Source organism: Arvicola amphibius, chromosome 9, assembly GCF_903992535.2.
Source record: "Arvicola amphibius chromosome 9, mArvAmp1.2, whole genome shotgun sequence".
NCBI lineage: Eukaryota > Metazoa > Chordata > Mammalia > Rodentia > Cricetidae > Arvicola > Arvicola amphibius.
In genome coordinates, this window is record NC_052055.2 from 58,416,106 (window position 1) to 58,560,284 (window position 144,179).

At 46.0% G+C, this 144,179-nt stretch overlaps 2 protein-coding genes across 2 annotated transcripts; one reads left to right on the forward strand and one right to left on the reverse strand.

Moving 5' to 3' along the window:
* Nucleotides 1-5,298: 5,298 nt before the first annotated feature.
* On the reverse strand, nucleotides 5,299-110,417 carry Lima1 (LIM domain and actin binding 1). The gene is made up of 11 exons (XM_038342958.1): nucleotides 110,290-110,417; nucleotides 74,988-75,129; nucleotides 60,230-60,275; nucleotides 47,200-47,664; nucleotides 33,589-33,670; nucleotides 32,331-32,473; nucleotides 29,283-29,387; nucleotides 22,381-22,438; nucleotides 19,186-19,295; nucleotides 11,042-11,175; nucleotides 5,299-8,115 (listed from the first exon to the last, which is right to left on the reverse strand). Exons 2-11 carry the CDS (start codon nucleotides 75,104-75,106, stop codon nucleotides 7,119-7,121), a joined length of 2,259 nt encoding a protein of 752 aa, XP_038198886.1. The 5' UTR covers nucleotides 75,107-75,129; nucleotides 110,290-110,417; the 3' UTR covers nucleotides 5,299-7,118.
* On the forward strand, nucleotides 24,610-25,410 carry LOC119823146 (60S ribosomal protein L7a-like). The gene has a single exon (XM_038342959.2). It carries the CDS (start codon nucleotides 24,610-24,612, stop codon nucleotides 25,408-25,410), a length of 801 nt encoding a protein of 266 aa, XP_038198887.1.
* Nucleotides 110,418-144,179: the final 33,762 nt, after the last annotated feature.

The window sequence follows — 144,179 nt, forward strand, 5'->3', positions numbered from 1 at the left end:
TTTCTTTTTTTTAAATTTATTTATTATGTATATAGTGTTCTGGGCAGCATATCTCATAGATGGGTGTGAGCCATCGTGTGGTTGCTGGGAATTGAACTCAGGACCTCCAGAACAGCAGTCAGTTCTCTTAACCTCTGGGCCATCTCTCCAGCACCTTGTTCACCTTCTAAGACAATTTTTTTTCTCTTTCTGAGACACAGTTTCTCTGTGTAGTCCTGGCTGTCTTGGAACTCACTCTATAGACCAGGCTGACCTCAAACTCAGAGGTCTTCTGCTTCTCTCTTGAGTGCTGGGGTTTAAGTTGTGTGCCATTAGCCCAGTTCACCTAGTAAGACTTTTATGTAAAACCACCTCGTAAAACCTTTATGAAAATGTTTTAATACCCTTTCCTCAACCTGTAAAACATCTGTTTACATAAAAACCCTGCAGCGTTCTTGGAGCTTAAGTAATTTAATGGGAGGACAACCCTTTTCCACTTTCCCTCATTTCCTATAGGCTGATTTAAAAAAAAAAAATAAAAAGAACTAGTAAATCTTGAAAGCCTGTGAGGCCAGACAAGCCCCCAGTCAATGGGGAAAAGATACAGTTACCACATACATTAGAATAAAAGCCAAGTGAAATGCCCTGTCTCATTGTGCTCACTAGCTCCTTTGGGATCTTCGTTGCTTTGTTTCTGAGGCAGGGTTTCTCTGTGTAGCCCTGCCTGGACTGGAGCTCACTCTGTAGATCAGCTGGCCTCAAACTCATAGAGACCCACCTGCCTCTGCCTCTCTAGTGCTTTAAACACATGCGTGCCACCATAGTCCGCCCTGTTTGGGTTCTTGTGTATCCTTTTTACCAAAAGGAATTACCTTGCCAAGTTACTTTCTCTTTGTTCCTATGTTCTCTGTGTGACACCAAGATTAGTCTAACAATGTTAAAAGAAAGTGAACAGACGTCATTCTGGTTCCATGGGATCTCAAATCAGAGCACCAGGAAACAGAAAATGTGTCAGTTGAGAATGGAGAAACTGGTCCATGATGGTCTTGCTCTAGCATGGAATGCCAATTCTCAATGAGTTTATTAGAAAGCATTTTCCTATTGAATATAGGGTGGAGTGAGACAAATAAGCAGAATCTAACTTTCCCTGAGAGTATTTGGCTAGGAATTAAACATTGTTAAATAGCCTTTAATAATAGGCCTTACTTTAAGAACCCTTTAATATTTACTTCAAATAAACTGAACACTTGAGGACCAGCCAGTTTTACCCTTTGATCGACAGCTGGCAGGCCCTCCACTTGTGCCTAGCTGCCTTGGTTTAACCAAGAGCTGTTAATCAATCCACTCTTCTATCGATGGTCAGCTGAACTGTCACCATGACAACCCAGCTCCTTTGAATCGTGCATAGATACATTCCACTCCCAGTACCATTGTAACCATGGTGAAAATGGTCATGACACCGCTTCTAGAGACCTTACTCCAGTCATGACTGTTTCAAGCAGCTTGTATGGGCTCTGGGGAACTCCCTGCTCACCAAGACAACCCTCTAAATTCTACGTAGCTCTACTGCCCTTGCAGCAATTCTCTTTCAGCACAGGAGAGGGAGAGGAGAAAAAGTATCTCTTCAGTGACTCAATAAATTGGTGTAATTTAAGGCCTGCGATTGGTAGCATATACAAGGCTATAATTGGAATTATAATCGGATCAAAGTGTGCCACACCCTTCTTCAAGCTATACAGCTGCTTAATATTGGTTTTTTTTTTTTTTTTTTTTTATTAGTGTGGGAGCCACTCTGCTTACTCAACCTCTGGTTTACAACATGAGGCCAAAATAAAGACTTTTTTGTTGTTGTTTTTTTGCTTTTCGAGACAGGGTTTCTCTGTGTAGCTTTGGAGCCTGTCCTGGAACTCGCTCTGTAGACCAGGCTGGCCTCAAACTCCGCCTGCGTCTGTCTCCTGAGTGCTGGGATTAAATGTGTGCACCACCACTGCCCGGCCCCAATAAAGACTTCTTACAAATGGCCATTGTCCTGACTAGCACACAAACACAAAAATCAGACAGAACCCAAGGTTTCCGGCAGTGGCAGCAGAAAGGCTAGTGAAGAGGTCAGGGAAGGGCTTGGCAAGATGCTTCAGTGGGTAAGAGGGTTTATGCTAAGAAGAGGACCCAAATTCAAACCCCATCACCTACACACACAGCATTCATACAAAAGTTCCAGAGACTGCCGGGTGTGGTGGTACACTCTTAATCTCAGTACTCAGATCAACAGGACTTGGAGGCTAGCCTGGTCTTCACACTGAGTTCCAGGACAGGAAACTTATATAAGTTTGTTGGGCGGTGGTGGCACACATCTTTAATCACTTGGGGGGCAGCACTTGGGGGGCAGAGGCAGGCGGATCTCTGTGAGTTTGAGGCCAGCCTAATCTACAAGAGCTAGTTCCAGAACAGGCTCCAAAGCTACAGAGAAACCCTATCTTGAAAAACTAAAAAAATTAAATAAATAAATAAATATTTGTGCTGGAGCAATGGCTCAGGGCAGCACTGGCTGTTCTTCCAGAGAACCCAGGTTCAATTCCCAGCACCCACATAACAGATCACAACCATCTGTAATTCCAGTTGCAAGGGATCAGTTTTCTCTTCTGGCCTCCATGGCACCAGTCACATACATGATGCACAGATACACATACAGGCAAAGAACTCCTACACATAAAAATAATTCAGTTGGGCATGGTGGTGCATGCCTTTAGTCCCAACACTAGGGAGGCAGAGACAGGTGGATCTCTGTGGGTTCGAGGTCAATCTGGTCTACAAAGTGAGTTCCAGGACAGGCAGGTTGAATCCTGCCTCAACTCTCCCACACCAAATTATATATATGATTTATTATCATTAAACATTTTGTTTGTATACCTACTTTATACATCTATATACCTTAGTCACACAAAGCTTATTGGGAGGAGAGGGCTCACGAGTAGAATGTAGGAGTCCTGATCTGGGGTAGACTGTGAGAAGCCCTGAGCAGAGGCAGAAGTATCTAGAAAATGAAAGATGATGGAGAAGCTGAGACTACAGTGGAAGCTGTGAGGAGCCAAAGGCAGCAGGTGAGACTTAGACAATGTAAACCCTGGCTGATGGGAGAGCCTCAGAGTTGCCAGTCTAAATCCTGGGCGTTGGCCTCTGACACCCCAGAGAGTCTCAGAAACCCAGTTTATGAACCTCTGGAACTGGGAACTGCCAACCCTGAGGGAGACGCCCTTTCACCTTGCTGACTTCTACCCTGAACAGGTCTCCCAGCTAGCCGCCATTTCTGACAGAGATCTCAATGCAGTTTTCACATGGCCTGGTGTTGTCCAAACAGCCAGCTGCCGGTTGATCTACAGCAGACAGGAACGGTCCCCTGAACCCTATGGAGTCCAAAGATGGCCCCTTTTCCTGCTTTCCCTACAGGAAATAAAAGAGGGTACCCCTCTTTTGTTTGACTCTAGGACTGTACTGTCTTTTAAAGATGCTTGTGTTACTGAGCCATTCTCATGACAAGAGACATTAGTATATCAAACCCAGTGACTTTGTTTCGTTCTTTATACCTTCATAGTAGTGATGTCTGTCTCATTCCCTGAAAGCCACAGAGCCAGTAACCTCAATCCAGAAGCCCTGCCACATGGTGACATCCAGTGGCTGTCCATGGGCACTCAAGTTGCTTTGTACAAAATCAGCGTGTTTAATCTGTGCAATGTGGACAGATCAAAGGGGAAGGTACACAGTAGGGGCAGTGAAGCACAGGCCAGGACTGGGTATTTCCTGTGTCAGTGAGGTTGGTGCGTCAAATCTTCACTGAGAATGGTAGGTTTCAGCGAGGGATGGAGGCAAGAGCAGGGGAAATTTGCCATATATTCATAAAACTAGAGGAGAGTGATGCACGCCTTTAATCACAGCATTTGGGAGGCAGAGACAGGCAGATCTCTGTGAGTTCGAGGCCAGCCTGGTCTACAAGAGCTAGTTCCAGGACAGGCTCCAAAGCTACAGAGAAACCCTGTCTCGAAAAACCAAAAAAGACTAGAGAAGATATTGGGTGGTGACAGTGCCTTTAATCCCAGCACTCGGGAGGCAGAGAGATCTGAGTTCAAGGCCAATCTGGTCTACAGGACAAGTTCCAGGATAGCCGGGACTACACAGAGAAACTCTGTGTCAAAAACTAAACACAACAAAAACGATTAGAGAAGATGCTGGATGATATAACAAATTGTCCCCAAAGTATACCTACATCAAAAAAAATCCATAGAAAACTAAATAAAATTTCTAAAATTAGTATTTTTGGACAGGCTCTTCCTTGTAGTCCATTGACCTTGAACTTCTGGCCACTCACCTGGCATCTTGCTGGGATGATAGAACAAGTCACCACTCCAGCTTGTTTATAGGCTTCATCTAAGTGTATATTTTGGTTGGATAGATATATATCTGTGGATGTCAGTGGAGGGTGTCGGACCCTCTAGAACTGGAATTAGGATGGTTGTGAGCCACCATGCAGGTGCTGGGAACCAAAATTGGGTCCTCTGCAAGAACAGCAAGCACTCTAAAATGCTGTGTCATCTCTCCAGTCTCTTTTTGCTTTGTTTTGTTGAGACAGGGTTTTACTTTGTGGCTTAGGCTGGCCTCCAACTCACAGTAATCCTCCTGCCTCAGCCTCCTGGCTTCCCAGGGTAGTATTTTTTTTTTTTTTTTGGTTTTTTGAGACAGGGTTTCCCTGTAGTTTCTAGAGCCTGTCCTGGAACTAGCTCTTGTAGACCAGGCTGGCCTCGAACTCAGAGATCCTCCTGCCTCTGCCTCCCAAGTGCTGGGATTAAAGGCGTGCGCCACCACCGCCTGGCCCAGGGTAGTATTAAAACAACAAATTAACAACAGAAGCAAATGCTGGAATAGTCGACTCTGCAGAAGAAACAGACAACTAAACATGCTTACACCCAGAGTGAAAAACAGGCATTTTCAGCAGAGATGGCTGGAAATTATATTTTGCATGTTAGGCATAATTGTAAGGTAGATTACTAAATGTTGAATACAATAAACAGTAAAAACCACCACTGGAATTGGAATTGGCAAAACAAACAGCTCATTTTGAAAGTACATACTAATTCTCTTGCCAAATTACTTGCAATTTTCCAGAAAATTTTTGTCTTCCTTCAGGGTGGATGAAAATTCACAATGCAGCTCAACGTCACCATCTAGTGGTGAAATGAATTTCCAGCACACTCCCCCTCAAACTGCTGACCTTAGAGAAGGTCAGGAGACCCGAGACCCTAGCAATGGAAACAAACCAACAGTGGAAAGTTGAAATGTAAATTAAAAGCTTTATTGAATAAAAAAGTTTTAGGCTAAAGAAGACTATAAGGAAGCATTATTTAACATCTCCACAAATGCCTAAAGGCCTCTACCTTAAAAACACCCCCCATACATGATTCGTGATATCAGCCACACATACCAAATGTACCCTGTACTCACTTAGAATGTTCTAAAGCCTTAATGCCAGAGAAAACTACCTGGGGTGGGTTTTTGCCAACTTGAGAAATAGAAAGAATGGTCTGGGAATCTTACTGAGGAGGTCCCTCTAGCAGATCAGTCTGTGGGTTCTGTTGTTGTGAGCAGAGTCACCCCCGGGCAGGCGGCCCTGGTTGTACACAAAAGCAAGCTGAGTAAGAAAAGGAAACTGACCCAGTGAGCAGCGTTCCTGCCTCCAGGTTCCTGCCCGGCTTCCTCTGAGGACCACAGACCTGTAGAGGAAAGGAACTTCCTCCTGTTGGTGGCTTTCAGCCCTGCCTTCTAGCACACCAAACTCAAGCTAGGCCACCATCCAAGAAGAAAGACCTAAAACTGATTTAATTTAACCCTGGAAATATTATCTGCCATAAAAATCAGTATCTCAGAGCTGACAGGCATTAGGAGGTCTGAGCTCAGGCTATCCCTCTTGTTATCTCTCCTGGAGTCGTCTTCATCTTATTCTACAGGGAGCACGGTAGACACTAATCCAAAGGTATTATAAAAACATTTCAGCTTTCAGTAAAGTGTATGAAGCCACCAAAAAGAGGAGGCAATCGCCTAGAGATCAGATAAGCACACTGGCAGATGCTACAGTCTGGGGACAGTCGGGTCTCTGCAAGCACTAAAGCACAGAGGCGGGTCTTTGTCTCAAAGTTATTTCGGGGCTTATCTTTTTTAATTGTGTATTATTTTGGATGGGCGTGCGTGCCACAGGGCACGTTTGTCAGATGATAACTTTGTGCTGTCTGCTCGCGCTCACCTTTGCGTGGGTGCTGCGGATCGAACTCGGGTGGCCAGGTTTGTGTAGCGAGCACTTTTAGTCAGTGAGCCATCTCACTGGGCCACAGGTGGCTGTATAAAATACCTTAGCAATCAAAAATGCAGAGAGTAGGATGCCAAGCAATAATTTCCCATATCTACCAGAGGGAGAAAATGCATAAAATTTTTTTTGAAAGACTAAATACTTGATTTAACATTGAGTACTAAAAAAGGAAATTGGTAAAAATATCTACACTTGCCCTTTATACTAAAGTGCTTCTGGTCATGATATGTAGGCACCTAAATCTGTTCTGTTTGTTTCCAATTCCACAATGGTTTTATTTGTAGTGTGAAAATGTGTCCCTGTCTAGACATTTTAATATTGACTTTTGGGAATGCAGTGGGCGCTGGGCTGCATCACCCAGAGAATCCCTGCTTAGCCCTTATGCATTCTTCACTGCTAAAAATGGAGTTTCTTTCTCTTCTTTCTCTTTCACGTTCTTTCTTTTCTTCCTTTTTGAGTTTTTGAGATGGGATTTCTCTGTGCAGCTCTGGTTGTCCTAGAACTTCTTTGTAGATCAGGCTGGCTTCGAACTCAGAGATCTGTTGCCTTGCCTTCTGAGTGCTGGGATTAAAGGTGTCTACCACCATGCCAGGCTTAAAATGGAGTTTCAATAATGCACTTAGAATTGATTCTCTTTGCTTGTTTTCTGTTTTGGTAGCAGGAATTTCTTTCCAAAGTGGCTCCCACATAGATGACAGTTGGCACCAAGCTGCCTGTCTCTGTGCACCACTTGATAAAGGGAAGTGAGAATAGCATTGTGGGAGTTTAAGGCCAGCACCACGGCATTGTGTTATTCTTCATCCTCATCCTCGTCGTAGTACCGATTTCTCTTTATCTGTTCCTCCACAGACAGCTCTCTGACCACTTCCCCCTCCCAGAACCCAACATCTTGAGATTTTTGATTCTGGGTAGTGAATTCTTTAGTAGGAGTGGTGTCCACAAAGCGGGACCAACTCGGAGACTCGGGTTCTAGTGGTGATTGCTGCGTGAGGTCATTGCTATCATCTTCATCTATGTTTGCTCCATTTTCCATGAAATTCTCACTCTCCAGCTCAACACCATGAATGTCCTTACTCCTCACCGCTTCCTCCCTGGCGGAATCCCTGCTCTGGCGGCGTGCCTTGTCCACATTTCCATTCTGCCCAGGGCCTTCGGCACTTTCCATACGTTTCCTTTCCGTTACTAACCCTCCTCCAAACTCCTCATTCTGCTCTGACAGGCTCCAGCTTTTCCCGGGCGACGTCTTGGGGCTCTTGACGGAAGAGGTTCGGAATGAAGCTGCAACAGTGAATGGCCGGCTCCGCTCCTTCAGCGAGGAAGAGCGCCTCAGCTTCTTCAGGTCCAGATCTATGTCCTCGGGAGCCTCTGCCTTGCCAGCTTCCTCCTCAGGAGGCCACTTGGGTTTAGAGACTTTGAACCCTTCCTCCATGGTACTTCCTGAACTGCCAAGCTCAGCTGGGGGTGGCCAGGCGATCTTCAGTTTCTTGGTCTCGGCTGGCTTATCTTCTTTCTCCCTCTGGAAGGAAGCCTTGGCTTCCATACTTGCAGCCAGGACACCCACCTTAGCGATGGGGGCATCTTCTACCCCGGGGCTATGGGGGGTCTCCCCTGCATTTGGGGGCTGGGCTGGTCGCTCTATGGTTTCCCCATTTTCACTTTTGCTTGCCCAAAGAGCCTTATGCGGTCTGTGCCCAAAGCCTTCGTCATAATTGCCTTTAGACTTGAAGAGCTGATTGAAGTGGGGCTTGCAGTAGATTCTCCCATGTAAAGAGGCGTACGTCCCTAGACTGTCGTCAAAAGAGAAGACATAAAGTCAGCGAGTGAGTCTTCTTTACACTCTCATTTATATCAGCAGGCTTCAACCTAAGATGGTGAGAAAGTCTCCTGTCCCACTGTGGGGGTAGGCGCTGGGAATGTACAGGGTCTTGTACAAAACAGGCAAGCACTGCATTAACTGAGCTCTGTCTCCAGTCCCAGGAAAATGTCTTTAAAAGCACATATATGACCTATCATAATACCTTAATAACCTATCGTAATACCTTACTCTCTCTCCCCTCCAGGTTAGCCTTGAACTCAAGAGATCCGCCTGCTTCTGCCCCCAACCCATGGGATTAAAGGCGTGCGCCACTACCGCCCAGGATACCTTACCCTCTTTTAAGAGCTTTTCTTTTTTTTTTTTTTTTTTTTTTATTCTGGGGAGGGCCTGAACTCACAGCATGACCCAGGCTGGCCTTGAACTTGAAATCCTTCTGGTCCAGGTGTGTGGCACTGTCTGTTTTTATCTTTACACAAGACACGGTGTGTTCACTCCCTCCGCCAAACCTTCACCAGTTTCGCTCCTTACTGCTACGCAATTCCTCATTTCCAAATGATTTCATTCTCTAAATGTTTAACAATTACTTCTCCTGTGAGTCTTCCCTAGGTAATCCCGCTTGGCTCTGATCAGCCATACATTTCAGTATTTATAGCCTGTAACTCCTATCTTTTTCTTCCTAGTTTCTCATTTTGCTAACTTTAAAAGCACAACTCTGTAAAGATGGATACAATGTCCCGAAATATTTAGCACTTAGTGTCTAATCTTGACTGGATAAAAGCAAGTCATGGCCTATAGGAGAAGGAGCCAGGAGATAGATATGCCTTACCCATTTTAATTTTATTTATTTACTTATTTATTTATTTTTGGTTTTTCAAGACAGGGTTTCTCTATGTAGCTTTGAAGTCTGTCCTGGAACTCTGTAGACCAGGCTGGCCTTGACTTGAACTCACAGAGATCCGCCTCTCTCTGCCTCCTAAGCGCTGGGATTAAAGGCGTGCGCTACCACTGCCCAGCCTTAACTTCTTTTTTTAAAGATAGACTCTCACACCCGGGTGGTAGTGAAGCATGCCTTTAATCCCATGGCTTGGGAGGCAGAGACAGGCAGATTTCTGTGAGTTGGAGACCAGCCTGGTCTACAGAGCAAGTTCCAGAACAGGCTTCAAAACTACAGAGAAACCTTGAAAACCGAAACGAAAACCAAAACAGCTAGAATCTCACTATGTAGGCCAGGCTAGTCTCGAAGTCACAGAGCTCCACCCGCCTCTGTTCTTGAGTGCGCCCATGCTCAGCCCACTGTAACGGCTTAAAGGATCATAACAGGGGTTGGAGAGATGGCTGAAGAGGTTAGCACTGGCTGCTCTTCCAGAGGACCCAGCACCCACATGGCAGGTTGCAACCATCTGTAACTCCAGTTCCAGGGGCTCTGATGCCCTCTCTAGCCTCTGCAGACACTAGGCATTCATGTGGTGCAGTAAAACACTCATATGCATATAAAAAATTAAAGGGTGATAGCAATGACAGCATTCCCCCAAAAGAGATACATGTTTTGTTGAAAAAAATTAATTCAAAGCTGGTCGGTGGTAGAGTACACCTTCAAGCCCAGCACTCAGGAGGCAGAAGCACATGGATCTATGAGTTCGAGGCAAACCTGGTCTACAGAGTGAGCTTCAGGACAGCCAAGGCTATACAGAGAAAACCTGTCTTGAAAAACCAATAAACAAATAAATTTTAAAAATTAATTCAATGGGCAGAGAAAGAACTAGAGTGGAGATCCCAGAGGCAGATTTTGATGCAGTGTACGGAGCATTATCTAGATAGAGCTATCACTGGCTCTAGCTGTGGTGAGGTACAAAACCCCATAGGTGCGGCTGGAGAGATGGCTCAGAGGTTAAGAGCACTGACTCCTCTTCCAGAGGACTTGAATTCTATTCCCAGCAACCATATGGTGGCTCGCAATCATCTATAAAGAGACCTAATGCCTCTTCTGGTCTGAAGGTGTACATGCAGGCAGAACACTATATACATAATAAACAAATCTTAAAACAAACCTAAGAACCCCGTAGATGCCAGAACATCTGTCAAGAGTGTTCTAGGATACTTATTTGGGAAGGAAAGATGGAGAAAGCGACATTTTGGATATTTCCTTTCTGAAACTATGCAATTTAAAATTAATATGCTGGGCGGTGGTGGCGCTCGCCTTTAATCCCAGCACTCGGGAGGGAGAGGCAGGCGGATCGCATGAGCTACAGAGAAACTGTGTTTTGAAAAACCAAAAAAATGTAAAAAGCGATATGAAATATTTCCCCATATTGACAGTTTTGCTTTAGGAAGCTTCCCCTGGCTATCCCCTCGGCCTTCTTTTTCTCCACTGTGAGGACTGAACCCAGGAGCTTCCCCTGGCTATCCCCTCGGCCTTCTTTTTCTCCACTGTGAGGACTGAACCCAGGAGCTTCCCCTGGCTATCCCCTCGGCCTTCTTTTTCTCTCTGTTTTGAGACATGGTTTCACTAAGTTGTCCAGGCAGGCCATGAGCTTGAGGCCTTCCTGCCTCAACGTCCCACCGTAGCTGGGATTCCAAGCCCATGCCATGCCTTAGGATTTAAGGTTACGGTTCAAAGGCACCCCAGGAAAACACCCTATTAAATCCGGTCATGGCTGGGGAGCTTTATTATTATTATTAATTTTTATTACTATTTATTTTATTATTATTTATTTATTATTTATTATTAGCAGTTCACAGTATTTTAGGCTTCAGTTCTCACACACCAATGCATCAAGGAGTCCCCTACATCATCATCATTCTGTATGACGGAGCTGTCACTCTCCTGGGAGCCTCAGCACCAACAGTATCCCCGCGAGCTCTCACTATGCAGAGAGGCCTGTTGAGCACTGACTTACCTAAGTTTGTTGTGGCAATAGGAGCAGCGGAAACAGCTGATGTGAAACACCTGCTGGTTGGCCAGGAGACGCTCCATGGGGTACACGGTCTTCTGACACTCCACACAGGTCTCTCTTGCAGGTGCCTGAAACTTCTAGAGAAGGAAAGGGACAATGTCAGCGTCCACAGTGATGACCGGGCAGAGGCTGAGATGGGCTGAGGGCTGAGGGGTTTAGTTTATCTCAGGGTAATTCTCATAGGCACTACACCTGCTCAGCTTCTACAGCTGGCTTGTTAGAACTGGGAGGCTCTCTTCAATTTCTGTACCAAATTGTGTGGCTGCTCCAAGTATAGAAGCCTTCGAGGTCAGGTGGGTTTGGACTGTGATGCAGAGCAAGGGGCAGACAAGTTAACACACACACACACACACACACACACACACACACACACACAGAGAGAGAACATTAAGGATGGAGAGCTATAGTCAGAAGGGCAGGGAGTAGGAGAAAGTAAAATCACAACATAGAAGAATGAAGTTCAATCCACGTGGCAAGTAAAAGGAACAGATTACAGATTACAGCGGCCCCGGGGTGTGGGGCGCTAACATTCAAGCAGAACAAAAGCATCAAGCTTTGGGAATTGGGTAAAGGCATTCCAATATCTTCAGAACATCTTTTATTACTCTCTACAGGTTTTATTCCAGTCTTTTTAGACAGATTTATATGTTACCCATGTGGTTCTCAAACTCATCATATTTCCAGGTATGACTTTTATCTTCCTACCTCTGCTTCCCAAGTGCCAAGATTATACGTATAAGGTATTACATCTAAATGTGGCATTTTTTAAAAAAAAACTCTTTTACACTTACTATTACTTTATTTTTATCAGTGTATATGTGCACACATTGCTGTGCATATGCGGAGGTCCGGGTACAACTGGGGAGTTTGGTCTCTCTTGCCATATCGGTTCTGGGGATTGAACTCAGGTCCTTAGGGTCAGCATTAAGTGCCTTTACCTGTTAAATCATCTTGCCAGCCTCAAGTTAGGCATATTTTGAAACAAGCATAAAGTGACATACAAATGCAGTAATTTGTAAGAGAAACAAACCACAGCACTTGGATTCAGTTTAGCCTACTAAACTGCCTATAACACGCCTGAAAACTAGCAGAGACTAAAGCAATGCCCTGGGCAATGCTATAGTTAGTGAAGACAAGTCTGTGAGCTGCTTACAAACTGTGGGGTAAGAGCTGCCACGCAGCTCAACACAATAATTCAGCTCCTAAAAACAGGAGAGTTAGGGCTGGCAGATCTGGGCTCATAGCTCAACACAGAATCAAACTGGGCATGGCTGTACACGCCTGTAATCCTAGCACTAGAGAGATGGGAGCAGATGGATCATAAATTCAAGGCCATCCTTGGCTTTGCGTCAAGTTTGAGCAAGCCTACACTTCACAAGACCCTAAACCCCTCCCCCAGTTTGCTATTGTAGCCTTGATAAAAGCCAGAATCTAAAACAGATTATGAGCATTTACATGATAAACAGTCTAACCTGGCTACTGAAGGTGGCAGAGCCAGAAGTCGCTCCTCAGAGCTTGAAGTCCCTGACCTGACAAACATCTCAGCCAATAGAGAAAGAATGCAATTTAGGTGGCCAGGCAACTCTCAAGTGTCCCCTGTGGGGCTTAGATGAACTTGGCTTCTCAGCAGAAAACATAAGATGGTAAATAGTGCAAATTAATCCCTAGGCCCAGAACCAGAATTTAGTTAAGCCCCAAAGGGCCAGGTTATAGGCAGAAAAGACTTTAATAACTCTGAAGATAGACCCACGAAAACAAACAAACAAAAAAGATCATGCCAAAAAAAAAAAAAAAAAAAAAAAAAAAAAAAAAAAGATCATGCCAATTGCATATTTGCTACAGGAACAAAATAAAAAAGTGGGGATTGTTTTCCAAGTAGGCTTGGTAGGAAATGGAAGCAGAAAACAAACATAAAATGAAAGTGAAGATCTATAAAACTAAGTTTAATAAAATGACTGGCAAATCCAAAGGATTTAAGAATAAAAGAGCTAGCCAGGCGGTGGTGGCACACTCCATTAATCCCAGCACTCAGGAGGCAGAGGCAGACAGATCTCTGAGTTCAAAGCCAGCCTGGTCTACAGAGCAAGTTCCAAAACAGGCTCCAAAGCTACACAGAGAAACTCTGTATTGAAACTGTCTCCACCCCCCACCCCCAAATGCAAAATGGAGTGGAAGTGACTAGTTAACAGTGATCCCTTTAACTGGAGGGGCAGAGCCCTAAAGAGAAAAAATGCTAACCAACCGAAGACCACAGGTTAACTTAGTCTACCAGTCATAGAAAGTTCCTAAAGGTGACCCAAGTTACCGCAGTGAGGGCTGTTGGCAGCCACTAAGGCGTTATTTGAAGAACAGGTTTATTTTCTTCTTTCCTTCCTTCCTTCCTTCCTTCCTTCCTTCCTTCCTTCCTTCCTTCCTTCCTTCCTTCCTTCCTTCCTTCCTTCCTGACAGGATTCCTTTGTAAAACAGCTCTAGCTGACCTGGAACTAGCTGTTGTAAGCCAGGCTGCTCTTGAACTCAGAGATCCACCTGCCTATGCCTCCTGAGTGCTGGAATTAAAGGTTTGTGCCACCACTGCCTGGGCAGATTTTTTTTTTCTTTTATAGACATTTTGTTTGTTTGGTTGGTTGGTTTTTTGGTTTTTCGAGACAGGGTTTCTCTGTAGCTTTGGAGCCTGTCCTGGAACTAGCACTTGTAGACCAGGCTGACCCCAAACTCACAGAGATCCGCCTGTCTCTGCCTCCCGAGTGCTGGGATTAAAGGCGTGCCATCTCAGCTGGGCTCTTTTATAGACATTCTAATAGGATTAGATTTAAAGGGAGATATTGTTGCCTCATTTTAATAAGGTGTTCTTTATAAGGACTGGGTATTGATCAGTTAGCAGGACCTAGATTAAAATGCAGATAAAATTTGAGAATAATGCTACCATTGAAGCTACTAAAGAGAGTCTGTCCAAATTGTGTAAGTAAGAGGATAAATGTGCTTATCAGAGTGAGACTCTTTCTCAGTTACAAAGAGTGGATCCTGTATTTTCAATAGTTGAAACAGATTTGGGAGAACAACGGTAAAGGATATAGAGCATGCTTAGACACACATACACACACACACACAGAGAGAAGGAACACACCAAGGAAGGATGTAGCCCAGGGGACAGAAAGGAGAACCTGAGAGACAGTGAAGGTTTTGCTCACATTAGGAGGAAAGTGAAGGCAGGAGCAGAAATTAGGTGCCAGGAGCAGGACGCAGAAGCTGGAAGAGACGAATAGGAACCTTTAATGAATACACAGCATTTGGTGTGCCCTGGAGCACTCGAGTGCAGCTGAGCTGAAACTCAGACTCGGATCCAAGGATAAGACCACATTCTCTTCCAAGTAACACTGTTCCGGGAGGTAGAACCCAGCCCTCCCAGATCTACCTGGAACACATTCAGCCTCGAGAGAAAGAGAGCTTTTATGAACCTTCACCCACACAAAGGAGTTGTCTGGTTAATAATTCTTCAGCCTTCTATCGCCTCCCACCTACCCACACCTGCTGTCTTCACTGAGCCTCCCACACACACTGAAAAGTCACCTCCTCCTTGACATCAGCTTGACAGCCTGCTGCCTTAATCAACAGCCTGACCGCGATTCTAGCTGGCCAGCCCACCTGGTTCCCGCGACTTCTATGCATGTCTCAGTCTTCTCTTGCTATGGGCGTGTGCAGCAGCAGCTGCCCAAGGGACCTTCTACTGTCATAAAACAACAGAAGAGGCTCCCAGTCACAGTGGCTGTGCTGGGCCTTCCCTTTAATTCTCCATCCTGGGCTCTCAGCCACTTTTCTGTAATTTCCCCATGTCTATTCAGGCAACAGGAAGCACAGTCAGTGCTAAAACTCCCCATTATCGGAGGCCTGGCATGCATCCTGCCCACGTCTCCGTGGTAGGTTCAGACTCGGCACAGCGTGCTCAGAACTCTGCCAACATGGGAACGTTAGACGTGTTTTATCTTTACAATATATTTTCTCTTTGCATAAGTAAAGACTTTTTTCTTCACTTCTGTTCCTCCACTCCCTTTCTCACACATAGACACTGAAGCGGGAGGGGCACCAGATGCCTGACCAAGGTTACACACACAGTCAGGAACTCCCAACTCAGACCAACAGTGTTTTCTACACTGTGCAGGGCGGTTGTTCAGTTCCCATAACTAAAGGCAACTCTTTGGAAAGAGAGAGCAGATGTTAGTCCTCACACATGCAACAAGTTTTAGTCCTCACTTGATTTCAAATTAAAACATGTAGATACTATCTTCACAACATTCTGAAATGAATGGGGTAACAGAAATAATTTATATTAATCAACACAGGAATATTACAGACCTTCTTTTGATGGGCATCTATCTACTTAAGGCTATTTTCCAATCAATCTACATGGCTTCATCTATATTCTTTCAACATTTTGTCTTACACATATTTTTCAGTCTAATGAAGGAGCCATTGGTGGAGTATCTGTGAATGAGGGGAAAGGGAAGCAGCTGGCCATGGGCAATGAAACCACGCCTTTAGACATGATGAAATAGGAGAAAAATTCTGCACCGATGCCCGACCTCCATTCATCAGATGGATACCACAAATGCCGTTCATTCCTTCCTTCCAGTTTGTGCAAAATAACTAGGTAATAAAACTGAAATTCTTTACCACGCAGTAAATGGTTGAGCCAGCTCAGTGTAGCCTGCAGCTTCTCTGAGCGGAATTCTCTGTGAACTCGTTCCCAGGACCATTCAGATCCCAGACAGACTGCCTCTAATAAATAGACTATCTGCAGGAGAGGAGAGGAGAGGACGCTGGGAAAGCAGTGACAACATTCTCGTGACCGTCAATCATAACTGTAATAGCTTTGTAAAAGGGCATAAAGCCAGGCTGGGGGAGGGCAGCTCAGTGGAAAGAGCTTGCTTATCATGCTTGTGGCTTGACATCTCCAGCAGCGCACGACAAAACCACAGAGCCTCGTATCTCTACCTACAGGGAACAGCTAGGCAGGTACTGGAAGGGACACCACAAAGCGTGTCCTGCCAAGCCACATGTGGTGCTCTCCTTCCATCTCTGCCAGCAGGGCCCTTTGAGGGAACCTGGGACTCGGCTGTCTTGGCACAATGAGGACAAGTTGATGATCCTCAGGATGGTTACATCCTCTTGCCTTTTCCTCCCTTCTGGGGTCTTGATCTCTCTCCCCAACCCTGTCTGTCATTAGGAACTGAAAACCCCAGAAGCCAGGCATGATGGTAAATGCCTATAATCTTTATACTAGGGAGGCAGACACAGGAGAATTACAAGACTTGAACTATACAGTGAATTGAGGCCACCTGGGATGAATAGTGAAACCCTGCTTCAAATGATCTTTGAAAAGTTGTTAAAAATCCCCAGGGTTGGGGCTGGAGAGGTGGCTCAGTGGGTAAGAACGCTGGTTGCTCTGGCAGAGGACTCGGGTTCAATTCCCAGCATCCAAACTGTGGCTCACAGCCACCTGACCTGCTTTTCCAGGGGATCTGATACCTTCTTCTGACCTTCACAGGGACCAGGCACATACACGGCAAACATACATACAGACAAAACATTCATACAATAAAAATAAATACAGACATAAGAATTTAAAAAGTCCCTGAGTTTCTTGAAGTAGGCTAGGCCTGACCTTTGTCCCAGCCCACAGGTTCTGATGTCAGTACACTATCTTCTTTGAGAACAAGCTTGCAGCTTGAACTTCCTCAGTATCACATACGCCTCGCGAAATGAGCGCTGTGGCCAGTGTTCAAAATCTACAACATTTTTGCTTTCCTCACTCTGGCGTCTGACTCTATACCTTGCCTGAGAATTTTATTTTTATTTTATATGTATTAGTGTTTTGTCTACATGTATATTATGTGCACTGCAAGTGGAACTGGAGTTACTGATGCCTGCGAGCCACCATGTGGTTGCTGGGAACTGAACTCTGTTGCTTTGCAAGAACAGTCAGCGCTCTTAACTACTGAGCCATCTCTCCCGCCACCTACAGCTTTTACTTTAAGAAACTAAACTTTGAAATTATTTGAGTTCCCTGCCTTGGATGCCCTATTTTTCAGTAACAGGCACTAAGAACGGATCTTCCCCCCCCCCCCCACTCAGGATGCGTGGGATTCAGAAATCTATTTTGAGTGAACGAATATAATTTCATAAAGTAGAGAAATAACTTCTGCTGCAAAGTCTAGGGCCACGAGACCAGTTATGCCAGCAGGCCTTTCTGTACAGTTACTAAAGCTTTTATCTTGCCCATAAACTGTAAGGGGGACTTTGAGCAAGAGAGAACAAACAGCTCGTAAATAAAGTGGAGATGAACTTAGGTCCCAGACCCGGCTCTGCACACCATCACCTTCTGAGCTTTGGACTACGACAAACACAGGGATCTGGATGACACACTCTAGTCTTCACCCAAACTTCAAATTCTGAGGTGTGTGTAAAGGCAGGCCGTGAAAGCTACTATGGAGTGACCAGGGACAAAGGTGCCAATGGCCAAGCATGAAGAGATCTGCCCCATGTATTTTCTCTCGCCAGCTCAGGAGACCTGGTGGTGTGCTCTTTTACAGAGCACTCATGGTCCAGGGCCTGGACGATCTCAATCTCGCGTTGGGTCAGCACAAGCAAGTCCTAAGTCATCTGGCCCATTAGCAGAACCGTGTTGAGAATTAACTGTTTTCAGTACCAGATGCTTGTTCATGGACTAGCCAGGGCTCCGATTCTTCAGTTACACAGAATCCATAACCAAGTCAGATAGACTATGTCACTGTGAAGTCATTTAAGGGTCAGTCTCAATGCATAGTCCAGGCTAGCCTGAAATTTGCTATCCTCCTGCCTCAGCTTAAGCATGCACCACTATGCCTGGCTTTGGTACTCTTTTCTTTTTCATTTATTTTTAAGTGTGTGTGTGTGTGTGTGTGTATGCATGCGTGCGTGCACACACACATTGTAACACACTAGGAAAATCCAGAGGACAGCCTGCAGGAGTTGGTTCTTTCTTTTCATGTGGGCTCAAGCAGCTTGTCATGTGGCTTATCTGCTGAGCCACTTCACTGATGGTGCTGGCAAAGTGTAAGCCAATTTGACACTGGCCAGAGAGAGTCATTCGAGAGGTGGGAGCCTCAGCTGAGACTGGGCTGTAGGCAAAGCCTGGAGAAGAACATTTTCCTTCCTTCCTTCCTTCCTTCCTTCCTTCCTTCCTTCCTTCCTTCCTTCCTTCCTTTCTTCCTCCCTCCGTCCCTCCCTCCCTCCCTCCCTCCCTTCCTTCCGGTTTTTTGAGACAGGGTTTCTCTGTGGCTTTGGAGCCTGTCCTGGAACTAGCTCTTGTAGACCAGGCTGGCCCCAAACTCAGAGATCCACCTGCCTCTGCCTCCCGAGTGCTGGGATTAGTCACTTTCCATCTTATTTTTTGGGACAAGGTCTCTAACTGAACCTTAAGCTTATCTATTTGGCTGGACTGGCTGGCCAGCAAATCTCAGATGTTCTCTCTCCATCCCCCATTTTGTTGTTGCCTTGTTTGCCTTAAACTTATGGCAAATCTTGTCTCACCTTTGAACTCACAGCAATCCTGCTCCAGACTCCTGAATGCTGGGATTACAGCTGGAAGCCACCATGATAAACTAATAAACTTGGATGGCCTGGAACTCAAGAGACATGCTCATCTGCTTTTTGAGAGATTAAAGGTGTGTGCTACCATAACTGGCCGAAAGTGATATCCTCTCTCTCTCTCTCTCTCTCTCTCTCTCTCTCTCTCTCTCTCTCTCTCTCTCTCTCTCTCTCTCTCTCTCTCTCTCTCTCTCTCGTGTGTCCGTCCATCCCAGGAGGCGGACCACTTGGAACTGGAGTGGGTACTAGGAATTGAACAATTGAACCTGGGTCCTCTGTTAGAACAGTGGCTGTTTTAACCAGTGAGCTCTCTCTCCAGCCCCTGAAAATGACTCTTAAGCACACCTTTACTGGCATTATATCGAGGACAGCCTAAACAGGTAGTGCTGAACAGAGTGATAAAAATTGCAGCATGTGGAACCGGAAACAAGAGTCTAGGACTCAACAAGCAAGTGCTACCATACCTTCACCGTTTTGGAAGGAGAACTTTCTGAAAGACCGGAGGTTCTGGCATCAGGACTCAGTGGCTCGGGGTGCACAGGCTGCGGGGCCTCGCTCTTCACCTGGGAGGCACCTGACAGAGTCACAGAGGGCAGGCATTTTAGAGTAGTAGCTCGGGGCAAGGTTCTTTCAGGAAGAAAAGCATGGTTCCCACAGGAACCAGTCATCTTAGCCTCAGAAAAAAACCCTGCTTTCCTGTGGAAGAGGTTCTGAACTGAAATCGCCCCGGGCTCCCCGAGGAGTCAGGCTGCCAGCACACAGCTGGGACCCAAACCACTTGTATGACATTCTGCTCCAAGGAGCTTGCCATTCCTTAAAGCTGTGTATAGATTTTGATGTTTTTGGTAGTTGGCATACTCCCGATGATTTCTTCTGGGGTGCTTCAGCTGAAGCTGGAGAAAATGAAGGAGTTGAGTCTCTGTGAGTCATCTTTTTTTAAAAAAAATTTTAGACACAGGGTCTTGCTCTGGGTGGGGTGGAATTTGTTATGTAGACCAGGCTGGAGATTTACTATGCTTCTTCCGTCCAAGCGCCGGGACTGAAGGAGTGCACCACTATAAACAGTTTGCTTTGGATTAGTTTTAAGCAGATGTTAATAATGAAAATACCACATAAAGATTTTCTTTCTAATTATTTAAGCAACGACAAAGAAATTAAGTTCTTGCCAGTGTATGTATGTCACAATGAAACTCAGAAGATATGGAAAAGGTATTCACACAGCTGGTAAAAAACCATTTAAACAAAATTCCTGAGTCTAAAATTGGAGCAGCAAGATGGCTCTGCAGGTAAAAGCCCTTTGCCACTATGCCTGAGGCCCTGAATTAAATCCCTGACACCCATTAGTGAATAAGAGCACAGACTCCCACAAGCTGGCCTGAGTCCTCATGAAAATAAATGAATAAAATATAATTTTGTGAGAGCTGTAGAGATGGCTAAGATGTTAAAAGTCTGACTGTTCTTCTGGAGGTCGTGGGTCCAATCCCCAGCAACCACATGGTGAATTCAGAATCATCTGTAATGAGATCTGATACCCTTTTCTGGCATGCAGGTATACATGCAGACAGAACACTCTACACATAATAAATAAATAAATCTTTAAAAAATGTCTTTAAAGCCTAGTGTCAACAAAGCAGCATAGCATTGAAAGGTTATGGTTTGTTTCTAGAGAAAAGAAAAAGAAGGAAGAAATGTATTGCAAACCTAATTGAAAAAAAAAAACCCTTTAGTTCAAGCAAATGAACATGGAAGGCGCACTTCTGATTTCAGGCTGAGCGTTTCTGGGCAATCGCAAGGGAGATTTATAGCAATCTGCTTGACTTGTGCTCTGACCTCCATTTTGAGGGTTTCTGTGTCCAGATTTGTTGTGGGGGAAGCTAGAAATCTATACTTATTAAAGAACAATTCACTGAGCTGGGTAAAGAGACACAGCCTTTAATCCCCACTTGGAGGCAAAGGCAGGTGGATCTCTGTGAGTTCAAGGCCAGCCTGGTCTACATAGTGAGTTCCAGGGCAGCCAGGGCTACACAGAGAACCTCCACTTAAAATTTAAAAAAAAAAAAAGGAATCAAAAAGAACAAACAACAGCACACTGAAAATCAGCAGTGGCCACAGTATCACAAGCATTGTGGCGCAATCTCAGTGTCTAACTGCAGCACCCAGGAGGCACAGGCAGGGGAGCTCAGCTCTTCCACACGGGAAGTTCTAGCCCAGTGGGTGTATAGTGAAACCAAGCCAGAAAAGTAAATAAATAAAGCAGAGATAGCAAATTGGCTAATGAATAAAGAAGTTGCTTTGGCCTGTGATAGGGCAGAGTAGAGTTAGGCAGGGAAAACTAAACTGAATGCTGGGAGAAAGAAGGCAGAGTCAGAGGGAAGGCATGGAGTCACTGAAGGAGACAGAAGCGGTAAGCCACAGCCACGTGGCGATACATAAATTAATAGAAATGGGTTAATTTAAGATAAAAGAGCTAGTTAGAAAGACGCTTAAGCTATTGGCCAAACAGTACTGTAATTGTTATAGTTTCTGTGTGATTATTTCAGGGCTGGGCAGCCGGCAACGAACAAGCAGACTCTGCCTATAGTAAAGTAAAACCCAAATCTTTTATCTTTGAAGAACCAGGCTTACAATTACTTCAAAACCAGATAAAATTATGTCAAAACTTAGCATTTTGAGGAAAAAAATCCCTAAGCCTTTAAATGTTCCCCCATAATTAATACAGCTCTTCTTGAACACCTTCTATTGAAGGGCTTCAAGGGCAGGAGAGATGGCTCAGAGGTTAAGAGCACTGGCTGCTCTTCCAAAGGTCCTGAGTTCAATTCCCAGCAACCACATGATGGCTCACAACCATCTGTAATGAGATCTAGTGTCCTCTTCTGGCCTGCAAGTATACATGCAGGCAGAACACTGTATACATAATAAATAAATAAATCTTTAAAAAAAAGAAATAAGACTTCAAGATCAGTTTATATAGCTTCGGACTTAGAAGAGTTCAGTGCAAAAGGTAGGATAAGTTCAATGAGAGAAATGTAGTTAAAAGTTATTCTTTTAGTAAGGGCTGGGCAGATGGCTCAGAAGTTAAGAGCACTGGTTGCTCTTTCATAGGACCCAGGTTCAATTCCCAGCAACCACATGGTAACTCTTGTCTGTAACTAGTTCCAGGGGATCTGGTGCCATTGTCTTAATAGGCACTACAGGCACATGGTACACAGACAACATTCATGCATAAATATATCATGAATATACCTATACATAAAATAAAAATAAATAAAAATCTCAAAAATTTAAAGAAAAAAAAGTTAGCCGAATGGTGGTGACACACACCTTTAATCCCAGCACTTGGGAGGCAGAGGCAGGTGGATCTCTATGAGTTCGAGGTCAGCCTGGTCTACAAGAGCTAGTTCCAGGACATGCTCCAAAGCTACAGAGAAGCCCTGCCTTGAAAAAACAAGTAAAACAATAACAAGAAATCTTTGTTCCATATTACCCACATGTAATTCAACTTCTCCCTGAGCTATGAAAAGAACGAAGGGTGTTCAAACAGCAGCCCCGAAAACCCAGTGGAAACTCGGATGAGCTCAGCTGCTGGTGTGCTGTGGGGCATCCCGCATCACCGTGTGCTGTCCCTCACCCACCATGGAGGGCTAAGAGCAAATACTTACAGGCATCATCTTCAGCAGGGCTACAATGGGCCACCAGGCTATTCTCAGTCACAGAAACCTACAAGAAAAAAAACAAAAAAGATTAAGGGGGATTAGGAAGCACATTAAAAATAAAAGAGCAAACCCGCTGCCAAGGCCATAAAAACCTGCTGACTCCAGTTAGTCACTGGCTGCCTGGGGGAAAATAATGGCCCCAGAACAGCTGAGCATTTAAACAAGAGGCAGCAAACGTCTTTTACGAGGATATTAACGTGCCTCTCAATTACAGAGGAACACTAGAACAGACTGCATTCAGCTGCCAAGTGTGCCTGTCTCCCTCATAAAGAACTTTCAAGCCATATCTCAGGAAGCAAAAACCAAACAAAAATCCCATGGCAAGGAGAGCGGACCCCTCACGTGCCGAGAATGCTCCACAGCAAGGGATAGGAACATATTTAAGCACAGGAGTTATGCTCACTCTTATTTTTCTGGTTTTGTTTGTGTGTTTTGGGTGGAGAGGTTGAGACTTTGGAGGTGAAGGGAGGAGGATCAGGAGTTAAAGACAATCCCCTGCTATACTGTGAGTTTGATGTTAGCCTGGGCTACAGTATATCGTGTCTCAAAAAAAAATAAAAATAAGGATAAAAATAAAAAATTAAAAAAAAAAGAAAGAAGGAAAGAAAGAAAAAGGGAGCAATGGCTGAAGAAGCTGGCTCTTCTGTTGAGAGCACTGGTTGCTCTTTTCAAGGACCCAGGTTCAATTCCCAGCAACCACGATCACCTGACTCTAGTCCCAGGAATCCAACACCCTCTTCTGACCATTTCAGATGTTACGTCCAGATTGCGGGGTCACCCCAAAACACTGCAGAGTCACCCCAAAAACACCATGGAGTCTGCACTCATATGTAAAAGCAAAGAGCCTTGATTCAAGCTTGAGCTTGGACTTGTCTGAAGCAGTGTTTGAAAGTACCAAACACAGCTGGGCTAGAGGGGATTTCCAGGGTTCAGGACCCTGGTTGGCTGACATTTGTCTAGGGGTGTTGGCAAATGGGGAAATAGGTGAGTCCAGGGCTTAGGGACGTCTTATCTAATGGTTGGAATGTCAGGTACTTCCCTTTAGACGCTAGCCCTCCCTGGATGGTGTCAGCTGAAGTCTTTTCCTGGACCCAGTGCTGCCTCCTGCCCTGGCAGCTGTGTGGCCTGGGCCCCACGTGTGGCCAGGCTGCCCTGGCCAGCAGACACCAGGCAAAACATGCTGCACAGACATACACACAGGCAAAATACTTATACACTAAGATAATATTAATAATAGAAATATATATCTAAGAAAAAAATTAAAAATAAAAAAACCACACTGCCACACCTGGGGGGAAAACCCAAAAACCAACAGAAAAATTCCAGTCTCAAAATGGCAGTTTTTTTTTTAAAATCAGGAAGCAGATTTTTTTTTTAAGATTTGCTTATTTATTTATTATGTATACAGTGTTGGTATCAGACCTCATTACAGATGGTTGTGAGCCACCATGTGGTTGCTGGGACCTGAACTCAGGACCTCTGGAAGAACAGTCAGTGTTCTTAACCACTGAGCCATTTCTCCAGCCCAAGAAGCAGATCTTATGCATAGGTACTATATCCTTTCCTCAGAAGCCATCCTGGTGTGCATCTTCCATCTTTAAGATCATGATGCTGGTTTCAATGGGTGATACCAAGTGTCCAGATGTCCAAAGAACTGAATACATTTACAGTGGAGACTAAGTTGTTGGCGGACCATACCTGAACGCTATACCAGCATTTCCCCCTACTCTCTTTTCACTACAGGAACTCAACTTTGGCAAAGGATAAACCAGAATAATTGCAGCTGACATTTACTGAGTGTTTAATACATGACAGGCATTGGACTGACTGCCTCAACATGCAGTATTTCACCTAAGGATGTGAAATACATGTTTTGGCTGGGCGGTGGCAGCATACACCTTTAACTGTAGCACTCAGGAGGCAGAGGCAGGTGGATCTCTGTGAGTTCAAAGCCAGTCTGATCTACAGAGCTAGTTCCAGGACAGCTAGAGCTATTACACAGAGAAACTCTGTCTTGAGAAAACCAAACCAAACCAACCAAACAAACAAACAAAAAAAATTTTTTTTTGAAATTGCTTGGTCATAAGAATACCTTCACTGCTGGCTGGTTGGCACATGCCTACAATCTCACCACTCAAGAAACAGGTAGGAGGCTCTCTCCTCCAGCCCAGCAAGATGCCCAAGCGAAAGAAGGCCAAGGGGAAGAAGGTGGCCCCAGCCCCCGCCGTCATGAAGAAGCAGGAGGCGAAGAAGGTGGTGAATCCTTTGTATGAGAAGAGGCCTAAGAACTTTGGCATTGGGCAGGACATCCAGCCCAAGAGAGATCTCACACGCTTCGTCAAATGGCCCCGCTACATCAGGCTGCAGCAGCAGAGGGCCATCCTCTATAAGCGACTCAAAGTTCCTCCTGCCATTAACCAGTTCACCCAGGCCCTGGACCGGCAAACAGCTACCCAGTTGCTTAAACTTGCCCACAAGTACAGGCCAGAGACCAAGCAGGAGAAGAAGCAGAGGCTGCTGGCCCGTGCTGAGAAGAAAGCTGCCAGCAAAGGCAACGTCCCAACTAAGAGACCACCTGTCCTTCGAGCGGGCGTCAATACAGTCACCACTTTGGTAGAGAACAAGAAGGCTCAGCTGGTGGTGATTGCCCACAACGTAGACCCCATTGAGCTGGTGGTCTTCCTGCCTGCCCTGTGTCGGAAGATGGGGGTCCCCTACTGCATCATCAAGGGAAAGGCCAGGCTGGGGCGGCTGGTCCATAGGAAGACGTGCACCACGCTTGCCTTCACACAGGTTAACTTGGAAGACAAGGGTGCTCTGGCCAAGCTGGTGGAAGCTATTAGGACCAACTACAACGACAGATATGATAAGATCCACCGCCTCTGGGGAGGCAACGTCCTGGGTCCTAAATCTGTGGCTCGAATTGCCAAGCTGGAAAAGGCAAAGGCCAAAGAACTCGCCACTAAACTGGGTTAAATGTACTGCTGAGTTTTCCGTACATAAATATAATTACAAAACTTCAAAAAAAAAAAAAAAGAAACAGGTAGGAGGGGCCAGTAATTCAGGGTTATCCTTGTCTATACAGTAAACTAGATGTTAGCCTATACTATATGAGACTCTTTGTCGCCAAAACCCAAAACCAAACAAAAGACCTTCAACTCTAGTGAATTTGTAGGTGCATCCATCCTGGGATGTTCTTCCCTAACCTTTAACCCTGTCCCCTTGAACACTTAATGCTGATGTCCTGTAACTGCACATGGAGGGACAGATGTCATTACTACAGGCACTTCCAGGCAGCAGCCCCGGAGACCATGCTCAGACTTCTCATTATAGAAAAGGCAACGGCTTGACCAAGCATGGCATTTCCAGAAAGTTCACGGAGAGACTTCACAGCAGTTAAGAGCACTGGCTGTCCCTGCAGAGGACCTGTGGCCAATTCCAACTCCCATACGGTGGCTCACTTTAGTTCCAGGCTGTCCAGTGCCCTCTTACATTCTCAAAGGTAAACAAAAATATGTGTGTGTTTGGCTTTTTGTTTTGTTTTGGTTTTTTGACACAGGGTTTCTCTGTAGCTTTAGAGCCTGTCCTGGAACTAGCTCTTGTAGACCAGGCTGGCCTCAAACTCAGATCAGTCTGCCTCTGCCTCCCGAGTGCTGGGATTAAAGGAGTGCGCCACCACCGCCCGGCTTGCTTAGGTTTTTGTTTTGTTTTGTTTTTTTTTGAAAGAACATTTCCTATAGCATTAACATCTTTTTGTAGCAGACCAAAGTTCAAACAGAACATTAGTACTGGTTAACTAAAGGCAGTCGGGCAGCCTGGAGGAGAGCCAGGCTCTGAAAAGCCTACACGGGGCAGGAAGAGCTTGCACGTATTTACTGTCTTTACCTCCTCCTTCCCACCCACTCCCTGATTTATGATTCTCTTGCAACTCTGCTCTTTTGCACTGTAATTAAAATGTTCTGATCTTGCAGTTTGTCCCAGAGTTCTATTTTCAAATCAAATCAGCATGAAGACAATCAAGAATGAAGCACAAAACAGAATTAAGGACACCATGAGCATCATTTCCAGATGAGTGTTTCTTCAGTTATGATTTTGAGGTAAAGATGAGGAGATTTCAGTGATGAGATTTTTTTTATAGTTTATTTATAAACTATAAAGGAAAATCCCAAACATATTTGGGAAACAACCTTCACTAGCCAGGCACGGTGACGCACACTTTTAATTCCAGTACTTAAGAGGAAGAAACGGGGAGATCTCTGTGAGTTTCAGGCCAGCCTGGTCTAAAGGGTAAGACCCTGTCTCAAAAAAAGGAAGAAAGAGTGTTGCTGTAAGGATGTATACAGTTTATTACTTTTTTAAAGATTAAAATAAAATCTACGTATGAGTTCTTTGCCTGCTGGTATGCATGTGCACCATGTGTATGCCTAGTGTGCACGGATGCTCAGAAAAGGGTGTAAGAGTCCCTGGAATTTTAGTTATAGACAATTGTGAGCTATGTGAGTGATGGGAATTGAATCTGGATCTGCTCATAACTGCTAAGCCCGGTATGAAATTTACTTGATGAGTCTATGACAGGCAAGAATGCTGTCTACATAAATTTTTGCTTGCTGCCACTAAGCCATCCATCTTATCACAGATGTGATTTTCTGGCACTCTTTCCGTGGCTCCCCACTCATGCCTGATTATATCTAAGCCCTTGAGGACGGCCTAGACGGCGTTTCCAGATCCCGCCACCTGTCTCTCACTACTCTCATTATTTATTACCTTGCCAAATCAATCAAATGGCACCTCCTACCAAGCCGATCTCAGGTCTCTGCACTCTGCTGTGCCTGCATGTCTATTCTTTTCCTTCTGCAACCGTTCTCCACTCATGTGACCATCCCTGCCATTCCCCAATCTTTCTCCACTCATGTGACCCATCCCTGCCATTCCCAACCGTTCTCCACTCACATGGCCATCCCTACCATTTCCCAACGGTTCTCCGCTCTCGTGGCCCATCCCTGAACATTCCTCAACTGGGCTCAGCATCTTCCTGAAGAAATCAGGTTCTGAATTTCCTTGTGGTCCCACTCTCTCATGGTACCTACCATAATAATTTTTGATAGCTAGCATGTCAGAAGGCAATAATCTGTTAGGTTTCTTGTACACGAAGGACACATGGGAGAGAGACAGACAGAGGAGGAAGGAGGAAGGCTGTGAATGAGAAGGAATGTGTGTGCTGTCTTTCTTTGTTTTCAAACAGGGTCTCGCTGGCCTCAAACTGTCTATGTACACCATACTGGCCTTAACCTCATGATCCTCGTACTTGCTACTATGCCTGGCTCCGCCTTTAGTTTACTCCCCCCATTATATAGATTATTAGTTAATTATTAATGTGTGGAGGCGAAAACATGCCACAGCACATATGTGGAAATCAGAAGACAGTTTGCAAGAGTTGGTTCTCTCTGCCACGTTGAGTCCTACAGACTGAGCTCAGAGCCTCAGCGTTGCCTGCCAGCACCTTTTCCTGGTGAGCTACCCTGCTGGCCCAGTCTTCAGGTTTTTTTTTTTTTTAAGATTTATTTATTTACTATGTGTACAGTGTTCTGCTTGCTTGTATGCCTGCAGGCCAGAAGAAGGCACCAGATCTCATTACAGATGGTTGTGAGCCACCATGTGGTTGTTGGGAACTGAACTCAGGACCTTTGGAAGAGCAGCCAGTGCTCTTAACCGCTGAGCCATCTCTCCAGCCCTCAGCCTTCAGTTTTTAAGCCAAACACTTCCTATACTTAACATACTACATAGGATGCTTCATGTGCGTGAGGGCTCTGTGGTGGAACACGTATGTGCAAGGCATTGGGTTAGCCACTAGCATAGCAAAATCCAAAACAAACAACCTTAAGTAAAAGACTAGCATCTTTTAAAATCAAAACCAAAGCCATCTGAAGCACAAGGGATGTCATTCATGAGCCCCCAGTCTCAGTTACTCAAGAGGCTGAGGTAGGAGGATTGCTTGAATGTACAGGTTCAAGATGGGACTGAGACACAAAGTAAGACCTTCATCTCAAAACAAAATTAAGGTAAAACATGCAAACAAAAGAAAATCTTGAAATAGCATATCAAGTATATATTTAAGAAGAATATTGTAGCCGGGCGGTGGTGGTGCACGCCTTTAATCCCAGCACTCGGGAGGCAGAGGCAGGCGGATCTCTGTGAGTTCGAGACCAGCCTGGTCTACAAGAGCTAGTTCCAGGACAGGCTCCAAAGCCACAGAGAAACCCTGTCTCGAAAAACCAAAAAAACAAAACAAAACAAAACAAACAAACAAAAAGAATATTGTAAATGATTTAAAGACAGGATCTCGGGGCTGGAGACGTGGCTCAGTGGTTCAGAGCTTTTGCAGTTCTTGCAGAGGATCTGGGTTCAATCCCCAGCGCCCACATGGTGGTTCACACTCTCTGTGACCTGAGCTCCTACACCCTCTTTTGACTGAGGGCACAGTTATGTGCACACTGCACATATACGCATTTGGGCAAAATATTTATACACACACGACAAAACCTTAAAAAGTTTTTAAAAATAAAAATTTTATCTCAGACCAAGCAGATTTATGTAAATGGCTCTAGCTTTATGCCTTCTGAGCATTTGCTGAACAAAAGAATTTCCCAATGAAGGCTCATTATTTGGTCAGCTGTAAATTACAAAGCTTCCTTACTGAAATTATGTGACCTGCAAAAATGACAATCTGTCCTGGCAGCTGCCACCAAATTCCCAGACACTGCAGCCTGGAGCCAGAGTCCTTTCCAATTTTAAGCCCCTAATTTAGAACACATGCTTCCTTGGCAACTGGACATCGACTTTCAACCTACCTTTTTTCCTTCCTGATGGGAGATGCAGACCTCAGGACCTGGGGGCACATTCTCCTTTTGTTCCAACTTAGTTTTGATCTCACCGCTGCTGGCTTTCAACTCATTCTACAAAACAGAAATAACCTGTGAACTCAAATGCTTTCCATTCCATTCTCTTCACCGCACATCTCTCAAGGAACCCTGGAACACTTACAAAAATTCCTCTCATAGAACTCAGGTCAAATCAAGCGCCTGTCACAAGCCAAACCCATCGACTCGTGAAATGACAAAAGTAGCTGTGTGGACTCATCCCTCCTGTCTCACAGGGACCAGAGTTAGAATACAGCTGCGTCGACACGGGCACACACAGCCCGGCCCCCAGCCCCCGGCATTCTGTGAGCCACACTTCCAACAGCCCAGCTCGTGAAATGCAAAGCTTGTGAATTTACAGACCATTTGGGAGCAGGGAAAGGTGGTGCCAAGTGCCAACAATTAAGGAAATATACTGACCATACATATAAATGCCCGGCCTGGAAAGAAAGACAGGGATGATGGACACGTATAAAAACCGAAATTATACTGAATGATACCATAAACAATCTTTTTTTATGAAACTTTCAAAAAAACAGTTTTTACATAAAATTCACACAGATATACCTTAATCTGTATTTCATAACTGAGCCTCAACATTAAAAGACACGTATTATATTAGTATTGCCATAAGGCCTAAGGAGAATAGCCCTATCTTTATTCCTTGTAAAGGACACTAGGAGTAGAAAGTTAAAATATCTAAAGCCAACAAAGAGGGGTGAAGATGGCCGTTTCCTATCTTTCCTGGGCTTGCTTTCCTATGACCCCCCCTTCCTTCTCTCTCTCTCTGACAGGCTCCCATGTAGTCCATGCTGGCCTCAAACTGACTCTATAGCCAAGGATGACCTTGAGCTTTTGATCCTCCTGCTCCACCTCTCAAGTGCTGGAGCTGCAGGTGTCTGTCACCATACTGCATCTAATGTGGCGCTGTGGTGAAATGTCACCGTACTCCACCTAACGTGGTGCTGTGGTGTACTCCATTTAACATGGCGCTGTGGTGAAATGTCACCATACTCCATCTAACGTGGCACTGTGGTGAAATGTCACCGCACTCCATCATCTAACGTGGCGCTGTGGTGAAATGTCACCGCACTCCATCATCTAACGTGGCGCTGTGGTGAAATGTCACCGTACTCCATCTAACGTGGCACTGTGGTGAAATGTCACCGTACTCCACCTAACGTGGCGCTGTGATAAAACTCAAGACTGCTCACTAGGAAGCACCACCAGTTCAGCCATATTCCCAGTCCCTCTCTGTGATTCTTCAGGGCTTGGGAGAAACAAAGCCATCTCAGGCCACAGGGCTAATGGAAGTGGGTGTGAAGAACAGGGTAAGGTCGGCGACTTCAAAGTGGCCAGTCTCAGCTCTGCAAATGCACCTATAGCAGGAGATGGCCGCCAGCACTGCAGAACACACCATGACACCCACTAATTTATTGTCTGTCTGTCTCCAAGCTCCCCGTTACAATCGTGTTCTGTGAGGAATTTCAGACATTCTTTGAGGATGAGGTAAAACATACTCTCCGCAAGAATTTCTAAAGACTTCTCAACTCTTGAAATCCCCAGAGCAGAACTTTAAGGAAGAAATTCTACTAGGAAAATTCATTTAGAGGCAGGATCTCTGTAGCCTGGCAGTCCTGGACCCGGCTTCAAACCTCAGCCACCCTGTATTGCTGCTATACCCCGAGGCTTTGTTTTTAAGGGGGAACAAAGGATGTAGTTCAATTGGTACAGCCCTGGGTTCTACCCCAGCACCAAATAAAACCATGTGTGGTGGCACTGTAATTCACCTCTTAGGAGTTGGAGGCAGGAGGACAGAATTCAAGATCAGCCTTGGCTACATGAGCAGTCTGAGGTCAGACTGGGACACACCAGATTATTTCAAAATGAAGAACAAAAAACCAGCAAGCAGGAGGACGCTCTGTCACAGCTGTGCCTGCTCTTTCCAGTGTGCTAAAAACAAAAAAAACGAGGTCACTGAACAGGTTCTCCCACCCGAGGAGTCATCTGGGTGGAATGTTTGCACAGAGAGACAGACAGACAGACACCTCCAGGAACAGGCAAGATGTAAGCTTTGCCCCTCACCTGTCTATGTGTCTCCCGAACTATGCTCAAAGGAGAGTGTCATTCTGCCCATTTTTCAGTCAGGGAACTCTGGGCGTTTCACTCTATTGAAATCTATACACATTGTCTCTTATTAATCTACTGTGAAAAACTGGAGTAAGGGATGAGGGTGTAGCTCAGTGGTCCAGCATGGTGTGGCACTGTGTAAGGCTGTGATTTCAGTCCCCAGACCAGAAAAAAGAAGACAGGGAGGGAGGGGAGGGAGGGAGGGAGGAACGGTGTCTCAGAGAATGGGTCCATTAGTACTGGGGAATGCACAATTATGGGGGGAAGGGCCTAACTTCTGGAATACACATTATGATCTTGAATCTGCACAGTTTCGATCTGTCCAGGAACAAATAAAGCAACATTATTCTCCCAACATTGCTAAGAACTTTGGCCATGAATAGTCACAGGAGGAACAAACTTATGCATCCCCTAAAAGTGAGAAGCTGGGCTAGGATGCCCCTTGGTGGTACTGGACATCTCCAGCATGCTCGCGGTCCTGTGTTGTTTCCCGCACTATGGTAACAGACAAGCGAGCAGATCTGAAGATGACATAAAGCAGGTATGACGACGTCCTGTGCTCCTGTCACCTCAGTACTGGGAGGGAGGCTAAGGCAAGAAGAACCCCATGACTTTAAGGTTCAGTTACAGAGCAAAATCCTGTCTCAAGCTGGGCGTGGTGCACATGCCTTTGATCCCAGCACTCAGGAGGCAGAGGCAGGCGGATCTCTGTGAGCTCGAAGCCAGCCTGGTCTGCACAGAGCTAGTTCCAAGACAGACAAGGCTATAGGGCGAAAGCCTGTCTCAAAAAACCAGAAAAACAAACCCCAAAACCACCCAAACAAAAAGCAAACAGCGCAGGACACATACCCCAGCTGGGCGGCTCTGCTTGGACACGGCGGCCTGGTACTTAGCCAGGCGGTCTTTGATGGAGGTCTCCGAGAGGCGCGGGAGCTCCAGACTCCGCTTGCTCTCGTTCTTCTCCGAGTTGAATGTGGAGGATGACAAATGACCTGGAAACGGGGAAATAATACACTTTGTCAGAAGACAGAAGGGGAGTCTAAATCTTAGGTGACTGTAATCTAATGTAATCTCATTTCTCTTAGAAGTACAAAAAGGCCAGGTGTAATTCTTGTCTATAGTCCCAGCACTGGGGAGGCTGAGGCAGGAATGCCACACATTCAAGCTCAACCTGGACTACAGAGTGAGACCCTGTTAAAACCAAATATAAAACAAAAAACCCAAAACCAACAACCAAAGGCACACACACACACACACAAAGAAAATCAGAAATATAATTGTCTTTCATAAGACAATTTTAATTCACTTTCCTAGCAAAGTACCTTTACCATAAATGCACATTTTATATACACACACTCACACACCCTAACACACACAATTTTATTATTTTTATTCACTTATTTTTTTTGTGCTGTGGACAAAGTACTTTGTTGGGTTTATGCTAAGCACTTGGACTACCACGGAGCCACACCAGCTCCGGGACAACCAATCTTGGTTAGGGACTCAGTCCGTCTACTGAAGTTCTCTGGTTCCAGAAAACTGTGTAGTCCCAGGGTCTAGAGCACTTCACCCCTCAGAGGTACCCAAGGATGGGTTTAAAACGCAACAAAAGCACACTGGGCGTGCTGTGCTCATGCATGCAATCCCAGCACTGAGGAATCTGAGACCAGAGGGTCAGAAGTTCAAGGTTAACTTTGGCTATGTAGGAGGTTCTAGGCCAGTCTGGGCTAGAGACCTTGTCTCAAAACAAGTGACAAAAACAAAAATCAGGATGGCTAATAGAGAGCAGCTGGGAGCAGCTAGCAGCTAACACAGACTTCTCTGTAGCGCATGCCGTTCTTCCTTTAGAAGCCCAGGTTTTTTTTTTTTTTTTTTTTTTTTTTTTTTTTTTTTTTTTTTTTTGGTTTTTCGAGACAGGGTTTCTCTGCAGCTTTTTTAGAGCCTGTCCTGGAACTAGCTCTTGTAGACCAGGCTGGCCTCGAACTCACAGAGATCCGCCTGCCTCTGCCTCCCGAGTGCTGGGATTAAAGGCGTGCGCCACCACCGCCCGGCTAGAAGCCCAGGTTTTGAGTGCAAAGGATTCGCTATGACGGAGCCACTTACTTACCCAGACCGATTTCCAAGTCATCAAGGGAATAGCTATTCTCAGAGATCCTTCCGCCTGCATTTCGGCTTTGGGTCCAAAGACTCTGTTCAGAAGATGGGAGATACTGATGTAACACTCAACACTTCTTCATTAACAAAATCCAAAAGATCAGAACATTTTAAATATCAAGCAGTATATAGTCACATGGGCTCCCAGACAAACAAAGGGCTATAAAAACAAAGTTTGTGAGATATAGCTTCTTCCTGCACTGAACTGTGCTCTACATCTTGCTTTCTTAGCCCCTCTGTTCTAAAGGTAACCTTGAAAATGATAACCCGAAGCCGGGTGGGTGGTGGCGCAGGCCTTTAATCCCAGCACTCGGGAGGGGTAGGCAGGTGGGTCTCTGTGAGTTCAAGGCCAGCCTGGTCTACAAGAGCTAGTTCCAGGACAGGCTCCAAAGCTACAGAGAAACCCTGTCTCAAAAAACAAACAAACAAACAAACAAACAAAAATAAACAAAGCTCATTGCTACTGACTGCCACTAGCCAGCTTCCGCAGCGGCACTGAAATGTTAAGGACAGCTGGAGGAGAGACCTGCGATCCCAGGTGACAAGGACAGGCCCCATAAAACCGCTGAGGTGCAGGCAGCACCCCTCTATCTTGCTGCACCCCGCTGTCGCTGCCTTGGCAGGCTTCGTCACTGCTCTCCTTAACAACCCATTATCTACACTGGTTCTTTCTCCACGTTCTAGTCCAGTCTTCGCAAGGCTGCCAATACCCTAACTAATAGGAAGTAATGATTCTAAAATCTGCGTCTCTCTGAACTCCCCTGCTCAAAATTCTCTCAGAATTCCCAATTACCCTTGAACATCACTGCAAGAGTTCAGTACATCCCAGACGATGTACTGAGGATGTCAGTGCCCACCCAGACTCCTCTCCATGTGTTGATACATCCTTTATCCTTCAGGGAACTCCAACTGCTGAGGACCACAGCACAATAAATGAGGCTCCTCCGCCCAAATCACGTTTGTCCTTCTGTCTAGCAAATGCTATCCCTTCAAGACTCACTGACACTTGCTTCTATATACAGAAAGCTTCTCCTTCCCGTAGTGTGTGTGAAGGAGCCCGGTCATATTTTTGTTAGTGTTTGGTAGAGTGCTGTAACTGTTCTCCCGCTGGTCCGCGAGCCGACTGCAGGAGACTATGCCTTTGCACTCACTTCCAGGATTTGTAGATTGTAGCATTATTTGGTTGTTTGTTTGATTTTGGTGTTTTGAGACAGGATTTCTCTGTGTAGCCCTGGTTGCTGTCCTGGAACTTACTCCGTAGACCAGGCTGGCCTTGAACTCAGAGATCACTTGCCTCTGCTTCCGAGTGCACCACCACCACCACCACCTGGCGACTGTATTTGTGTCTTCAGTGCTAAGGACTGAACCTGGGGACTTGCACACACCAGGCACGAGCTATATACTGAGCTCTCCTGCTGCAGACACCGGGCACAGATTTTTTTTTGAATAAAATATTTTGTGATTCTTGAAATTATAACGCTTTGTGTCTCATAGTTGGATAGACCCTTAATCGTAGGTACAAATTAGGTTGAGTGTAACAGCGCACACCTGCAATTAATCCCAGAGTGGAGGTGGAGACACGGGGGTTAAAAATTCAAGGCCACATTCTGCAAATATATGAGGTTGAAGGAGAACCTCATAAAACCCAAAATACATAAGGTTTTAAATTACAATTTTAGGATTAGAAATATACTCAACAAAAAGCCACTTAGTCTCACAGAATATTCCCAGACGTAGCAGATGAGGCACATGTAATAACAGCCTCCGGCCAGATCCTCGCTCAAATGCCTGCTTCCAGACAACTAGAAGTAGGAATTACGTGAAAGCCAGAGTGTAAGGAGACAAGAGACACTTCCTCCCTCCCTCCTCCTCACCCCGCTCCCTTCCGGTTGAGGATCAAATGCAGGGCCTCAAATATCCTAGGTAAGTGTTCTACAGCTAAACTGAGTCCAATACATTTCTTAAAATCAAACGTAGTCAAAGGTAGTCAGCCAGGGGAGGGCAGTTAGCCAATCCCGGCAGCCTGTGAAGCTGAGCTCCCATCAACGGTATGAGACGTAGACACCACCTACCACAGGGATAAAAGACAAGAGCCATCTTGGCCTGGTGTGTTGTTAGCCCCATCGCACCCCTTTTACTAAGGCATTGCCTTGTCAAGCTACTTCCGATTTCTCTGTGTGTTCCGTTTTTGTTTCCTTCTTATTAATAATCACTAATAAAAGTTATTGAACTCTTAAATACAATGAGTTAACTGACTTCAAAATTTTACTATGTATTTAAAGCAATTTATTCCTTGCTAGCCCTAATTATCTTGTAATAATACATTTCAAATAAAAACCAAAATAAAGCTGGGAGCAATGACCTATACCTACAATCCCAGGACCTGGGAGACTATGGGAGAAGGGCTGCCTTGGGTTCCGGGTCAGAATGGCCTATAAAGTAAGACCTCGTTTCATAAAACCAAAACAAATAAAACTCTAATATTGCCACATCATACTCGGGTCAGGACCACTCACATCTATATGATTCATTTGGCTCAATATTTCTGGTCTGGGAAAGAAGAAAACTGACAGCCAAGGTGGAGTCAAGGTCCAGCTTGAATTACAAACACATCTCAAACTAAAAGAAAATGAGTTCTGCAGTCTTCTCCCTCCCTCCCACCTCCTTCCCTTCCCCCTCCCTTCTTCTACCCCCTCCCTTCCCTACCCCCCCCCCCTTTTAGATTTAGGTACAGGAGAGGATGAAGAGGGCCCCACTGTCTGACCAGGCTGAGCTTGGACTGGGATCCTCCTGCCTTGAATCGTGGGTTATATATTTTTCTTGAAAACTAATAAAACAAAAGTCCCTCTTTTACAGTGTATGTGCACGCGCGTGTGCAGCACACACACACACTCCTACAGTGCACACGTGGAGGTCAGATGACAACTCTCAGGAGTAGGTTCCTGTAGCTTGAAAGAAACCAGATTATTAGGAGGCGGGGCCTTGTTGGAGGAAGTGTGTCCCTAGGGGTGGGCTTTGAGGTCGCTCAAGCCCCTGGGTGGTGGTGAGTGAGGCAGAGATAGGTGAACTCTGTGAGTTCAAGCCCAGATGTGTTTGTAATTTCCAGGATTTCTCCTTTTTTGAGTCCTGGAAATACGAATTTCTGAATTGGTCTTGTAGCACAGTCACACCTGCAGTTGAACTTTGAGAATTTGAGTAATCGCTGCTAATTTTCTGTCAGTGTACCAAATAGCTGCTAGTTTATGTTGGCTCTCCTGCTTAGACCCGCAGAGGTTTAACCACCTTCTCCAGCACCAAGCCGGCCCAAGCCATCAGCACTTGGCCTTTGCGGGACCAGCGCTGTGGGTGGAGTGTCAAGCTGGACCTTGACTCCACCTTGGCTGTCAGTTTTCTTCTTTCCCAGACCAGAAATATTGAGCCAAATGAATCATATAGATGGAGTGAGTTCCAGGATAGGCTTGAGAGCTACAGGAAAACCCTGTCTCGAACAAACAAACAAAACGCTAGTGTGGTTCACCGTCTCCTCCTGCTGCTGGTTGTAGAAAAGAACTCTCAACTCCTTCTCCTGCATGCTTCCCGCCATAGCAACGGACGAAACCTCTGAACTACAAACCAGCCCCCATTAAATGTTTTTCCTTTATAAGCATTGCTGTGGTCATGGCGTCTCTTCACAGCAATAAGACCCCAAGACAGCTCTGCTACTGTGGAGTCCGGGTATCTGAACTTGTCTTCAGGCTGCTTTAGCTGGCCAGCTAGTGCTCTAGCCTGCACTGTCATTTTGCGCCCCCTACAATTTTTGTGTTTTTTAAAAATATTTATTTATGGGGGCTAGAGAGATGGCTCAGTGGTTAAGAGCAGTGGCTGCTCTTCCAAAGGTCCTGAGTTCAATTCCCAGCAACCACATGGTGGCTCACAACCATCTGTAATGAGATCTGGCGCCCTCCTCTGGCGTGCGGGCATACATGGAGGCAGAATGTTGTATACATAATAAAGAAATAAATCTTTAAAAAAAATATCTATTTATTTATTACGTATACAATGTTAGAAGAGGTCATAGGATCTCATTACAGATAGTTGTGAGCCAACATGTGGTTGCTGGGAATTGAACTCAGGACCTTTGGAAGAGCAGTCAATGCTCTTAACCTCTGAGCTATTTCTTCAGCCCTACATATTTGTTTTTTTAAAATAAGCATTTTCTAACACACACACACACAAATATAGAATGCACTGTGATCAGGCTCTATTTTCTTATTTTCTTTCGTTTTTCGAGACAGTTTTTCTCTTTGTGTAGCCCTGGCTGTTTTGGAACTTGTTCTGTAGACCAGGCTGACCTCAAACACAGAGATCTGCCTGCCTCTGCCTCTGGAGTGCTGGGATTAAAGGCTTGCTCCACCACTGCCCGGCAGGTTCCTCATTCTTAACAGAGGAATTTACATTCTGTCAAAGATAAAATTCAAGTACAGATCCACAAGTTGCTGCAGGCAAAGCTCACCTTTGGTCCCAGTGCAACACCTCAGCCTTGAGTAAGGCTCCACACTAAAGGGGCAGGAACAAAAGCTGCCCTGCAGAAGCTCTTTCTTTCGCTTCCGAGAATAAGGCTTCCCATCTTTGCTAGCTGTTAACTTAAACACTTGGGTGGAAAGTGGGGTGTGTAAGCTGTAATCTCAGCATTTTATCACAAAACCCGCAGCTCAGCATCCTAGAGGTAAGAGCAGAAGAATCCAAAGTTCGAGGTCTTCCTTTTACATGGCCAGTCCCAGGCCAGCCAGGGCAACACAAGGAGACCCAAAATATGGCTGTGGTAGCACAGGTCTCTATTTTCAGTGGGAAGAGAAGGCAGGAGGATTGGGAATTCAGGGTCATCCTTAGCAACGTAGCAAGCCTGGGTTAATGAGACCCTGTCTTAAGCAAAATAACACAGTTTAGGATGAGAACTCAACTAGCAGGGTATTTATTTGCCTTACACACAAAGGCCTGAGTTTATTTTTTTATTTTTTTTTGGTTTTTCGAGACAGGGTTTCTCTGTGGCTTTGGAGCCTGTCCTGGAACTAGCTCTTGTAGACGAGGCTGGTCTCGAACTCACAGAGATCCGCCTGCCTCTGCTTCCCGAGTGCTGGGATTAAAGGCGTGCGCCACCACCGCCCGGCAGGCCTGAGTTTAATACCCAGAATCCATTTCTTCTTAAAGCCATACATGGGTTATACACTTGTAATCCCACTTTTGGGGATATGGAGGCAGGTGGCTCCCGGAAGATCACCAGGCAGCCCCAGTAATGGTGAGATAGCACCTCTGTAGAGAAAGGCGCTGGCCACCAGGCCCAGTGATGAGCTGGATCGACTTGGAAGGGGAGAATTGGAGAGTTCCCTGACTTCCACACAGGTGATATGGTAGTGTTCCCCTCCCCCAGAGTAGACAGCTCCTGAAGAATAAATTCGGAGGCAGGAGGATCCGGCTGGAGGCAAGACTGGGTGGGTAGGACAACCTTATCTCACAAAACCAAAAACCAAACCCAAACACCCCCACCCCTCAAACAGCAAAACCTAAAATACCAAACAAAACAAAACTCTGGGTTGCTTGGGAGCCTTAGAAATGCTGTCTGGTGAGTAGGATTAGAACCAGAAGCCAAGGCAGGAGTTCAAGGCTACCTGGGGCTGGGAGAAGCAAAGACTTCAGGCTGAGGAGGAAACTGGCTATCAGTTGATCGGGCTGGCTCCGACCCAGCCGCAAGGGCCCAGGTGGGGCTAGGGTTATCATTTTCAAGGTTACCTTCAGAACAGAGGGACTAAGAAAGCGAGGTGTAGAGCACAGTTCAGTGCAGGAAGAAGCAGTATTTCTCAAGAATGTAAGTGGGCCAGGCGGGGGGGGGGGGGGGGACGCGGGGCAAACAGAACGAAACAAAAAATGCGTGTGTATTCTGCAGACACACACACACACACACACACACACACACACACACCCTCTGTAACAGATTTATATCATTCCAGCCTTTTTGTCTCGGACATACGGATACTCCAGGAGTGTTACACTCTGCCAAGCACAGAAGAGACAAGACATTTTATTTTAAGGCTTTGTGGAATTTCCCAAGGATTGGCTTCTCACACCCTACAACTTCTTCCCTGTCAGCTGGCTAGGCTTGCCTGTGTGAATGCCTCAAGTACTTCCTGTGAATTCATTGATCAAATATACTACCATATGCCAATAAGAGTAAGCACTGAGGCTTTTAGTCTGGAGTCTGTAGAATGTTTTTCCTAGAATTAAAAACAAAAACAAAAAAAGAAAAAGAAAAGGAAATTAGGGTCTAAATGATTAACAAGGCAGATTTCCTATCTCATCTACCCTTATTTTCAGGAAAATTCTTTTTTCTCTGTAGCCCAGGTATGCCTGAACTCATGGCAATCCTCCTGCGTCAGTCTCTGGATTGCTGGGGTTAGAGGCCTGAGTCACCACCTACGTTCAGTCAGAAGAAAGTGCTGGCTGTACAAGCATAATGCCCTGAGCTAGGACCCCCAACGCTATGTTAAAACCAGCTGTGACAATGGATGTGTGTACCACATGGACGACAGGTGGGTGCAGGAGCCTGCTGCTAGTCAGCCTGCCAATTTGAGGGCCAGGTCCAGTGAGAGCAGTGGGAGACCCAACCTCAGAACAAAACAAAACCAAAAAAAGGTTGACGAGACAGGATTTCTCTGTGTAGCCCTGGTTGTCTTAGAACTTGCTTTGTAGACCAGGCTGGCCTCAGACTCAAGGAGAGCCACTTGCCTCTGCCTCCCGAGTGCTGGGATCAAAGGCATGTGCCACCATGCCCAGCCTTCCTTTGTTTTTTTTCAAGAGATCATCTCACTGTGTGTTCCAGGCTGGCCTCAAAGTCACAGAGGCTCGCCTGCCTTGCCTCCCCAGTGCTGGGGTGAACAGCATGCACACAGGCCACCACACCTGGCAAAGCTTATTCTCAAGTCAGGTGTCCTGGCGCTGCCTGAAACCCCAGCTTCCGGGAGAGGGAGCCGGGAGGATCAGGAGGTCAATGGGGGACTTGAGACCATCCCAGGCTCCGTGAGATCCTGTCTCCTCTCCAAATGATGATGACTCTCCTGCTTTATACAGAGTACCTTATCCACCCCTTCACTGCCTTCCACCCTCTCATGGGGACCCTTTCTTCAGACCCTTACATTTCCTAAAAGTCAAGGACAGAGGGAGGGTAGGTTTTAGGGAAAATGGGATTTTGCAGAACTATGTATAGAAACCGTGAGGTAGAAATAAATCTCTCAACTTCTCAAAGTATTAAGTGATAACAATTTTTTTCTTCTTCAGGGACTCGGAACAAAATGGTGTATTCATATTAAAAAAACGTACATAGGAGGACGTGCTGGCCAGTTTTATGTCAACTTGACACGGACTACAGTCACTTGGGAGAAGGAACTCTGACTGAGAAAATCCCCCACCTGTTTCCCTGAATGATGATTAAGGAGGGAAGGCTCAGCCCACTGCGGGCGATGTCAGCCCCAGCTGCCGGTCCTGGGTTCTACGAAAGCAGGCTGTGCAAGCCACGGGGAGTGAGCCAGTAAGGAACACCCCCCACCCGTGGCATCTGCATTAGTTCCTGCCCCACACGAGTTCCTGACTTCCTCGGTGATGGACAGGAAGTGTTAAGTGAAATAAACCCTTTCCTTCCCAAGTTGCTGTTGGTCCTGGTGTTTTATCACAGCAACAGAAACCCTAACAAAGACAGAGAAGCACTTATCACCAGTTACAGAATGTCTCTACATTTTCTGTATCTCTAAGTGTCCTATAAAAGTCGTGTTAACCTTACAATAAGCAAAAACAAACAAACAAACAAAAACAAAGGAAGAAAGAAAGAAAAGAAAGAAAGAAAGAAAGAAAGAAAGAAAGAGAAAGAGAGAAAGAAAGAAAGTGATATTTCTTGTTTAGTAAGCTTATTCAGTAGTTAAAAGCCGGGGGGGGGGGGGCCTGGGGAGATGGCACAGCAGTTAAGAACACTTGTTGCTCTTCCAGAGGACCCGGGTTCCCATGATGGCTCACAATCATACATAACTGCAGTTCCAGGGATTCTGATGCCCTCTTGTGACCTCCATGGACTCCAGGCACCCATGTGGTGCACATACATGCAGGCAAAACATGTACACGCAAAACCAACAGCTGACGAAGCTTCCGGGGTCATGTGCTCAGGCAATGCTAGTTTTGACATAGTACATTCTTTGAGGATAAACTGAAGATACGTAAGAAAAATATCCAGAGAAGTGTACCTTCTAAATATGGTACATATAACAGAAATAGCCCAAAGAAATTATTCAAAACAAAACGTTTCTGCCAAGATACTAAGAGATAGAAAAGAATCTAATTATCGGGAAATGATTGGGCAGCATAATGAAATATATCCCATAAAAGGGGAAGAGCATGGGCTAGGAAGATAGGTCTACGTAACAAAGACTAAACAAGCCAGGCAGGCGGTGGTGGAGCGTGCCTTTAATCCTAGCACTTGGGAGGCAGAGGCAGGAGGATCGCCAAGTTCGAGGCCAACCTGGTGAACACAGTGAGTTCCAGGACAGCAACGGCTACACAGAAAATTACTGTTTCAAAAAGTGGGGGGATAGAGAGCTTATGTGTGAGGATAGCATTTGTGTCTGGAGAGTGACCAGGCTAATGTCAGTAGAAAGACAGGCTCTAATGTCTGTGGAAAGACAGGCAGGGCTACAGTCATTTGTGTCTGGACAGTAGCCAGTTCTGATGTCCGTGGAGCTTGCATCATATGGTAGAAGGACTACCACACAAGCTCAGGCCTTGTCCCAAGATCAGTCACATGACATCCGCCATCCCGCTAACTTCTCTAACTTCATTCAGCTGGGGTTATGATATCTCAACTGAGAGCAGGAAACCAGACAAAATAACCTTAGAAGTTCTCAAGTAGTTCTAGGGTCGACATAGCAACATCTGGAGGCCAAAGGAGACGGGCATCTATGCACATCCACTGGTCAGGAGTGAGCCCTGCGGCAGGCAGTACAGACACTGGTAGGTACCTGGCTCGCAGATGGGGGTGTCTTATGTAATGTTTCAGTCTTGACACTGAGTTTCAACAGGTTTGACTGAAATACGGCTGGCTGGAGCAGGAAGCAGTTAGTTGGCACAAAGCAGATTAGAAGATGACTGATCACTGATACACCAACAACAGCCATTCGGGCAAGACACAGGGAACAGTATCAGAATTGCTCTACATCTAAATCCATACAATCTCACCACAAAAGGCTGAAATTTAGTTTATACAGATACATCTTTTTCAAGAAAAGTTCAGCTATAGTGAGAAATCAGTTACAACAGTTCTACATTTTCAGACTATATAATCTTTATGTAACAATGAATGGGGCCAGGCCTGCTTGTTTGGGTTTCTGTCCCGCTCAGTACCCCACAGCCAGCAAGCCCCAAAGAAATAACACAGAGATCTCTATAAGATATAAAGCTGATTGGCCCATTAGCTCTAGCCTCTCATTGGCTAACTCTCACATCTTGATTAACCCGTTTTTCTGATCTATGTTAGCCATGTGGCTCAGTACCTTTTTTAGTGGTTGTAGATCACATCCTGCTGCTTCGGTGGTCTGGGCAGGAGTGGGAGGAATCAACTCCCTCCTTCCCAGAATGCTCCTGTTCTCATTATATCATTTCTACTTCCTGTCTGGTTTTATTGCCTACACTTTCTGCCTGGCCAATCAGTGTTTTATTTAAAACATGATTGACGGATTACAGACAATTCTCCCATACCACTTTAAGCTATGGGTGATGCAGTAACTGAATAAAAAGTCAGATAAATTATGTATATGAAACCAGGTGTGGCAATATACACCAATAATTACACCAATAAGCCCAGCACCCCGAAGGAAGCAGGAGGATAAAGGGCCCAAGGTTGGTGTGTGATTTCCTTCTGTATGCTGTGATTACCATTAATGAATAAAGAAACTGCTTTGGACCTATAGCAGGGTAGAACTTAGTTAGGCAGGGAAAACTAAACTGAATGCTAGGGAAAAGAAAGGCAGAGTCAGAGAGAAGCCACATAGCCCTGCAGGAGGCAGATGGAACTTTACCGGTAAGCCACAGCCATGTGGCAATACAGATTACTAGAAATGGGTTAAATTCAGGTGTAAGAGTTAGCCAAGGAGAAGCTAGAGCTGATGGGTCAAGCAGTGATTTAATTAATACAGTTTCTGTGTGATTATTTTGGGTCTAAGCTAGCTGGGCAGCCAGGAACCAACAAGCAGCCCTCTCCTTACAACACAAGGTCAGCCTGTGCTACATAAGACCCTGCCTCAAAACAACGAAACCCTCCACGGTGGTTCACACACTCTATGACTCCAGTTCCTGGTGTCCTGGATCTGGTGCTTTCTTTTGACCTCCACGGGCATGCCCATGGCACACAGGCTGACATGCAGACAAATTCTCAGCACAAAACAGGAAAACAAGTCCAGCACCACCCACAAGAAGGTGTGTATGAACTGTTGGTAGGGGTGAGGTCAGGTTTTAGTGTGGTGCCCTCCGTCCTCTCAAAGGGCTCACACTACTACAGCACATATATGCTATTACATGTCATTGTTATGTGAAGCTAAAGAAAAGAGGTCATTGGGCTGGAGAGATGGCTCAGAGGTTAAGAGCATTGCCTGCTCTTCCAAAGGTCCTGAGTTCAATTCCCAGCAACCACATCGTGGCTCACAACCATCTGTAATGGGACGGTCTGGTGCCCTCTTCTGGCCTGCAGGCATACACACAGACAGAATATTGTATACATAATAAATAAATAAATAAATAAATAAATATTTAAAAAAAAAGAAAATGTGGTTATTATTTCTAGGATTTGGCTTAGTTTAATACTGGGTCTCAGGTAGGTGGGTGGTGGCACGTGCCTTTAATCCCAGCACTCTGTGGGTTTGAGGCCTGGTTTCCAGAGTGAGTTCTAGGGCAGCCAGGGGCTACACTCAGAGAACCCTGCCTCAAAAAAAAAAAAAAAAAAAAAGACTGGGTCTCACTATACAGTCTAGGTTCCAGGCAGGCCTCAGACTCACTTCATAGCCCAGGCTGGCCTAAAACTCCTGGATGAAGTATCACATGTCACCTGTCACTACTTGCGGGTTCTGAGCTGTACTGCAATAGTCTTACCCCTGAAGGGGCCTGGGGTTCTCAGTCTTCCAAACACTCCATGTGTATGTAGCTTTCTAAGAGTTAGATTAAAATATTGCACTAAACAGCCAGGGAGAGTGGTGTGAGCCTTGAATCCTAACCCTGGGGAGACAGAGACAGGGAGATCTCTGTGAGTTTGAGGCCAGAGTCAGCTAAGGGCTACACAATGAGACCCTCTCTCAAACACACACACACACACACACACACACACCATATATATATATATATATATATATACACCAAAACAAGACATTGTACGGAACATTTTGGGTGAGTGTGTGTGTGTGTAGGGGAAGTAGGGAGTGACTGGTTCTAGAGACTGAGCCCAGGGGCCTCGCAAATGCTAGGCAAACACACACACCGAGCTATAGTCTCAGCCCTGGACAAAACTTTTTAAAGTAATTGATAATGTTTCTTATACAGATAATCACACTTATTCTGAAACAGCCATAAGGGACAAAGGACCACTTAAAAAGAAAGGCACACACATACAACACCCAGGCCTAAAAAGGCACAGGTAACTCTGAGAACCCTTTTCCAATGAGTCTAGCCACGAGGTTTAACCCTGAGGAAGCAGGAGCTCTCTTCCCCACCCTCTTCCGGTCCTTCCCTTCTTAAGCAGAGCCAGGGGAATCAGGGCCCTGCTGTGGCTGGGTTTGCCTCAGCCTCCCAGAGTGCTAACGGGAATAAGGGTCACCCTGCTTAGCTAAGGGTTGTTCTTTATGCAGTGCCCCCCCCACCGCTCCCCCCTCCCTGCCCCTGCTACTTTGACTATTTCTTTAAATAGACTTGTCCTGACCCATCCTCACTAGACATTTCCAAGAGCAAAGTCTCTCTCCATAGTCTTACACATAGTCAGCATTTTTGCTTGCGCGGTCCCAGTCATTTCCTACCTTGGGCCAGTTCTGACGTGCACAAGCCCTTTCCACTGAATCCGCATTGTGTGCGCGGCATGACATCAGCACCCACCCCGGCAGGCAGGGGCTGCGAGACTGACAATGGGCCTTTGAGTCATAACAAAGCCCCTTCCTCTCTAGTTAGGATTTCTTACATTTTCCCTTCAATTTAAAATTCTTCTTCCCATTTACATAAGAAACATTTTTTTTTTTTATTAAGACCATAAAGGGGAAAGAGGGAGTTGGCAGGCCCAGGGAACTAAAACAGTCGAGAGGGGAGTTTAAGAAATGCCATAAAACAGCTTTGTGGTTGCATCTCTTGCCAGTTGGTTCCAGTGTTGAAGCAGAGCTAAAGTGCGTACTCAGAAAAGGGTTCTAGCTAAAACACAAAACAAACAAACAAAAAAAACTTAAAAATTCTTTCTAGCATTCAAAGATGGTCTCCAGGCAAGCCCTCTCCTGGGCAGGGGGGCAGCAGCTGCAGGGAGTTACTGCAAGAAACTGACAGTGCCCCCCCCCCTTGCCCCCAGCCTTAGCCAGGACTCAGGATGAGCTATCATTTCTTTATCTCAGAAGGAATGTCTTACACTATTACTTCACCAATACAGAGAAGCGGGCCAAATATTTGGCTTACGAAAAGAACGCTTTTCCACGTAGCTGAAATCAAGTATAGGATGGCTTTGCTACCCGTCAGATATGTTTACTTCATTATGAGGGTTGCTGTAAAAAACCATCCTGTACACAGCGCCAGCTACATAGGAAAGTATGAGAAAACTGGAAAAACTGACCAGCTCGGCAGCCCCTGGAGTGTGCTGCGAGGCACCAGCATATGCAACTCATTTTCTAGTTAAGTAATTCCCTCTGGGGACTTGTGTGCAATCCACACGAAGGATCAAATTTCATTAGCAGATGCAGGAAAATGTAACCCTGTGCATTTGCAAGTCAAAACTCCTGAAAGCTATACTAGTTGGGCTCTCAGCACTGATTTTTCCTGGGAGAGGAGTCTGGCTGATAAAAAACATTTGTTGGGAGGCACAGATGAGGAAGTTGAGCAGAGAAGGGATTCAGCCAGCGCTGAGACAAGTAAGCCTCAGTCTTTACGCTAGGCACACTGGCCTCTACTCTCCGGCGGGCGGCAGCTGTGTCCAAGTAGATAGCCATTCAGGCATCAATTTCACCCCCAAGGCTACAAATGACAAAAGGCACAGGAAGACAAATTAAAAGGGTAAGTGTACGAGAGCACACAATGCTACCAGCATCCAACTCCCTTCAGTTTTTGGTACTAACCTGCATCCCAGAATGAGCTAGATTTAACGTGAAACTAGACTGCAGACTCGCAAACCCAGCACCCGTGTAAATAGTTCATTTGAGGCTTTTATTAACGCAACTCGAATCAAAAGACATACTGAGCCCACATTCTGCTCCAGCTGACCAGCCAGCCTCAGTTAGAGAACAGTTTACGCCAGGTTTTCCTAAGCCCGCCTGGCTCTTACCTTGTTTTGAGTGTGCTCGCCTTTCTCAAACATCATCTTTAGTCTGTTCAGCGGAACATTGTATTTCTCTATTTTGCCCGAAGCTTCTGTGTTTTCATTCACTTCAGATTTATCTACTTCATGCCTGGAATCTCCCAGAAAATTTTCCATTTTTTGACTTTCTGTGGCCTGGACTTTAAGATCCAGGCTGTCCTGGGAGCAGGGATACCGAGACTGAATAACGGCTTCCGGACGAGATCCAAATCTAGGTTTGGGCTGGGTTTGCTCTTCCCGGTCTCCTCTGGGTCCAGAAGCAGAGCCCTCCGTCACTTCGGCAGGAGAGGGGTCCACGCTGCGCCCACCCTCACAGCTGCTGTTTGGCGGTGTGTCTATGTGAGACTCCACTCCAGCCACCGGGTTCTCCCACTTCTTCTTTAAGGCAGACAGGGTCCCTCTTCTAAACTGCTGGGGGAGATTTTCAGTGTTCTAGAAGAACAAGAAGTAAGTACCAGTTAGAACTTGCCTGATGCAACAGCCAAACACGCGTCTTCGTAAAATGAAAGTTAAAACTCCAAGCTGCGCCTGGTCCGCTGCCGGTTTAGACAGCTGTGGCCAGCTACTGCCCGGCCAGAGGAGCAAGCATCCACCCAGGGCCCGGAGGGGGGAAGAGGGAAAAGTCAGGAGCTGAAGCAGGAAGTGATAAAACAGGATAGCCTTATAAGGACAAAGTGAGCAGCAAGGACAGCCTAGATCTCCTGGAGTTGCATTGGACAGACTTTTTTTTTCTCCTAAGACTCACCCGGAAAGCAAGAAGAAAAAGCAAATTGCTAGGTACCTTCAACATTGTAACTATACTTGAATAAAAGTTCACTTCACTCAGGTATGCCACAAAAGTGCAGGAGGAAACATGCTAGTGATTCTTTTCTTACCAACCAAGAAACAAAGCAAACAAACAAACAAACAAACAAACAACCCCCCCCCCCCCCGCAAAACAGACAAACAAAAAACAAACAAAAAACCAACAAGACAAAGATGTGGTACCTATATAATTCCAATTAAAATTTTGGAGAGCAACACAGAGGACTGGGCCTATCTAAGAAATCTAGAGAGTCACAGTTTTTGCGTGAGTGGTATTAGTATATAGTTGGCAGGATATACATGCATATAAACTTTCCAGGCTAGAGAGTCAAACAGGGACCTTGGGCATGACCACTGAGCTAGCTGCATTCCCAGCTCTCAGATTTTATTTCTGCATAATAATCTTTCTCCTCTCTACTATTTATCTATAGCTAATTTGTAGCCATCTTGGAAGATTCACTATTTTCCAGATCCTTCAGTGGAGGAACACATGGGCCTTGTTAGAAAAAAGAGAACCGCCCCCAACTCATACTCAAAGAACACACTCATTTACACACACACACCTAAGAGTGTTCACTGTCATGTGGGTCAAAAACGATAGAATCCATTGAAAAACAATTTGCGCATTGCCAGAGATGCTGTGGAGTAATAGTGGAAACATGTTTGTTGAAGTAAATTAAGCATCGTATATGCTTTGAGAGTCCTAACGAACCAAATGCCACCCACCAACCTCCAGACCTTCTGACTCTCCCCATTCCTGCTGCCTGCGACACTTCGGGATTTCAACTAGGATAGAGAGGACAATGACCTAAGACTTCAGGGAATTAGTGGGATTAGCAGCTATACTGGGAATTAGGTCTAGCACTCTTCTGAACACACAGAGAGCTGCTTCACCGAGGAGCAGCAAGGCTCGGACACACAGAGTTGCAGAAGAACTGCTGGACCCTCAGATTTACACCCTGGCTAGAGGATGCCAGCATGAGTCAGTGGCAGAGGAAACAAAAAAGACTTCCATTGAGAGAAAAAACCTAGCTCCTGCCAGGTATGATGGCAGGGGGGTAACTGTTTGAGCCCAGGAGTTTAAGGGACTTTAAGCCTTGCCTGCACAACACAGACCCTGTGTCAAAAAGTAAAAATAAGTGGAAAATGTCCCCAAAGCAGTGCATCGCCGCCAGGAGCATTCCCAGGCTTACCACCTCCTGCACAGACAAGGCATGGAGATCCCTGCCTTCGCCTGCCCCACCAGGCCCGCACAGGACAGAGCTGCATCTGCTTTGGAGACTGGACACCACCTTTCTTAGATATTTACCATGGATCACTGCATTTTTTACTGACATAGAAAGATGATTTTCAACTTAAAAAAAGGTAAATTATAAGTCATGAAGATCCCATTTTACAATATGACTGACATCATAACTATGAGCATAGAAAAGTGGTCTACAAGTGATCAAGATGTCTACAGTTTCTTTCTTTCTTAATTCAAATTTCTCTTCATTTTACATACCAACCCCAGTTCCCCCTCCCTTCCCTTCTCCTGTTCCCCCACTTCTTCTCCCATCCCACCTCCCATCCACTCCTCAGAGAGGATAAGGCCTCCCTTAGTCAAGGAAGTCTGGCACACCAAGTTGAGGCAGGACCAAGCCCCTAAACAATGACATCTTGAAATCTGCAGACAAATAAATGGAGCTAGAAAAAACCATCCAGAGTGAGGTAACCCAGATCCAGAAAGACAAACATGGTATGTACTCACTCATAAGTAGATATTAGACAGAAAGCAAAGGATAACCAGGCTACAGTCCACAGCCCCAGAGAAGCTGGGTGAAAAGGAGGACCCTAAGAGGGGTGCACACGGAAGGCCCCAGGAAGTGGAAACAGTTAAGATTTCCTGGGTAAACTGGGATGGGAACATGAGAGAAAGAGATGGCTGAGTTAGGGGAAGGGACGGAGTGGGAGAGTAATGAAAGATATCTTGATAGAGGGAGCCATTATGGGGTTAGGGAGAAACCTCGTGCTACAGAAATTCCCAGGAATTCACTAGGATGACCCCAGCTAAGACTCCTAGCAATGGGGGCTGGAGAGATGGCTCAGAGGTTAAGAGCACTGACTGCTCTTCTGGAGGTCCTGAGTTCAATTCCCAGCAACCACATGGTGGCTCAGAACCATCTGTAATGAGGTCTGGTGCCCTCTTCTGGCCTGCAGGCATACATGGAGGCTGAACACTGTGTACATAATAAATAAATCTTTAATAAAAAAAAAGACTCCTAGCAATAGTGGAGAAGGTGCCTGAACTGGTCTTCCCCTATAATCAGATTAGTGACTACCCTAATTGTCATCATAGAACCTACATCCAGTAACTGATAGAAGCAAATGCAGAGATCAACAGCCAAGCACTGGGCTGAGCTCTTGGAGTTCAGTTGAGTTCAGTTGAAGAGAGGGAGGAGGAATCACATGAACAAGCGGGGGGAGGGGGGGTGTCAAGATCATGATGGGAAAAACCACAGAGACAGCTGACCCCAGCTAGTGGGAGCTCAGGGACTCCTGACTGACAGCTGGGGAACCTGCATTTGACCAAACTAGGCCCTCTGAATGTGGGTGACAGTTATGTGACTGAGGTGCCCTGGCAATGGGACCAGGACTTACCCAGATGCATCAACTGGCTTTTTGTAGCCCACTCCCTATGGTGGAATATCTTGCACCGGTTATTGACTTATGCGTATGCACGTTTGTGTGTGCACACACGTGTCTGTTCTTGTGTGGGTCAGAAGTGTCATTCCTCAGTGTCCCGGGAATCCCTCTTCTGTGCTACCACACCCAGTTGCTTTTTAAAACATGGGTCCTGAGGTCAAATTCAGATTCCCCCCGTCTACAAGGCAAGACTCTGCTCTCTCCCAGAGAAGGATTTATGGCATTAGTACTCTTCTTTTATAATAAATACACATTTATAATTTAACAAATGTGAGAACAAAAATAATCTCTATGTCACCTTCACAACACAACTAAACAAGATTGATGTTCCCGTTAGCTCTGTGAAAACCCTCATTTCTCTTTACGATGAACAGGCAGAAAGGCATTTGGGAGGCAGAATAATAGCAGTGTCCAAACAGGGCCGGAGGGATGACATCCCTGTAGGGAGCATCTTCAGGGAGACGCAGCATGATGTTTTACTTCAAAGTGCTTCTTGCCCTGTGGTGGTGAACGCCTTTAATCCTAGCACTCAGAGACAAAGGCAGGTGGATCTCTGTGAGTTCGAGGCCAGCCTGGTCTACAGAACAAGTTCCAGGACAGCCAGGGCTGTTACAGAGAATCTTCGTCTTGAAAAACCAATAAATAGGGCTGAAGAGATGGCTCAGGCGTTAAGGGCACTGGCTGTTCTTCCAAAAGTCCTGAGTTCAATTCCCAGCAACCACATGGTGGCTCACAACCATCTGTAATGAGATCTGGCTCCCTCTTCTGGTCTGCAGGCATACGTGTAGACAGAACTCTGTATATATAATAACTAAATAAATAAATCTTTATTTAAAAAAGAAAAACCAATAAATAAACAAAAATAAGACAGACAGACAAACAAACAAACCCCAGAGTGCTTCTTCATCTCCTCTTTCATAACTTGTGTCCGCTACCTGCACTCAGGCACTCCCATCGCCACTACTAATATAAAACTAATTGTTCTTCTAGTTCTAGCTCTATCATGATTTTTTTGATAAGTACATAAAAATATATTTGATAGAGTGTAAAATCCAAAGTGAAGTTCCACAGCTTCAGAATAACTTTTCCATCTATACAGAATTTTATTGACATGTACAGACTTTGGGTCTCATTAATTTCAGTGTGTGTTATTTTTTTATTGGCAACTTTTCTTCAAAAGTAAACTTTAGTAAACAAAAATAAGACAAGGAAGTAAAGGACTGGCAATTCCAGTACTCTGAAGAACGAGGCAGGGAGATTACAGTAAGTTTTTAGCCAGCATGTGAGACTGTATCTCAAATAAACAAAGAAACAAACTCCAAAACAAAGCAGAAAGTCAAGCATATTGATACACACTTGTGAACCCAGTGTCAGAGAGGCAGAAACAGGTCTCTGGGGCTCGCTGGCCAGCCAGGCTGGCTTAACTGGTGAACAGCCAGGCCAGGGAGAGAGAAAAACTAGGTAGGGGATGCCTCCACAGCAGCACTTAAAGTGACTCTCATCTCCAATGCAGGTACACATGTGTGTACCCACATATAAACAAACATACATGTACACACGCAAACTTACACCACCACCCAAAATCAGAATGCATAAAAGAAAATGGGCTCTTAAAGGCGCAGCTTCAAGAGTGCTGAGGCAGTGTCAGAGACAAGGGGGATGCACAAGGCAGTGTCAGAGACAAGGGGGATGCACAAGGCAGTGTCAGAGACAAGAGGGATGCACACGGCACGATGGGGTGACATCACTAAATATCCCACACCCTTAAATCTTCCCAGGAGTGCAGCCCAGGCCATGGCAATATTCCAGCCGCATATTTAGGGCTAGAGGTGAGCTAAGATGGGGAAGAGGAGGGAGTTACACAACAGAAGTGATCTCTAAAACAAGAAAAGGAAAGACCTGAGAGGTTAGGGCTTATCGTCGGATAATTGTTTATGGAGATCACATCATCCACATTTTCTCTTTCTCTGTATTTTTGTTTTGTTTTGTTTATCAAGACAGGGTTTCTCTATGTAGCCTTAGTTGTTCTGGAACTCACTCTTTAGACCAAGCTGGCCTCGAACTCACAAAGATCCACCTGCCTCAGCCTTCCGAATGCTGGGGTTAAAGCTGCCCACCACACTTGGCTTTTTCTTAATGTTCTTTACAATGGGCATGTGTTATCTGCATTATCTACCTGCATCCAGCTGTGGGACTTTGGACAAGTTTTCCAGTTGCTATCCATTATTATAAAGGGCTACTGTAGAGAATACATGAGCCCTCGTTAATGTCTGTTGATAGCATTTGACATCAGTAGCCTTCGGTAAAAGGTGACAATATTATTAAATAAGTACTGCCAGGCCTGGTGACACAGGCCTGTAATCCTGGCCTCTTGGGAGGCTGACACAAGATGGTGACAAGTTAAAAGCCTCCCTGGGCTACAGAATGACTTCAAGACTAGCCTAGGTAACTCGGCAAGACCCTATCTCAAACTAAAAGGGGATAAAAGGACTGGGGATATACCTAAGTGGAACCTTCTGCTTTCCCAGCATGTGTGAGGCTCTGGCCAATCCCTAGGACACACATGGAAACACACAGTAATCAAACAAAAATTTCTGTGGCTCTCCGTGCTTGTGATCAACCACGTGACCAGCCAGCCCTGGAATCCTGAGCCTGGACTACAGCAGTAGTAGTCTTTCTGCTCACTCTCTGGGCGGGGAAGTACTAGCTGCTACTATTCCTACCAAGCTTTTAGCTCTTCCTAAGGGACCAGAGGGTCACATAGGGGCCTGTGGTCAAGAGCCATAATGGTTGCTACAGTTCCACAGCCTCCTTTCTCCACTCAGCGCCCTGCACCGGATCCACACAGCACCCTGCACCGGATCCACACAGCGCCCTGCACCGGATCCACACAGCGCCCTGCACCGGATCCACACAGCACCCTGCACCAGATCCACTCAGCGCCCTGAACTGGATCCACACAGCGCCCTGTACCGGATCCACACAGCACCCTGCACCGGATCCACCAGATCCAGTCCACACAGCACCCTGCACCGGATCCACCAGATCCAGTCCACTCACCGCCCTGCACCGGATCCACTCAGCGCCCTGCACTGGATCCACCAGATCCAGTCCACACAGCGCCCTTCACACCCTTCACTGGATCCACTCAGCAAGCTGAAGACTTGGCAGACGACGTCTCTGGATAATAGCTGCTGCTTGAGTCCAGATCACACAAAGGTATGGCACAGGGTCCCTCCTGTGTGACCATCTGCCTGTGATGAGCAGACGTAGGCCCTTTGGTGACTAAATCTCTCTTCCTTCCCTATCTGTAACATGAAGAGGTGGGTCGATGTGCCATCATATAGAAGTCTTGTCGGGGAGATCATTTTAAAAAACAGAGGGTTGAGTGTAGTGGCTCACATCTGTAACACCAGCACTCGGAGGAGGCTGAGGCTGAGGCAGGAGGATTGAGAGAGTTTGAGAACATCTTCAGATACATAGGGAGCCTGAGCCATCGTTGGCTACATGAAACATGGTCTCAAAAAAAAAAAACAACAAACACAAAAGCAGGATGAAGCTGGGCATGGGGGTTAAGGTTTGTAATCCCAGGATTTGGGAGGTCGAGAAGGAGAGCTATGACTCTGTGAATCAAAGCCAGCCAGGGATCTATATAGGGAGAGATCATATAAAAAATTAATAACAAGATAAGCAAATAATGCAAGATGAGGAACCAGGCACAGTGGGTACATACCAGTGAGTCCAGCAACCAGAAGGTTGAAGCAAAAGCAACGCTGAGAGGTCTGGCTATGTAGCAAGCAAGACCCTGTCTGAAAATAATATAAAACAAAGCCAGCCAGGACTGTAGAGTAAATCTCCATGTTGAGTGACAAAGGGAGAGCACAGGCAGACACGGAGGGATGTGGAAGAGTCCAGACTGAACAAGACCAGCAAAATGAACCAGGCCACGTGGAAGAAGGGGAGAAGAGAGAGCCAGGACAGCTGGAACCAAGAGTGGAGGCCAAGAGACCAAGAGACAGGTGGAGCCAAAATGGCTGGGTTACACAGAAATCAGGGAAGCTAGGGGAAGGAAGACCCAGTGCAGACCCTGGCTGGAGAGGTAGGGTGTGGCAGGCACTGGCAACGCAGAGAGACTGACAGGCAGCGTCTGCTTTGATGTCTATAGGCACCTCAGTGCCATCTGTCCCAGGTTGGAGACCTAACCCATGTCAAAAGGCAAAAAAAGGTGGGAAGATGTTTGGGTACAGCAGTGAACTGTACACACAGGCCTGGGGGGGGGGGGGCCGCTAGGCTGACAGGTTTCAGAAAAGCAGGAGCTAGAATCTGGGTACGTGGCTGGACATGCAGCTCAGCAAGGCTGAGGACGACCTGAGAATGTCAGCGCGGTGGGGTTACTAATTTGCGCTCCCATGGTTTGGGTAGAGAAACAGAAAACACATTTTTGGTAAGACAGGCTATCATGAAGCCAATCCCACTACGGTTACCAGGGAAACACACTGGCTTCTCTTCATGGTAAAGTGTGGGTACTCGCTAACCAAGGTCAGTTACTTCCCATTTCCCTCTGCCCTGAGAAAGGAAAAGCAGCTCTGTCGTTAGTGGAAAACAGCTTTGAGAAACCGTTTTCAATTTATGTGCATTAGTGTTTTGTCTGTGTGTCTGTCTGTGCGAGGATGTCTAACCCCTGGAGCTGCAGTCACAGGCAGTGTTAACCTGCTGTGTGGGTGCTGGGAATCGAACCAGGTACTCTGGAAGTGCAGCCATAATGGTTCTTAACTGCTGAGCTATCTGACCAATCCCTGGCTTTGAGAAGTGTTTTCAGAGCTCTGTAGGCCATTCAGTTAGAAGTTTGATAAAGGGTGTGTGCATGCGATACTAGTTATTATTTTTAGTTATGTGTGTGTGGCTGTGTAGAGGTATGTGCATGTGAGTGCTAGCACCCTCAAACCAGAGGCCTTGGATCTGAAGTTAGAGGTTAATTGTGAACTGCCCAGTGTGGTGCTGGGAATCCAACCTGGTCCTCTACAAGAGCAATACATGCTCCTAATTGCTCATCCATCTTTCCAGCCAGATGGTTTATCTTGAGACAATGTCTCACTATATAGACTGTCTCCAACCTGTGCTCCTCCTGCCACAGCCTCCTAAGTATTGGGACTATAGGTATACACTACCACATCACTTAGATAAAGGTATAATTTACTCTAATTCAAAAACAATTTCAGCCGGGCGATGGTGGCACATGCCTTTAATCCTAGCACTTGGAAGACAGGGACGGGTGGATCTTTGTGAGTTCAAGGTCAGCCTGGTCTATAAAACCGATGCCAGGACAGCCAGGACTGTTACACAGAGAAACCCTGTCTCAAAGAACCACACACACACACACACACACACACACACACACACACTTCAAAATAAAAAGTTACAGAAAAGGCAGCTTTTATTTATTGCTATTTTGAGTGCTCTCTCTTGCACTGCGTAGTGAAGGGCCCTCAAAGAACAGGTGCAGTGACAACTTCTTCACATTTTGGTCATTTTTCTTTCTTTTTTTTAAAAGATATATCTTTATACACAGCCCAAACCTCTTCCTGCTCCTGCCTGACTGCTGAGATTACAGGCATGTGACATATATATGCTACATACATAAAATCTTAACTACATGGAATAAATATTACATGGTATGACTACCATGCTTCCCCACTCCCCACTAATGAACATCTACCCTTTTCTAATGAATTTGCTGATTACATCACAGTGCACACCTCAGTGGTTTATGTGTGCTTCCCTGACCATCAGGGAGGCTAACCAATGGCTCACATGTTAGTACGTCTCCTTCTTTAATGACCCTTCCCATTCACTGACCTCAACTGCCAAACAGCCAAGATGGACTCCTTGCCTTTGCCATTTGCTGGTACAGACCACTGCCTCGATCCTTTTCTGTTTGCTAAAACAGGGTCTCCTGCAGCCCAGCGTGAGTGGCCTTGAACTTGCCAGATGCCCCATCCTCCTGATTCTGTCTCCCAAGGGTTGGGATTTCAGGACTGTATCAGAACCCTTTCCTTCTCTCCCTCCTCCCCAACCTCCTTTCATGCATTATGTGTCTTTGTGTGAGTCTGTGTGTATGTACTGTGTGAACTATGTGTATGTACATATATATGAGTACCCACAGAGGCCAGAAGAGTGCAACCGGATCCTCTTAGCTGGAACTACAGGGGGTTGAGAGCTGCCATGTGGGTGCTGGGAGCCTAACTCTGGTCCTCCGCAAGAGCAGCAGGCGCTCTTAGCCACTGAGCCATCTCTCTAGACCCCTCTGCCTTTAGCCCAGGCTGGTTTCAAACTCACAGCACTCCTCTCGCCTCAGCCTAGGCACGAGCCACCACAGGGCCTAGCTCTGTTTTTGAGCCTAGTCCTTGCTCTCCCCACTTCCAAACAACACTAAGTCTGTGGCCATACCACTCTGAATGTGTCCAATCTCTTCCAAGGGATGCAAGGTGACCACTGGCTTTCCTGTTGCCAACACGATGATCAGTTCTCAACTTATGTCTGACTCTGTCTCGCTTCCCAGAAACTCCCTCTTTAAGCCCAGGCAATGCGTCCCCTGGTCAGCACTGAGGATGCTGACACAGGAAGACAAAAAAAAAAAAAAAAAAAAGAATCACTTTCTTCTCTCGACCCCGCTGTCATTCTGTCTCACCCCCTGTCCCTCTCTGCCTCCTCCACCAGCTCCTCCTCAGTTCTTCAGCCTTTAAACAGGATGGCTCTATTTTGGGGGTACAGCTTAGAGGTGGCGTTCTTCCCTAGCATGCGCAAGGCCTGAGTTCAACTTCTAGGTCCACAGAGCAAAACAAACAAACAAAAAAAAAAAGAGAGGCGTGAGACCCCACAGCTCTCCTGAGCTCAGTCATCAACTTCCTGTCTCTCTACACTCACCCCCCAGGTTATCCCTTGCGGCTCATCCAAATGCCAGAGACTTTGACCCATGCCATTTTTATCTCCAGCCTAGATTTATTTCAACGTCACATTGGATAGGCAAGTTCCTATTTGCCATTTTCACTTCTATGTCCCCCTCCTCTTTTCTTTTGGATAGCATCTTGCTATGTAGACCTAGCTGCTCTGACACTTGCTAAGTACCCAGGCTGGCCTTGAACCCTTGGCAATCCTCCTACATCAGCCGGCCAAGAGCTATGACTACAGGCTTGTATCACCTGACTCCACTTGTATGTCCTTTACGCTCACCCATTCCATTATGTGTGGGGTTTGCCTGTGTGTGTATCTGTATACCATGTGCTTATAGCGCTCAAAGAGGCCAGAAGAGAGCACTGGATTCCCTGGAACTGGGGTTACAGACAGTTTTAAGACACGGGGGTGCTGGGAATTGAACCTGGGTCCTCTGGAAGGGATCTTAACTACTGAGCTATCTCTCTAGCCCACGACTCCACTTGTGTATCTTAAGAAAGTCCCTCAGAACAGGTGTGAGGGTAAATGTCTATAATTCCAGCAGGAAATCAGGGCTAACCTTGGCTATAAGGAGTTCAAAGCCAATCTGGGCCACATGAAATCCTATATTAAGACATGGAAAAAGACAGACAGACAGACAGACAGACCAGCCATATATGAAACAGGGTTAAGGTTGATTTGATCTCAATTAATAGTATCTTAATTTAATGGTATTTGGGCTTCTCATCACAATATCACAGTCCAATCATTATCATTCTTTTCTAAATTATTACAATTGTTTCCTTTTTTTCTGAGACAGTCTCAATACATAGCCCAGGCTGACCTTGAACTCACAATGTAACTCAAGCTGTCCTCAGCCCCCTTAACAGTGCTGCAATGTTAGTTCTACCACACTCACCTTAATTGAGTAATTAATTCCTTTCTTTCCTCCCTGCCTTCCTTTCTTCCTTCTGAGACAGGATCTCCTGTAGCCCAAATTGGCCATGAACTCACTACGTAGCTGAGAATAATCTTGAATTTCTGATCCTCTTGCTTCCACCTCCTCAGTGCTGGACTGCACTTGGGCACATCTACACCTGGTTTATTCTGCGCTGGGGATTGAACCCCAGGCCCCGGAACGTTAGGTGAGAACCCTACAACCGGCTCCACCTCCAGGCACAGACTGTTCCTTACTCGCTCCCTATGCTCTGCCTTTGCTTCTCAACAGTTTAATCTGGGTCACATCTGCCCTTGGTAGATTTCTCCAAAGCCCTTTCTCTTCAGAGAGAAAGTCCAAATATTCCCCAGGACTCTGCAGAACTCTCTCTTTCTAGTCCTCAAATACAACAGCGGTGTGCTTTCTTGGAACCTTTGTGTATACTGTTCCTTCCGTCGGAATCTTTCCTCTCCTTGGCTCAGGACCTTAGATGCGGGTTACTCAGAAGTCAGATGAGAGAGCCACATCTAAATGACCTTTGGATCTTCACCCTGGTCTCAGCCAGCAGTCGCTGCCTGACTTTGTCATTGTTTCCTCCACTAGAATGAGAATTCCCTAGAAGACGTGGTCCATACTGTCAGCGTCTGAAACAGAGCTTTCAGACACAGTAGGGTCCTTTAGCACATAGTAGGTGCCTACAAAAACTTGTTAACTAGCCAAGTAAAAGAGAAAATGGAAGAAGTGGGAAAACAGGCAGGAGAGAGAGGTGAGGGCAGCCAGCAGCTGGTGGACCATGGTGGTTTTTTCTTTTCCTTTGTTTTTGCTTTTTTGACAGGGTTTTACATTGCAGGCAAGGCTGGTCTGGAATGTGTCATGTATCTCAGGTAGGTCCCAAACCTGCTTCAGCTTCTGAGTGCTAGGATTACTGGCATGAATCACCAATGCTTTTCTCTGTTAACGTACCAGGGAACTCAATTTTCAAATCACAGGAAAATTAAACTAAAGACCTAGTCCACACTACTCCCCTAGAGAGCAAACCGACAGGGAAGTGTCCTGTACCCCTCCAGGCTATGCTCCTTATGACGCTGAACCCTTCAGAAGCTAAGCCAGGGCTTTCTCTAGGTTGTGCGTTCAAGATGGGCCGGGAGCACAGTGAGAGCAACTTCCACCCTAAAGAAGGGAAAAGGACCTGGCCCAGCGGGAGGTTAGAGCAGGGAGAGGAGAGAATGGACTGGAAGGGACCCTGCGGCTGTGCACAGTCTAGGAGCTTCCAGAAAGAGCCCAAGGAGGAGCAACAGCTGCCAGGCTTCCTTTTAAATGTACACTGCTCATTTGGAGAAGGGGGGTGGCCCAGGAGGCCTGCTCTCATCTGAGCTGATGGGTGGCCATTTCATTAACCTCAGGAAAGCATTTAGCCTTCTAGCCTTTACTCTGCACAGGAAAGGAGAAAGGGGGTTCAAAAGGAAAAGAGCTGAAAATAGGATTTCCTGCGAGGTGTGAGGTGTGAGAGCTCGCACGTCAGGCCAGCTGGCACAAAGGTCCAGCTCAGCTGACACGGAGCCCACACTCCACAGAGGGCCAGGTGGCCGGGCCACACAGATTGCTCACGTTCCACCTGCCCTGGGGCCACTGAATACTTACATTCCTCTTCTTTTCTGTGTTTGCCTCTTCAGCTGCTTTCTGGTACCTTCAGAGAAGGGAGAAACAATGATGCATGAGGATACGGTCAAATGCGAGAACCAGCTGCGCAGGGCAGGAGACTGCGGATGGAGCTCAGCTGGCGGATGCTCACTCAACATAGTACCCCCAAATAGTGTTCCGCCCGCAGCACTATGTAAACTGGATAGAACTGGAGGATCGGGTGTTCGAGGTTATCCTCAGCTACTTGTGAGTCTGAGGTCAACCTGAGCTCCATGAGACCCTGTCTCAAAACAAAACAAGAACTTGTGGAATTATTCAACAAAACCAACACTCCATGAATTCTAAGATGCACGGGCCTCCATTCAGGTAACAGCCCTGAACTTAGCTGCTGTGGGCAGACATCTGTGAGGTAGCCTAACTATAGGCAATGCTTGAACCTGAATTTAGCCCAAGCTAAGGTATTGATATGAAGGTACAGTCACTTAGCTCATGTATACAAACTGGATGGCATGGGGTTATTTTTGTTTGTTTCATTTGAGAGAAAGACAGACAGATGGGGGGGGCAGATGTGTGTGAATGTATATGTGTAGAGGTACACATACCTATGAGAGCATGTGTAGAGACACACACACACACACATAGAGAGAGAGAGAGAGAGAGAGAGAGAGAGAGAGAGAGGGGGAGGGTGGGTATGTGTCTGTGTATGTGTGCAGAGGTGCACATACCTGAGAGCACATACAGAGACAGAGAGGGGGAGGGGTGCTGTGTACATGTGTGTAGAGCACACACCTGTGACAGCATGCTCGGAGGACAGTAAAGGACACGGGTGTCTGTTGATCTCTGCCTTCCTCCCTTGGAAAAGCTCTCTCCCTGAACCCAACTCATCTCTTCAGTCTGGGCACAGGTACATGGGGTCATGACTGGCTTTTCTGTTTGCTTTGGTTTTTTGAAACAGGATCTCTCTGTGTAGCCCTGGCTGGTCCGGAACTCTTTGAGACCAGGCTGGCCTCAAACTCACAGAGATTCACTAGTCTCTGCCATCTGAAAGAGGGCTCGGGTTAAAGGTGTGAGCCACTGTATCCACCTGACAGGCTCAGCTTTTTATGTGGGTGCTGGGGACCCCATGAGGTCCTCATGCAGCAAGAGTTCTTACTCATTAACTCCCTCCCTGGCCCTGTCTTCCTCCTCTCCTTTCTTTATTCCTTCCTTTTTTTTTCTCTATTTTTAAAGATGTGGTCAGTCTAATCTGGCCTTGAACTTGTGACCTGCCTCCACCCCCACAAGCACCATGAGCACCAACAAGCACCACTGCACCTGGACGTCTGTGGCACTGGCATGCTAGACCCTACTGTAGTGATATTTTGTTTGTGTTTTAATAAATTAAGCTTTCCAGAAGATCAGAATGCAGAGCTAAGCCACTAGAGGCCAGGGAGTGGTGGGACACACCTTTAATCTCTGGACTCAGAGGTAGAGGGACCTCTATTAGTTCAAAGTCACCCTGGGCTACTGTCTAAAAGAGAAACAGAGCTCACACAAAGGTGATTTCAGCTCTCAGGATCCCAAGCCTTTAATCTCAGCACTAGGGAGGTGGAAACAGGAAGAGATGTAGCTGGGTGGAGAGAGGGGCGGGAAGGAGACGGGAACTCAGTGCAGGAGCGCTGGCCCCTTCGGTAGAGGTAAAAAGTCTAGCTAGAGGCTGGCTGTACTGCTTCTCTGATCCTTCAGCTTTTACCCCCTGATATCTGACTCCGGATATTATTTAAGACCAATTTGAATTCGTGTTACATGCTACCAAGTGAGCCACATCTCCATTCAGCAGAATATTATTTTAGAAAGACGTTTCTTCAAAAGCTAATAAGCTCCACTGGGAAGGGATATAGAAATGAGGTCTAACATTTCTGGTGGAGAGGTTAAACCTCTTTGGAAGGCATTTGTTGTCACCATCTTGCCAAAACTATACAAACACAAATGTTAAATTTTATTCTCAGAGCTTATCCTATAGTCACCCTTACATAAGGAAAATTATTTCTTTTTAGTTGTTGTTTCTGAGACACGGTTTCTCTGTGTAACCCTGGCTGTCCTGGAACTTGCTTGGTAGACCAGGCTGGCTTTGAACTCACAGAGATCTGCCTGCCTCTGCCTCTGGAATGTTGGGATTGCACCACCACCTGGCAAAAAATGACTTCTAAAGTTACTTCATTTATCACAGCATTAACCATAACAGCTGAAGTGTGAAAATAAGCTGCTGTCCCTTAGCAGAGGCAGGAAATGATTGACAGAGTATCGTACAGTGGACTATTCTGAAGCTGTAACATGAACTAAAGAAAAGTGCTGATGATCTGAATATCCTTCGTGCCATTCATTTGTATACTTAAAGATGGTAAATTTATATTATACATTTTACCACAAGTAAACAGAGTGGTATGGGCATGAAAATGGATACATTGAGCAATGGACTAGAATAACCCAGAAGCAAACCCTCACATAATGGTCAAATGATTTCTGACAAGCACGGCACAGCTATTCAAAGGGGGAAGGACAGATATTTCCACACAGGGTCTTGGGGAAACCAGATAACCATGCAAGAAAATAAAGCTGGATCCTCACAGAATTCCATGTACAAAATGGGTCAAAAGCTGAAACTATAAATTTAGGAAAAGACACACAGAGAAAGAATTTATGAATGGATTTTCTCCTTTTCTTTTCAAAAAATATTTAATTTTATGTGTATGTGCCCAAAGGTATGTATGTGCACCATGTACATGCAGTGCCCAGAGAGGTCAGAAGAGGGCGCCAGAGCCCCTAGGACTGGAATTACAGAGGGTTGTGAGCTGCCCTGTGGGTGCTGGGAACCAAACTCCGGTCTTCCACAAGAGTAGTAAGGGCTCTTAATCACTGAGTCATCTTTCCAACCTTTTTCTTTAAACAAACAAACAAACAAACAAACAAACAAAGCCTTGCTATGTAGTCCACCCTGACCTGGAATTCACTATAGACCCCATGTGGGCTTTGATCTTTGAACTCAAGACATTCCTGCCTCAACCTTCCAAGTATAGGCATGTGCCACCAAATCCAGCCACGACACTGGATTTGACAGTGACTTATTGGATATGATACCAAAATGACAGATGAGTTATTATATGATATTATGATACCAAAAATAGATGAATTGGATTTCAACAAAATTAAAGACTTATGAGCGCCACAGGACAGTATCAGCAGAGTGGAAAGCTCCTCTGGAATGGAGGGAACATTTGGAACTTGTACCCTAACAAGGGATTAATATCCAGATTACACCATAAGAACAAACAACACAAAATGAATTCTGTAATCTATGCTCATTTCGGTGAGAAATTCAAAGCAGCTCAAGTTTTTATTCAAGGAGTAAGCACTGCCAGGCACCCGGGAGGCTGGGCAGACCGGACTGACTGGGAGCTTAAAGGTAGTTTTTTTTTAAAAAAGTTGAGGGGTCTGGAGGAATGGCTCAGAGCACTGACTGTAACTCTGCCCCAGAGGATGTGACGCCCTCTTCTGGCTTCCTGGGAATACTGCATGCACACAGTGCACAGACACACATGCAGGCAAAACACCCATGCACACAAAAGTAAAAGAAAAAAAAAGAAATGTGTGTGTGTGTGTGTGTGTGTGTGTGTGTGCTGAGTGTGTATATAGCCTGCCTAGCGTGCACATGGTCTGGGTTCAATTCCTGGTACCAGAAAAAGAAAGAGGACAGGGACAGAGAGAAGGAAGAAAAAGAAATAGTTCTTGGTGTCTACTATGTCCCAAAGGCAAAAAAAACAAGAAGAAAATAACCAGCTGCACATGGTGGCACAGATCTGCATCCCTAGCCTTGGGAGGCCAAGGGAGGGCAGCTGCCTGTGGTGGCACAGATCTGCATTCCCAGCCTTGTCTTTTAAAAAGTGGGCGCTGCGGGTGGTGGCGCACACCTTTGATCCCAGCACTCGCACTCAGGAGGGGAGGCAGAGGCAGGCGGATCTCTGAGTTCGAGTCCAGCCTGGCTACAGACTGAGTTCCAGGACTGGCTCCATAGCTGCCGGAAAACCTTGTCTTGAAAAACAAAAAACAAAAAACAGAAAAGAACAGGCTTTAGGCAAGCCAATAGAACAGCGGTTCTCAGCCTTCCTAATGCAGACCCTTTAACACAGTTCCTCATGTTGTGGTGACCCCTGTAAAAGGGATGTTTGATCCCCAAAGGAGTCTCAACCCACAGGTTGAGAACCTCTGCAGAGGAGCATTTGCTTAATTAGTGACTTATGAGGGAGGTCCCAGCCCATTGTGGGTGGGGCCATTCCTGGGCTGGTGTTCCTGGGTTCTATAAGAAAGCAGGCTGAGCAAGCCACGAGGAGAAAGCCAGTAAGCAGCATCCCCAAGGCTTCTGCATCAGCTCTGCCTCCAGGTTCCTGCTCTGACTTCCTTCTATGATGAACAGCAAAGCTGAAGTGTAAGCCAAAAGAACCCTTTCCTCCCCAAGTTGCTTTTGGTCATGGTGTTTTATCACAACAATAGTAACCCTAACTAGAACAGAGATCAGCCATGTTAACTGCCCAGTGGGTGGTGGCAGTAATTAACTATGTGTGTTCGCGCATGTACACATGCATGTGGAGTAACAAGACAGCTTGCAGGAGTTGGCTTTCCCAATCCACGATGTGGATCCTGGGGTCAAACTCAGACTATCAGGCTGGGCAGCCTGTGCCTTTATCTGCTGAGCCATCTTGCTGGTTCAGGTAGGAGCACTGAGACGCAAACAGACTGGAGGCAAGAGCTAGTCATAGACTTGTCTGCCCACACGGGACCATAGAGTCTAAGGGGTCTGATACTCACAGAGTGGGTAGAGCAAGAAGATGCCCAGAACTCGGTGCTGGAGACTTAACACTTAGCAGCTTGGGGAGGAAGGAGTTAGTGACCAGGAGCAGAGAGTAGGAAAACCAGGAGACTGCCAGAGAGGCCAAGGGAAGAAATATCTGGGAAGGAAGAAACGGCAAGAGGTCACGGGAGGGTAGAGGGAGAGACATTTCCTCAGTCAGCAGCACAGGCATCTTGCCATCTTGGCAGTCGTCTTCCGTGATAAACAGAACCAACGCCTGTCACTATGACCACTGCCTCCTCTTCCTCTACGGCTACTCCCATCTTCACTTTGTTGAGACAAGGCCCCATGTAGCCCAAGCGGCTTGAAACTTGGTATGCAGGGGAGGCTGGTCTTAGACTTCTGATCCTCCTCCTTGACCACCCAAGAGTTATATAGAAATGCACCATCCGCTTCAACCTCAGTTATTTAATGGTCATTTAAATCATTTCCAATTTTTCACCATTTAAAATAGTGCTTTGGTGCATATCTCTGTATATTGGCTTTTTCCCAACTAATATATCTTAAGAGACTGCCTTAGGTAGGAATTGAGAGACAGGGTGGGCTGCAGTTTAAATGACTTAGATTGGGCCTTGAACTTCTGTTTCCACACCCTGTACATAATCATCTGCCGTTTATTACAGCAACGATACAGTAAAGAGCCAGGAGCAATCAGCACATAGGCTTCGAGTTAGGTAGTTGTTCTTATATTGAGCTTGCTTGATACATATACAGAGGTTCCCTTTCCTTTGCTGTCCGAAGAGAACTACAAATCTTAAAACACAAAAATACTCTGGTTGTTTGCTTCCATTTTGTTTTTTGAGATAGGGTTTCATAGCCTTGAACTTGGTATGTAGCCCAGGCTGGCTCCCTCCTTCCTCCACCTCCCAAGTGCTGGGTGTGCACCAGCGTGCCCAGCTCTCTTTTAAATGCTATCCAAGGGGGCTGGGAGAGGGCAGCAGAGCCTTTGACTGGAGTTATGGTTGGGAGCTGCCAAGTGGATGCTGAGAATAGAACCTGAATCTTCTAGAAGATCAGCCAGTACTCTTAACCACTAAGCCATCTCTCTTCCCCCTCCTCCTTCTTGAGACGGTTTTCTCTGTGTTATTCAAGCTAGACTCCACCTTCCGGGCTCAAGGGATCCTTCTCATGCAGGCTGGTGAAGCTCAGCACACCAAACTCTCCTGCAGTGTTGGGAATTCAACCCTTACTTGGCTGGGCAAGTGCTCGACCACTGGGCTGTCTTACCAGCTCTGAGCGTAGCACCAGAACTCGGGACTCAAGGCTCGAGTTGAGAAAAAAGGATTTGCAAAGATATTTCTCTAAACCAAGTGTGACAATATTTGTAATCCCAGAACTCAGGAGGCTCTGAGTTCAAGGCCAGCCTGGACTACACATCAAAATGCTGTCCCTCCAAAAAATAATTCTATAATAAAATCTCATCCCTTCCCAGGTTTCCTGTGTGGAATTTAATCTCGCAACTGTTGGTTACTGAGCAGCTGTGAGGGAGGCAGCTGACAGAGGGTATGAAATTATCTGGGGTGCAATGACAGCGTCTCAGATATGTCTAAGGCCAGAAGCCAGAGTTCCTGAGTTATGACTCTTGCTTTCAAAGGGAACTCGGAGCCAAAAGAAGAAAGAGTGGAAACTCCCAGGGTTTAGGCAACTGTTTTCTCCTGGAAAATTTCACCACAAAAATGTGAAAGGGGAGCAAAAGAGGAAGCAATCCAGGGAGATCTGAAAGCCTTTTCATTGTTATTATTAAAGAAGAACACACTTGAGAGCGTGTGCTCACACACACACACACACCCCAACTACACCTGCACCCTCTTTAGTAAGGGGGTTCAGAAATAAAGATATACTAGGTTCAGCAGGAGCCATGAGAAGGAAGAGACACAGCTAGTGGGGGCTGAGGGAGCAGTGTGCTGGATGGACCAATTCCACATCTTAGCGAGTGACCTTTCTTTAATCACGATTGCTGAGCCTTCAAGTTCCTCATCTGTCATACTGGGACAAAGGCTAGGCAGGTGTGGTTTCAAACTTCCGGCTGCAGGTCTCTCATTTCAAGGCTATCCTACTTAAAACCTGGAATATTAAAGCGCTCAGCACGGGGTCTGCAGAGCAGGGTCCTAGGCTCAGTGCTTTTCAGAACGGGCTCCAAAGGTTCTTCTGAAGACCTCGGGGAGGGTAGCTAGGAAACAACAAGGCTAGAGTCCCTCTCACTTCATAACTATTTAGCCAAACAGGAAACTTGGGCAAGGAAACCAAACTCCACCAGTTAACCTTTAGGGTCACACGATGCAGAAACCACAGGGAAGAGAAACCAAAGCTAACTTTTCAAATGCCCATAAATAGTCCTTTTTGGTCAGGGTCAATTTATACAATGATGTATAAAGCAGGGGTTTAAAGAGTTAAGCGTGGAGCTATAAAGAGCATGAGAAGTAGGCTCTGTTGCGGGAAAACTACCTTTTTGTATATATACTGTAAGATGAATCCCCTCTCTAGCGCTTCTCTGTGTAGCCCTGGCTCTTCTAGAACTGGCTCTGTAGACCAGGCTGGCCTCACACTCAGAGATCCGCCTGCCTCTGCCTCCCGTGCGGTGCTCTAATTTTATTTATTTTAAAGTAAATCTTTTTTTTTTTTTGGTGTTTTGAGACAGGGTTTCTCTGTAGCTTTGGAGCCTGTCCTGGAACTAGCTCTTGTAGACCAGGCTGGTCTCGAACTCACAGAGATCCGCCTGCCTCTGCCTCCCGAGTGCTGGGATTAAAGGCGTGCACCACCACCGCCCGGCTTTTAAAGTAAATCTTTAAACAAACAAACAAACATAGTTCTGCAGCCATCTTTAGGAATATATAGTGAGTGAACTCTAAAGAACTTAAAGCAGTATTAGCTGCATGCTTCCTTTTAATAGGAAACCTAGAGCTGGGCAGTGGTGGTGCACGCCTTTAATCCCAGCACTCGGGAGGCAGAGGCAGGTGGATCTCTGTGAGTTCGAGGTCAGCCTGGTCTACAAAAGCTAGTTCCAGGACAGACACCAAAACTACAGAGAAATCTTGTCTCAAAAAAAAAAAAAAACCTAGAAAAGAAATCCAGGCTGAGCCCTTCATTTTTACTGCCTTGGACAGTATTGCCTGTGTTTTATTACTAATATTTAATAATATTTGCGCGTGTGCACACACGTGTTCCTGGAGAGGCTGGAGGAGGGCACTGTATCCTCTGCAGCTAGAGTTAGTGGGGTTGTATCACCTGATGTGGGTGCTGGGAACCAAACCCCAGTCCTGCGGAAGAGCAGTCTGCACTCTTAACCCCTGAGCCATCTCTCCAGCCCTGGCTGCCGTTTCTATGCCTTTATTTTCTGCTCCCCGGAACATCCCCACCACGCTCCCAGCCCACCAAATAAAGCTTCACTCGTCTTCAAAACCAGTTCAACATGTTAAGAAAAATGCCTCAGGGAAAAAACGCTAAGCAGACAAACTCAAATATTAACTCAAGCAGGTTTTCTCTACTACAAAACAGGGATAATGCCCTTCCCATGCGGCTTTTGTGAGGGCTAGAAATATGCCATGGAAGAGTGCATGCGTAGCAGCATCAGACATTAGGTTCATACTCCATGGAAGAGTGCATGCTTAGCACGCATCAGACATTAGGTTCATATTCCATGGAAGAGTACATGCTTAGCAGCATCAGACAGGTTCATACGCAGTGGAAGAGTGCATGCTTAGCACGCATCAGTCAGTTAGGTTCGGTCACTAGAATATCTCCACACACACACACAATAAAAGCCTTGTAAGTTGGTTATAAGCAAATGCATTCAGGATTTACATTTTATCCATGCAATTTGCTCTTAGAACCTTCATATAGAAAAGATAGCTAACCGACTAGTTTATGGAGAAGGTCATGTGATTTCTAAGGTTCTTTCTGCAAAATTGAGACCACCTCCAATGCTGACATCAGGGAGGCAGAGGCAGATGGATCTCTGTAAACTTGGCCTACATAACCTATTTCCAGGCCAGCTGGGGGGCTGCAGAGGAAAACTCTGTCTCCAGAAAAAAAAAAGCTGGAGCAGTAGTTAGGAGCACTTCCTGTTCCCACAGAGGATCCTGGCTTGATTCTCAGCACTTACACATGGCTTACAACCCATCCATAGCTCCAGTTCCAGAAGATTCGACACCTCCAAGGGCATGAGGCATACACGTGGGACATAAATCCTGGCAAAACACTCATATACATGCACAAAAAAAAAATAAACAGAAAAAGGTACCAAGACGAATGACCTTTTCTGACTTTCTAATGCGTGTCAAATCCTCATGAGAACTGGCTAGACAAGAAAGGGTGGGGTAAGAAGGGTACTGAGGGGATAAGAGCTTAGAGAGCCCAGCTAGGGATAAGTCGAGTGCCAGCGAGACCCCATTGCCATGTGCAGAGGGAGCCCTAGGCAGGCCCCAGCACAGCACACAGGAAGAGCAGGCATCTCAGCCACAGTTAGAAAGGACAGAGGGACTCACACTCAGCCTGAGATACTGAGATTTCCCAGTCAGCCACTAGATCCTCCCCCAGTCAAGGCAGCTCTGTGACCCTGAATGTCACCCCCGAGACCCTGAATGTCACCTCCGAGACCCCAGGTATATGTTACCTTCAGGTTCTGATGACTCTACTTTGTCAAACACGTTCACATTTTCTTTCCCTGAGCTGTTGTACTCAGGTTTTGATTTTCAAAGTAGAATCCCAGCAGAATAAACAAAAGTTTTAAAATGTTCAAAAACAGCCAAGAGGAGAGTGTGTCACGGAACTGACTAACCGTGCAGGGCAAGGGTGTCCTGGTGAAGCCCAAGTGCGCAGCCAGTACGAATGGAGCACGGGCGCAGCCAGTATGGATGCAGAATGAGCATGGGCTCTAACTAGAGGCTCATTTTCCAAACACGTCCTTTCTGCAAAGGGTTTTGGATAACAGTAACTGGGAGATGAAGGCAAGGGCATGGAGACGGTTTGAGAAGTAGAGAAAATCAAGCAATTATGAAGTAAAGTATTGGGTCAGTGATGTGTACCAGACTCATCCATCGCTAGAGGAAGCACTGGCACCGGGGGCATCGATAAACATGGGGATCTTATTGCTTTTGGGGTTTTTTCCCTCCTGTATCTTTTTACTTTTTTTTTGGCTTATCATAACATTTGCATTTGGAGGAAAGAAAAGTTATTACTATACTACACAAAGAAAATCTTTCTTACCTAAAAATGACTGTCATTCTCTCAATGAAGAACAGTAAAAAGGAAAGTAAGCTAAGAGCTAAGTGCTCCACTGAAGACAAGAAACTTGCTTGGAGTCTGGCAGACACTGCAGGAGAGCGGGGAGGTTGCTGGGGGCTCGGTAAGATGCAGGTCTCCAAGCACAGGCTTAGGATTTCAGAACCAGATATGACAAAGGATGGAGTCAGTACTGGCAATGCAGGAGAGCAGCCATTGCGACTCCTGGCCCCAGAGCATTTCAGGGACACACGTGTAGAGAGAGTAGGCAACACAAAAAGCAAGTCACGGAAAGCCGGCGAGTCACAGAAAGCCGAGTGCAGTTCAGGTGGGCTGAGTCAGTGGAAGGGTAAAATGGGGAGCAGTTTCTGGGCAGGACAGGGGGTTTCCAAGGCCCATTAATCACAGCTTCTTGCTGTCTCACATGCCTTTTCTTTCTTCCCATTCCTGTGGCCCCCTACCCACCCCCAACAGCTCTCCCTTGGGTTCCCACGAGAGCCCCATTAACTGCTCCATGTTACCATCTCTCACCTTCCTAATAAACCTTTCACGCCGTTGCCAGAAGCATCTTTGGGAAGTACAAGTCTCATCAAGTCGGTCTCCCTGCATGGAAACTTTCCATTGCATTTTGTTGGTAATTTAACTAAACCCGAACAGTGGCACAGCCACCCAAGCCTACCATCTGGCTAAGTGAATTATACCAATTCCTTCCTGTTCTGGTTTTGCCACGACAGATTGCTTGCCTCCCTATTCCCTCCATCACGTCTGAACTCCACACACCTCCCCTTACTCACTTTGTCTATGTTCAGGTCTTATTTCACAAGTCCTCCTCCTCTGCTACCAGCGACCACCCACCCACCCCCACCCCAGGGAGGGATCACTTGGGTCAAGAAGTAGAGGCAGGAATTTCAGGCTTATCCTCGGCTACATAGCAAGTTCCAGGCCAGTCTGAGCTGGAAGGGGCTCTGACTCAACAAAAGAAATCTCTCTGGAGTAGTTGGGCCCCATTGTAGACACACAGAGTAGAATCTTTGGAAAGGCCAGGGAAGCCTACAGAAGATGGTTGAAAGCATGGTCAAGCCCAGTGCTGACAGCGGTGGCGCACGCCTTGAATCCCAGCACTGGGAGGCAGAGGCCGGAGGATCTCTTGAGTTTGTGGCCAGCCTGGTCTATAGAGCAAGTTCCAGGGTAGCCGGGACTACACAGAGAAACCCTGTCTCCAAAAACCATGGTCAAGGGAACTGGGGTTGTAGCTCAGTGGTAGAATGCTTGCCTGGAATGAGCAAGGTCCTGGGGTTCAAGTCATAGGATTTAAAGGGAAAGGGACAAGAGCCAGGCGGGGGCGTACTACGCCTTAGCATCTGGGAAGCAGAGACAGGGGAATGCGAGTCGAAGGACATTCTTGTCACATAATGAGGTCTAAGACCCTGTCTCAAAAGAAAGGCTCAAAGGTTCCAAATATTCAGAAGATGGAGCCAAATTCCACACCCTTTCCTGTGGAATACAAGCCGGCCTTAGCGACTCACATCAGAGAATATGGCGAACGTGATCATCCCAGGCTAAGGTCATGAGCAGGCAAAGCAGCACCTTGTAGCTCCTGTCCCTCCTCTCTGGAAGCTTGCCTTTGGAACCCAGCCACCAAGCCAAATAATGGCATGAACTCACTGTGTGTAGGTGTTGCTGGGACCCCAGGTGACAGCCAGCATCAATTTCCTGGTTTGTGCATGAGCTTCCAGATGTCTGCAGCCCCCAGTTTGTGAGCCTCCCACCTAACGCTAAGCCGAGAAGAGGCACGTCCAGATCAGACAGTTACAAAATACTGGCATTCACTATTTTATGCCTCTAAGTTTTAGAGATCTAGTGAGGCTGGACACGGCAGGCAAACATGCCCTGCTGAGTTATGCCTCTAGAAGGATGAAGCACTGGCTGGTCTGGAATTCTTATTTTTAAATTTATTTTATGTGTATGGGTATTTTTGTCTATATGTATGTCTGTGTACAATGTGTTTGCCAGGTGCTGGTGGAGGCCAATAGAGGGTCTCAGATGCCCTGCAACTAGAGTCACAGATGAATCTGAGCTGCCATGTGGGTGCTAGGAATTGAACCCAGATCCTCTGGAAGAGCAGTTAGTGCTCTTAACTACTGAGTCATCTCTCCAGCCCCTGCTCTGGAATTCTTTCTATAAATCTGTCTGGCCTTGGGCTTGCAGAGATCCTCCTGACTCTACCTCCCAAGCGCTGGATTAAAGGCCTGCACCACCGTGCCCAGCCTATTTATTTTGTTGGGTCTCAATAAGTTGTTCAGATTGGTTTTAAACTCACTCTGTAGCCCAGGCAGGCCTTGAAGCTGCAATCCTCCTGCCTCAGACACCCAAATACTTGGGAATACAGATCTCTGACAGTAGGCCATGAGTTGTAGGTTTTGAGACATGGTCTCACTATATAGCTAATGTGTTACCTCAAAATAGTGATCCTTCTGCCTCAGCCTCCTGCGTCTGGGAGTATAACATATGCACCACCATGTACATCAGGACTTTTATTTTTTTTTTTTAAGACAGAACTGGAATGTAGTAACTAGTCTAGAAGAAATGCTCTTTAATTTTTTTTTTTACATTATATTTCTTAGTTGTTTTGTTTGATTGTTTTGTGTGTGAGCACACCACGCCTCCAGGGCAGAGGATAACTTGTGGGAGTTGTTTTCTCCTTCCACTCTTAGGGTCCTGGGGATTGAACTCAGATTGTTAGGGTGGATGCCAAGGGCCTGTTGGCCTGCTGAGCCATTTTACCAGCCCCCAGGAGTCTTTAGATCAGGAAAGCTGATGGATCTAAAGGAAACTAAGCCCCTGAGGTCTAGGATTAGGGCTTAGTAGCTTTTCTTCTTCCCATATCTTTCTTGAAATGTGTATGTTTTCTTTTCAAGTGAGAATGGTATTTTTTGACATCAAATTGCAGCAATAGAGAATGCGTAAGGATAGAGAATGCGTAAGGAAACCATAAGGCTGCCTGAGTCTTGTCCCCTGCTGCACTCTACCTTAGGAGATAACTGAGGTCAGCCTTTGCCATGTAACAGGTATGCAAGAGATTCGCTATCAAAGGAAAGGTGACACCGTGGGTCACAGAAACTTCCTGTTGGTGCTTAACTATATTCTAGACACAGCTCCTAGAATCACTGTCTTCACGTCTTTCTGTTTTCATGAGAGCCGCAGCTTCCTGGTAAGAAACCTCTAGTGCAGCAAGCCCACCACCTGCCCTGGGCTCTGCTCACCAATGCCATCTTCGCTTGCTCTCTCTAGTGTGTAAATGTGTATGGACCATCCCTTCAGCACGTGTGTGGCACCTCTGTACAGCAGCACATTTGTGCACAACAGCACCTACTGTGCACAGCAGCACCAACTGTGTACAGCAGCACTTCTGTGTACAGCACCTGTGTACAGCAGCACCTACGTGCAGCAACACCTACTGTATGCAGCAGTACCTGTGTACAGCAGTACCTACTGTGTGCAGCAGCACCTACTATGTACAGCAGCACTTCTGTGTACACCAGCACCTACTGTGTATAGCACCTACTCTGTACAGCAGCACTTCTGTGTACAGCAGCACCTACTATATACAGCGGTACCTACTGTGTGCAGCACCTACTGTATATAGCAGCACCTACTGTATACAGCAGCACCTTTGTGTACAGCACCTACTGTGTACAGCGGCACCTACTGTGTACAACGGTTCCTACTGTGTACAGCACCTACTGTGTATGGCAGCAGCTCTGTGCTCCAGTCACTGTGATCTTCACTAAAAATACAGATGCAGAGGGAGCAGGAAAAGTCCTCAAGCTGAAGGTCAGTGGAGAGGGTGGCAAACTGCAGCCCCAGGCAGGGTTTCTCAGTGTAGGCCTGGCTATCCTGAAACTCGCTCTGTGGAACAGGTTGGCCTTCAACTCAGAGATCCACCTGCCTCTGCCTCCCGAGTGCTGGCCACCACACCTGGCTGGCAAATGTTTCTCATTTTCTTAAAGGGCAGGTGTTTTAGACTTTTGAGGTGATAGTCTCTGGTCACACTCAGCATCTCCGCTGGCTTAGTGTGAAAGCAAAGACAATCTGCAAGTGGGTGTGTGAGTTTCAGTAAGGCCTCGTTGGCTAAACCCGACTGCCTACCAGGCACTTGAAATGCTACAAGCATAACCGATAAGCTGAATTTTAAATGACATTTAAACTCTTCAGGCGGGAAATGTAGCCTAGGGATGGAGGAACACACCCCTAGCCTGTGTGGAGCTCTGGGTTTGTTCCTCCTCCCCACCACCCCCAGGGCATGGTGGCTTACACCAAGAAACCCAGCATTCAGGAGGTTGAGGCAAGAAATTTATTTACTCATGAATGCAAACCCAGTCTGGGATACATAGTGAGTCCCAGGTTACCAACCCAGGCTATAGAGTAGGGCGAAAAAAAAAACCCTAAAAACCAGAAAACTGGGCTTAGTGGCGCACACCTATAATCCCAGCTTAGGGGAAGGATCCTCTGACTACAACATTCTTTCTCCCTACACTGCATAAACTCCAGGGCTGCTTAATCCAGCTTTTGACATTGCCTCATCAATTTTCCTGACAGGTGGTAAAACCTGCTCAAGACAGATGGTCCTTTTGGGCCAAGATCAGCACTTACTTGGAGAATATTTCCACAATTGCCGATGACTTATTCTTGTTGACAAGAGAAAGTTCTTTGGCTGTTACTCTCAGTGACAGGGAAGTCCACTGTCGTCTATTAAATGGAGTTGATTCCATCTTGTCCACAGCCTCTGAAGCACCTATGGAACAGAGAAAGGGGGGATATTAAACATAGACAAGGAATCCCAGCACGCATGGGTGGGCAGCAGAATGACCAAAGCGGCAGGCCACACGCCTCTGCTGCTTTTCCAAAGCTTGTGTGACCTCGGTCAAATGAGTCAGTATTTTTGGGGTGCAGTTTCCTGTAAAAGGAGGTCAGAATAGATGATCTCGAAGGTCCCTTTTCAACTCCATCATTTTATCACTGACCCTACTATGCAAATATCAGTTGACCTTTCTCTGAACTCAAGTCTGTTCCAAAGTCACATTTGGAGTGAAATCTTCCCAGTTCTGGAATAACATCCTAGGAGAGATACAGCCAACATCTCACTAGTCAAGCACAAACCAGGCTCCGCCTATGTCTACATGGCTTTTTGTTCTGTCCCTCCCTCCTTATTTCTTTCTCCTCTTTCCCTCCCTCCTTCCCTCCCTCCCTCCCTCTCCATTTCCCTCTCTCTGTTTCCCCACCTTCTCTCCCTACACCAAGGAACATTGACCATGTTATCACTGTTATTCTGGAGAGAGCTAGGGACATTGCGAAGCATAAGAGAAGGAGCTGGGCAGGCTTTGATGGTATTGAGAGTTTGTTACTTTGAATAAATTCTATCTGGGGCTTGTATACAGCTCAGCAGTAAAAAACTTGCCTAGCATGGGCAAGGAAGGCTCTGGGCTCCAACCCAGTGCTGCAAAGCAGACAAACAGATACAAAATGTTTGAAACTGGTGGAGTCTTAGGGACAAAAATCATTAAACTGAGTGTGGTAACCCAAGCCCTGAAAGAAGAAACTGTTTCCTCTCGTCCTAGCTTGAAATTTTTAGATGTCTGTAAGTTGGAGTGAGTACCTGTAGCGGACAGGAGGCAAGAAAGGGGCCCCCAGAGTAGATGTGAGTATGTGGGGGGGGGAACTCTTTGGTGGGAGACAGTAAAACTCATGTAAAAGAGGATTACTAAAGGCAGAAAGGTTTAAACGGTGATGGCTTTGAGGGGAGAGAGAGAATATAGGGGCGAGGAAGATGGCCAACCAAAAAGGAACCTACTATTTTAGAAACTAAAAAATATGATAATAATGGTTGGAGTGGAGATACCCTATATAAGTAGGTAATGCTGCTCCCAGAAGCTATAGGATTTTTGTTTGACTTTGTTTTTAATTTTTATTTTATGTGCATGGTGTTTTGCCTACACGTATGTCAGTGCACATGTGCATGCCTGGGGCTGTGGAGGACAGAACTGGAGTAACGGATGCTTGTGAGCTGCCATGTGGGAGCTGGGAATCAGAACCAGGACCTCCACAAGAGCAGCACGTGTATTTAACTGCTGAGCCATCTCTCTACCCCCAAGAAAACATAGATTTTAAAACGAAAATCCCAGTGCTAGCACAGGATCTCTCCCTAGAAATAATGGTCAGGAAGTTCCTAGAAGCACCCAAAACAATACAGCTATAAGCACCGGCCTTGGTTCCCACGAGAATTAGATGGTAAGACCCTATTGAAGTTATCACACACTTTGGATGCAAGGAACAGAAAGCAAGCTAGAACCGAATGCAAGTTTCCTTCTGGCTTGCTGCATTCACAGTTTTGGAAGGGGCTATGCACACCACTGGGGGAGACATGTCATCAAGTGTCTTATCAAGCTGTGGTACACTACCAACCTGCCAGGCAAGATATACCCACTTGTGTAACAGGGCAAGCCTATTTGGAAGCGGGGTCAGGGTGGGGTTTAACCAATCACTTTCTGATTGGGTTAATTCATGTCTGGTATTATAAACTTGAGCAAAAGCCTACGGCTGAGCTCTAGACGGAATACACCAGTGATGCTTTGCTAAGTGGACAAACTGCCACGGGCCGGCGCTGGTCAGTCTAGGTCAGAGAAGCGCCTTTTTACAGTGGGCAATGGTCAGTGCAGAGGCTTGTCGAGTGTAGGCCTCAGCCTAAACTGGACATCTGTATTGCACTCTCCAAAGTCCTGGGCAAGCTGTGGAAGAGGAGGAGGAAGAACGTAAGAGCCAGAGGACAGACAGCAGGGCTGTATCTTCTGGATATGACGTGGCTACTGCCATCATGGACACATAGCGGCTGTGGAGACCTACACACAAAAGGAAGGACATGGCACTTCTGAGATGACTCAGTGGGTGAAGGCACGTAACCTGAGCACCATCCCAGGACCTACATAGTGGAAGCAAAGACAGAACTCTCCAAAGCTGTCCTCCGTCCACCACAAGCATGTGATGGCACGCACATGCCCCTTCCCGGCACAATCAACCAAACAAAACCCAACAGATCAATCAATAAGATATAAAACAGGAGAGGAACTGTTGGGGAGAAGTAGAGGGTCAGTGGGAGCCTGGGGATAAGGGTAAGTGAAGGCAATGGGGATGGACGTGATGACGACACACTGTATACAGGTATATAACTGCAAAAATGTTTTAATTATGACATCTCTTTAGTTTTAGTATCTGCAGATGAAAACCAAGCATAACATTTGTATTCCTAGGATTTTACTGGAAGGAGATAATATATCTTAAATATCAGGCAGACTTAAGTACTGCGCAGAAGATTTTCAGTATAATGTATTAGCATTGGCTCTTATGAAGCCTCTGAACAACTGGGGAAAGCATGGTACACTGAAATGCAGAGGATTCTCTTCTGGAATCTCTCCGAGCTGTAGAACATACAAAGTGCACCCTTGACATCACTCAGTTCCCACCTGCCAGCTGCTGGTTGGGTTTTCTTGCCCTAGTAACTCCCAAAGAAGTTATAACCTTTGTCCAGAAGAGGTGAGATCAGAAACAAGTCAACACTTCCGTGTTTGAATAGGGGAAAATACAGATTAAAGAACTGTTGTCTTAACAACTGCAGGGCAGAACTGGTCTGGAGAATGTATTCGTCAGAACTGCCTTCTACAGCCTCAGCAGCAGCAGAATGTGCTGTGCTGGACCAAACACTCCGGAAGCTTCTGAACGCAAAGCAGATGACAGATGACCTTCCAGGACGCCACTCCTTCCCCAAGGCAGCGCTCTGTCCTGCCAGCGAAAACCTTTTCTGAAAATAATACAGTTTTGGTTTCGGTGATTTAATTCCCATGTTGGAAGGCAGCATCACACACAGTAACACTGAGGAACCTTGGCACGAGAGATGGCTGTATTCAAGTACAATTACTGGTTTGACCATTTAAAGCTTGTTTTTTTCTCAAACTTCGATTTCTTATTCATAACAGTGGGGTTGGTTAATATGATGAGGAGAAATGACATTCAGACAGAATGAGCCAATAGTGAATGTGAGAGCTTTAAAAATGTCTCCTTTCTAGAATGGTCAAAGTACTCGGGTGATTGCAACCTGCATGTACCAAATGACACATTGACACATGTGTGTATCTGCTTCTCAGCTCCTAGCTGACAACAAACATCATCAGCATTCCCTCTAGTGAGAGAAAGGCATGGGAGCGACATGCAGCTCAGCTGCACATCAAGTCGGGACACCACCGCAGCTGCCCATCAAGACGGGACACCACCGCAGCTGCCCATCAAGACGGGACACCACCGCAGCTGCCCATCAAGACGGGACACCACCGCAGCTGCCCATCAAGCCGGGACACCACCGCAGCTGTCCATCAAGACGGGACACCACCGCAGCTGTCCATCAAGCCAAACTTGGGAAATGTTGACCAACACTTCAAGACAACATTTGGGAAAATTATGCTCCCAGTGTGGGTGTGAATATAAATGTTGTCAGTTCCTTTACAGTGAACAATTATGGATAAAAGAGGAAAAAATAAACAAAGTATGTTCTCAAAGCTGTTCACAAAAAAGGAACACAGAACCAGATGCAGTAGTGCAAGTCGATAATCCCAACTATTTTAAAGGCTGGGGCAGGAATGTTTGAGACTTGCTTGGGTGACAATAATAAGATAATATGTAAACTACACACACCACCTCCACCACCTCCACCTCCACCACCACCTCCACCTCCACCACCACCACCACCACCACCACCACCATGGCTACCACTGCCACCACCACCACCACCACCACTACCTCCACTGCTGCCACCACCACCACCACCACCACCACCTCCACCGCCTCCACCGCCACCACCAGCACTCCTAGACATTCATATATCAGGGTCTGGCTAGGTAGCTCTCTGGCTGACCTCAAACTCACAATCCTCCTGCTTCAGTTCTCCAAGTGCTGGGATTACAAGCATTTGCCACCAGGCCTGAATATATTATTTGGAGAATTAGTGATGATAAAGTTTTTTAAAACTTTTTTAAAAGGTAATTCCCAAATTCAAGTTCATGGTTTTGATTACTTTTGTCCAAAATGAGAAGTCTAAGGTTAGGAGAAACACACCTTATATCAAACAGTGAGTGAACTGTACCTGAAGGATGGAGAGGGCGTCTCTCCAGACTGCTCCTCATCTACTGATTCTGCTGACAGCTACAAAATCACAGCACAGGCAAGGATATGGTTAAGGGCAATGCACGCCTCTGGCTCAGAGGCAGGAAACGACATCAGCTGGACTTGGGAATCACAGAATGGAAAGAATCTGAAAGTGAGGGCAGAAGGAGGAAGTGCATCTGAGGTGGGAAGGGCAGCATTAGTTAGTATCTGAGGAGGTGAGTTAGACTTTAGGCTCAAACGGAAAGTGCCACGCCAGGCTGGGAGAGCTGTGAAAAACCACGCTGAAGAACGTGGTCCTATCCCAACCGTGACAAAAATTAGTGAGTAGAGATGGTGTCTGACTGTCATATGAGTGACCTTTAAGGCATATATTAATTCCCTCAGCTTTCACACACATCTATAAAATAAGAGCTCTACCAGGCACTGCAGCCTGTGGTGCAGCACGGTTTCTCAGGAGGCAAACGGTATGTGAATACCATGTTCTAAATGACTATTTTAGCCAAGTATGGTGGTGCATACCTATTTTTCCAGTGCTGCAGATGCTGAGGCAGAAGGATCACTGCGAGTTCCAGGCCAGTCTGGGTTACAGAGTGAGACCCTGTCACGAAACAATCCAGCTTGTGCTAGGATAGAGCTAGCGCTCTGAGCTCGCATGAAGCCCTGGGATGTAGCTAGCACTCTGAGCTCACATGAAGCCCTGGGATCGCTCTCTGAGCGCACACGAAGCCCTGGGATGTAGCTGGCACTCTGAGCGCGCATGAAGCCCTGGGCTGTGGCTAGCGCTCCGAGTGCGCATGAAGCCCACCGTATCAGGGATCTTAGCTTTTATGAGCCTGCATTAAAGGTAGGCATTGTGTTTCAGCTATCCAGTCTTTCTGAGATGAGTCTCATTTTCAGACTTCCAGATATTATTCTACTGATATGTCACCTGTGAGCAAGAATTGCTGGGTCAGTGGATGGTTGCGTGTAAAGGTCAGAAAGATGTAAATATCAGATCACTAAGCCACCTCACCAGTCCTTATTCAAACCCTTAACATAAATGCAGATCGTATGAAAACAAAGACGACTTAGTAACTTGAAGCCAGGTGTGGTATTACAGACAAGCCCCTATGAACAGTGCAGAAGGGAGACAGGAGGATCATGAGTTTGAGAACAGCCTCGTCTAAGTTGTGAGATATTGTCCTTGCCCCCCAACATAATCCTATAAACAACAAACAAGAAACTTCTCTTACCATCTACAAAAGGCTCAGTCTTTTATTATTAGGAAAGATGACAGACAAGTCTATAGGCAAGTAGGGCTACCCGCAGCCCACAGCTGTTGGGAGGGCTCCACCAGCTGTCTGTAGGGATATGCACCTAGACAATAGGGCAATTGTAAGGACAACCAAATTCCCAGAGTCAGTGAGTACGAAGATGTTTGCATTAGGACAGTCACTTCAGGAACTTTCACCCCTTTTTATGGATACTGCATATAGAAAGGGGCTGTGAAACTGAGAAGCAATCTCACTGTGGAACTGCTAACCGGAGGAATAAGGATTCACTCTCTGAGCAGCTTGCACTAAGTGTTTATACTCAGTTACTGAGGCACACTTTACCATGCCGGGGATAAAATACAGAAGCAAACAAGCGCTCTCCACTCGGTCTTTCTTCCTTCTTCCTACACTGGGGGAACAAGTGTCTCTACCTAAAAGAGGCGGACTTTTTCTCCAGAGATTGAACCAGGGCCTTGAACACGTTAGACAAAGGCTCGCTCTACCTTTGAGTCACAGCAAAGCAGCTTCCAATCAAACAACTCATCTTCCACAACCTCCACCCACCTCTGTCCCTGCTTTTCTACCTAAGATGTGAGCCATTTCGGATAAGTTTGTTTCTATATCTATAATACATATCTGAACTCGTACATAGCTTTTTAAATTTTTTTTATCTGAACTTTGCCCTCTCACCCTGGCTTTGCTCCTGTGGCACAGCCCTCACCTATGTCACTTTGTCATCTTCCACCCATGACTCCAGCCTCGCTCTGGTCCCAGGCATTTCCTGATGATCAAAATGAAGACCACAGCCGAGTGCTGGTGGCACACACCTTTTATCCCAGCACTCAGGAGGCAGAGGCAGGTGAATCTCTGAGTCTGAGGCTAGCCTGGTCTACAAAGCAAGTCCCAGAACACTCAGGACTACACACTGTCTTGAAAAGAAAAAAAATACCGCCGGGCAGTGGTGGCGCACGCCTTTAATCCCAGCACTCGGGAGGCAGAGGCAGGCGAATCTCTGTGAGTTGAAGACCAGCCTGGTCTACAAGAGCTAGCTCCAGGACAGGCTTCAAAGCCACAGAGAAACCCTGTCTCGAAAAACCAAAAAAAAAAAAAAAATACCTTGTTTCAAAAACAAGCAAACAAAGTCATATCAGATGACTACCGATGTGCAAGTGTAAAAACTTCCTACCTCTGTCTGAGTGCCTCCTTAGTCCATAAACACAGAATTACAATCCAAAGTAAACTATCTTTTCTACCCTATGACCCTCAAATTGAGTTTATTAATTTTTCTCCAGTGGAACCAGAATATGAATTCTTGTTTATATCAAACTAATACACCAGGCTGGAAAGATGGCTCAGCGGTTAAGAGCACTGACTGCGCTTCCAGAGGTCCCAGGTTCAGTTCCCAGCACCCACATGGCAGCTCACAACTGTCTCTAACTCCTGTTCCAGAGGATCTGACAACCTCACACAATGCACATAAAATAAAGTTAAATAAATCATAAAAATTAAAAAAGCTAATATACCATGAAGGGCAGTATGGATGTATCAGAATATATACATATAAGTTTCTCAGTTTAAAAGAGGATTGCAGGCTCTTTGGTCTGTATCTTTCTTTTCTTTTCCAAAGCTACACAGGGTTTCTCTGTGTTGCTCTGGAGCCTGTCCTGGAACTAGCTCTTGTAGACCAGGCTGGCCTCGAACTCAGAGATCCGTCCGCCTCTGCCTCCCGAGATGCGCCACCACCGCCTGGTTATCTTTCTAATTATGGCAACTGTGTGCCAATTTCTTCACCTCTTCACTAGCGTAGTGACAGTGGGAAGAGGAAGACCGGTAAGGGACCAAGAGCAAGGCCATAGGCCGGAATCCAGATGTGTGAGTCTTATTTCTTACACTGGTTCCCCCTCCGTAAAATGTGGATAAAAGAACTGACCCATGGTTTCTAGAACAAAGAGCTCAGCACTAGGGAGGCAGAGGCAGGAGGTTCCCTGAGTTCGAGACCAGCCTGGCTTCCAGAGAGAATTTCAGGACAGCTAGGGCTACACACAGAAACCCTGTCTTGGAAAAAAATTTTTTAAAAAAAGGAATGCAACAAGTTACTAAACAACAAGTGTATATAACGCTACTCACCATCAAAAAATGCTATTTTAGATTTATTTCACTTATTTTCTTTTACATACAGACTTTGTACAAACTTTCCCTCACATTTTTAATAGTTTTTAAACTTTTGAGGAGAGCTTGACCTTTTTATGCAGCACAAGTCAGCTCCACTTGCAGCCTTCCGTCCTTGGCCTCCCGTGTGCTGGGTTCAAAGCAGTATGAAGCTTCTGGCACACCGACTCACATCTTCCTCCTTTCTTCCTTAAGATTTATTTATTTAATGTGCATTGGTGTTTTGCCTGTATGTTATGTCTGTGTGAGGGTGTCAGGTTCCCTGGAACTGGAGTTACAGACAGCCATGAGCTGCCTGCCATGTGGGTGCTGGGAACTGAAGCCAGGTCCTCTGGAAGAGCCGCCAGTGCTCTTAAGCACGGAGTCATCTCTCCAGGCCCCCAGCTCACACCTTGACCCCAGGATTTCTGAGACCGCTGTTCCCCTATGACAATGCCATTCTTCCTGGGGAAATGCGTCAGTTCCTGTCCTAGCTTCGAGGACACTTTTCTAGATTCCTTCCCAACACCTCAAGTCTGGGCTAGAAGGTTCCTTGCAGTACTAGCGATATAATCCAGGGCTCGGGCACACTGCAACGCTCTCTCCACTGGTCTCCTTCCCAGCCCAAGGAGGCTCTTCGGCTCTCAGATGACGAGATTAGTCCCCAACACTGATCACACTGTACACTTTGTTATTGTTTTGTTTAAATTACATTTTTTTAAAAAAAGACTTATTTTTGTGTTATAGTATAAGTGTCTTGCCTGCATGTGTGTATGTGTACCATATGTATGCAATGCCTGAGGAGGCCAGAAGAGGGCATCAGATTCCAAAGACTGGAGTTCTAGACCATTGTGAGCCACTGTGTAGGAGGTGGGGGAGAACTGGACAGGACACAGGACCAAACCCAGGCCCTCTGGAACACACAGAGCTATTAACCACTGAGCCTGCTCTCCAGCTTCTGGTTTGGTTTTCTTGAGACAGAGTCTCAGATAGTTTAGGCTGGCCTTGAACTTGCTATGTAGCCGAGGCTAAATGAATTCCCGAATCCCTGTCTCACCTCCCAAGTGCTAGAATTAGAGGTCCCTGAACGGGTTTTTGTTAATGAAGAAAAGGGTCCCAGGCTCTGAAGTCATTTGTTGAAGTCAGCTATTTGAATGGACTCGCTTCTTTTCAGGGAAAAGAAACAATGAAACATGCTGTTTCTTGCAAAGTAAATCTTCGCAAACTATGAGTAACCCGGGAATACAACAGCAAAGACGTGCAGCCTGAACTTAGAGTACAGTGTTCCAGTCAGTGCTGTTGACACAACTCAGGTGTTTTCTTACAAATGCTAATGAATAACTACGGCTCAACAACTAACAAAGCCAGGGTGTAACCCGAGAAGCCAAAAGGAATTAAGATGAGAAATAAAAGAGAAATTTTAATCTAGCAGGTCATAAACTTAAGAATACACATAAACTACCTAGGAAACTTGTTTAAAATACTGACTTCTCAGGTCTTTTCCCACGGTTCATCAAGTTAGAGGAGAAGCCAGAAAGAGCTTTAAACGGAACCTTGTGGTGATTCTAGCACCATTAAAGGCTCAGAATGAAAGGGCTGGAGAGGGATCGGACTCTAGGAAAAATGGGGGAGGGGCACCACAGAATGACTAATCGGGCAACACTCCAACGTTGTCAACTCTGAATTTTCTATTGTCATCCAGCAATCTGTCCTTTAACAGGACCCTGAGCCAGCATGGTGGCACTTGGGAGGCTGAGGAAGGAGCGCCAGCTCCTGATGCACAAACAGACAAAACAAAGCAACTGGAGAGCCACGTCATGTGAAACATCCCGGTGATTCCAGCTCTCAGGAGGCAGATCAGGCGTTTGAAGCCAGCTGGGGACATGGAGCAATCTATTAAAAGAAGTAGCCTTAAGTTCAGACACACTGAGTTTGTCTAATATGATGTGTATACCTAAAGACACCTATAACTTTCTTGCCTGGACAGCACAAAGTCACTGTGTAAATGAATGGATATGGATGATAAGATCAGGTTTAGTTTCATCTCATCTGGTTTGTCATTTAACTTAAAATGACTCTTCGGGAAGACACAAAAGTATCCAGGTGTGCTGACACACCTGTAGCTCAGACATTCTGGACAGGGAGGCAGGGGGGCTAGGACCTCAAGACCAGGCTTGGCTGTACAGCAAGGCTGGCATGGGCTGAGCGAGAGCCTATCTTAAAAGAAACCAAAGGGGCTGGAGAGACAGCCCAGTGGTTAGCAGATGCACTACCCTTGCGGAGGACCTGGGTTCTGTCACCAGCTCCTGTGTCAGGCAGCTTAGAAACTGCCTGCCTCTCCAGTGTGCTGTCAGTGTGCAGTACTTACACACAAACGCATGCACACACATAACTAAAAAAATACAAACTTGGGATTGGAATGATGGTTTTACAGGACCCTGATTCCATCCCCAGCACCCACGTGGCAGTTCACACTCATCTATTACTCTAGTCCCAGGGGACCGTACACCCTTTTCTAGCTTCTGGGGGCATTGTACAAATGTGGCACACAGACACAAACACAGGCGAAACACCCATACTCACAGAATACTTTAAATATATATATATATATATATATATACACACACACATATATACATATATATACACACACACACATATATATATATACACATATACATACACATTTTTTTAAAAAAGCTTTTTAATACAAAAAGAAAGCAAACTAGGGTCAGCAAGATTGCTCAGTGGGTGAAGAACTTGTCAGGTAAGTCTGAGGACCCGAGCTGGATCCCCAGAACCCCTGGTGGAAGGAGAGAACTGAGTGCTGAAAGTCGCCCTCTGACCTCAATGCGAACGACACTGGATACACACACTTACATGGATATCATTCAAACAAGTAATAAAATAAAATAAAAATGTAAGGTCATTCATTACACAGCTGTGTACACCTTTATTCTCAGCACCCACGATGCAGAGGCAGTGGATCTCTGTGAGTTTGAGGCCAGCCTGGTCTACAGAGTGAGTTCAGGTCATCCAGAGCTACACAGTAAGACACCACCTCAAAAAACAACACAAAACAACAACAACAACAACAACAACAAAAAGCAAAATGAATGGACAAATGCTTATTTTGTTTTGTTTTGTTTGAGACAGGGTTTCTCTGTGTAGCCCTGGCTGTCCTCTGAGCTCTGTAGACCAGGCTGGCCTTCCACTCCCAGAGATCCGCCTGTTGCCTCTGCCTCCCGAGTGCTGGGATTAAAGGTGTGCGCCACCACCACCCAGCCAAATATTCATTTTTTAAAAGGTGAGTGGTTCAGCAACAGAGCATGTAATCCGGCCTTGTCAGGCCTGGGGGCTCAATCCCCAGCACTTGGGGGAGGAAGGAATCGCAAGGGAAAGAAAAACACAGGGGAGGAGAAGTGAAAGGACAGACAACCCTTCTTGTCACCTGGGCAGTTCTGAAAGGGTTAACAACCAAACCTTAGGGGCTGGGGCTCTGGGGTTACAGCCCAGGGGTGTGAGCACTTGCCTAGTACAGAAGGCCCTGTGCTCAATCCCCAGCACTGCAAGATTAAACCAAAAAGTGACTTGGTGATTGGGTCTGTGTCTGTCTGGCACACTGCCAGGTCCAACTGGGCATGATGTGCTTCGTGGGCGAGTCACAGTGATAGAGCCCAGTGAGGGCTCCTACCAATGTGCCGTGCACTGTCTGGCCATTCACATTTTCCTAAGAACGCCCTTCAAACACTGTGCTCACAAGAACTGACCATCTAAATACCGACAGTAATGAGTATGACTGCTTTTATCCTCATACCACCGTTCTCCTGGCCCAGTTCTCAAGTTCTCAAATGCATTTTCATATTGTGTGAGCCAAACCCACATGAGCCTATGGTGCCAGAGATCACAAAGATTCACAAAACAGAAGCACAAGCCGTTCTCAAGAAGGACTTGGGGGCATGCCCTGTGGTTTGTCCGAAAGTCAGAATAACCTGCATTATAGCTGGAACAGACTCGAAATTACAATTTAAAAGTTAAATCAGGAAGACAACAGGCGTGGGCTCTACTCTTGCCTCTGCCACTAATTAGCAGAGTGACCCCAGAAAAACACCTGTCTGAGCCCTGCCCTCCCTCTTGTGTAAGATGAAGAGACTTACAATAGTCTAGTGTTTTTCTAACTCCAGGGCACAATTAGCAAGTTTCAAAATCAACTTTAGGAGTCACAACCTGCATGCTTTGCCCTTGTTTTTGTTTCTGCAGAGCTGAATACTGAACCCAGTGCATCCAGCGTGCTCTGTGTTCAGTGAGACGGGCAAGCTGGCTCGTCGAGGTAAAGCCTCGGCCCGTCGGTTTGCTCGAACAAGAAGGAACAGAAGGAAGTGGAAACAGAACAGCGTTTCATCATGCCATAGGTAAACATTCTTACAAACGCTTGCTGAGCTGGCCGTGTGCGTGAGAAGTGGGTAGGAAGAGCTGGGGCGCAGGCAAGCAACGGAACGTTGTGCCCTGCGTGTGGGAAGGACAATGGGACAGCAGCTTTGGAAAATCGCACCAGGTCCTCAGAGGATTAAATACAGAACTGAGTCGGCGACGCTTCCTTGTGTGTGTGTGCACATACAAACACACGAGAATCCATGTACACACGTATAGAAACATTCAAGATAATGTAAACATATGTCAAATTACCATGTCACCCATACCTAACAAACATGCAAAATTATGTCAGTTAAAGACAAAAGCAGGTGGCCTTTAGCGCCATCTTCCTTGAAGCTCCTGCGCCATGAGAGCGAAGCGGAGGAAGAAGCGAATGCACAGGCTGAAGCGCAAGAGAAGATGAGCAGAGACACAGGTGAGCTAGCCTGTCCACCCACGCAGGCCGAAGGAACAGAAGCAAGGAACGCTGGAGGCCGGGACGCTGTACAAGCTGTTGGACTGCTCGCAGAGACCACTTGAGAGACTTGACTGCCTTTGTTACAGCCAAATCAGTCCCGTTGCTCCTTTGCTTTGTCCTGTTCTCACGTGTGGCCAAGTGTAACTTGTGTACAATAAACTATTTTTTTCTGCTATCTCAAAAACAACAACAACAACAAAAAATCCAAAACCCCAAACAAACAAACAAACAACAAAGATAAAGCTGGTTGTGATGGTGCACACCTACAATTCCATCACTCAAGAGGCTGAGATAGCAGCATCATGAGCTAGAGGCTAGCCTGGGCTACATAGTGAAATCCTGTCTAAATCAATCAATCAATCAATCAATCAATCAATCAAATAATCAATCTACTGGCCAATCAAATTAAAAACAGGACATCCAGGACATACAGGACAGTTCCTAGCAATGTTTTTCACAATAATCAAAAAGTGGACATAATCCAAATGTGCACCTAGTAATCACTAGAAACAGAACGCGGTATATCCACGCAATGAAATAGCAAACGGTCATGAAAGGGGGTGAAGCCCTGATATACACTATAGCACAGACGGACTCCGGAAAACCCTTTACACAAAAACACATGGCGTATGATTCCATTAATAGGAAAGGTCCAAATAGCTAAGTCTCTGGAGCTGGAAATGGACCAGTGCTCGCCTCACGGGGGACAGACGAAACAGGACTGACGGCTTATGGATGGGATCTGGGGAGGTTGACAAAACAGAAAGCTGATCACGTGATAGGAAAACCACTGAGTGGGCACGTGAACAGATGAGCTACCTGCATAAATTATATCTTAATGAACTCTATAAAAACTATGGTTTTAGGACTGGGAGGTGGGCTGGTAGTAAAACCCATGATGATCATCACCAAACCCTGGGTTAAATCCCAGCACCGAAAATAAAATAAATTTATTGCTTGAAAGTTGCCAGGTAATCAACGACGACAGTGGTGCCCTCCCCTCAGGGTACGCACCACTACCCTCTCTCCACGGTTACCAGGAGGCAGGCCCATATGACGGGAACAGCAGCTGGTTCCCACTCTGACTCCAGTGTTTACCAGGCTCACGGCAACCTTCCCTCCATGTAAAGTAGAGAAGACAACCTGCCCAGAGAGTGGCCGAACACACAAGGAGAGAAACGCGGTGAAGGGACGAGCACACAGCCTGAGGTCTCCTGACATCTCTTTATACCACTGTCTAAGTCACATACAATAGACAATAGCTTAATTTCTATATAAGACCTGTGTCTGTCCTAAGACTCTAGTTAAAAATAATTCATACCAGGGACCAGGGAGGTAGCTCAGAGGTTAGAGCACTGACTGATCTAGAGGACCCAGGTTCGTGTCCCAGCACCACAGGTTGAATCACAACCATATGTAACTCTCGCTTCAGGGTATCCAACATGCTCTTCTGCCTCCGCTGGCACCGGCACACACTCAAGCACACACGCACACACCTGCACACACACACTTGCATACACACAATTCAAAGTAAATCTTTATTTAAAAAGTTGTATGAATAGCAGGCCGTAACCTGTAATCTCAACACTTAGGAAGCTGAGGCAGGATTACTGTAAGTTCCAGGCCAGCTAAGGCTACATAGTGAGACCCCGTCTCAAAAACAACAAAATAATAATAATAATAACTTTTATTATTACTATTATCATTACTCATAATCTGGGCACAGTGGCACACGTCAGTAAGCATAACACTCGGAAGACAAGGCAGGAAGATTACTAGTTTAGATCAGTATAGGTTATATAGCAAAACGTTGCCTAAAACATCTGGGAGCCAGAGAGACAGCTCCGTGCTTGAGAACTAAGTTGCTGTTCAGAGAACCTAAGTTCGAGTCCCAGCACCCACACTGGACCCCGCATGTATACGATACACATAGACTTACGCAAGCACACATACCACACACACACACACACACACACACACACAATTCAATAAGTAATTATTTTAAATAAAGAAATAAAATCCATTAGTGTTACATTTCCTCCTTTCACATATATACTTTTTGAGACAGGGTCTCACGTAGCCGAGGCTGGCTTCATGCTGTGTAGCCAAAGATAACCTTCTACGGTCCTCCCGCCCCCACCTCCTGAGTGCTGGGACTGAAATCATGTGCTCCACACTTCGCTGCATGCTACGGCATCAGAAGCCAAATTAAGGACCAGGGATGTTGGTTTCTGGGGAGAGACTGCCTGGCATTCGAAAGGCCCAATGTTCAATTCCCAATTCATTACTAAAAAAACCAAGAAGTTAAATTAAGCAGGAACCACCCTTTGAAGTGGTAAACGTGATAGTGAATTGTAAAAAGACTAAGTCCATAAAAATATCAATCTTCGTACATTTCTTATGCAATTAAAAGTCATACTTTTTGTGCGTGTTTGCGTGTGGATTTGTGTAAAAGGGTGAGGCCCACACTAGGCCTCCTTCTCTGCAGCTCATCTCACATTTCGAGACAAGGTCTCTTAGAGAGACTAGAGCTCACTGATTGGCTGGACTTGAGGTCTGAAGATCTGTGTCTCCCCTGAGCACTGGATGCCACATGAAAGTCACCACACCCAGCTTTGATGCGGACACTGTTGATGATACTCGGGTCATCACATTTATGCAGCAGGCACTTTGCTAAGTGAGCCATGTGTACTGGAGAGGAACAACCATGAGGGTCTTACTCTGTGGCCCACGCTGGCCTTTGCCTCCTGAGTGTTAAGATTACAGACATACTTCACCACCTTGCCAAGCTCAACATAAAAGGGTTTTTTGTTGTTGTTGTTGTTGATGTTTGGTTTTTTGAGACAGGGTCTCACTTGGCTGGCCTGGAACTCACTATGTAGACCAGGTTAGTCTCAAACTCACAGAGATCCCCCTGCCCCTGCCTCCTGAGTGCTGGGATTAAAGGTGTGCAACACCACCACTGTTTTTAAGCTTTAATTAGATCAATAGTTCAGCATCAAAGGTGGAGCCCATCAGCACCATTTCCCGCTCCACGCCTCTGCCTTACCATCCTCTTCTCTGTTTGTTTTACGGGACAGGGTTTCTTTGTGTAGCCCTGGCTGCCCCTCTCTGTCTCTCTGTGTGTGTTTGATGGGTGTGCCTATGCTATGGCACACATCTGAAGGCTCTCCCTCTCCGTCTCCCCCTCCCTCCTTCCCTCCCTCCCCCCCCCTCTCTCTCTGTGTGTGTGTGTGTGTGTGTGTGTGTGTGTGTGTATGTTTGATGGGCTTGCCTATGCTATGGCACACATCTGGAGGCCAACTTTTGGGAATGGGTTTTTCTCCTTCCCTCACGAATCCTGATGCTCAAATTCAGATCATCCGGCTTGCAGAGCACGTGCTCTTACTAGCTGAGCCATCTCACTGGCATTTATTTTTTAAATGTCATTTATAAATTGTTTATTATCTCTACAACTTAATTACGCCTTTAAGCTGCATGAGGCCTGTCCAAATATCACATGTAGCTCCTCATACAATTGAACTGTCTCTCCTGGCAGCTGTCCTTTCCTGGTGTCTGATTCTTATCCAGGCCTCATTAATATTCTTTGCGAGCAGACATGGTGCTTGACCGTACAGATGAGAACCTTGTCTCTGAAGACGTCTCTGTTTGTAGAATACCCACATTTTACTGCTCATCAATATCCCCTCTTGTGCCCAGCCCAGTGAAAAGTCTGACTGGTGCTATGTGTCCTCCCAGCCTGAAGAGGTCACTGTTTGGGGCTGTGCTCCAGGCGCTCCAGGTACTTCAGGCACTCCACTTCCAGGCAGGCTAGCACTTCCCACTCAGGCAGGGGCCATCAAATATCGTTTGAACATCAGGATGAGCCTTAGAGGCTACATCTCTTTTTGAGACAGGCTATGTGATCTAGGCTAGCCTCAAACTCTTGTTTTGTTTTGTTTTCTTTGTTTTTTGAGTCAGGGTTTCTCTGTGTAGCCCTGGCTGTCCTAGAACTTGCTCTGTAGACCAGGCTGGCCTCAAATTTACAGAGATCCACCTGCCTCTGCCTCCTGAGTGCTGGGATTAAGGGCGTGCACCACCATAACTGCCACTCCTGATTCTCCTCGGTCAGCCTCCCACGTACTGGGATTACAAACGTGCAAGGGTGCGGGGCTAACGCAGTCTCACACAGGAAGCCCAAACAGGACTCTGAGAAGGGTTCTCTGGGACTCCAGTGCAAAAGAGAGCTGGGATGTAGTCTTGGCTTGCTTCCAAAGTTATTAGCCAGAGCAGGGAGAAAGGCAGGAGGTTCTGGTCATCTACCTAGGAAGACCGTGTCTCTGCCAGGCCATGTAGCTTTGTAAGCTGAGGATCAGTTACCAAATGCTTGCCGAACACCTTTACCCATACTGGGTTATTATTCTACCTGATCTCATTCACGCAATGCTTATGACATCATGAAGAAGTATTCTCATCCAACAGAGGAAGAAATAGGTTCAGAGAAGTACAGCAATTTTCTCAGTGTCACAGAGTTTTAGAACCAGGGTCCTGCAGTTCCCTGGGATTCATATTGTGAAACAGAGGAACCGACCCCCACAAGTTGCCTTTCCCCAATAAATAAATAAATAAATACATAAAATTGGAATAGTAGAGCACGGCAGACCTCATAATTCTTGCCTGTCACCCCAGTATCAAGGGGCTGAGGCAAGAGGATTGCTGGAAGTTCTAGCCACCTGGGCTCTGGAGTGAGACCTTGGCTCAAAGCAACAGAAAAGTCAGAACCCAGGTTGAAAACAGCCTGACGGAGCCTAACTTCTAAGGGCTAATGACATGCTGAGACCACACCCCTGATGTCGCGGGTATTCTGAGAACCTTCTTCAAGGCTCTCAAGAAATGATAAAGGCCAGAATCCCCAGCCTGGTCTAAAGTGCTGTTCAGAGCTTCTGTCGGTTCAGGCTGATGTCTACTTCTGGGTGCCATTAAGAAAATTCCCTAAGCTTAGTCTCCTAAAGATTTTACTCATTGCTAAACTAAGTGTTTAATAAAAATGGCAGTGGGACTAGAGAGATGGCTCAGAGGTTAAGAGCTGGCTGCTCCTCCAGAGGTCCTGAGTTCAATTCCCAGCAACCACATGGTGGCTCGCAACCATCCGTAATGAGATCTGGCGCCCTCTTCTGGCCTGCAGGGATACATGCAGGCAGAACACTGTATACATATAGTAAGTAATAAAAATGGCAGCTGCATGGCAGTACAGACCAACTGAGGATGTAGCTGAGACGACCGAGTGCTTGCATGTCATCTCCTGAACAGACCACAGTTTCCAACACTAGCACTGCATACAACCAACACGGAGGCACATACTTGCAATCCCAGCACCGAAGGCTCAGAAATGTCAGAGGCCTTTGAGATGGCTCAGTGGGCAATGCTGAGGTGCTTGTGGCCTGATGACGCAAGCCTCGCAATTCCCAGAATCCATCTGAGGGTGGGGGGGAGAACTGACTTCACACAGAATCCATCTGAGGGTGGGAGGGGGAACTGATTTCACACAGAATCCATCTGAGGGTGGGGGGGAACTGACCACACAGAATCCATCTGAGGGTGGGGGAAGAACTGACTTCACACAGAATCCATCTGAGGGTGGGGGGGGGGACTGACCTCACAGAATCCATCTAAGGGTGGGGGGGGGAGAATTGACCTCACAGAATCCATCTGAGGGTGGGGGGGAACTGACCACACAGAATCCATCTGAGGGTGGGGGGGAACTGACCACACAGAATCCATCTGAGGGTCGGGGGAAACTGACCACACAGAATCCATCTGAGGGTGGCGGAAGAACTGACTTCACACAGAATCCATCTGAGGGGGGGGGGGACTGACCTCACAGAATCCATCTGAGGGTGGGGGGGGGGGGAGAATTGACCTCACAGAATCCATCTGAGGGTGGGGGGGAGCTGACCACACAGAATCCATCTGAGGGTGGGGGGAGAACTGACTTCACACAGAATCCATCTGAGGGTGGGGGGGGGGACTGACTTCACACAGAATCCATCTGAGGGTTGGGGGGGGAGAACTGACCTCACAGAATACATCTGAGGGTGGGGGGGAACTGACCACACAGAATCCATCTGAGGGTGGGGGAAGAACTGACTTCACACAGAATCCATCTGAGGGGGGGGGGACTGACTTCACACAGAATCCATCTGAGGGTGGGGGGAGAACTGACTTCACAAAGCCGTCCTCTGACCTCCACACACATGCTGTGGCCTTGCGAATGTGTGCCCCCCCATACACAAAATAAACAGAAGTTTAGGTCATCTAGCTATCCTCAGCTACATAGTGAGTTTGAGGCCAGCCTGGGCTACTTGAGAGCTTATCTCAAAACAACAAAAAATCTAAACAGGAACTCCCAGATGCCTAATACCTACTGAGCATTTTTTTAAAGGGCTATATAGCCCTGACTGTCCCAGAACTCATTATGTACCCTGGGCCAGCATGGAAGTCAAAGTTCTAATTCTCCAGCCTGTGCCTCCTGAGTGGTGAGATTCAGGCTCATACCAACATGCTTGGCCAGAGTTTTCTGTTTTGTTTTGTTTTTTCTTTTTAATTATTTAACTTTATTTTATGTGCGATGGTGTGAGGATTGTCAGATCTGGAACTTGAGTTACAGACAGTTGTGAGCTGCCATGTGGGTACTGGGAATCGAACCTGGGTCCTCTGGAAGTGCAGCCAGAGCTCTTGACCACTGAGCCATCTCTCCAGCCCCCTTACTAGACGCAGCTTCACCCTTTACCCTGGCTGTACCTGCGTTCACTGCATAACCCATAAGGGTCTTAACTTGTGATCTTCATCCTTTCTCGGGATTACAGGCACGTGAAGTTTTAATTTAATCCCACATATAAACCTAAGAAATTCTTACAGTAACACATGCAGAAATAATATTGTTGAAGTGGATTTAAGTTGCTGAGTAATATGCATAGGAAGAACGTGAGGCTCAGAGAGGTGAAGTCAAATTAACTCCAGGAGGCGGCGAGGCTGGAAACAAGATGGCCACCAGCACAAATACAACAGAAAAGTGGCCTTGGTATGTGGGTCCTACAGGGTCAACTTATCTCCGTTAAATCGTCAACAGAGGGTGGGGTCGGCATGTAGCCTAGTGATCGAGTTCTCTTGCACTTTAGAATCCCGAGGCAGGCTGGGCCAGACGGCTGGCTCAGCAGCTAAGGGCGCTTGCCTCCAAGCCCCACAACCTGAGTTCAAGCCCCGGAACCCACGTGGGAGGAGAGAATTCACTCCAACAGTTGTTCTCTGACTCCACATGTGTCCACACACATATACATGCGAGATAATTTAATGTAAAGAAAGTTTTAAAAAGGAAACCCAGTAACTGTGGTCATCTCCACATATCTTCTGCAGGCATAAACTGCTATTTACAGCCTTAAAACAATTTACTTTGGCCTAAAATTTGTAGGCCATAAAAGATCACCCAAGAGCCTTTCTAATCTGTCCTCTCTTTAAACTGAACAATTGCCAGCTTTATTATAAGCTTGCCTCCACCTCTATCCCAAATAACCTAATTTGTTTGTTATTCTGGCTCCTCCCTGCCTCTCCAGTTCTATTGATAATTAACTCAACGTCAGGGCAAACAACACTCAGTGGATGGTTTAGTGGTGTTTACTTGGGGAATATTATTTTAAGGTATGTGCTTTTGTTTATGCTGCATTTGTTCAACTCTGTGAAGCTGTGATTCTTTGCCTGTCTAAAATACCTGATGGTCTAATAAAGCTGAACGGCCAATAACAAGGCAGGAGCAAGGATAGGTGGGGCTGGCAGGCAGAGACGATAAATAGAAGAACTGAGGAAGAGGCGGAGCTAGGAGAGAAGAGGGGGAGGAGGCCCTCAGGAGCGGCCACCCAGCCAGCAAGGGCGTCAGAGTGAAAACCAGACGAACAGAAGAAAAGGAAAAAGCCCGGGAAAAGGTAGTCGGGATAATTTAAATTAGAAAAGCTGAAGAGAAACAAGATGAGCTAAGACAGATCATTCATAACTAAGAATAAGCTTCCGTGTCTGATTTCTTTGGAAGTTGGGTGGTGGGCCTCCAAGAGTCCAAAAGAGTAAAACATCACACAACAGGGCTTGTTTTTTTTAAACATATAGTAAGAGAAATTGCCAGAAAAATAGATATCAATAATTTCAAATTTAAGATGAAAATGGAAGGAAATGTAGCTGATTAGGATAAGAATGGAAGCCAGCGGTGGTGGTACACACCTCTAATCCTCTGTCTCCCGAGTGCTGGATTAAACTCCGATCCTCTTTTGTCTCTCTCTCAAGTCCTGGAGGTGCAGGACTGAGCTACATTTAGCATCAACATCAGCAGTTTTCTTTTTAAAGATTTATTTATTAGTTATGTATACAGTGTACACACACCTACCTGCATGTACCCCTGCTGTCCAGAAGAGGGCACCAGATCCTATTATTTTATTTTTTAAAAATTATTTATTTGTTTGTTTGTTTGTTTGTTTGTTTATTTATTTATTATGTATACAATATTCTGTCTGTGTGTATGCCTGTAGGCCAGAAGAGGGCACCAGACCCTATTACAGATGGTTGTGAGCCACCATGTGGTTGCTGGGAATTGAACTCAGGACCTCGGGAAGAATGGTCAGTGCTCTTAACCTCTGAGTCTCTAGCACCCTAATATCAATGTTTTAATTGAATTTTAATGTTTGTCTCTTAATGCAGGTAGGCACATCTTTCAGTTGACATGGGAAAGTCAACTTAATTGGGTCTCTGTTTTTATTTATTTAATTTTATTTTTTTCAAGACAGTATCTTTGTGTATCTCTGGCTGTCCCAGAACTCACTCTTTGGACCAGGCTGGCCTCGAACTCACAGAGCTCTGCCTGCCTCTACGACACAAGTGCTGGGATTAAAGGTGTGCACCACCACTGCCCGGCCATTGAAAAGTATTCCTAACCAGTCTCATTTCAAGACATAGAGTAAGCAGAAGGAACATAATTTCACTGTTCGTGGAGGGGTCTGGACAGAAAAGGCCTGCTGTCCTCCTTCCTACACCCCAGAGGACAGAAGCCTGCTGGTTACTGGGGTGTTTACCAGTCAGATTCCAGGTTTTAAACGGTAATGGGAGAGCCAGGTGGTAGTGGTGTATACCTTTAATCCTGGCATTCAGGAGGCAAAGGCGGGCAGATCTCCAAGTTTGAGGCCAGTAGTGTCTTCAGGAGATCCAGGACAGTCAGGGCTACACAGAAAAACCCTGTCTCAAAAACCGAAATGAACAGACAAAGGAGGAAATGAATGGGGAATGAGAGCCGAAAGAACCATGTTCTCTAGCGGTGCTCACTCTGCAAACAGACTCCCGTGTGGCAGCAAAGTGGGGGCTGGGTCCTGGGATCACCCTGGAAATCTGCACCCCGAGGGAACCAAACCCCAGCTGCCTCCATACCCAGACCTTTGTCCTACAGAAACCCTCAGAGATTGCTACCTGATGTGAACCCACATGGGGCTGCTCAGACTGTTGTCCACTGGAAAGATAACAGCACACCTTTCGGGGCTGCAGACCCAAACAAGACTTCGTTAAAACGAGAAGTCTTTCTTCAGTGCTCATTCACTCACTCGGCAAATATCTACCGAGCTCTCATAATCCACCGGGCAGGGTCTGAGGCTAAAAGTCAACAACGATCGATAGGCAAGGTCTCCCTTCTCGTAAAACGTCCATTCTGTTGGGGAATCGGAACAAATAAAGGATGTGATTGGTGCGGGAAAAGCACAAGAGGAACCGGGGTAGAGAGGGCAAGGGGGCAGTGGCTTCCGAGTGGCTAGGGAAAGTCTCCCAATGAATGACGTTTGACTGGAATGCAGAATGAGGGGGAGGATACAGGCAGCCAGCCAGGGGAAGAGATGATGAGAATGTTCCAGGCAAAGGAAAGAACAAATGCAAAGGCCCTGGGGCAGGAGTGAAATTGCTGGGGAGTGAGTGGAGAGTGTGAGAGGAGTGGCAGCCAGATCAAACACGGACTCACATGCAGTAGTAAAGGAATTTAATTGCTATATAACACTGTGGACGCAAGATGAGATATATTTCATATACTATGAGTATTTGATTGCTAGATGCATTATAGACACAGTGATACAGACTCCTGCGCATAGTGCTTGTAATCTTATAAGGAAGCAATAATCCAGCAAGTGTAAAGGCAAGCAATGAAATAAAAATACAATAAATGAAGGCTGGAGAGGGAGCCACTGATTCCAAAACTCAATACTAGAATATGCTTTTCCCGTATTTTAAAAGGTCACATCTAATTTGGGTTCCTAAGAAACAGGGGTTCATCAGGAATGGGGTGGGGGTTAGTTGGAGGCTGTGGGAACTGCCTGAGCAAAGGCTCGGAGGCAGGAAGGGAATCGGGCGGGTCCAGGAAACAGTGAATCACTTCTGCTGCGGTGCCAGGAGGGAGGGTAGTGTCGAGAGATAAGCCTGGAAAAATATGTTGGGGCATCTTGAAGGGCGCACACTGAAATTTAGAGCATTCCTTGTATACTGGCTCCCTGAAGCGTGTACACGGTTCCTCAGGCGTGGTTAAGTTTCATACTCCCAGCTCTGTCCCCAGAGAGGTCCGGGTGGCACTGGGCAGTCTACCTTCCCCCACACCCAGGCAGCTTGTGAGCGGGTAAGCCAGGGAACTGTACTTTGAAAATCCAAGCTCTTGACCTTTCTGTTTGCTGTTGTAACAGCTCTGCGAGTCCGAAAGTCTGAAGCCAGCTCCAAGGATTATTCAATGGTGTTGGCAAAAATCAATCAATCAATCAATCAATTAATCAATCATCTGTTAGGAAACTGATGAATGCCATGATCACTGCTGGGCTACACACTGGGGAGAATGGGATACACAGTAAGATCTTGTCTAAGGAAAACAAACTTGGGGGTGGAGAGATTGCTCAGTGGTTAGAGCGCATGTTGCTCTTGCGAGAGGACCAGAGTTCAGTTTCCAGCACCAACACTAGGCAGCTCTCAACTGTCTGGAACTCCAACCTCAGGTAGCCGGCACCTCTCACACTTCCTAGGGCACATACACAGACACACATATATTTACATAAAAAGAAAAACCTAAGACTGGAGAGACGGCTCAGTGGAAGAAAGTGCCTGCCACACAGGCCTGATGATGCAAGTCGAATCCCTGAATCCCAAGGCAGAAGAGTAGTCCCTCTGACCTCTGTGCACGGTAGGACGCTGGAGCACATACACAAATGACAAAACAAAATGTACTCTCAAAAATTAAAATTAAAGGGGAAAAATTTAAATTAAAATTAAGAGGGAAATAAAAAATGAATCTTTCCTTTTCAAGATTCTTCTTTATATTTTGAGATAAGTTCTTCTTACGACCTTGACTGTCCTTGGATGCACAACCCTCCTCTCCTCAGTCAGACGCAGTGTTTCAGGCAAAAACAACCAGGCTGAACTCAAGAGTAAGCATTCTAAAAATGAGCTTCTCCAAATCCCAAAGAAAACACTAAGAACAGCAGATCTTGTCTAATAACTTGACATGGCAGATGAATCCTCTTGTGAGGGTGAGACCTGGTTCATAGCCGCCAGCCATGACAGGATTTGTGCACTAAGCCAGCAGGCCTCTTCTAATTTAGTTTATGAGGTTCCATTGAACCTGTCAGTCCAGTGGGAACGGCCTTTACTGCCGCTGATCTTAGGAAGCCGGGTAGCGACAGGGCCAGAAGTAACTTCAGAACGGCTTGGTAAGATCAGCTCTAGAGAGTGGACTTTGGGATCAATAGCCCAACCCTCTTGTCTCACAGAGACGCTGAGTCAATGAGTGACTTGTCCAAGCTCACCTACCTGGCTGGCGACAATACTGGGCTGGGCTTCTCCTAAGAATCTTTCCTGGGGGTAGTGCCGCTTCATGGGTCAGCAGTTCTGCCCCCATAGGACAATTATTATACCACAACTTTAGCTAACCCTGCCACCTCTCTCTCTCTCTCTCTCTCTCTCTCTCTCTCTCTCTCTCTCTCTCTCTCTCTCTCTCTCTCTCTCAGAAGGGTTTCTCCATGTAGCCCTGGCTGTCCTGGATCACCAGGCTGGCCTCAGACTCAGTGAGATCCACCTGCCTCTGCTTCGAGTGCAGCCCTGGCCACTTGCCATTTTTTTAAGCCACTCGTTCACTCTGGTTGGAAAGTCCATCTTTTTCCCCATGACCTCAACACTCCAAATAAATGAAAGCAAACAAAAGACCAAATAAAAGCTGGGCGGTGGTGATTCATACCTTTAATCCCAGCACTCTGGAGGTAGAGGCAGAGGCCAATTTGGTCTGCAAAGCTAGTTTCCAGGACAACCAGAGCTGTTACACGGAGAAACCCTGTCCAAAAAAAAACTGAAAAAAAAAAAAAAAAAACTGAAAAAAAAAGAGGTTGACCAAAAGGCAAGCCACTGGAAATCAAATGGAAATGCACGTGACAAATGTCCAGTCTGACAAGAAACTGAGGAACACAAACAGGCCAGGGTGATAGAGCCTGGGGCCCCAGCAGCCAAGGCCACTCCATTTAAGGCTAGCCTGGGCTACAGAGTGGGTGACTCTCTCAGAACAATAACAGAAAGTGAACAAATACAAATTAAGCGAACTGTGCTTATCAGATCAGAAAACCTCAGAGTAACGTTCAACCAGTGTTCCCAAAGATGCAAACGCTGGGCACTCACACACCAGCAGGAAAGAGCGCTCATTCTTTATGCAAATGTGCAGTTATTTTATGCAACCTCCCTGAAAACTGGGTAAGGAATATCTTGGTGGGGGTGGGTGCTGGGAGTGAGACCTACCTTGCCACAAATGCTAGGCAAGGGCTGACCCCTGAGCTCGACTCCCAGACCAGAGGCCCCTCTGCACAGCCCTGGTTGGCCTTGAACTTCCGAGCACTGGGATTAAAACCCTGCACCACTATTCCTGACTTCCTTTCAGTTTCTACAGAAAAGTTATTATTATTAGTGTGTGTGTACACACGAGCGTGGACGGATGGTGCATGTCGCGACACGTGTGTGGAGGTCAGAGGTAATGTGGGTGCAGGCAAGTGTGTTCCAGCAGAAGTCAGTCCCATCCTTGTCTACCCTCCCCAGCATCAGGCCATCCCTCTCCACTGCCCACCTCACCCCCCCACAGCATCAGGCCTGAGCTTGCTAGTTGCTAGCTTTAAGTTAGCTTGACACAAGCTAGAGTCAGCAGAAAGCTTCATTTGAGAAAAAAAAAAAAGCCTCCTTAAGATCAGGCTGTAGGCAAGCCTGTAGGGCATGTTCTTAATAAGTGATTAATGGGAGGGCCCAGCCCCCAGCCCATTGTGGGCGGAGCCACCTCTGAGCTGGTGGTCCTGCAGTCTATGTGGTACACATCTTTGATTCCAGCACTTGGAAGGCAGAGGGAGGCAGATCTCTGTGAGTTCGAGGTCAGCCTGGTCTACAGAGTGAGTTTCAGGACATCTAGAGCTACACAGAGAAACCCTGCCTTGAAAAACCAAAATAAATAAATAAATAAATAAATAAATAAATAAATAAATAAATAAATAAAAGAAGCAGGCTGAGCAAGCCGTGAAGAGCAAGCCAGTAAGCAGTACCACTCCATGGCTCCCGCATCAGCTCCTGCCTCCAGGTTCCTACCCTGTTTGAGTTCCTGTCCTGACTTTCTTCAGTGGTGGGCTAAGATATGGAGGTATAACCCAAATAAACCCTTTCCTTCCCAGCTTGCCTTTAGGTCATGGTGCTTCATCACAGCAACAGTGGCCCTAACTGAAACAAGCTTGAATAGAAAAAGCACGTTTACCTGCTGAGCTATGCCACCAGCCCTTTTTCCTTATCATCCTGAGACTTATTCTCAACTGCCCAGCCTGGCCTTGTATGCACTTTGTAGTCAGGATTACCTTGAACTTGCAATCCTCTTGCCTCAATGTCTAGAGGAGTTGGGAGTACAAATCCACACCACCAAAGCCTAGCTTGGCACTGGGCATTAAACATCACTAAACTGAAAGAAGTGGAAGTGTACAGGAGTCTCAGCACTTGGGAAGTGGGGGCAGGAGAATCAGGAGTTCAAGGCCAGCCTGGCTACACGAGGCCCTGTCTCAAAAAAAAAATTCTTATTATTTTTTTAATTGTTAGTAATATTATTTTTGCTGCTAAGTGGTAGCAAGGAAGACGGTGGCAGGGCACTAGAGAAAAATCATAGGATATTTATTATGTCTGGACAGACAGGTTCAAATTTCAGACTTTTAAGGATATATGGGGACAGGGTGCAGTTCAGTGGTCAAGAGCTGCCTAGCATGCCTAAGACCCTAGTCCTGAGCCCCAGCGTTTCCTCACACAGAAAGTTTATGGAAATACAAAATAAAAGCATCTCAGTATCATTAGTTTATCAGGAAAGAAATGAAACAAAATTGGCGACCCTTCTGTGCACAAAGCAGAGTATGTCTGAGGGACCACAAAACGTCCACACCATGTAAACACTCCACACTTATCATCAGAAGTACAGCATGGTGTATATTTGCTGCTTCTGTTTTTCCTTTTTATAGTGAAGGTGTATCATGTATCCCAGGCTGGCCTCATCTTGACGTGTAACACGTAGCCAAGGATGGCCTTGAATTTCTGTCCACCCTCCACCCTGTGTTGCTGGGATTGCAGCCATATACCACCATTCCCGGTTTTAGTTTTTGGTTCTTTTTAAAAAATATTTAATAACCCATGCATTTGCAAATAAACAATGCATGTATACCACACCTAATAACCACTTAGACACTGGTCATCCGCAGGGATATGGACTCTAACTATCGCATCACTGAGCTGCAGGGTGCTGACTTAGATGATACAGATGCTCCACCATGGGAGGAGGGGCTGCTCTGAAGCTTCGCCAACAAGGTACTGTTGGTACAAAACTTTCTTTGTTTACTCTAAACTTACAATCCATGTGCTTTGATTTTCTACGTGAGCATGTGAAAACACGGGGCCTTCACAAGGGGAAGATTCTTACTATAATCAATAGCTTGACCTATACAGTTGGAGAAGCAGTTCAAATGAGTTCTCTTTCTTCGTGTTCTGAGTGAATCTTTCTGAACTGACTGTTTTCTAAACCTAGTGTAGGTACAGGCTGGAGATGTAGGCAGCTATCACCAACCAGGGAGCTGAGTCCAAGGAGGCGCTTCCAAGAGTCTTGGGATTTTCACCTTGGGAGAAGCAGTGCATCCTTATACATGTAACACCCGTCCCACACTACACACGTAACACCTGTCCACACTGCACACGTAACACCCGCCCCACACTGCACACGTAACACCCATCCACACTACACACGTAACACCCGTCCCACACTACACATGTAACACCCGTCCCACACTACACACGTAACACCCGTCCACACTACACACTTAACACCCATCCATACTACACACGCAACACCCGTCCACACTACACATGTAACACCCGTCCCACACTACACATGTAACACCCGTCCCACACTACACATGTAACACCCATCCACACTACACACTTAACACCCATCCACACTACACACGTAACACCCGTCCCACACTACACATGTAACACCCGTCCCACACTACACATGTAACACCCGTCCACACTACACACTTAACACCCATCCACACTACACACGTAACACCCGTCCCACACTACACATGTAACACCCGTCGACACTATACAATTAACACCCTTCCACACTACACACGTAACACCCGTCCACACTACACACGTAACACCCGTCCACACTACACACGTAACACCCGTCCACACTACACACGTAACACCCGTCCACACTACACACGTAACACCCGTCCACACTGCACACGTAACACCCGTCCCACACTGCACACGTAACACCCGTCCCACACCGCACACGTAACACCCGTCCACACCGCACACGTAACACCCGTCCACACCGCACACGTAACACCCGTCCCACACCGCACACGTAACACCCGTCCACACCGCACACGTAACACCCGTCCCACACCGCACACGTAACACCCGTCCCACACCGCACACGTAACACCCGTCCCACACCGCACACGTAACACCCGTCCACACTGCACACGTAACACCCGTCCACACTGCACACGTAACACCCGTCCACACTGCACACGTAACACCCGTCCCACACTGCACACGTAACACCCGTCCCACACTGCACACGTAACACCCGTCCCACACTGCACACGTAACACCTGTCCACACTGCACACGTAACACCCGTCCCACACTGCACACGTAACACCTGTCCACACTGCACACGTAACACCTGTCCCACACTGCACATGTAACACCTGTCCCACACTGCACACGTAACACCTGTCCACACTGCACACGTAACACCTGTCCCACACTGCACATGTAACACCTGTCCACACTGCACACGTAACACCCGTCCACACTACACATGTAACACCCGTCCCACACTACCTGACCAAAAGGCTATAAGTGAGACACGTGTTTTTCTTACATAGCACAGATAAACAACTCACACCTTTTAAAACGTGTGTCTTCGATGTGGGGAGGGGATCACAGGGCACCATGGAGATTAGAGGACACCTTTAAAAAAGCAGCTCTCAAGGGAGTGGAGAAAAATATATAGCACAATAAAAACAATTTTAAAAGGAACCTAATAAAAAAAGAAAGAAAAAGCAGGCAGCTCTCTGCCCACCGCCCGCCCTGTGGAGGGCACCGTAGCCACAGAGCACCATGCCCAGCTTTACTGTTTGGTTCTTTCTTTTTTAAAAATTTTACTTTTAGTTTTTGTGTGCAAGTGTTCTGCTTGCATGTAACACAGGCAGAATGAGATGAGGAAGGCCCTGGGGCTGGAGCTAGAGACATTGTGAACTGCCCTGTGGGTGCGAGGGAGGGAAGCAGTTTCTCTGTGTAGGTAGGTACTCTTAATACCGGGCCATCTCTTCAGTCTGGTTCTTTCCAGACAGGTTTCTCCTGGAGTGCAGGCTGGTCCCGAAATCACCGTAAAGCTCAGGCTCGCTTCTAAGTCCTAGCAGTCTTCCTGCCCTAGCTCTCCAATTGTGATTATAGTCTCGCATCCCAGGCAAGAGACAGGACGACCACGGGATCTGGGCCAACTTGCACAGATACCGCAGGCTCCCTATGCAGTAGTGCCCAACTTTCCTATCGCTGTGACCTTTTAACGCAATTCCTGGTAGTGTGCTAACCCCAACCATAAAATTTTCATTGCTACTTCATAATTGTAATTCTATTAATGCCATGAATTGTGATGTAAATATCTGATATGTGGGACATTTGATATGTGACTCCTGTGAAGGGTCATGACCCACAGATCCAGGACCACTGTTTAATCCCCGCACAGGGAGGCAGAGGCAGGGGGACTACTAGGTTCAAGTACAGCCTGGCTAGTAAGGACTACACACAGTGAGAGACTGTCTCAGGAAACAAACGAATTCGATAAGAAAATCAAAAGGATGTAAATGTCATGCTATATATATATATAGGTATATATATATATATATATATATATATATACACCTATAAGTGAACATGTGCAGTTACTGAAAAATCACTAATTAGCTCCTCTCATGTGCATGTATCTATGGAGCTAATGCATCTGTGCAGACACCTCTAGAAGATGCCTCAGGGCCTCTGGAGCTGGAGTTTCAGAGGCTTGGGAGACACGCAGTGTGGGTGCTGGGAACAGAGCAGCCCTTAAAACGTTTAAATGACAAGAGGTCACCTGACAGGCTGACTAATGAGAGCGTGCGGGTCAGACCTCCTCCTTTAGTGGAAAGAAGTCTTCACTCAAGCGATCATTTGAGCCTCGGGGCTGGAGAGACGGCTCAGTGGTTAAGAGCACGGACTGCTCTTCCAGAGGACCCAAGATCAGTTCCCAGTGCCCACATCAGGCAACTTGAAAGCTGTAATTCCAGATCCAGGGCGATCTGATGCTTCTGGCCTCTGTGAGCACCTGAACTTGCGAGCAGACTCCCCCTGCCCCCCCACACACACAGGTAAAGATGATAACTCTGTGGGCACCTGAACTTGCGAGCAGACTCCCCCTGCCCCCACACATACAGGTAAAGATGATAACTCTGTGGGCACCTGAACTTGGGAGCAGACTCCCCCTGCCCACACACACATAGGTAAAGATGATAATAAACCTATAAAAAATATTTGAGTCTCCATCCAACCACAGAATAAACACATCAGAGCAATCCTGCTGAAAGTGACGTTTACCAAGAACCTTGACTTCCCAACAATAGAGCGGAAACTACTTAAAGCCACTGATTTGTTCCTAAACACCTGGAGAGTCTGTGTTAAGTGACTGAACCACATCATGAGGTCACTGTGCACAGTCTACAATGGAGTGCTTTATCTTCCTGTAAAAAACACAGTTAAAGAACACAGTAACCTTCTAAAAACTAGTCTCATCTTGCATAAATTATCTTAGGGACAAAGTTAAGCATTTTCTGTCTGTAGAACAAGCAAATTCCATTTACGTGAATGTTGTCTCTCTGGTAGAAATACGCAATGAGGAAAGCGTGGGAACTGGCGCCCAAGATGACGGCTCGGCAGGGAAGAGCACCTGATAACTGGAGTCCAATCCTCAGGACCCACATGTGGAAGAGACAGCTGATTCCCACAAGATGTCATCTCATATCCCAGGCATGCCACAGCACGTATGTGCCCACACGAACACATGTGAACACACACCCACACACACCACATGCACTTACACACACACCACATGCACGCACACACACATGTACATGCCACACACATACCACATGCACGTGCACACACACCACACACATGTACACACCACACACACACCACATGCATGCACACACACCACACACACATACACCACATACACACCACATGTACCACTCACACATACCACATGAATAAACGTAATTTAAAATTACAACAAAAGGAAACTAATTTCACTTTCAACTTAAATAATGACTTTTCCCCTCCAGTTTGTGGTACAGCAGTGAGTCATAGTGAAGATGCCTAGTGATCTCCCACACTCAACAATTCTACCTGTGTGCGTGTTTCATAAACCTTTGGCACATAATTTTAAAGTTAACTATACCTGATCATAATTGATTGGTAAAACCCTCAGAAAAATTAAAATTAGGCAGGCAGTTGTGGTGCACACCTTTAATCCCAGCACTCAGGAGGCAGAAGCAGGCAGATCTTTGTGAGTTCAAGACCAGCCTGGGCTACAGAGCAAGTTCCAGGACAGGCTCCAAAGCTACACAGAGAAACCCTGTCTCAAAAACACAAAAATAAATAAATAAAAATAAAAGAAAAAAGAAAATTTATATTTGAAAACATTCTAATAAACATTTGTAGATATTCAAATACATAATGCAATGCAAATAAACCTGATGCTTTTATAAAACTTTCTATTAGAAAACACCTTTTAGGGAGCAAAGAAGATGAAACAGCAGGGTCAAAGAAATAGTCCCATTAAGTGCCATTGCCAAATGAAGCAACCAGCACACACACACTGACAAACAGACCCTATAGGACCCTATATACATCACGGCCATCCTTCGTATGTTAAGGTACTGTTAAACGGTTGGGAAAGTAATAAAAGCCTGTAGTCATATCTAGGAAGGTATGTAGGTGGTACACACCTACAATACCAACACATGGAGGATGGAGGTAGGAAATTAAGGAGGTCAAGTCTAGCCTCTGAGGCTATATAGCAATCAGAAGCTAGCCTGAGCTTCATGGGACATAGTCTGCAAAAACCCAAAACAACAACAAAAAGCCTGCAGTCAAATGAAACATTTTCTTCTTTCTAAAAATATTTTATTTTTTTATGTGCATTGGTGTTTTGCCTGCATGTATGTCAGTGTGAAGGTACCAGACTCCCTGGAACTTACGGACAGTTGTGAGCTACCATGTGGGTAGTGGGAATTGAACCTGGGTCCTCTGGAAGAGCAGCCAGTGCTTGTAACTGCGGAGCCATCTCTCCAGCCCCAAATGAAGAGTTTTCAAAGCCCCACCATAAACTTCAGATATCAGATCATCAAACTCCAAAGAGCCCTCAAAGGCTCCACCTCTTCCCCTCCCCAGCTGGCCTAAGACAAGATCTCCCTCATACTGTGTGCGTGCATGTGCTGGGGATGGAACACAGGCTCTCACACATGCTAACCTCACGCTACCACTGAGCTACACCCAGAGCCAAGCATTTAAAGAACGCCCAAGCAGGGAAGAGTGTCTCCGCTACTAAGAGAATTGTTTTCACTTCTGAAGCTTTCTCTTCCTAGAATTATTAGGTTGAAACTTGGCTCCACCTTTAACTAGAGTCGGGAACAAAGCCTGAATGTACCAAGTTAAACAAAGTCATACAATGAGGTAATTTTTACAAAATGGCACCGCTTTGCTAACCATGCCAACACACGGTCTCAGCCCAGAGACTCCACAGTTCAGGGACTACCTGATAACACTACCTCTTCACCTAACAGCTCCACCCGCTATATCCTGAATTTCCGGAGAATTAAACAGACCCCAATCCCATTTTCAAAAAGCCGCAGAGTTAACCGACCAAAGACAAGGCAAGAAATATGAGTGATAAAATAGACAGCAGTCGGGAACGCGTCTTTTGTGCGCACGTTCCCAGGGCTTGGCGCCCAACACACTTGGCAGTTTTCTGGGAATGGGGGGCAGAGAGAGAAGAAATACCAAAACAATATCAGCAAAAGATTTCACCAATGTGGTAAGTTGTATCTGTGGCGGGTCTAGCTCATTTAATTGTAGGCTCTTTTAGGGTAGGGGCTTTGGAACTTAGAATCTACAGAAAAGCTGTCATAAAATTCACTGAAAAAAGGTTTTGCTCCCCCGCCCAAATTCCTAACATAATTTAGTACCATATTGTGTTATTCTAGCAATGCAAATATATGTGCGTGCAGACCTTTAAAAAGAGGTCATCTTTTCTAGGCTGGCAAGATGGCTGGCTCATCATGTAAAAGGTGCTTGCTACAAAGCCTAACACCTTGAGTTTAACCCCTGGAACCCACATGGTGGAAGGAAAGAGCAGACTCCCAGTTGTCCTCTGACCTACACACAACACAAATGCCATGGCACATACACAATAAATAAATGTAAAATAGTAAAAGAAAGAAAGAAAAAAAATCTATTCCAGGCTGGCAAGACAGCTCAACAGGTGAAAACATTTGCTGCACAAGTCTAAGGACTCGAGTTTGATCCTCCAACCCCAACGTGAAGAGAACCAAGTCCTATAAGCTGTCCTCTCACCTCCACAGGCCTGCCACGGCACGCTGTGCTGTATTCACACACACACACACACACACACACACACACACACACACCACATATACCCCACCTAAAACGCACATATTTACACCGACAGGGATGGTGGAGCAGCAGGCCTTTAACCCTAGCATTTGAGATGCAGAGGCAGCCACAGCTCGGCCAGCCTGGTCCATATGGCCAGTTCCAGGCCAAGCAGAAACTTTTAAAAAGAGGAGTCGTTTTTTGAAAAAAAACGAAACAAAACAAAACAAAACCCTCTTCTGCCAACTTTCTAGCGTTTTGAAGATTGTCCAAACAAGATCACACTTCATCCACAGAACTCTGAAAGACCAGTAGTAGATGCAACCGGAATATGTATACTGCACCAGAAACTATGTAGATAAAAAGTATTCCACTTACCCACTCAGGTGCAAAAGATGATCTCTCCTCAAAGGAGCACTTGTCTTAAAAACTGATAACCCTAGAGCCTTTAGCTAACTTGTAAAGTCAACAGAACCATTTGGATTAGGCAGATTTTTTTGAAAGATGGAATTAGTTGCAAGACAATAGTAGGTCGGTATCTCTCACCAGGATCAGCTAAACTCATTGTTGGGAGCGCCAATAAGGAGGCTAGGACGGGTGCCAGATGGTTCGCTCCTAGCACCCACAACTTCAAGCTTTAGTGTGTGTGGCCAGAGGTGTACAGTTACCTAATATTAACACGTACGGATGTGAGTGAGCAACGGGTCCCAGCTCAAGTACATGAGAGCGATTTGAGGAGGAAAGCAAGGAGGGTCTGCTGTGTTCTCAACACTTCTCGGAAGAGTATTAAGCCTTAATCAGAGTTCATCTGGAGGAATGGAAAGTAGAAAAACTGGAGAGGGAACGGCTGCATGGAAGAAGGAAAGAGTTGCCGGATTATCTCCCCGAGAAGGAGTTTTGACTTTTGATGAACTGCCACTTTCCCTCCATCCCGTGGGAGACCATGGGCCGGGGCAGCGAAGGCTCAAGCCCGCGCACTTCCCAAAAGGGCGAGCGGAGGGTGGGGGGCTCCTCCATTGCCGATCCCAAGGGGAGAGGTTCCCGCTCCTTCTACATCCCGCCTCAGAAGGCGCGGAGAGAACGCGGAGCGCAGACCGAGACTCCGAGCACACGCAGGCTCCGGGGATGAGGGAAGAGGAGGCTCTTACCAGACCAGAAAGCCGTCGGCGCTCGGCGTTGCACGGCCACGGTCCCTGGGCTCTACCCAGCGCACCTGTCGGGTCAGGGCTGCGGTACCTACGGCTCTGCGGCCCCGCCCCGGTCCGGCTCAGAGCTCCGCCCCGGCCCCGCCCCCGGCGGCGGCGCCGCCTACGCCTCCGGCCTCCCGAGCGGCCTCGGGGCCTGCGTGCTCGCTCCCGGCGGCGGTATTTCGACTCGTGGTCGCTAGCGTCGCCCTAGCCGCGGTTTGAAGTTGCGGGAGGCGTGGCTCCTGTGTCTGCCTCCAACCCTGCTGTCGCCTCTCTGGCTCACCCTAACCCTCTCTCTGACTAGGGATTGCAGCAATTTGATTTGAGAATCACCCAGAAGTGTGGTCTAAGTTCAACTGCAGGGAAGTTCCTGGTGCTGTCAGGGTGAGTTCTATACAGAGCCGTGGCCTGTGCAAAGAGCAGCGAGCAAATGAGGCCTGGCTTGGGCTAGCATTAGGTCATCTCAACTTAATGGACCTGAGTTTCCTCATGGAGAGAAATGGCTGGAGAAGAGAGTAGGTGGTGTCCAAATTCTCCAGGAGCTGCTGTGGTTTGTTTTTTTGCAACAATTGGAAGTTTTCCCTTGTTTTTTGAGACATGGGTGGGGGGTGAGGGGTGGGGAGTCATTTGATACAGCTGAGGTTGGCCTGGAACCACTGTGTAGGCTGAAGACCACTTTGAGCTGTGGCTCATAGTTGGCTGTAACTTCTGCTCCTGGGGAGCTGACACCATCTTCAGGCCTCCACGAGCTCCTGCACACCTCTCCCCACCCCCTCTCCACACACACACACACACACACACACACACACACACACGTAAGAAAAGGGCAGTCGCACGCATCCTAGAAGGCTCAGCCTCCTCACAGTGTCTGCAACACCCGCTTCTGTTCCTGCACTTGGGCCATGAGGAGCCGGGGAGATCCTGAGGAGCCGTATCGTTTGGCCCTCAGATTCTTTCTCAAGCTCCATTCCTCTGCCTGATGCCCTTTGACAGTACCTTTTCCCAAGTAAAGTATCAAATGAAAGAACTTCTAGAGCGTTTCGTGTAAGTATTGATAAGTGTGATAAGGGCTAGTGGTAGGAAGATGTGGTTAAAAGTCCTAAAGACAAAGGGCATGATGGCACGTGCCCTTCATCCTGGCGCCCAGAAGTCTGAAATAGGATGGTTGTCTGGACAGCCTGTGTTGCAGAGTGAGGATGTCTAGCAACAAATACAGAGTGTAGTTGATGACTGTTTTTTAAGGAAGTGAACAGTTTTCAACAACAGAATAGCCTCTTCATTGAGATATTTAACCTAGACCGATTTCTGGATAAATGCACTTAAGCTACAGGAAAGATTAACACTTTATCCAAACATTTTTAAGCATTTTTTCAAATGTGTTTTTTTGTTTGTTTTCAAGACAGGGTTTCGCTGTAACTTTGGAGCCTATCCTGGCTCTAGCTCTTGTAGACCAGGCTGGCCTCAAACTCAGAGATCCGCCTGCCTCTGCCTCCCAAGTGCTGGGATTAAAGGCGTGAGCCACTACCGCCCAGTTTATCCAAACATTTTTAAAAGGGCTAGAAACATAGTTCAACAGTTAAGAGCACTGGCTGCTCTTCCAGAGGACGCTGGTTCAACTCCCTGCACCTACATGGCAGCTTAAAATGTCTGTAACTGCAATTCCAGGAGATCCAAAACCCTCACACAGACACACATCAGGCAAAACACCAATGCCTTTTTTTGAAAAGGAAAGCAGCAACTGCTCTAACAACTTGGGAAACCAGCTTTATAAGCTGAATAAGGAAGTAATGATATTGGCTACGGCTAGACTTTGCCCTATTTGATATGGTCACATGGCAGCACCCTAGTTATATAACCAGGTTACGGGCTGGCTATCTGTAAATGGCAATCTCAATTCAGAATTAATCAGTTAGAAGGACTTTCTGGAACAACAATAACCTTAGGCTAATAGTCTGCTTATTTTACTTTAATACCATCAGGCATGAGTAAAAGCTGAGACTATAGCTCATGATAGCATATGAAAGGCCCCTGGCTCAATCCCTACCTAACCTGTAAACACCAGCACCTTGGAGGCTAAGATCCTGAAAAAAAAAAAAAAAAAAAAAAAACAAGCAGAAAAGAAAGGCCAGCAAAACTGAGTGGACCCCAGGACCTCATGTGCACTAGAATCCAGCATGGAGGAGAATATTGAAGAGTATGTAATGTCAGGGTTGGAGAGGTGGCTCAGCAGTTAACCGCACTGGCTGCTCCTCCAGAGGACTCGGGTTCAATTCCCAGCACCCACATGGCAGCTCACAACTGTCTGTAACTCCAGTTCCAGGGAATCTGACACCTTCACAGAGGCATACATGCAGGCAAAACACCAACACACATAAAATAAAAAGTGATTTTAAAAAGGAGTATGGGGCCGGGCGGCGGTGGCGCACGCCTTTAATCCCAGCACTCTGGGAGGTTTAATCCCAGAACTCAGGCGGATCTCTGAGTTCGAGGCCAGCCTGGTCTACAAGAGCTAGTTCCAGGACAGGCTCTAGAAACTACAGGGAAACCCTGTCTCGAAAAACCAAAAAAAAAAAAAAAAAAAAAAAAAAAAAAAAAAAAAAAAGGAGTATGGGATTGTACGTCAATAAATGGTTTCTGTTGCATATGGATAGGAATCCATGCTCTAACCTGTGTTGAGCTTTTAGATCTAAGTCTTGTTCAGCTACTTACCTACTAGATCAACAATCCCCCAAGTCTTTGTAAGGTTTAGGTTGTGGTACAGCAGCAGAGGCTTTTATGAGCCAGTTTTTAGTACAACCATTCTTTTTGTTTGTTTATTTGAGACAGGGTTTCTCTGTGTAGCCCTGGCTGTCCTGAGACTGACTCTGTAGGGCAGGCTGGCCTCAGACTCCCTGCCTCTGCCTCCCAAGTGCTGCAGTTAAAGGCCTTCGGCACCACTGCCTGAATCATTAAAACCATTCTTAAGAGTCAAATTTTGGACCAGGCGGTGGTGGTGCACACCTTTAATCCCAGCACTCGGGAGGCAGAGGCAGGTGGATCTCTGTGAGTTCGAGGCCAGCCTGGCCTACATAGTGAGACACTGTCTCAAACAAACAAAACAGAACAAGCCTATTGTTTAGGTTTTCCTAATCCACAGTCTCTGTGTAACAGTTACTCATCTCTCACTGTAAAGTAACCACAGACCACACACAGAAGGGACGTGGCTGCTATCCAGTATTTATTTATTTAGGGACAAGATCTCCTGCATGCCAGCCTTGACTTCTCACGTAGCCAGAGATGACTTTGGCCTTCTGATCTTCCTGCTTCCACCTCACAAGTCCTGGGATTCTAGGCCTGACACACCCAGTTGCTGTCATTTATGCAATGCTGGGGATCAGACGCAGGGCTTTGTGTTAGCAAACACTCTCCCAGCTGAGCTACATTCCCAGCTCCATGCTTAATTTATGAAAGGTGGCAGCAGGCCCATAGAGAAAATGTTAGGGAAGCAGAATTGAGTAGAAAGGCCACTGTACAGCCATTACGTTGTGAGACGCCAAGAACCAGGCAGGTGTTGGTGAGCTGGTCTGGAATTCCGCAGAGAGCTGCTTGTGTCACTGGCGAGTGAGTTCTAACTTTCTCCTCGTTGTTTCTCATTTGTCTCAGTGATGAACCTAATGAAAATGTTAGCCAGTGCCCAGGACTGAACTGTATTCTTTTGGTAGGAAAGTAGGCATCTTCTTAGCTGAGTCAAATAGTAATCAAACACTTATTCACAGTTTCATCTTATGAAACATCCTTGGAGAAATTTATTATCAAAGCCTTTTTGTTATTTTGGTTTGTTTTTTTCTAAAGATTTATTTATTATGTATACAGTATTCTCAGTATTCTGTCTGCATGCCTGCAAACCAGAAGAGGGCATTGCAGATGGTTGTGAGCCACCATGTGGTTGCTGGGAATTGAACTCAGGAACTTTGGAAGAGCAGCCAGTGCTCTTAACCACTGAGCCATCTCTCCAGCCCCCTTGGTTTGTTTTTTTGAGACAGGGTTTCTCTGTGTAGCCCTGGCTGTCCTGGAACTTGCTCTGTAGACCAGGCTAGCCTTGAGCTCAGAGATCTGTCTGCCTCTATCTCTTAACTGCTGAGATTAAAGGTATGGCCATGCCCGGGGTCAAAATTGTCTTGTTTTGTTTTAGTTTAGTTTGGTTTTGGTATTTCAAGACAGAGTTTCTCTGTATAGCTTTGGAGCCTGTCCTAGAACTTGCTCTGTAGACCAGGCTTGACTTGAACTCACAGAGATCCACCTGCCTCTGCCTCTGCCTCCCAAATGCTGGTAAAATCCGCCTGGCCTGTTTTGTCTTGTTTTTGTTTTGTTTTTGTTTTTGACAGGTGTGGTGACAGTGTCTTTAATCCCAGCACTTGGGAAGCAGAGTCAGGCGGATCTCTGTGAGTTCAAGGCCAGCCTGGTCCACAAATCAAGTTCCAGGACAGCCAGAGCTGTTACACAGAGAAACCCGGTCTCAAAAAACCAAAACCAAAACCATCCTAGATTTTAATCTAGCAAAATAATTCAGTGGATGCCTTGGGCTCCATCCTTGTAATCGTATGGAAGATTCCAAGGAACTTGTCCTTTGGTTTCCATTCAGCTGCAGTGACACACACGCTCATATGCAGCTGCTGTGTCTGTGCCAGTAGAGAAAGCATCAGTGAACATGAATGCGCTTTTTGTTTTTGTTTTATAGGACTCAAGAGTTCAGGACCTCCTGCATGCTACCTCTACCACTGAACTACAACCCTAGAATACGATGTTGGAAATATTATTAGGATTTAATAGTTATTACAAAAGTCTACTCACAACTTTCTTTCTTTCTATCTATCTATCTATCTATCTATTATGTATACAGTGTTCTTGCATAGAGGGCACCAGATCTCATTATAGATGGTTGTGAGCCACCATGTGGTGGCTGGGAATTGAACTCAGGGCCTCTGGAAGAGCTGCCAGTGCTCTTAACAGCTGAGCCATCTCTCTAGCCTGCAACTCTGCAACTTTCTTCTCTCTCTCTCTCTCTCTCTCTCTCTCTCTCTCTCTCTCATATTTACAACACTGGCCAGTGGTTTAGGCGTATTCCTAGCTAGCTCTTACATCTTAAATTAACCCCTATCTATTAATCTGTGTATCACCACGTGGCTGTAACTTACCAGTAAGGTTCTGGCATCGTTCTTCTTTGGCAGCTACATGGCATCTGCCTCGCTCCACCTTTTCTCCTCTATCTATGCTTGGATTTCCTACCTTGCTATATTCTGCTCTGCCATAGGCCAAAGTAGCTTCTTTATTAACCAATGGCAATAAAACATTCACAGCACACAGAGGGGAATCCTACATTATCTCTCCTTTTCTGTCTAAATAAAAAGCAAGGTTTTAACTTTAACATAATAAAATTACATATAACAAAACAGTTATCAAGCAAGAATTACACTTATAATATTTAGTCCATTTGTATCTGGAAAGTTTCATATCTAATTTATCTTTTATTGTAACTAAGGAAAACTATAACTATCTGCCTTCAACTCCATCAAAGACCCCAGAAGGATATAATATTACCTAAGTAAGCAGGAAGTGCATTGTAAGTAACTTCCAAAACTCTAGAAATGACAGCGATATCTTGCTGCCTGGACAGGTCAACCCAAAGTTCTTCTGTAATGTTGGGGCATCCAATCTTCAGTCCACAGGCCCATAGTATCCGGCAGACTTTTTAGTAAAACAGGAAATTTGAAAGACTGTTTTGCCTATATTGGCAGTTTGTTAGTCACTTTCTTCTGTGTCCTGCAGAATGTCTGACAGACTCTTTCATGAAACAGGAACCCTGAAGGACTGTCTCACCTTCTTCTGGCAAGTTCAGCAGTCATTTCTCTGTGGGTCCTGCACATCCAATTCATACAGTATGCTGTCAAGCAGTCCAGGCAAGAGCAGTTTCTCGTCCAAATCAGTGTACAACTTTCAATTAGTATGTAAACTAAGAAAAATACTGATATTGCCATCAGCCTTTATCTGCTAGCGAAGGGCAAAACATAGTTAAAGGAAGGAAATGTGGTAGACAGAGGTAACTGTTCACATGCATCACAAGTGCCACAAGTACAGAACAAACATACTGTCTGCTTTTACAATGTGGCTTCCTCCCTTTCTGCCTTGGGGGGGATGGGCAGGTGATACAGAGTCGTTCTCGATTCCCATCATAATTCAAAGGGAAACTTTCACCCAGTGTCTGGAGCCCTGATGTTCTGCAAATGAAGGAGATCACCCTGGGTCCTTTGTAGCCAGAGCCCACGTAGGTGGCATGGTACAGATATACAAGGAAAAGGGATGGATGGCTTCTACATCACAAATCTGAAGAGAACCTGGGAAAGCTGTCGCTGGTGGCCATTGCTGCACTGAAGCCATTTAAACCTTGCCTGACACCAGCACCATCACCTTCGGGAACACCGGCTGCCACTGGATCCTCTCCAGTGATGGCTGTTTCCCTCCTGGGACTTTCTCTAACCCAAACAGCCTTCCTTGAGCTGCAGCTTCTGGTAGTGGCTGATTCCAGGGCTGACCATCAGCTCCTCACAAAAGTGTCAGCCTGTGGCACTACCATCTCTCCATGTGACAGATTCTCCTCCAGGCCATGTGGACATTGCTGTGCCTTGCAACAACAACCGCCCTGTGGGTCTGGTCTGGAAGTCCCGCACCCATCAGTCCCGCACCCATCACGTACGTGGCACCATCTCTTGTGAGCACCCAGGGGGAGTCATGCCAGATTTCCACAGAGATCCTGAAGAGACTGAGAAGGAAGAGCAGTCCACTGTTGAAAAGGCCATGGCTGCGTGGAATTTCAGAGCAATAGACCATACTAGTTCCTGAGTTCACAGCTGCTCAGCCACGGGTGGGAGCCTAGTCTGAAGGATGTAGGCACCCTCTGCTTATCTCCAAGTTCCTGAGTGAGGACTGGAGGGCCTAGCCAGCCACAGAGGACTGGTCTGCAGCTCCCATGCTCAGGCCTCTGCACTGGGTTGGAACATGTGTCATAAGACACTTAAGCAAAATGGAAAGAAGAAAGATGAAAATAATCTGTGAAATTTGAAAAAAAATGTGACTTTAATAGTGAATATTTGAGCCAGACCCAGTGGCACAAGCCAGTAATCCCAGTACAGGGGACGGGTAGGAGGATCACAGGCCATTTTGGCTACCTAATGAGTTTAAGGCACGACTGGGCTACATGAGACCCTGTCTCAATAAAACAGACCAAACAAATATTTGAAGTTTATGGTAAGTATTTGAAAGATGAACTTAATTATATCTGTTCTAATGGTGCATGTATAATAATCAGTAATACTGGAGTGACTACGTAACAGGCCCCCAGACCTTAGCACAACCTGATACTGTATTAGAGGCACCATTTAAGGCACCTTAAAACCGAGCACATAGGCCCAACACAGCAACAAAGACCCAGTCCATCAAAGATCTGGTCCATGGTTCCAGAATCCAGGAAAGCCCTGCATGGACTAACCTCACTCTTTGCCTTCTGTAGTTCTGCTTCTCATGGTTTATGCTAACCACAGGGTGTTAACCAGGATGTGGTTTGTGAGCACAAAAGACAACTGTAAGGATCGGGGTGCTTGACTTTGGGAAGTTCCCCATGCAGCCACCAGCCGGCAATAAAGACTCCTGTTTAGCTTTAAGAGTGTTCATGTGGCATCTCAGGTGGACTTACAGCTACAAATTTTCTAAAAGGTTTTCCTAAGTCAGGCACGAAGACACGCGTCATGCCTCAAATCCAGCTCTTGTAGGTGGTGGCAGATGCGTCTCTGAGTTTGAGGGTGAGCCTGTTCTACAAAGCAAATTCCAGGACAGCCTGGGCTACATACAGAAACCTTGTCTTGAAAAACAAAAAAAATAAATAAAATATTCAGCTCCTGGGAGGCTGAGGCAGGAAAGAAAGATTACAAATTGAAAGCAATCCTGGGATAACCAATGAGAACCTGTCTGGTTGTGGCGGTTCACACCTTTGCACAAATCCTAGCATTTAGAAGGCAGAGAAAGGTGGATATCTATGATTTTAAGCCACCTGGTCTACATATGAATTCCAGGCCAGCCTACTAAATAGGGAGACCCGTTTTCAAACAAGCAAAAAGGCTAGATGCAGTAGTGGAGGCTGTAATCTGAGCACTGGGGAGAAGAAGGCTTGGAAGTCCAAGGCCGTCTTCTTCCACTGCAGTTCTTAGCCCCTGGGCCACGACCCCGGTGGGGACTGAAGGGCCCTTTCACAGACCATTGGAAACACAGATATTTACATTATAATCCCTAACAGTTACAAAGTAGCAAGGAAAATAATACTATGGTTGAGGTCACCACAGCATGAGGAACTGTATAAAAGGGTCATGGCATTAGGAAGGGTGAGGACCTCTGCTCTACTGTGTACAGAGTCTGAGCCCAGCCTAGGACAGAGACCCTGAGTCATACAACAACAAAATAACAATAAAGTGTGGTCCACTAAGCATTTGCTAGCAAAGAAAACCATTGCAACAGTTACCTACAGTGCCTGATGTAGCCTTCTGGAGTGCCAGCTTGTAGCACCTGTCCTAGCAAGTGGCTGATCTCCTGGCCTGGAAGTGGGCAAGACTGTCACTGGGAAAGACGTTCACCTGGAAACAGTGTATGAGGAAGAAAACAAGACGGGGAGCCTGTGTATTACCAGATGGGCTTGAGGAAGCCGAGCATAGCTCAAAGGAGCCGCTCATCATGATCAGCATGCCCCATAGAGGGACAGTGCAGTGACCCAGGTCCCACATGGTGTCTAAGAAACCATCTGTGACTCAAGTTGCAGGGGACCTGATACCCTCTTAGGCCTCTGTGGGCAGCAGGTACACATGTGGCACACAGACATGCATGTACACAAAACACAACTACACACCACACACAACTATATACACACCTATATATACACACACCACACAAACATACAATTCTATATACATATACAACCACACACTCATACGATCATACCACACACATATGTACACATACACTCATGACCCTACACATACAACCACACATATACTGTCATACTCTATACACATAGACAACCACATACATACACATACAATAATTTACACACACCACACACAACCACACATATACATACAGCACACACATACAATCATACCACACACACACACAACCCTACACACATACATAACCACACATACACATACCATCATTACCATCATACGCACACACCACACCACACACACACACAAAGCTGGGTTACCTCTTACTTTGTAAGACTTAAAAGGAATGCCTTTCTTTGGTTCTGAGATGGGGTCTCACCGTGTAGAAACTCAAACTGGCCTGGGACTCATGGAGTCCTGACAGCATCTGCCTCCCAAAGTTCTGAACTTAAAGGTGTGAGCCACCACACCAGACCAAAGGGGATCTCACTAAGCTGACTCCAGCTTCACTCTCACATCTTTTGGAAAAGAATACCAGTTTGAATATGTGACATTTAGCATGAGTAACTCCATGTTGTGGGCTAGTGTAAGAGCTGAGTCAAACAAATGGCCTCCTGTAATTTTTAAAAACAGTATATAATGCTTAGTCTTTATGGTAAACTCGATTTAGAATCCCTTACGAGATGAAGAAGAGAACTCAGGGTGTGTTCCCAGACCCCACATCAAGGGCTTACAGCTTCCTGTAACTCCAGTTCCAGGGAATCTAATGCCTCTTCTGGCCTCTGTGGGTAACTGCACTCATGTGCACACACACACATATAGACATCCGTATATCCTTTTTAAAAACTGTTTTATTAAAAAGAGAGATGAATGAGGACACCTGTGTGCCACCGAGGACATTTTGAGAAAAGAATAACTGAGGGGGAACACAAGCCAGTGCCCTGGACAGAATACAAGTGGGGAAGAGAAGGCCAGGAGAGAGCTATCTTCCTGTCGTCTGCTCCCCACCATCATGAACTGAACCCTCTGCAAATGAGCCCGAATAGACCCTCCTGTCAGTCACAGCAATGCACAAAGACCAATAGCAATTGTAAATACTAAATAACTCGTCTGACTGTAGTCTACCAGCCTCAACACCTTTGCATTTCAGTTTAAAGTCCATCAAACATCCCTTTGTATAAACATCTGGAGTTCATTCTGTTTTCCTTGGAGGATTGTAAGCCACAGACAAAGATCCATTCAGCCATATTCTATCCTCCTTACCTAGTTGAAGGAATTGAGTCATCAACCAAACAGTACTTGAAGAAAGCCCTTCTGCAGTACCCTGATCCCAGATTCCAGCACTCAAACCATCTCAGAGGGGGGGGGGGGGGAAGAAAACAGCCTTTTCCTGGTCTACATGTAAGTAACTCCTGAAACTTGGAATATCTTGTGTGTGTTTGTTTTTGGGGGGTTGTTTTGTTTAGTTTTTCAAGTGTTTTTTTGAGACAGGGTTTTTCTTTGTAGCCTTGGATGTCCTGGAACTCACTCTGTAGACCAGGCTGGCCTTGAACTCACAGAGATCCTCCTGCCTCCCTGTGCTGGGATTAAAGGCATGCGCCTCCACATCTGGCTGTTTTGAAAACTAGAAAAGATCCCCCCCACCCCATTCTTCAGTCTCCTGACCACAGGGAGGGAGCCACTTACTGAGAAGTGAGGCAGTGACTCCCTGTAGTCAGGAGACTGAAGAAGTAGTTGCCCTAAAATTGCATTTGTATGTAAATTTTTTCAGTTTATAGGTCTGTTAGCCACATCAAGTTAATTTTGACACAAGGTGTGGGTGAAAGTTAAAATGTTTCCATGGAGATCTCTGACTGTTTCAGCATCTTTTGTTGAAAAGGCTGTAGTGTCCTGGTTGGATTACATTGGCTTCTTTGTTACAAATTGTTTGTGTGGGTCTGTTTTTGGACATTCTAATCTATTTATATGTCTATCACAACCTTTTAAAAAAATTTATTTGTGTGTAAGTGTGTGCGCGTGCAGGTGCACGCCTGCACCACACCATGTGTGAAGGTCTGAGGATGACTTTTGGGAATCAGTTCTCATCTTCTACTTCCTTAGGACAGGATCTGTTTTATTTTTGCTATTGTGCTTCATACTCGAGGCTAATTAGCCCCAGAGTTTCCAGAAAACCATTCTGCCTCAGCCTCTTGTTATACCACAGGAATGCTGGACTTAAAGCTGTCCACCACCACACCCTGATTTTACGTGGACTCCAGAGAGCAAGTCAGGTGATCAGGCACACAGCAAGCAGCCTTATGACAACCTGGTTAGTGAGAAGATAATTGGTTTTACTTTGTTAAAAAACAAAAACAAGGAGTTGGTGAGATGGTTCAGTGGTTAAGAGCACTGGCTGTTCTTCCAGAGGACCCAAGTTCAATTCCCAGCAACCACATGGCAGCTCACAACTGTCTGTAACTCTAAGATCTGACATATTTACACAGACATACATGCAGGCAAAACACCAATGCACATAAAATAAAAAATTAATTGAGGGGCTGGAGAGATGGCTCAGAGGTTAAGAGCATTGCCTGCTCTTCCAAAGGTCCTGAGTTCAATTCCCAGCAACCACATGGTGGCTCACAACCATCTGTAATGAGGTCTGGTGCCCTCTTCTGGCCAGCAGGCATACACACAGACAGAATATTGTATCCATTATAAATAAATAAATATAAAAAAAATTAATTGAAAAAAACCTTTGAAGTGTTTTTTGATGTTTTTTGCTTTTTGGTTTTCTAGACAAGGTTTCTTTGTGTAGCCTTGGCTGTCCTGGAACTCCCTCTGTAGATCAGGCTGGCCTGCAGACTCACAGAGATCTGCCTCCCTCTGCCCACCCCCCTGAGTGCTGAGATTAAAGGTGTGTACCACTACCGCCCAGCTGATTCTTGGCTATTATGAAAAAGAACTGGCTGTCCTGGGGTTCACTGTATAGACGAGGTCATCCTCATCTGCATAGTGAGCTTGAGGCTAGCCTGGGCTACGTAAGATCAGTGTCAAAACAATGACAAAAGAATTAGGCATTCTGTCACGCAGTGGTGCGCTGCCTTTAATCCCAGCACTCAGGAACTCAGGAGGCAGAGGCAGGTGAGTTCAAGGCCAGCCTGGCCTACATAGTGAGTTCCAGAATAGCCAGAGAAACCTTGCCTCAAACAAAACAAAACAAAAAAAAAAACCAAAAAAGAAAAAACCAACTTTGTTCATGTACTTTTATTTTCCAGAATACAGAAATAAATTTACATCTTGTGTGGACCTTTAAGAATAACTGAAACTATGTTCTATTAAAAAACAAAGCCACTTGGAAATATCAAAGCTTCAGAACAGATTCTGTTCTTTGCAGACAACAGCCACACAAACACCACAAGTCAAGGAAGGGGATTTCCTGAGTGCCGCTTCCAAGCAGCTTAATAAATGAAGGTGGAGCGATTGTCCTTCTGAGAACACTCCCTGCTGGCTGGATCAACACACTTCCTTTCACTCGGCTCAGATTAGTTTATTTAAGTTAATTAGCTAAAATGACCCTCTTGCCTCCCCAGCCAGCTTTCTATTTAGGATTTTAAAGATACACACAAGCCCTTCAGCAGATGACAAACCTTTGGGATTGTGTTGGCTTCTGAATATGCTGAGTAGTAAATTGTTTGAGGCTAAAGTCTGTGGTGGGGATGGGTTGAAGTCGGGGAGATGACGCAAGCACGACTGGGAAGGGGGCAGACATCCAGGCGGATGCGCTCACAGTGGCAGGACCAGCTTTGAAGTCAGAGTCTGTCTGCATTCCATCTTTCTTTCTTTATAAAATGCTTTAAATTTTATTAACGTTCCATGCTTGTACACAATGTATTTCCACCATACTCAGATACCGTCTGTTCCCACCTCTTAACTCCCTGCTCTCCATCTGGACTCCTTCCCAACAGCAGTGAGTCTTTTCTGTCTGTCTGTCTGTCTGTCTGTCCGTCTGTCTATCAACTATCTACTTATTTTGGGGACAGAGTCTCACTATGTAGCACCAGCTGGCCTGGAACTCACTATGTAAATCAGACTGACCAAGAATTTGTAGCAATCCGCCTGCCTCTGCCTCCCGAGTGCAGATTAAAGGTGTGCGCCACCATCCCTGGCTCCTTTTTGACTTATTAACCATGAGTCACGAGGCAAGTTTCTCGGCTGCGCTAAGCTCTGCCTCTTCACCTCTTTAGACACTTGACACAGATTGACACCTGGGCCCTATTGTCAGTAAATTCGGATTTCTTCCTCTTCTCCCACGCTGAATTTTCAGAAGCTAAACTGCGTGCCCCATAGCAGAACCAGATCTGTTAGTTCCTCCTGGTTTTTTCACTCAGGGAATGGTAGGCGGCTGCAGAGTATGGGGAACAGGAGAACACCAGAGCTCAGGGATCGGCCTCTGGGATAAGAAACTAGTTCAGCAGGAAGAGTGCACCATCAGCCCCTGAAGGATCATGTGCTCAAGGTGTCCAATCTCCTCTCATACGCTTAATACCTCAAATGTCACTCGGTGGGGGAAGCCTCTCTAGGGAGCGCTCTGAGAACAGTGCCGGGCTGTGGTGGAAGGCTGACCTGAGGACACCTTTCAGTCTTTCTCTATCCCTCTTTGTCCTCCTGTAATTTAATTATGGCCTTGCTTACTGCAGCTTTTAAATTCAAAGACACTTATTGGTGTCTATCACCTTAAATTACCAGATTCTGGCCCCTCCCACCCACCCCCCATGAAAGGACAGCAAAGCTTCCTAGTTTAAATTGCGTCTGGTTCCTCCTCCCTGTCTCCAGCACACCTGCCTTTTCACAGTTAACCTCTAAATGGCAGAATGAATCATCAAAATGCATGGTAGTTTTGGGGAGATCTGCACATTCCTGTTAGCAAGTAGATGGGGGGGGGGGTGAATCTGCACATCCCTGTTAGCCAACAGATGATGGGAAGACCTGCACATCCCTGTTAGCAAGCAGATGACAGGGAGACCTGCACATCCCTTTTAGCCAACAGATGACATTGTGTCCTGCTTTCTGAATATGCTTTTGGAATCCTGTAGAAAAACTATCAAAAATACAGATCAAAGAGCATAAAGTCATCTTCACACGACTGGTCACACGTGAAAATCTGTGTCACCCTTCCCTTCTCCTGATGAACAGAGTGAAGACCAGGGTCTCTCTCCACAATGAAAGCTACAGACTCTGCCTTATACCTAGTTTTCAAGGAAGGCAAGCCCCATTAGAACTCACTTTCTAGTTTTGGGTTGGTTGGTTGGTTTCCCATTTTGTTTTCCAGACAGGCTGGCCCTGAGCATGCAGTGATCCTCTGGTTTCTCTCAAGCGCTGGGATTGCAGGCGTGCCCCACCATGCCCAGAGTTTGAGCTCATTCTCCACCCCCTACTTCCAAGCTTTCACTGTGTAGCCTGGACTGGAGTCAGGCATCCACCTGCCTGAGCCTCTCAAATACCAGGATTATAGGAATTCGGGACTACAGGCATGTACAACTATATCTGGCTCAAAAGCTATCTATCTATCTATCTATCTATCTATCTATCTATCTATCTATCTATTTATTTATTTATTGACATAGTGAGACAGGGTCTCACTCTGCAGCCCTGGCAGACCTGAAACTTACTATGTAGTCCAGGCTGGCCTTAGACTCACATAGATCCCGCTACTTCTCTGCCTCCTCCCAAGTGCTAGAGGTGTGCACTACCACCTACCACCCTGGCTTTCTGCTTCCTTTGAGCATGCGTAAGTTTGAGCCTGTACAGCTGGCAGTATAAATTTTTATATGTTCTGTTAAAGTATCATGCATATCTATATCAAGCATGGTGGTATATAACCCTAGCAAACAGAAGACCCACAAACAAACACAAGTATTTATAAGGAAACATTCTGAGTTTTTAGAATTTTATTGGAGTCATTGAAGATCTCCATCAAGCATGTCTAGTCAATAGCCATATGCATCCCAAGACAGCTGGGAATGCTCACAGCATGTTTATAGATGACAGCATGATTATAGATGGATACCCCTGGAAGTGCGGGTGGTAATGTGTTGTTCATATAGAGAGGGGTTGTTATGAGTTCTTTCTTTTGTTTCTGGGGCCCAGAAACAACACCCACTTGTAAGGTTTAACTTGGTGTGGGATTAAAAATAACATTTCATTCTGGGTGTGATGTCAAATGTCTGTAATCCCAGGACTGAGAGGTGGAGGCGGGAAACTCAGGAATTCAAAGACATCTGACACTATTAATTTTCAAGATCTTGTCTAAAAATCAGCAACAACAACAAAAACCAAAGCTGAGCAGGGTGAGGTAGTGTATTCCTCTCTAGTCCCAGAGGTAGAGGCGGGAGAATCAAGAGTTCAAAGCCTGGCTTCATGATAATCATTAAGTAATAGATGAATATTAAAAAGTAAAGATAATAGTTCAGATCATAGCCTTATGAGTTGTTCAATAACAAGCATTGGGGAAATTGGTTGCTTATTTGGAAAAATAGTCCCATTTTTATCTAGTATAAAAATAAACTCCAACGGAGCAGTGGTGGCGCACGCCCTTAATCCCAGTACTCAGGAACAGAGGCAGGTGGATCTCTGTGAGTTTGAGGCCAGCATGGTCTACAAAGCGAGTTCCAGGACAGCCAAGACTGTTACCACATCCCACCCCCCAAAAAGAAAAAGATTTAGAGCTAATTATTGACTGTGACCAATGTGTATTTTATTTGATGTGAATGGATCAGGTTGTCCTCCGACTCTCCATCGGCAAGGAGAACGTTGAACTGTTGATCCTCAGGAGTGCTGGTTTCTCTTGTCTTAGACCACTCCTCCTCTCTCCCTCACAGCCATTTAGGAACACAAAAGACATTTTAGCTCATGAATCACACAGAACAGGCCATGGGAGAGATTTGGTTGGCAGGTCAGAGATTATCAACACCTTGACTAGAACATGTAATCTGTGGAGTAATCTGTGGATAGTGTTACAGTGAGCTAAGCCAGCGTTAAATTATTAGCACTCACTGTAACTGACATTGCAGTCATTGCTACTACTGCCGCTTTGTGGTCTGGAACTCTGAAACAACGACAGTCAAGATAACTAAAACTCTTACTCTGTGGTACTTAATCTTGCTTATCTGGATTGAGAAACACCTGGAAGAGTAAAGCCAAGTGCCTCTGGGCATGCAGATGAGGGAGTTACCAAAAAGACTGGCATCCATGCTCAGAATGATGTGGGCAGCTTTAGCCCAGAGGCTGGGAGCCGGGTGGAATACAACAGGGAAAGGAAAGAACCGGGCATCCTTTTCTATTTCCTGTCCACTCCCCTCCCCCCAACCCCTTCTTATGAAGGACTGAAGTCTTTGGAAGTATGAACAAAATTTCTAAAGTTGCTGGGTATTTTGTCACAGCATACTTCACTAGGCGTGGTGGGTGGCACCTGTGACCCCAGCACTGAACCTGAGGCAGGAAGAACGGGAGTTCAAGAGCAACCTGGGCTACATGAGACCCTGTCTCAAAATAAAATAAAATAAAATAAACAGTCCTGAGGATACAACTTAGTGGCAGAGCATTCATTAGTAACAGGGCCCAGACTTAACAGGCCTCAGACCTTATCACAACTGACTCCATGATGGACCATTCAGGCTGTAAAACTCAGCACATAGACCGTACCACCTGCCAGAATTAAAGATCTAATCCCTCAAAGTCCATAGTTCTGTACTAACTTTTCTTCCTTCTCTCTTTTTTTTACACACCAATCCCAGTTTCCCCTCCCTCTGCGCCCCCCACTCCCCCCACCCCCCCCCCCCCATCAGCTACTCAGCGAGGATAGGGCCTCCCCTGGGAAGTCAGTTTAGTTGCTGAGGCAGGAGCAAGGCCTCCCCGACATGTTTAGGCTGAGTAGAATATCTCTCCATAGAGAGTCAGTTCATGCATTAGCTAACCTTGCTTTTAGCTTTTCTAGCTCTGCTCTGGCTAACTGTCCTTGTTAACTGCAGTATGACAACCCAGAACATGGCTTTTGTGCTTAAAGGCTCACCCTGAGAAAGGTTTAGGGCTCACCAGTCAGCTAATAGACTTTCAATTGGCTCAATCCTGTGTCTGAGCAGGCTCCTCTGGTGGACACCCCACAACATACGGTCCTGGGTTCAGTCTCAAGATCTCTAAGGACGAACAATAAAAATTTAAGTAGTTTGATGCTTTCGTCAAAACTTACACCTTTAATTCCAGCACTTGGGAGACAGAGGCAGGAGGATCTCTGAGTCTGAAGCCAGCCTGCTCTACAGAGCGAGCTCAGGATGGCCCCGGAGACACTGTGAGGCTGTCTCAAGAGTAAATGAGCAGTCACATGCTCTGCACATTGTACTCCACTCTTCTGTGTCACGCGTGTTCCGAGTTGTACCCAAAGTATTTTATCTTTGTAAATAATTTGGGAAAAGTGGAGTAAAATTAAGGTTTAATTACTGTATTTGTCAGAAGCATTGTGAACATGAAAGAGCACCCCAGAAATAGCTCCACCAGACACAAAGCAGCAGGCTGGAGTTAACACACAGCCAGCCCCCCAAGTTCCAGGACAAATCCTTGAGGGGTCGGGGCTCTCTGGGAAGCAGATGTCTGTTCCAGTCAGTCATCCAAATGTGAGCTCTGGAAGTGTGTTCCAGAATAATCCTCCACGGAGTCCTCACCTGCAAGGGAGCCCAGATGTGCTCGAGGCCTCTCCTAGCACTGCAGTGTTTTTGATTATGACTATATTTTTCAAAGGATGTACCTAAGGATGCTTGGTTGTTTTTCTCTCGGGATTTTGTGTAGTGGCTCAGCTGAATAGAGCTGTGAACTCCAGTTCATTTTATGAGGGAGAATTGCAAGCCAGGGCTCCAGGCGCAGCTCTCCTGGGATTATGAGTCGGTGTTTGAAGTGAAGGCTAACCATATGGTTTTTGTTTCATTGTTTAAAACAGAATCTCTCTCTGGGGTGTGTGCACTTGTGTATACATGTGTGTGTGTGGAGGCCTTTTTGTGTTTATTTGGTTTCCCCTTGAGACGGGATCTCTCACTAGCCTGGAGCTCACCACGAAGGGTGGACTGAGGTGAGCAGCTCTGGATTTCCAAACCCATGTCAGCACCCCCAGCTTGTTAACATATGGGGTCTGGGGACCAAACTCACATTTCTGTGCTTGCAAGGCAAGCGCCATGCTGACTGAACTGTCTCCCCAGCTAGTTGAAGCAGTATCTCTCAGGGCCAGCAACATGTTCAGTGGATAAAGAAAGATGCGTTTTGTCAAACACAACAATCTGAGTTTGATTCCTAGGACCCACATGGCAAAGAGCCAACTCCTGAAGCTAGCGACCTCTGACCTTGGTATGTGTTCTGTGGCACATGCTCCCTACCACCCATACACGTACATACAAATAGTAAGGCACATGTAACACAGATTAAGAAAGAAACGGGATCTCCTGTGGCCCAAACTTCACCCACTCTTTGTGCTCCTGGCTGCGGATAGCTTTGAACTCTCGATCTTCCTGTCTCCATCTCCCAAGTGCTGGGGTTGCAGGATGGGTTTTCTCACCATATTTTGTCTTGTTTTTGTTTTTCAAGACAAGAGTTTCTTTGTGTAGCCCTGGCTGTCCTGGAACAGGACCAGGCTGGCCTCAAACTCACAGAGATTCACCTGCCTCTGCCTCCAGAGAGCTGGGATAAAGGCGTGGAGCGCAAGTCTACAGTCTGGTCTACAGCGTGAGTTCCAGGACAACTAGGGATACATAGAGAAAGTCTGTCTCAAAAAGCCAAGAAACAAACAACAACAATAATACTGGCATGTGCCACCATGCCCAGTCACTAGGAGGGACTGTCTTTTAAGTTAACTGAGGGAGGACAATGCACCCTAAGTTGGGCAGCCCTTTTTCCTGGGCAAGGAGCTCAGATTGCAAGCAAAGGAGAAAGCTGATTGAGCAGCGGCCTTATGCTATCTGCTTCCTGACCTCACATATCACGTGACCAGCTCCTGTCACCATGACTTCTGGGCCATGGCAGACAGAACAGACTCTCCCCCTGTAAATCACTTTGTCGGGTGTTTTATCACAGCAACAGGAAACGTGACTTCAGACATGTGGCTGTGATCCCTGCACCACATAAGCCTTGTGTGATTGTACACACCTGTAATTCACGACTCACAGTCTGAGGCAGGAAGGTCAAGAGTTCAAGGTCATCCACAGATGCACAGTGAGTCTGATGCACCTGAGGTACCCTAGGTTCAAGATGGAAAGGGGTCTTGGTTTTGGTCATTGATTGCACACTCTTTATCCAAAGATCAACTTTATTTCAATAAATGCAAGTTTTTACTTGTGGGGAACATCTCTGATAAAATGTAATTTGTGCCAGACATAGTAGTGCATGCCTGTTGTCTTAGTTTGGGTTTCCATTGCTATGAAGAGACACCATGACCACTGTTCGGGTGGACGCTCCATCTCAAGCCCCCTCCCCCATCTCTCCCCAAACCCTGCTGTATCTCAGAAAGCCTGCCAAATGATGACCCCTCCCCAGAGATGCTCAAGACCACTCCCACAGGGTATTTAAACTTCTGTCTATGTATTGCTTTTATTGGTTAATGAATAAAGAAAACTGGCTTGGCCTGTAGCTGGGAGGAAGAAGGCAGAGTCAGGAAGATGCCTTGGAGCCACTGCCAGAGATAGATGTGCTGAAACTTTGCTTGGTAGGCCACGACCTTGTGGCGATGCACAGATTAATGGAGATGGTTTAAATTAAGATGTAAGAGTTAGCCATTAAGAAGCTAGAGCTAATGGGCCAAGCAGTGATTTAACTAATACAGTTTCTGTGTTATCATTTCAGATCTAAGCTAGCTGGACAGCCAGGAAGCTGCTCTCTCTTACAACACTTCTCCTCCTCTTCCTCCTACCCCCCTCTCTCTCTCTCTCTCTCTCTCTCTCTCTCTCTCTCTCTCTCTCTCTCTTATTTGAGACATAGTTTCACTGTGTATTCCTGGCTGGCCTGGAACTCCTTATGTAGATCAGGCTGGCCTCGAACTTACAGAGATCCACCTGCCTCTGCTTCCTGAGCTCTGGGTCTGGGATTATAGGTATGTGCTCCCATGCCCATCTCTAGCCACATCTTGGATGGACCTTAACGAGAGAGTCTGAGCCAGAACCAGCCAGGGATGCTGCCATTGATTTTTCCTAACTCCTAACACAGAGGCTGGGAGCTGGTGGTTTGGGCTGTTTTAAGCCTCTGAACTCTCCAAGTGAGTCTTGAAGCAGCAAGTTAGATGATTCATCGTCATGTGACATTTTGTACTTAGGAATTTACAAAGCTTTTCTCCAGCTTGTAAGTAAATAGGGTGCCTTCCTTAACTTTCCTGGTTTTTAAGATTTTTGTTGTTAGCTATTTCTTTGAACTCAGACTGGGAGGTATGTGTTAAAGCCATCATTCTGTTTTTCCACTTCCTGTCCTTTCTGTCTTCAGGTTGCTGTTGTTGCTTGGATATTTGTAGCTATTTTATCCACATTGTAAGTGTAGCATTCAGCACCACAGTACAAAGTATCTGTCTCCTTCAAGGCTTTTTTTTTCCTTAATTCCACTTTGTCTGACATTAGGATTAGAACTCTGCTTCTCAGAATATACATTTGCCCATCAGATCTTTGTTTTCCCACAATCCCTCCTCTCATCAGGCCTTACTGTATACCTCAGGCTAGCCTCTTACTTGTGCCCCTCAGGTCTTGGCCTTTCCGTATGTCACCTCTGCTGGTTCTTTGCTCTTTCTTTTAGTTTCTCATATACACCAAGGACTTGGGTTTTACTATGCAAATCAATCTTTAAATTTTTATTTGACTTTTTTTTTTTTTTTGGTTTTTCGAGACAGGGCTTCCCTATAGTTTCTAGAGCCTGTCCTGGAACTAGCTCTTGTAGACCAGGCTGGCCTCAAACTCAGAGATCCGCCTGCCTCTGCCTCCCGAGTGCTGGGATTAAAGGCGTGGGCCACCACCGCCCGGCTTGACTTTTTTTTTTTTTTTTTTGAGACAGGGCGTGTCCTCGTGGCTGTCCTGTAACTCACCATGTAGATCAGGCTGACTTCAGACTCACAGAGATCTGCTTGCCTCTGCCTCCTGAGTGTGGAGACTAAAGGCATGTGCTATTTTTTTAATTATTTTTAATTATACGCAGGTGTGTGCTCATGTGGGCACATGTGAGTGCAGCTGCCTGAGGAGGCCAAAGTCATCAGGTCTCCTGGAGCTGGAGTTACAGGTGGTTTTAAGCTGCCTGCCATAGGTGCCGGGAACTGAACTCTAGTGTCTGCAAGAGCAGCAAGCTCTCTTAACCAGCGAGTCATCTCGCCAGCCTCCTTGCAAGCCACTTTAACTAAGGCTATTTAAACCTGCTAATGTAGTTTCCATTGTGTTAGATCTGGACATATGAAGCAAGATGCATAGCCTTTCTGAAAACTGTTGTGTCTCCTTTGTTCCCGGTGTGCTCCTCTTCCCTTCCCTCTGTGAGGCTGAGGAACTGCACATGCTTTCTGAGTGTTCAGCCCTCCATATGTTCCCAGCCCCATTTCGCTCAATATTTATGGAAATTCGTGCACTGGTTGTAATGGTTTCCTTTGACCAGTGTTCAAGTAACAATACCTCAAGTCCTCTTTTTCTCACATGACCATCAATTCCCTGCTTAACATAACAATGAAGGCACTTGAAGCTCCTGTTCCTCTCTGTGTCCTCTGCATTCATTTCTGTTAATATTATCATCATCTGTTGAGTTTGTTTAGACTTAAATACCATTTGTTGACTCTAAGCATATCCATCCCTTATCCTCACTCTCTACCTAGGAGACAGCCGGTGAGCCAGTTATATCCTCTCCTCTTCCTGTTCGTGTTGTTACGGTCGATTGTCAGAGCATGTAAAATGTATATACCGCCATGGGGGCTTTCTCTCCACCTGGGACAACTCTTGCTGAGCACCCTGAAAAGACTAACAGAGAGAAGCAGTCTGCACATCCGAGACCCAGAGGGACATGTGTCTTCCCTGCTTAGCTGGATGCAGTGTGGACAGTCATGGGGACATGTGTCATGTGGACAAAGGGGACGATCTAATGGGTCTGCTGGGGATTGAAGCAAGATCTGTTCAAATTCTTCATGTCTCCATGCTTACAAAGACAAAAATGTTTCTGTCCTTAGTATATGGAGAGACTGCCTTTCAGCTGAAGATTTAGCTGCTGCTGTTGTTTTTGTTTTGTGTGCCATTTTATATATTATTATTATTATTATTATTATTTTATACACATGGCTGTTTTGCCTTCATGGATGTCTGCGCCCTGTGTGCATGCAGTTCCCATAAGGCCAGAAGAGGGCATCAGATCTCCTAGGAGTGGAGTTACAGATGACTGCCATGTGTGTGCTAGAAATAGAACCCAGGTCCTCCGGAAGAGTAGCTGGTGCTCTTAATCACTGAGCCATCTCTCCTGTGCCGGGCCTTTATTTATCTATTATTGCGTTTATTTCATATGTGGAGGTATGCTCTATCACCAAGCCGTAGCCTCAGCTTGATATGCTCCTTTTAAAAAATTACATTTGTGGTCCAGCAGTGGTGGCACACGCCTTTAATCCCAGCACTCAGGAGGCCATGGCAGGTGGATCTCTATGCGTTCGAGGCCAGCCTGGTCTACAGAGTGAGTTCCAGGACAGCCAGGGCTACACAGAGAAACCCTGTCCAGAAAAAATAATTGCATTTGTGTATGTCTGGTGTGTGTGTGTGTGTGTGTGTGTGTGTAGTCCCATGTGCCACTGCAAGACTGTAGTAATCAGAGGACAACTTGTGGGAGCTGATTCTCTCCTACCGCGAGAGTCTTGGGGATGGAACTTGGGTCCTCAGGCTTGGCTGCAAGAGCCCTTCCCCACTCACTGTCTCACCAGACTGCTGGGTCCCCTCTGGGACAAATTCAAGTCTTCTTCCCTCCACAGAAGTGTGACTCAATTTGTAAATATTAGTTTTATTTCATTATTTTGGATTTCTTCTGTTAGGCACCAAATTTGTACGTTTAATCTGTTTTGTCTGGTTTCAATTTTTAATAATTATTTTTATTATACTTAACCATGTGTAGGTGTGTGTGTGCCTGTGTGCATGAGTGCAGGTGCTGGCAGAGGCTGAAGTGTCTGTGTCTACAAACTAGAATTACAGGGAGTTCTGGGCCACCACGGGCATCCAGGGGCCAAACCCCTCTGAGAGAGCTGCAGGCACACCAGGTCCCCTGTATTGTTTCTGAGCTTTTGAATTGCTGACTTGGGGTGGAGATTATGGCTTAGCAGTTAGAGCGCTTGTCCACTGTCCTTAACCCTAGGTGGGATCTCTCTGAGAGGAGGGGGAGGGGCTTAGTCTCTATCTGTCCCCTATTTCTTACTTCAATTTATCACAGGGGTTTCCCCTAGATATCCTTTTTTTGCTGATTTGGGTCACTTTCCCAGAGCCACTGACTTTGAGACAAGGGTGTGTGTCAGGTGTTTGCTGAGCGTGCCCTTGTGAGAGGAGGAACTGGACGGAGGCCGCAGCTGGTTAACGTTTAACAAGCAGCTCTCTGGAAGACAAAACTTTGATCTGTAGCCTTTGACTGCTTTCAGTACTGAGTACTTGCCCTGGAACACCGATAACAGCAGAGCTCACAGTGAGAAGGAAAGGTAACTGCTGAGTGTCTGTTCCTTTAGTTTTGAATATAATTTATTTAAAATTTGACTTTATGTCTGGGCGTGGTGGAGTGTAAGCCCATCTGAGCTGCGGAAGCGAGAGTCTGAGTTCCTTGTGAGCCTTGCTCATATACTGAGTTCTATGTCAGCCTGGGCCACAAACGTACGCTGTGGTCTCAGCAAAGTTAAATTTTATATCATTTAAGTTTTGATAATGGCTTTGGTCATGCAAAATTTCCAAGTAACATTTCTCAGGCTAGTGGAAGGCAGGTGCCTGATTCAATGGCCTCGATGGCCTCAGCTGATCCCATAAGGAAGGGTTTGAACAGCATCTCTTTTGGTGGCTGTAGTTGTCTTTGACATGGTTACATGGTCCCCAAAGCTGGCCCCACACTGCCCATGTAGTTGGTGATGGCTGTGATCATCCTGCTCCCAAGAGCTGAGGGCATGGGAGTGACCGCTGGGTACACTCATGAGCTCTGAAACAGACTGGCCTTTCAGAGACTTCAACCAGCATATGAAAACTTCATACCCTGCATGGGAAGTCACTGCTGCCAGTCACACCTTGAGGAAAAGGGGTGGCTGTGGGTGGAGGGTTCCCTTTGTCTAAAGGAAATTCCCAGAGAAAGACTAACATTGTCAGCCGTGTGCACTTTAGCCCTGAAGGCAGCTGGGGACACAGCAGCCTGTGCTTGTGCACCTTGTCATTTGATCACATTCGCTGATTTGGAACACAAGTTATCATGCTTCTATAACACGAATGGTTCTGTCTGAGAGTAGTGGCACATCCTTAATCCCAGCACTCGAGAGGCAGAAGCAGGTGGGTCTCTGTGGGTTTGAGGCCAGCCTGGTCTATGTAGTGTTCCAGGCTACATAATGAGACTCTGTCCTGAAAACACACAAATGAAAACAAAAAACCAAAACTTACTGTGGTTCTTTGTGTGTGTGTATACGTGTGTATGTGTACGTGTGTGTGTAATTTTAGTTTTTAATTTTTAATGTTTTGGTATTTCTAGACAGGGTTTTTCTGAAGCTTTGGAACCTGTCCTGGAAACTAGCTCTTTTAGACCAGGCTGGCCTCGAACTCACAGAGATCTACCTGCCTCTGCTTCCTGAGTGCTGAGATTAAAGGCGTGCACCACCATCACTCAGCTCTTATTGTAATTTTAATTAGTAATTTTTTTTTTCTTTTTGGTTTTTCGAGACAGGGTTTCCCTGTAGTTTCTAGAGCCTGTCCTGGAACTAGCTCTTGTAGACCAGGCTGGCCTCGAACTCAGAGATCCGTCTGCCTCTGCCTCCCGAGTGCTGGGATTAAAGGCGTGCGCCTCCACCGCCCGGCCTTAGATACTAATTTTTTTTATTGTTATCATAGTTTAATATATTAGATTTTCTGAACCAACTTTTTCTTTTTAACATTTTTTTGAGATTACAATTACATCATTTCTTTCTTCCCTTTTCTCTCTCCAAACCCTCCCACAAATCCTCCCCCTTTCAAATTCATGGCCCCTTTTTCCTTTAGTTGTTTTGTGTGTGTGTGTGTGTGTATGTACACACACACACACACACACACACACACACACACACTCCTAAATACATAATACAGCCTGCTCAGCCTGAGTAGCTGTAATGAGCATAGTAGAAAATGCCTTTTGACCCTCAAATCAGAGATTTCTGTTAGAGACTGGACCAGACCTCCAGCTAAGATTGTCAGTCACACAGGTGAGCATCCTTGGGGAGAGAGACTTAGGAATGTAGAGTGTGAACCTTGTGTGGCGCCCCTCAGCATAATCAAATACAACTTTTGTTATCCTAACTACATGAATCTATCTTCAAGATCATGACAGTAATGTTATTCATATATTTTGGGGGGCTGACCACTTGGCATTGGATAAAAATTGGTGTGCTCTTCCCAAATCAACTTTTAATATTTTAACATTGTTTTTGGAAGACAATGGGGAAGGGCTCCATGGTTTTTCTAGTGTTTTTTTTCCAGCTCAAGGGCGCCATCTTCTGTTATTACGAGTTGCCATTCTCTGGAATCTGACCTGGCTTTCTGTTCTTTTAGGGTTGCCTTGAATTCTCTATGTAGTGAAGAATGACTTCCCTGCGTTCCTGATCTACCTGCCTCCAAGTTCTGGGATTTCAGATGTGTTCCATCACACCAGCCTTCTTCCCGCCCTTCCCGCCCCCTTCCTTTCTTCCTCTTTCAGGTGTATGTGTGGGTATGTATATGTGTGTGTGTGTGTGTGTGTGTGTGTATTATGTCTGTATAAACACACACATATATACACATACATATGTGCACACAGTATATACACACACATAATGTGTATACACATATGTTATGTTGCCTGTGGCAACATATATATAATGTGTATAAATGTATATATGTGTGTCTCTATATGTGTGTGTGTATTGAGAGAGTTTCACACTGCAGTCCAGGCTAACCTGGACCGCACTGTGTAGGCCCACTGGCCTTGAACTGATTATCTTTCTGCCCTGGCTTCCGGAGTACTGCAATCACTGGTGTGGCCTTCACAAATGGCCTGATGTGTTGCTCTTACAGTCAAATGTCTCCCGGTTCTTCTATTTATTACCAGGAACAATTATTTTGCTTTTCACAGTTTCTCAAAAAAGATACTTTTTCAACACTACCACTGTTGTTCCTATGAACTTTCTAACTGTGGCTTCTGTTGCTGTGGCAACATGCTGGGTTTCAGACCCATTCCCAGCTATTCCCACTGTGGGTTGCGACCTTCCTTCTGGAAGTGAACTATTGTTCACTAGTAACCTTAGCTTCCCCTGTTCTTTTGAGCAGTTCTGGTGGCTTCCACACAGTCCTGGGATTCCAGCGTCATTTCTCCAGGTTTCTGGCAAGCTGGAGAATGCAGGCCTTTCCCTCCTGTGCTGAGTTCCATGCAGGCCTTTCCCTCCTGTGCTGAGTCCATGCAGGCATTTCTCTGTACTTTCCTTTTTATTCTTCTCCTGCCAAGATGTGGTGTTATCTACTTCAGTTTTGTTATTCTGGAAAACATCAGTTTGCCTTCTTTCTCTCTCTCCCTCCCTCCCTCCTCTCTTTTTTCTTTTTTGGTTTTTCTTTTTTTTTTTAACATTTATTTATTAAGCATACAATGTACTGCTGGCCAGGAAGGCACCAGGTCTCATTACAGATGGTTGTGAGCCACCATGTGGTTGCTGGGAGTTGAACTCGGGACCTCTGGAAGAGCAGCCAGTGCTCTTACCCTCTGAGCCATCTCTCCAGTCCCTCTTTTTTGGTTTTTCAAGGCAGGGTTTCTCTGTGTAACAGTCCTGGCTGTCCAGGAACTCAAACTCACTCTATAGACCAGGCTGGCCTTGAACTCACAGAGACCCTCCTGCCTCTGCCTCCCAGGTGCTGGGATTAAAGATGTGTGCTCCACCACCAACCACCCAGCTTTTGGTTTTTTCTATTTTTGTTCTTAAATGTGTTATTTCTTGTTAGAAGAGCCTTTCTCCAGCTGGACAGGAGGTTCAAGGCCTGCTTGGACTTGAGAGTGAATTGTAGGCCAGTCTGGGGGAATTGGTGGGATCCTCTTTCAAAACAAAACAAAATATGGGTCTGCAGTGCAGTGGTAGAGCTCTTGCTAATACTTGCAAGGTCCTGCGTTCCAGCCCCAGTTTTGGAAACTCAGCAAGACAAATAGAAACTTTTTCCATACTAAGTCAAAAAGATTTTCTTTTAAAAATTATTTTTTACTGAGCTATTTCCCCTTTCTTCCTCCCCTCTCTCCTTCTTCCCTCTCCTGTGACCCCCACACTCCCAATTTGTTCAGGAGATCTTGTCTTTTTTTCCTTCTTATGTAGATCCATGTATGTCTCTTAAAATTATTTTTAATTATTTATTTATTAATTATTTATTAAAATAAATATGCATATGAGGACAAGTGCCCAAAGAGGGTATTTGTGTCCCTTGGAACTAGAGCCAGGAGAGTCGGCTCGCCGTCTTCCACTACATGGGTCCCAGGGATGGAAGCCAAGTCCTCAGTCTTAGTGGCAAGCACCTTCACTCTCTGAGCCATCTTGCTGCACCTTATGTTTCCTCTTACATGTGAAAGACCCCGAAGAGGACCTTTCCTCAGGAGGAGACCCCGGGACCCAAAGATCAAGCCGAGACCACGGATGCAAACTGCAAGAGGTTTATTAGGTAGTCACAGGTATTGCGGGCGGCAAAGTCATTTGGGAGACGGTGACCCCCCTTTTTATAGGGTAGGGGAAGCAAAAGCGCGCGTACAGAAGCAGATGCCTGGTTACAGGGTTGTCATTGGTGGATTCAAATAGGGTGGTGGGTTCACCTTGGAGACATGCGGGGAACTCAGATAATAGCTAACTTGGCCCTATCTAGGGTGTGGAACGGGTCCCAGGGACTTTCTATTCCCGGTTTGGGGCCAGATGGCTGACCACAGATATCTTTTTGGTGCCTAAGGGCCCTAACCTTTCATCTGCCCTGTTTGTGCAAGCCCTGCGAAATGGCGTTACTGCTGCTAGCTTATTGCCTTTGGGTAGAGGTTTCAGGGGTCTTTCACATGTTTAAAGAAAAAATATTTTTTTTAATTTTGTGTTATGTGAATGTGAGTGCAAGTGTCCGTGGGGGCCAGAAGAGGGTGTCAGATGACCTGGGAGGGGCCAGAAGAGGGTGTCAGATGGCCTGGGGGGGGGAGAAGAGGGTGTCAGATGACCTGGGGGGGGGGAGAAGAGGGTGTCAGATGACCTGGGGGGGAAGAAGAGGGTGTCAGATGACCTGCTGGCTGTGAGCAACCTGATGTGGGTGCTGGGAGCTGAACTCTGATCCTTGAAGTAGCAGCCAGTGCTCTTAACCCTTGAAATACTCTTGTGGCTCCTCCACTTACATCTTAAAGTCACTGAAATGTCACCTAAGTGTGGATTGGACCTAGTTTAATCTTTCTAGGCTGGCTTGTTCATGGTCACCTCAAAACTCTTGGCAGTCCTGCCTCAGCCTCCTAAGCTGTAGTATATGCCACCACATCCAGTTATAACAAGTTTTCTTTACAAAGTCTCTAAATAATTTCTGTGTTGTGTTTCATAAAAACACAAATGTTGAATTTGAAAAGAAAAAATGGAGTGGGGTGTGGTGGCGCACACCTTTAATACTAGCAGAGGCAGGATCTCTGAGCTTGAGGCCAGCCTGGTCTACAGAGGATGTTCCAGGACAGCCAGGGCTACACAGAGAAACCCTGTGGCAGAAAAACCAAAACCAAACTAACAAAAAAGCAGGAAACAGTGGAGAACTCAGGGACTGTGAGTCACCAGTTGGACTGGGAAACCCTCTTTTCCTAATGGAGTTGGCTTTCCCACCATTATGGCATTGTGGTGTTCAAATGTCAAGTTCTATGTGGACCATTTCTGAGCTTTCCTTCTGTTCTGTTGGCTTGTTTGTCCTTGTGTCTGTCGGATATTTGGTTTTGTTTTGAGGATCCAGCCATAGCCTTTGTACGTGCTTGGCAAATATTTATCCGTGTCACACCCCAGTCTCCCGGCCCTAGTTCATTCATGCTCCTTTTGTTTTGCAGTGGGGTCTCAAGGTAGCCTGACAGACCTGGAACCTGTTATGCAGGCCAGGCTGGCCTCAGGCTCATAGCGATCACCTGCCTCTGTTTGCTGAGAGCTGGGACAAAAGGCTTTGTACCACAGTTCCCTCCCTCCTCCTCCCATCCTTCCTCCCTCCTCCTCCCTCTTCCTCCCTCCTCCTCCCTTCCTTCCTCCCTCCCTCCCTCTCTCCCTCCCTCCCTTCCTCCCTCTCTCCCTCCCTCCCTCCCTCGCTTTCTTTCTTTCCTTCCTTCCTTCTCTCCCTTCCTTCCTTGCTTTTTTCCTTCCATCCTTCTTCCTAAACAATTTTAAACCATTTTGGAAGTTAGGGCTGGGTGTGTAGTTGGTTAAGCGCTTGCCTAATATGCACGAAGCCCTGGGTTGGATCCCCAGGATGACATGGAGTGGGCATGACTGTATGTGACCGTCTTCTTAACACTGGTGAGGCAGACATTGAGGCCATCCCAGAATGCATGAGACCCTGTCTCAAAAGTGAAAAAATAATAAAGTATCTCTGTGTACTTTGTCTTAAGGCTTGATGGACTGTCCCCCCTTTAGGTTTTGTTATTTTTTGTTCGTTTGTTTTCAGAATGGACTCCTTTTACAGATTTCTGGCTATGTATGTTTTATTCATTTATGTGTATGCGTGTTTAGTAGGGTTTACTAGAGAAACAGAACTGATAGAATGAATGCGCGCGCGCGCGCGCGCGCGTGTGTGTGTGTGTGTGTGTGTGTGTGTGTGTGTGTGTGTATGAATGAGATTTATTAGACCAACTTACAGATAATGGTCTGACTCTTCCACCAACGCTGTCTGCTGATGGAAAGCCCAAGAATACAATAGTTGTTTGGTCCGTGAGGCTGGGTGACTCAGTTGTCTTCAGAGTGCACTGGAATCCTGAAATAAGCTCTAATGCCCATGGAGGAATGAATTTCCGAGTGAGAAAGATCAAGCAAGCAAAAAGCAAGTCCTTCCTCTTCATGTTCTTTACCTAGACTTCCAGCAGGAGGTGCGGCCCACGTTCAAGGTGGATCTTCCCACCACAGATGAATCAGATGTAGGTCTTCCTGCTTCAAATGATCCAATTGAGAAAAATCCCTCACAGGTATTCAGCAGCTTAGGTTTTGGTTAATTCCAGGTGTAGTCAAGTTGACAACCAAGAACAATCATCACAGTGTGAGCTTATGTGTAGCCTGTGCTTGCAGGTCCCTGAACAGGCCAGAGAACTTCACATCCCTGAGGTGGAGTTAGAGACGAATGTGAGTTGCCAGTTATGGAGTCTGTGACCAAACCTGGGTCCTCTGCAAGAACAGTGTGCACTTTTAACCTCGGAACCCTTTCCAGCTCTCTATATTCTTTTTTAAAATTTATTTATTTTATTTTATGTCAATTGGTGTTTCCCCTGATTGTATATCTGTGTAAGGGTGTCAGGTCCCCTGGAACTGGAGTCACAGACAGTTGTGGTTGCTGGGAATTGAGCCCAAGTCCTCTAGAAGAGGGGCCAGTGCTCTTAACTGCTGAGCAATCTCTCCAGCCCCCAGCACTCTGTTCTTAAATGAGTCAGCTGCTATTTGTGTATGTGTGTGTGTGTGTGTGTGTGTGTGTGTGTGTATATGAGAGAGAGAGAGAGAGAGAGAGAGAGAGAGAGAGAGAGAGAGAGAGAGAGAGTTGTATATTGAACTCAGGGACTTTCAAACACTAAACATTTGCACCACTGCACCTCTGGACTAGCAGGCATTGGAAGTAGTACAAACAGCGGCACACTATAAGCACTGACTTACACAGAACTTGAAATCTTTCTGTTTCTATCTCCCAGGTGCTAGAGTTACAGGTGGACACCATGGTGCTCAGCTCAGCTAAGTCAACATTTTAAATTTAATGCCTAAAACCACTTTCTATAGTTTGAGTTCATTCGAAATTCCTGATTAAATTAGGAAGAAGTGATGTCTCTCAGGATGTGTGAGTTTTCTCCTTAATCTTGCTTCCCCTGTGTCTGGGTGACAACTGCAGACTGGGCCCTTCTTTTCCCCAGAATTCTCCTGCTCTCGTCACCCCACCTATACTTCCTGCCTGGCTACTGGCTAATCAGCGTTTTATCAAAATACAAATAAATCTTCACAGGGTACAAGACAGCACTCCCTCACTTTTTTTTTCAAAATAAGAATTCTGAATCTAATCTCCTTTGTTTAGCTTTCTTCCTGACCATTATCCATAACAACTTGTAACCAACATTCTAAACAAAGAAAAGCATCCATAGTCCATTTTTTGGAGATGCAGGTATAGTTTTCCAGGATACTTCCTGCTGATTGGGAGCACTGATAACCTTACAGGGACCTAGAGAAAATTTTGAATTATGGTCAAGTCCTGGCTGGAATATTCTGTAATGCTTGATTATCTCAGCCAGCAGTCTTGAGGCTGTTCTAGATGTAGAACCCAGACATCTGGGCTATCTGCTCCTATCAGAGATTTCTCAGGGAATCTTTCTTGATCAAACCTGATTTTCTTAACCCAGAATGAATCCATAGCCTCTCATTTCCTGTGGAAACAAAAGCAAAACCTCTTCTCCAAAGTAACATATCTTTTGACTTAAATTTTGAAGTCAAGGCATTTTCAAAATATATATGTTGGGTTAATCCAGCAGCATTTGTAATTAAATGTCTTTTAGCAGCTTTTGCTCCTTCCTCAGCAGTAATGCAATTTAAAAACAACACAATAACATACAGTATTCAGATTCTCTGTGTATTTTCCAACTTCACATGACTTTATTATAGATTATATTTCTTTTATTTTTAATTTTTGGTTTTTTGAGACTAGGTTTCTCTGTGCATCTTTGGATATCCTGGCACTCACTCTGTAGACCAGGTTGTCCTTGAACTCACAGAGATCTGCCTGTCTTTGCCTCCCAAGTGCTGAGATTAAAGGTGTGTGCCACCACACCCAACTACTCTTCTTTCTTTCTTTTTTATTTTAAGGACTTTATCCCTTTTCTCTCCCAAGCCTACACACACACACACACACACACACACACACACACACATATATATATATATATATATATATTTTTTTTTTTTTTGTTTTTCGAGACAGGGTTTCTCTGTGGCTTTGGAGCCTGTCCTGGAACTAGCTCTTGTAGACCAGGCTGGTCTCGAACTCACAGAGACCCGCCTGCCTCTGCCTCCCGAGTGCTGGGATTAAAGGCGTGCGCCACCACCGCCCGGCTCCAAGCCTACATATATTTTTAAACACACTGTAAACTATTTAGAGGTTTTCTTCATCTGAATGTATCATTACTGTATATGTCTCTTTTTCTGACCATGTGAGCTTTTAATTTGTTAAGCAATATGGCTAGGATTAAAGCTGAGGCTTTGACGGCTGGATCCACTCCATCTCTTAGCTTTCTGAGAACCCAGCCTCATGGCAGAGGCACTGGCCAGAGTCATGTTTATTGCCACAACTCTATGGAGTTTCAAGGTTCCTGCCACCACCAAGAAGCATGCTATTGACTATTCATCAACACCATTTAAGTGTTTGGTGGTGGGACCTCTTAAAAGAGCTGCAAGGTTTTTGCAGCCAAAGCTGAATCCGGAAGCCTCTCTTAAATGAGATGCACTTGCCTCTAGCAAACAGAAACCACCTGAAAAAATGCTGTTACTAAGAAGCTGTGATTAACTCTGTTCTTTTTGTGTCGAAAATTCCTTCCAAAACTCTCTCAGGTTTTAAGTGGATTTAGTTGTTTATGTTGGAGCTATTTGTTGGCAGAGGTTTTTATCCTGCCCACTCCCAAAGAAACAGACAGAGGCCTACATAAATTACAAACTGATTGGCCTGTTAGCTCAGGCTTCTTATTAACTCTTACATCTTAAATTAGCCCATAATTCCTGTCTGTGTTAGCCACATGGCTTGGTACCTTTTATCAGTGAGGTCTTCTCATCTCATCTTCCTCTGTGTCTGGCTTCCTCTGTGACAACTGCAAACTAACCATTTCCTCTTCCCAGAATTCTTCTGTTCTCATCCCCCTGCCTATACTTCCTGCCTGGCTACTGGCCAATCAGTGTTTTATTGAAATACAAGTAACAAATCTTTACAGGGTACAAGACCATTGTCCCACAGCATAACTTAAATTTTCTTTTGACTTAAATTTTGAAGTCAAGATATTTTTAAAATATAATTGGTCTAATACAAAAGCATTTATAATCAAATGTCTTTTTAGCAGATCCTTCTCCTTCCTTAGCAGTCAAATAATTCAAAAATAATAACACACAAGATCCATGTTGTAATTTAAAAAAAAGCAGCATGTGGAAGAAAAATGCCATGCAATGGAACTCATGTGGAGGGAAAGGGAATGTAAGAAGAGGGAAGGGACAAAATAAAAAAAATAAAAATAAAAAAGAGAGACAGGGAGGGGGAGGCAGGCTTCTGGAGACAGAAGCAGCAGAAGAGGAGAGAGAGACAGGCAGAAAAGCAAAGAGAGATAGAGGGATAGAGATGAGAGAGATGAGAGAGATGAGAGAGAGAGAGAGAGAGAGGAACAGACAGACAAACAGAGAGAAAAAGAGAGATGGGAGGTGGGCAGGGCCATTTTTAAAGGGAACATAGTGGAGGTGCACAGGGGGTG

Coding starts and splice junctions, on each gene's coding strand:
- Lima1 (XM_038342958.1), bottom strand. CDS start 75,106: ATGGAATCAACTCCATTTAATAGACGACAGTGGACTTCCCTGTCACTG. Junction 47,665..60,229: donor ACACAGAAAAGAAGAGGAAT/GTAAGTATTCAG, acceptor TTGTTCTTCTAG/AACACTGAAAATCTCCCCCA. Junction 29,388..32,330: donor AGCAGAGCCGCCCAGCTGGG/GTATGTGTCCTG, acceptor TCTGTTTTGTAG/AATGAGTTGAAAGCCAGCAG.
- LOC119823146 (XM_038342959.2), top strand. CDS start 24,610: ATGCCCAAGCGAAAGAAGGCCAAGGGGAAGAAGGTGGCCCCAGCCCCC.